The 144,179-nt window shown below is 41.9% G+C and overlaps 1 protein-coding gene and 1 non-coding gene across 2 annotated transcripts; both read left to right on the forward strand.

The window, feature by feature from the left end:
* The first annotated feature begins 22,368 nt into the window (after window positions 1-22,368).
* LOC144751963 (nicotinamide N-methyltransferase-like) lies at window positions 22,369-101,219 on the forward strand. The gene is made up of 4 exons (XM_078639925.1): window positions 22,369-22,503; window positions 73,907-74,120; window positions 85,712-85,919; window positions 100,520-101,219. The coding sequence occupies exons 1-4, from the start codon at window positions 22,369-22,371 to the stop codon at window positions 100,953-100,955; spliced, it is 993 nt and encodes a 330-aa protein (XP_078496051.1). The 3' UTR covers window positions 100,956-101,219.
* A 31,878-nt stretch (window positions 101,220-133,097) lies between these two features.
* Window positions 133,098-133,288, forward strand: LOC144752323 (small nucleolar RNA snR46). The gene has a single exon (XR_013594088.1). It is a non-coding gene; the product is annotated as a small nucleolar RNA snR46 (small nucleolar RNA).
* The last annotated feature ends 10,891 nt before the right edge of the window (window positions 133,289-144,179 follow it).

A 144,179-nucleotide genomic window follows, 5' to 3' on the forward strand; every position in this document is an offset into this window, starting at 1 on the left:
GGCTCGATTTCGTCCATAAAATGTTCGAATGAGGGGTGATCCTTAAATTGCAAGAATCTGTGCGTTAGTGTACCAGTAGCACGTTCGTATACATGTGTATTTACATAATTCCAGTAAGCGGATTTTACTTGATTCTTACAGATATTTGGCGAGGTGATAGATGTGGTTGGTGTTTCCCAGAAGTGTGATAGACCTATTTCTATGAACCAGTAAGATACATGTCTCAGCCACTTAATTGAGTTGAAGGAGTCCAGCTCCCTAACTTCCATTAAACCTGCTCTATAGTCAGCAAGTTCCGGGGTAGACCACAATCTCACCCAATAAAGCAATGGTCGCATCCAGCATAAGAGGTCTGTGCGCTTTATGTTAATGTCTAAATAGACCGGCACTAAGGGTGTTCTTACAGGCAGTCTTAGTACACGTCTAAAAAACATATTTTCATCAGCCTCAAATGTTTTTTTAGAATGAGGCCCCCAGATCTCAGCCCCATACAAGGCAGCAGATTGTGCTTTTGCTTTGAACACTTCAATCGCAGGAGTTATGGCTTTAGATGTACTCCCACCATGAATCTTTAAAATGGGTAGTGAATTCTGTTTAAGTGTTAACCTGCTTTTGTCAAGTTGATTTGTCCAAGACATTCTGCTGTCCAGCCTGATACCCAGATAATCAAAAGAATCTACGTATTCAAGTTTGGTATTATTTAGGGCCAGATTTTTCTTAAATGATTTGGAGGGATTGATTGCCATATATTTCGTTTTAGATGAGTTAATTTCTAACCCCTTCATCTCACAATAACTATTAAATTTATTTATTAGATTTTGCAGGCCTTTGGGAGTTTGGGATATTAGGATGGTGTCATCCGCAAATAGTAGTGCTGTGACTGCCTCATTACACAGTTTAGGAGAATCGTGGTTGCATTGGGCTAGATAGTGGGGAATATCGTTTACAAACAGCGAAAAGAGGGTTGGGGCCAGTACACACCCTTGTCTCACCCCCCTTTTCACTGGGATGGGTCGGGTAAGTTCTCCGTTTCTTCCCCACCTTACTTTAGCAAAGTTATCAGTATGCAATTTTATAAGATTAACCAGCAATTCATCCGGGACACCCATCTTCTTTAAACATTCCCATAATAAGTGGCGGGGAACAAGATCAAATGCTGAGCGTAGGTCCATGAATGCAACATATATGCTACACTTTTTTATCTTAACATATTTCCAGCATATACACATGAATCTGTACACTTGATCCACAGTGCTAGTCTTGGATCTGAAACCAGCTTGGAATTTACAGAGGGTTTCAGATTCTTCAATCCATATTAAAAGCCGATTTAAAATATGTCTGGCAAAAAATTTTTGTAAAATGTCAATTAAACTAATTGGTCTGTAATTACCCGGGTTGTAGCGATCCCCTTTTTTAAAAATGGTTACTATTTCGGCCCCTTTCCACGTTTCAGGGATCGGGGTTCCTAATAGAATTGAATTACACAGATAATTTATGTAAGGGCACCATACCTCGATATTATGGGTAAATAAATCACCAGGTAATTTGTCCGGACCTGGAGCTTTTCCCGCCTTTATTGCTTTTATTGCACATAGAGTTTCTTTAGTGCTAAATTGCACAGGATTAATACACTCGGTACAAGACCCGGGGTCATTGTATTCGGCGGGAGGCCCTGCTTGATCATACAAGACCACAAAGTGATCAAACCAGACCTTTTCGTCCAAGAAGAAATCCCTATTGGAACTACCTGTTTTGTTGTTTTTGGCTATTAGATTCCAGAAAGTACATTGGTCATGTCTTTTAGCAGCACTCAAGAGGTCTTCCCAGATTCGCTCATCCCATTCCCTTTTTGCATTTTGCATAAGGTTTTTATATGCTTTTCTGCATTCTCTAACCCTCGGCTGGTCTTTGGACTTCACGGCAATAATTAAATCAGTTTTGGCTAGATGACACTGTTTGTTGTACCATGGTGTCTCTAGTTCCAATTGCCTATTTGTGTTAACTTTTTTGTTTGTACAGCTTTTACTCAGGAGCGGAGTTAGTGATTCCACTAGGTGATAGTGCATTTTCAGGACCTCATGGGATCCCAACCTTAAATTTCCGTATTGGGGGATGATATCTGAGAAAATGCTGTAAATTCCCAAGAGTGTTTCCTCTTTTGCTAAGATATGAGGCCATTTAATTGCCTTCCTATTATTAGAGACGACAACCTCTGCTACCCCACTCTCACTTTCCATCCTGCTATCATGGTCCAAAAAAGGGTCAGATAATAGCCCTAACTGTAAGGGAAAGTGGTCACTCTCTGGTCTATCCACGACCTTAAGGGCCGACAGTAAGTGCCAGAGATTAGTTGAAATTAGTATTAAATCTATCAAGGATTTAGACAACCCTTTGCTAAAGGTGTGGTTAGCCGGTTTATCCGGGTCTAATCGACCATTACATGCCCGCAATCCATGGGATACAGTCAATTCATATATCTGCATAGCAGCCACTGTACATTTTGCATACTTTGCATTATCTAAGGGGGGGATGTCGAGTGCTCTATCTTCGTTTTCCAATAATTTTTCGAGCCCCTTTATGGGCTCGAACTGACAATTGAAATCCCCACCTATGTATATTTTGGATTCAGGTTCTAAGTTGACTAGATAGGTGCTAAGCTGTTCAATAACCATTGATAACTTATTTTTTGGGGAAGGTCTATTATAGACATTTATCATATAAACATCTCCCAAGTTTCTAGTGGTTAAATTGACGCCAAGTAAATCATTGGAAGCAAAATACAGGGGTGATACAACAACATCCAGGGATATACTTATCCAGATTGTTAGACCCCCAGAGGGTCTACCTCTTACAGATGCGGTTGCCCCCTTAAAGAACGTCTTAAAACCAAGTCTGTGTACAATGTTAGTAGCCCATGTTTCCTGCAAGAGTATAATTTCGTGCTCCTCCATAAAGGAGCTCCAATTTCTATCGCTCAGATTTCTGGACAGCCCTGCGATGTTCCATGACAGTATCTTTAAGACTTGGTTGGGCTTGCAAGGTTCTTGGTTGGTTGGGTGGCTTGTGGACAAGGGTTCGTCCTCGTTGGAATCGACCAGGGGTGCATGTACAGGCGCCTGGTTCCAATGAACTTTACTGAACAATGATAATGCTGGTGGACCGTGACCCTCAGTACTACCATCAGCGATTGGAACTAGTCCTTGTTGGTCAGATGCTTTTCTTCCGGGTATTTTCTCTGTTTGCTTTAGCATGGGATTATCATTCCCAACATGCTGTTCCTCATTGAAAGAGTTAGTAGTCGTGTTTTTAGGTGCAACTTCCTCATTTTTTTGTCAGTGGCCCCACCATGACCAGTTATTGTCCAATCCCGGATTTATCGGAGGTGTTCTTCCAATTGGGGTCGGGGGGTCAAAGAAGGAATATTTATTCGCCAACAGACCTGGCTGTTGTGGTACTCTGCTATCTTGCTTCTGTTGCATTGGGTAAAAATAACTAAGATCGCAGGTCCCAATTCCTCGGTTGTTACTTCGCGGCTGTTGACTATATACAAGCTGGGCAACAGAAGGATCTTTAAAGTTGACCAGTATACAATCCCCTTCAATGTCTTTTGATCTTGTTCCCACCCAACTGACTCTTCGGACTTGGATAACTTGGCAGTTGACTGTGTAGGGTAGGGGTCTGTTTTCCTTCAGCCAGTATAGGGTCTTATTTTTTAGTTCGTTGTAAGACTCCCTTTTGTTGGGTTTCAGTGGTGGAACCCCTGTGAGAACTACCACGTACGGTTGGCACCCTGGTGGAAGATGAGCGTTGGGGACCCTTTTGGGCATTTGAAAATCAGTGCTACAGACAGATGTTTGTGCTTTGCTGTTGTTACTGGTGCCTGTGGGTACCATTCCATTAGTTGATTTAGTGGGTACCCTAGTTTCTACAGTGATAGTATTTGATGGTTGTTTTGTTTTGCGTGGTGCTGGCTTAGGTGGCACAGCCAGTCGAGATCTATCACTGGTTAATGGGTCTATCCATGACTCCGTGCTCTGTCCTCCCAGTACAGTGTTAGGTCTGCTTAAATCCACTGCACTATCTTGCTTGGCTTGACAAGGTGGATGGACTGGTTTGGTTATTGTTGGGCTTTTCTCAGGTCTTACTGTTTCTTGTCCAATCTTTGTATTAAGTTTTATCAGCGTTTTTAGGGCAAAGAAGTTATCCAGGGACGTTTGTTCAAATTTGTCCAAGCGGTTTAATAACCCTTCCAGTTTTTCTGTAACTGGTAACAATAAGGATGTCATGAGCGATTGAATCCATTCCATCATCATTTCTGATACTGGTAAGCCTGTAGAGTTATTAGCTAAGTCAATGGTCACAACATTATCAGCAGGGTCTTTTTGTTGGTTACCCTCTGGGTGTTCGCTGAGTTCGTGGCGTCGTTATCTACTGCTTTGCAGTGAGCTCCCACATTCATGTGATTTTTGCGGATTCTTTTTAATACTTTTATTCTGTAGGCTTTACGTGGAGTGACCAGTCTTTTTCGTTTTACAGCAACCCTTCCTGTCGTCTTAGGAGGTGATTGAAGAGTAAGGTTTGTGGGGGCATCATGTATCATTACTAAGGGCAAGACCGGTGGTGCTGGGATTTCAACAATTGTAACATTTCTAGTTCCGGTAGTAGTTGATGTTTTATTTTGAGATGCCGGATCAGATGCGATCTCAGAAAAATCACTGTTTGGTCTTACGTCGATGACACATGGTTGTATATTGCCATGGGAAGTGTTTGAATCAGCTGACATAACGTTGTTTGTGGGAGATTTAGCCTGTGCAAGAGACCCCAAGGAGGATCGTTTATGAGCTACAAATTCACGTGACAATCTGCGTTCCGCTAGGATAATCTCCTTCTCTACCACAGAAACCGCGCGGGTAATAAAGTTGTCCATGGTCCCCAGCGTGGTGTTTCCCCCTCTCCGTGAACATCTACCTGAACGGGTAGCCATTGGGGAGTATGAAGACATATACAGAGACTTAGCACAGTTAAATATATTGGTGTAATCCCTCCACACAATACTCGGCTTGGCTTACCGGAGATGTTAGGGGGATGTCCCGTCCCGGCCCCTGCTGGCCCCGGATGGCCACAGACGGCCCGCCCTTTGCCCGGGCTTCGCCCGGCGTCCCGCTTGCGTCCCGCAAGACGGTCTCTCCTCTGATGTTATAGGATGGGCGTTGGGGGCGGGGCACGCAGGGGTGCGCTGACCGGATGTCTCGTGGTCAAGCAGGGACTCCTGGGATAGTGAGTCCCTGCCGCGCTACCCCTGCAGCCTCCACAGGTGTTCCCTTCCTCTCGGCGCGTCAGCCAGTCAGGTGCAGCAACGTTGGTGGGTCACAAGTATCCTCCTCCCACAGCGAAGCGGCTCCCGCGCAGCAGGAGCGGCGAGCAGTAGGACTGTGCAAAGTCCAGCAAACGGGGCAAGTATTCTCCCACAGCGTCCCACAGCGTCTCCTTCCAAGTTCAGGGTGTGACTTATAGGGAGTCAGTGGGAGTAGGTTGGGGTGTGGGTGTGTAAGATGTGTCTGTGGGTGTGGCTGTGTGGGGTGTTTCGGTGTGGGTGGAGGTGAGGGTGTTTGAAATATGTATGAAGAGTGTATGAGTGTGGGGTGTAAATGTGTTCGATGTATGTGTGTGTATGGAATATGTGTATGTGTTTGAGGAGTATGTGTGGAAGGATTTTTTGTGTGTATGAGGTGTGTGTGTGATGTGTGTGTGGGGTGCATGTTAGAGGTGTGTGTATATGTTGGGAGGGGCATGAGGTGTGTGTGTAGGAGTAAGGTAAATAATTAAGAAATAGAGAATGAGTGAAGAATCAAAAGAAGGGAACAGAGGGTAAGTGAAGTAAAAAATAGGGATTGAAAGAAGTTGAATATGAGAGGGGAAATAGGGAAAGGGGAGTAAACATGGAGAATAAGAATAAGTGAGGGATGCAGAGTAAAGACACAGGAGTGAGGTTGATTGAGAAAATGTTAGTGACCTTAAAGCAAAGGGTGATGACAAACTACATTTTTTTAGTCATACTTACCATATTATAAATGTAACTTTCAATATTTTTTTAACTTCACTTTGTATCTGTGAAAGAGAGAAGAAAAAAAAAGTTATAATTAGTAAAATATGTATTTTAAATTAAAGGATACAAATGAAGAGGTTAAAAAGCATAACACTCTATTCAGAAATAAAATTAGAGTGAAGAACGCAGAAAGGGAAATAAAGTAAGGTAAAAGGACAAAAAGAGAGAAAAAGAAATAGAAGGAGAGCAAATTACAAACAGTAAGGCATATAGATTCACTGACAAAGAGAGAGAGAAGAACAGAGAAATGAACTGAAGGTAAGAAAGATACTAAAACAATGTGAGTTACCAAAACTAAATCAGGAAACAAAAGTAAGTAAAAAGATAATGACTGAGACAGAAAACAGTCTAATTAAGTATGCATTTAGAAGAATGAGGAGTAGAAGATAACTGAGAGTAAGTGAAGAACAGTCATAGAGAGAAAAGATGAAAGGAGAGAGGATAACATACAACGATTGAGGGAAATGGACTGAGAAAGTTAGTACGTAGACACACTAAGAGAAAAACTGAGTGAGGTGGAGTACAATGAGTGAGAAAAAGAAATGAGTAAGGGAGGAAAAAGAAGGAAAGAGAGGAGTAGACGACTAAAACAGTGGTACAGAGAGAAAATAATTTGGTGATGAAAGTAAAGAGAAGGACATTGAAAGAAAGGAAATGAGGGATAGTAATGGAACCAGAGTAAAATAAATGAGATGAAGAACGATGAGAAAGGAGCAGTGAAGTTGTCGTAAAAGAAGTGATAGAAGGTAGATAAACAGAAGTGAACATAACACAAGTAGAGTGAGGCACTGAGGACATAGAAGTAGTGAACGAAAAATAGAGAGAAGAGGTCAAAATTAAGGAGCAAACAAAGATAAGCGAGGGAGAGTGTCTGATTTATTGTGATAGAGTGCAATAATACTGCTGAGTGAGTAAACATGAATTACTAAAAGAGAAAGGAGGAAAATACGGAAAAGGGAAATAAAGCACAGAGACTGAAAGCTGAAAAGTTATGCAAGGGAGAGAGGAGATGCACACAGTTGAAATAAGAATGAGAGGTTGTCAAAGAAGTGGAGTAAAGGAACAGGGGTTACAGAGAGTGAGAGAAAGACATTATAAGTGAGTAAAAAGAGCTGAAACAGGATGGAAAAAGGAAAGTAAGTGCCTGAGAATGGGAATACAATTTAATTTACACAATCCAAAGTATAAAATAACTTCTACAACATGTTACATAGTTTATTTTTGCTGTTCTCAGAATATATTGAATTTCACTTAAAACAGTGAGTTCAAATTACTTATCATATGACAGCGGGAAAAAAATAACACATTCTAAAAGATTGTGTTTTAAAAAAAAACTTAAATACTGACAAATGACAAACGTACGCTAATCTTAGATTGACTTACTTTTCCTTGAGGCCAAATACTGTATCATGGAGGTTCTTTTCTCATTGCAAAGTACTTGGCTGTCCACTTAAAAATCCATTTCATCGACTTTCTATAAGAAAAGCTCCAAGAACATCTGAAATATTTCGAATATTTTCATATACTTCTTTTTTTCAGTCATGACTCTTTACTCATTCCTGCACCTTTCCATTTGGCCAAATAGTGTCAGATGTATGAGTATATTTTCAAATTAATTCTAAGGCACTCTGAAATGAAATTTTTCCCGATGTTCTGAAAGAAAAGCTCTACAACATTTTCACAATATTTAAGTATTTGTAAAACCATCTCTGACTCACTCATGTTCATCATTTTGTATAAAACTAATATCAATTACTATGAGATCCACTTACAGTACCTATATGACAAGTCAATTTTTTATATTGCCTAGATCACTTTTACTCACAATATATTTTTAAACAGCAAAATAACCTTTATTAACTGCTCCCGTCTTCATAGGCCAATTACTTTTACCTAAATTGTGGCTGTAAAAACACTAGGTATGAATTTATAAAGCCAAAAGGCAAACGTTGTTTGAAAGTCAAATGAGTGTTGTTACATTGGGTCCAACCTTTAGAAGTTTTTAAATAGCATGTGTAATGCCCTGATGTTGTAGAAGGACCATCATGAAAAATAATAGCTACAGTTGCAAAGGTTCTTCCTGAAATTGATAACTGAGATGCCGCGAAATTTTTAATAGAAGTTGTCAATTTAGTTCCATCAGGTCTACATCGTTGGAACATTAAAACGACATATTGACCATAATTTTGTAGAAATAATGTGGACAGCATTGTAGACTTACATTGGGTACACACCATATTGTGATCCGCTGCTTTAACTAGATTATTAAAAGGCACTGATTTGCAGTCTGGTAAAGTCAAATATATAAATCTTTCAGAGTCTATTCTAGTGGTACTTGATGAAGCACAGTTATCACAGTCATGTTGCCATTGATAAGAAAGGTTAAAAAGATTTTTTATATCTACTCCTTCATCTTCCGATACATCAAACATATACATTAAAAATTCCTGACAATCCTGCTGAATTATCTGTGAAAATTGATTTTGACCTGAACATATGTCTACAAGATTTCTAATTTCTGAAACACTTTCTATTTTTGCTCTATCACTACTACATTTCTCTAACACAGAATTCAGTAAACAGCACAATGTTTGTTCCTGATTTTCGACAATCTGTTTTTGTAAATTTTGAAGAAAAAGAACAACATTAACTACTACATTAGCATAGCAGTTGACACCAGAACTGTTTTCAAACTGAAATCCAACAACATCTTCCACAGAATCCTTTTTCTTTCTCTTTACAATTACACTTTTATCTACTTTTTGCCTTTTTGCTGATACCTCACTGCGATTAATCTCATTTCTTCTTTTTCGGCCTACCACACGTTTTTCAATCAGAGGATATTTAGGCAAATGTGGAGCATACTCTCTTCTTAGCCTATTGTATTCTTTAACACAATCTACATCAGCACAAATCTTTGTTTCATCACACTCAATCAAGTACAATCCTGCTAAAGTTCTGACTCGTGATAATGCCACATATGCTATACCCTCTTTAAACACAGAACTTCCAATGTTCACCAAAGCACTATCTACACTTAAACCTTGAGATTTTTGAATTGTCGCTGCATATGCCAAACAAATAGGAAACTGTTTTCGACGAACATATAAGTCTTTCACGAGCAAAAATCTAGCTGAACAACGACAAATTTGTTCTATTTCATCAATGCCATCAAATTTAATTTTTAAAACTTCAATTTCATCTCTTTTCTTGTAATTCACAAAACCAACAACATGACCCATTGCTCCATTTACCAGACCTCTTACAACATTTAAATTCCTTCTCAAAATGATACGACAATTCAAACACACATTCAGAGTCTTTTCAAAACCAGCAGTTTTAGATATAGTCTTCTCTAATTAATCCAATTTTGACTTCAAATTTTCAGACAAAACAATTGTTGCTCCCATATGCTCTATTTTATCTGTAGCTTACAGTTTCACTATCTCTTCATTTTCTAAATTTAACATTTTGTTGTGGAACATTCTTTCAGAGTTGGCATCAAACATATGGCAGATTTCTTCTCGTTAATTTTCTTAAAAATATTCTCTAGAAGAATTTGAAATTAACCGTCCATGTAAAGCTTCTTTCCCTTGCTGACTTATTTTTCCAACTCTTACATCTTGTAAAATATTTTTATAATCCTCATCCTTTGCCTGCCACATATTTTGAAGCAGTTCTGCATATTTGAAGTTTAACCATATATTAACGTTTCCAATGCTTCCTAGGCACTTCCTGGTATCTTCATGCGTGAGCTTTTTGAACACAGGTTGTCCTTTCACTGGAGTCAACTGCAGTAGATCTCCAAAAACAATAATATGTTTTCCTCCAAATAAAACGTCATAGTTTGTTCTAAGAATTTCTTGCATTCTCAAATGCACAAAAGCAAGCATTATATTTGACACCATGCTTACTTCATCAATGATAAGAAGTTTCAATTTCTTCAGGACTCTCGAAACTTCGGAACACGCATCTCCAGATAGCTTGTGATATTGCAATTTGTTATCATGCTCCACTGGCAGCATCAGTAAACGATGTAAAGTAATCCCTTTAATATTATGTGCTGCCAGCCCAGTTGGAGCGGTAACAACACAAGACAGTGGTGATTCAGTCCTTTTCTGCAGATAAGATGCAATTGCTTTAATCAGAAAACTTTTTCCAGTTCCCGCTTCTCCACTCACGTACAGTCGGACAGGCTTAAATGATGTACATGAGCATTCTTTCTTCTCATGACTCAATCCATGTTCAACCTGTTCTGTGACTTCGTCATATATCGGTTTCTGCTCAGGGTTTAATTTTTTCACCAAATCTTCTAAATTAATTACATCCTCTTGTGCTTGCTCCATAGCTCTTTCCACCTCATCCCTGGCAGTGGCAGCTTCATTTTGGATAATTGGTCCTCCTAGTGGATCCTGACTCAATGAAGCAGAACTCTGACTGCCTTGAGAACTGTGTCTCGCAATCTCTGCAGCAATTGTTGATTCTTGCTCTATTTCTTCATTCAACATTTGCATATAATTTGGAAAAACAGGATATTCTATAGTATCCTTCCTTGCATTAAAGGAGTCTTCATAACAGAGAAAATCTCCAAGTAGTTCCTCTTCTTCACGCCATGGTTTAAAGAGCTGCAAAAGAACTAAATAATAAAATTCTCTTTTATCAGGATTATCACAACTCAATTTTGGATGATTAATCAAATGACCTTTTTTCTGTTTCACTAGACATCCTTCACATCCAATGACAGCATATATTCCATTATTGATATCTTCTCGGATGTTCCTCTTATAAATATATCTTTGCAGAACTTCATAGAGACAAGTGTTCTCAAGGTGAGGACTTCTATTTGGATAGTATGTATCCAACATGTTTGTCTTCAAAATATCTGTACTTTCTGGTTCTTTCTCCGCCAAATACTCTATCTCTTGTACAGATTTCAAAACTCGATTTCGTGTTGCAGCAAGACCTAGACTCACCCAAATGATGGTTCTAGATTTGGCATAGAGACTTGCTGGTGACAATCGATCAGAACATTCATACGCTCCAATTTCTCGATGCGACAACATCTTCAGACTGTAACTGTATAGTTTCTTTCTTAGGCTCTTTTCATGTGAAATGTCCTCCCACATTTCCTTCAGTTCTGTCTTTTCTTTTTTTGTGATGTAAGACGTCACATATCGAGCCACAGCAATAGAGTTGTCAGCAACGAATTGAATATCCATGTTAGCATTCCACATGGACAAAATCACTGGGTTGTAGTCGTTGATGTACTTGGACTCTTCGTCTCTTTTTAAATTGTATGTATTTTTTGGTGATTTCCTCGTCACAGTATGTCGCAGAGAAGACATCAAATTATTTACTCTTCCTTTAGAAATCACTGGTCGTGGAAATCCGAAACGACATTTTGTGTAGAACTTGCCCTTGTTTCTGAATTTTCGACGACAGTACTTTCCACAACGATGGGATTGAAAGCTTAAAACTTGTTGCCTTAAACTGTTTTCTTCCGTAGTTTTCGGAACAGCACATGTTGAATACTCTTCAATGAAGCTCATCACTGTCTCATCCGAATCTGTTCCAAATTTGGGTGTATCTTTAATCCATAACAACATATGTATGTGAGGAGCACCTCTCGCTTGATACTCCTTTCTCCAAAAGAAATCTAAAACCTCTCCAAGGGGAGGATTTTTTTTGTTGGTAATAAAAGACATCATAGCTTCAAATCTATGATTGAAATATCTGCATACATTCACTGGATCCAAAGAACACAGTTCTCCAGGTGTTTTGAATTCTATATTTTGTATATTTACATTTGCCTCTCGTAGAAATTGAAGTAAGTCGTCCCATGTATACTCGGCACAGCTAAAAGTGAGGAACCATGTAGGAGTTCTTAAGTTTCTTAGCATACATTTCAATTCCCCATGACGACGGTACCAATACTCGTTTGTACCACGCTGACATGCCATGAGATTGATTAGATGAGATTCTAAAATATTATCTTGCAGATTCACTTTCTCCATAAAGTCCCTCGCCGAAACATTTTGCAGATGTGCTCCACTTTTCAGTATATGGTGTACTGCATAAGAAAGACCAGGCAAGTCACTTTCATACAGTAGATGAAACAAATAGGGAATGCATTGACGAAATCTTGGATCTTCAGCATATAATCTTACAGTTCGATATTCAGATGCTGGAATTTGAAGTGGTCGATCGTCATATTGTCCACCTCGACCTGTTGGAAATAGCTGTGGAAAACAACGAGCTTCCAAACTTTTTTCCCTTACACTAATGGGACTTCCTTTTGCTGCTTTCATTTGAAACAATTCAATTGCATTCCCCATTACTTCTTTGGAATGCAAAGGATGAAAAGTATACTGTTCATATATTTCTTCACTTCTACACACATCAACTTTTTCAATTTGGCCGCCTGAACAATCACTGTCTTCATCTGCAGCTGTTTCCTCTGCTGCAACACATACATCTTTGTAATACTCATTGTTTTTTACTATATACAACGCTGCCTTTTTGACTTTCCTAACATCCACTAAATCTTGCCAGATTTTTTTACTCTTTGTCGGAACCCCATTAACTAAAATAACCAGAGGTTCCTCTTCTACTTTTTCAATACCAATTGTATCAATTTTTTTTTTAATCTAGAGGCAAATAAACAACTCTTCCCTTTAATCCTCTCTGCAAATCTGTAGGAGGCAATTTCCCTATCTTAGGCTCCATGCGAACAATTGCCTGAAAAGGATGGACACATTGAATCAAAATAGGCTCATATGTATTTAAATCCATCAATTCACGGGGAATGTCTACCAACTCCAGATTATTATGAACAGCTCTAGCAGGCATTCTGTTTTGATTTAATTTATCATAACAATATTTACAAATACGCTGATCAGAACTCAAATCAAAACAATTCTCCACCCACAAATAAGTAGCAAAATCCTTCCACTCATAATTATTCATCTTTTCACTTTTTACGTATAAATCAACTAATCTAGTTTGATGCTTATAATGACTTCGTCGACAACACACACAAGTAAAATTCGGCCTTTCACTTGATTTCACCTTAAACCTGGTAATTTCCTGCTCAAACTTTTCTATATTTGAAATCTGTACATTGTCTTCCACATTACCTTGAATTGCTGTGTCAATTTCTACACTGTCCTCTTTGTCACCAAAATAACAAATCTCAATTTCTTCACAAATCTTCTTCACATCTAATTCAGTTCCATGCAAAAGAGCACTGTTTAATTATTTAAGCTTAAGTGCTGGACTTTTTGCATAATACAACATTCTCACTAATTTCCTCATTTTGGTATGATGCACTGCTAACATCCTAAAATGATGAAAAACACTCTGACATACTTTTCTCGAAAGACAAGCCAGTGAATGACCTTGCAAACCTGTGTTTTCTCTCACTCTGCAAGGATCTAAGTCTTGCAACAACTTCACTTTCTGCTTTAGACTTTTCTTACTATATGAACGTAAGAAATTACAAAACAAATCAATTGATTCCTGTCGCACACTACAAATACGACTACACTTCCAAGTGTACAATGTACCCTTAGTACGTCTCCCTAAAACTTCATCAGTTAACACGTCTTCTGGTTCTCTAGGCACAAGTTTCTCTTTTTCAATCGGACAACCATCTTTCACTTCATACGCTCGACCACTGGTGTCAACTGCATGCACTAAATCATTATCCTGGAAGTAACTCTCCTCATTAACAAAATGGCTCACAACTTGAACTGTGCATCCATTCTCCCGAAAAAACTTTACAAAAATTAGTCCGATTAATTACTCTTTTCCATCTACTGTTTGATTTGAAAACATCAATTGTCTTGTTAAGTGTCCTAATTCTATTGATTATTAAAATAAATAATTTTTTCTTAACTTCAAAAGCCTGATCAACAATCTTCTCTACACTTTTCTTTTTTTTATAAAAAGCAGATCTCTGTTTACCTTTCCTATTGTTTTTTAACAAATTTAAAACCACCCTATTGCGAAACATTCGTTTACGAATGTCTCTAAACTGATTCTGCCTTCTATTCCTATACATATTTTTCTCTCCTGCTCCAGTTGAAGAATTCTTTGAGGTTCTCTCCTTCCTTTTCAAATTCACTCTCTCATTCTCTTTTTCTACATGCTGTCCATCATTTTTTTCCGATGTACCTATGTTACCTATGAAAGACTTAGTTCTCTTACCAGGAGCTTTGTTCCTGTTTTTTTAAATATTTGTTGTGGAAGAGTGCTGTAATTCCGTTGCTCTTTTTGATTTTTGACGGTTGTCTTGTTTTTTTCGCCTTTCCCTTGAAGGCATTTTGACTTACTCCTCAAATCTTGATTTCAATCTGTGTTAAAGAAAAAAATAACACATTATAGATCACTATTACCAAACAACAAAGCAATGACAAAAAGCAAACGGTCTATTCAGGGTTACAAATCAAGTCAAGATTCTCCAGGGGTGCAGAAGAGGTGAGGCCTGTACTGAAGAGTGTAGTGGAAGACAGCTCTGTCCAGAGGTACAAAGTAGATGAGACCTGTGTCTAAGAGTCCAGTAGGGGATAGACTTCATGAACTCTACTCCACTGCACTCTTATACACAGGCTTCACAACCTATGCTTCCCAGGAAAGACCTCTCTCCCACTACAGTCTTGAACATAGACCTCACTTCCTCTGTCCCTCTGAACATGCCTCACCTCATCTCCACAAGCTACTTCCTAATCTCAGGTAAAACAGGTGACATGATTGTGAAAAGATAAATTTTTTTTATGCAATCATGCACACACAATTTATTCTTTCTAAAAAATTTAAAAACATTAATTTCCACTATAAATGTTTCAGCAGTGTAATGAAAAGCTTATACATTTCACCTTATCTATGTTTTTCAAATTTTATTCTAAACAAACATTATGAGGCCTAAGCAGGACTGCTCATGTGATGAAGCCTGTCCAGGGGAGCACAAAACGTGATGCTTCTATCCAAGAATGCAGTGGACAGGACTAAACTGGAGTAGTGTGCAAAAAAAAGATGAGCCTCATTTATAAAACCCTGTGTCAGTTTTGCACTACTGATGTGTCATTTTTTGTGACGCATTGGTGACATAAACGATATGCCTTGTTGCACCATATTTAAAAAGTGACGCATGTAGGTAGATGCGTAATTTTTTAAACCTCAGCGCCACATTATATCTCTGTCAGGTGCAAAGTACACAGAGGGGTCATTTCTCAACAAAAAGCCTCGTAATAGTGACGCAGTGAAATCTATGAGATTTCACTGCATCACTTTTAGGACACTATTACATCAAAATATTGCACCTGCCACACAGCAGGCATAAGACTGAAGCAAACGCTTTCACATGCAGCTTTCCCCATGTGATACGATTCTGACACCTAAGCAGCAGTGCAGATGAGATGAACCCTGTCCAGGGGAGCACAAAAGATGAGGCTTGTGTCCAAGGGACAGATTTATGTTGGGAATGCGCCACGTTTGCATCACGCAACTGCGGCGCAGGGCCGGACTGGCTACCGGACAGTTGTGTGTGCTGCCGAGCAGGGGGATCATTTCGTTGATGGGGACCTGTGTGTGTAAAACGAAATTTGTTTTGCTTTTTTTATTACAAAGCGCACGCAGGTCCCCATCAACGAAATGAGCTCACACCACGGCGAAATCCTCCCCCTGTCAGGGCCGGACTGGCTACCGGGCAGTTGTGTGTGCTGCCGAGCAGGGGGAGGATTTCTCCGTGGTGTGAGCTCATTTCGTTGATAGGGACCTCCGTGTGCGCTTTGTAATAAAAATAGCAAAACGAATTTTGTTTTGCACACACAGGTCCCCATCAACGAAATGAGCCCCCTGCTCAGCAGCACACACAACTGCCCGGTAGCCAGTCCGGCCCTGCCCCCTGCTCGGCAGCACACACAACTGCCCGGTATCCAGTCCGGCCCTGGTGTAAACGTGGCACATCCCTACGACTCATTTACAACGTGACGCATCTAGGCAGATGCGTCATGTTGTAAAGCCCTGCGCCATGAGGAGGCGTTCCTGCGCAGGGGGGGCGTTCCTGTGCAGGAACGCCTCCTAAAAGTGGCTGAGTGAAATCTATAAGATTTCACTCAGTCACTTTCAGGACTATGCTGCGTCAAAACCCTGCGCCTGCTTGAAGCAGGCGTAGGTCTTGACGCAGCATTGTGAAGATGGGGCATTGCGACTCAATTCCAGCAATGCGCCACCTTTACGGCACAGATGTGTCATGCAATGTGCCATTTTTGCCCCATGGACCATGGTGCGCCGCATTGTAAATGCGGCGCACCATGGGTGGCGGAGCAGCGGCGCAAAATAACTGGCGCATCCAGTCATCATAAATCTGCCCCAAGAGTGCAGTAGACATAACTAAACTAGCCTTGTACTGCCATATTTAAAAAGTGAACCATGTCAGTCGATGCGTCACTTTTTAAACCTCTGCACCACATTATACCTTTATCAGGTGTAATGCACACTGAAGGGTCATTTCTCCGCAGAAAGCCTCGTAATAGTGACGCAGTAAAAGCAATGAGATTTCACTGTGTCACTATTAGAACAGTGTTACGTCAAAATATTGCGCCTCCCTCAGAGCAGACATAAGAGGCAAATGCTTTCACATGAAGCTTTCGCCATATGAAAGGATGCATTGCTGGAGTTCAAGCATTCCATTTCAGTATTGAAAACTCACAATTTTACCAAATACATTTCCTATCTCTTGCAAACATTCCTACCAAACATTTCCCATAAAAATGAAACAAGCCAACAGCAAAGAAACTCAGTCTGCTTCCCAATCTGAGGTAAAACAGATAACATGTTTGTAAAAGATTCAAATATTTTTATGTAATTAAGCACACTCTATTTTTTCCTTTTAAAAAATGTTAAAGCCATGGATTTGCACTAAAATCGTTTTTCAATTACCATTTTAGGAACAGAACACAGGTCCTATGTACAACCATTCATTTTCACTACTGAAACCCATTCAGGGCCGGACTGGCTACCGGGCAGTTGTGTGTGCTGCCGAGCAGGGGGAGGATTTCTCCGTGGTGTGAGTTCATTTCATTGATGGGGACCTGCGTGCGCTTTGTAATAAAAAAAGCAAAACGAATTTCGTTTTGCACACACAGGTCCCCATCAACGAAATGACCCCCCTGCTCGGCAGCACACACAACTGCCCGGTAGCCAGTCCGGCCCTGAACCCATTGATTTGCACTAAAATCGTTTTTCAATTACCAAGTTAGGAACAGAACACAGGTCCTATGTACAACGATTCATTTTTACTACTGAAACCCATTGATTTGCACTAAAATCGTTTTTCAATTACCATTTTAGGAACAGAACACAGGTCCTATGTACAACCATTCAACTACACTACTGAAACATCACTATTACCCAAATACAAATCCTCTATTTTACAAATATAGAAACCATGCATTTTCAAAAAACATCAAAGAAACCAACAGCCAAGAAACTCAATGTGCTTCTTAATCTGAACTTTCTATCCAAATGAATCTTAACTCACCTTTACAAATGCTTTAAGAGATTCAGAACAGTGTCAGATACACACACCAATATTTCTTTAGCAGAGCACAAGGTATGTTCTCCAGGCACTGCAAACCGTAAAGGCACAGAAAACCTCTAATTCTACACACATATTGCTCATGGTAACCAATCAAAACTCTTCCCTCTGTATTTTCAAACCAACACCCTTCCCCCCTCAGCCCTTTCTACCTGTTACCATAGCAACTCCCTCCTCACTGAGCTCTCAGGGTTAAAAGTTTATTTTACAATATTGCAAATCACCTCAACAAGGATGTTTGACCTGTGAATACACCAGCTTATCTGGTGCAATGTTTCTTTAAATGACTTTTTTTTAACCATTCAAATTACTTCTTACACAGAACACAACCATGCACCCTAACTTTCACTTTTCAACTATCTCAATCTACCAATCATTACTTGTGATTCAACAGCACTGAAAGTCTACATTTTTTTTTCAAACTCCTATTGTTCCAGCTGCCATTTCTTTCCCTCACTTCATCTGACTGCACCAGAATCTCCTCTCACCATGTATTCTGTCTGGATTATTGGACATCGCTATATCCACTGGGCTCAAAGGTATGCAGCTACCAGATCTTTTCACAACCTTGATTTATCAAATGTGAACATCAAATGGATTGGCCAGAGAGGATTAAAATGTCACCAATTGATTCCATTGGTAAAAACCTTTTTGCATTTGCCACACCCTGACCTCTTAATTGTGCACTGTGGAGGAAATGACTTGGGCACTTTGACTGGGGTAGGTCTGGAAATGCTTTTAAAGGACACCTTTGAGCAATTGATGGCACTTTTTCTACAAACTGCCTTGGTATATTCCAATATATGCCAAAGACAGAAATGGAAGTGGTCCAACCAATTTTGTCCACAATTTGAGAAAGCACGGAAACATGTGAATAAATCTGTTTCTGCTTACATGAGAGACTATGGAATGGGTTCAATATACAACAACAACTTGCGTTACAACATGCAAGATATCTACAGAGGTGATGGTGTGCACTTCTAAGATGAAGGGAATAGAATATTCCTCCTGAATTTAAGACTTTGCATTGGTACCTACTTGTAGGTACCTAAATCAGCCACAGAACCCAAAAGCTCTTTTCAGAGCTACCCTACCTCTGATCACTCCAAATGATTATCTTTTTGTAACTTTTTTCACTATTTTTCACCAAAGTACGCTCCCCGGTACGCTCCCCGGTGCGCGTACCGGGCGCTCCCCCCGTGAAAATCGAAAAAAATATATATTTTTTTTGCCCCGCGGGCCCCTTTTATGGCCCCCACATCAAACCTAGGGGGTCAGGGGGGATCTACCCTGCCCCATTTTGGTCATTTGCCCCTTTGTTTTTTGCCACCTCTTGTGTCTCGATCCTACCGAGACACAAGATGGCTACCGCTGCAGATTGTTTCAAATGTTTACAGACACCCGAGAGCGAATCAGCTTGCCGTGCGCAAGTCGCGTGGTGCGCCCGGAGCGCTCCCCGGTACGCGTACCGGGGCGCGGCTATAGATATATACATTTTTTTTAACCTAAATTACTCAAAATCCTCTGAAGCACATATCTTGAAACATAGCAAAGGCACATCGGGCTATCAGTCCCTACAATTTTGCCAAGTTTGGTGAAAATCCATTCAGCCGTTCGAGCTAAAAGTGAAACAGACCGCCCTATGGAAATTAACATGGGGAAAACACGTTTTGGGACCCCCCTTTTATCTCGGCCCCCGCTTGACGAGTCCCCCCCAAACTTTCAGGGAAGGAGTGGAGAGCCGCGAGGCAAATTTGCTAAACAATTCAGGCTGATTCCTCAACCGGCGCCAAAGTTATTCCAAATAGAATGTTGCGGTTTCCCTATGGAAATCAATCCTAACTATAACTACCTACTGGCGACCGCCAGTAGGTAATATATATATATATAATCACTGAAAAATACATACGTTTCTGGGACGTTATAGTTAGTTGAACATTTGTCTCATATAAAACCAGAGGAATTTGTGTGTTATAGTTAGTTGAAATAACTATAACTTGCACACCCGCAATGCACTGCTGATGATGTCACATATTACATCACTCATGACATGGTCAGTGCCATAACTGATGACATCACTTATGACATCTCAAATGACATCACTCTTGACATCATGCATGTGAAAATCTGATGCACATACTGATACTCTAATGCAAACTTTGATACACCCATTCTAAAATGCTGATTACCATTTTTGAAACCATACACAGAAGAATGCCATATAGTACATAGCACTCACTATTTCCTAGGTCAACACACACATCCAGTCACTTATAAAATACAGGACCGTAATATGCACTCATACATCTATTCATAACATCAGCTACACTCCGCCACTCATCCATAGAGTTTTAGCGATGGGAATAGTCGTACTTGAATCAATCATGAAGGTATATATTTGTGACGCCTGTTTCACCTAAGTAATGTTCCATAAAAAAGATGTGACTTACTGTAGTTGGGACACTATTTATTACCCTTTGAAATATAAGACCCTCATTCCACCTTTATTGTTTGCCAACTTTAGTTAAGCCACACCATCATGCCCCCTAATTCAAAGTATTTGCCAGGAGGGTAAACAGTATGTTTGTGACATAACAGAACATTTGGGGAGGCATAACCCTTGTGTCCTTTGATTTTCGCACCACCACAAAAAATGGGAATATGGACCAAACTGTCATCTGTAAACTGTATGATGTGGTTGCTCTGTGTATGTTGCCCTCTATCACATGTTCTTCCAATTGGTATGGATTTATACTGAGATTGCGAAACTGTATGATGTGGTTGCTCTGTGTATGTTGCCCTCTATCACATGTTCCTCCAATTGGTATGGAATTATACTGAGATTACGAAAGTCAAATTGTTCCTGGCACTACCGTCGGTCACCAGGAGTAACTTGTCAATGTGGTGTGTGTGCCTTTCGGGAAACACATGTGACTTTTATATAATTGACATCCAGTGCTGCCACCTCCCAAAACTCTTGCATTGTATTAGCTATTGGTGTCAAATCCATACCCACATCTCTCACATATTACATCATATCATCTCTGTAAAGGTGTAATAAATCACCTCTTTTAGTATGGACACACACAGTTTTTTTGTCTGATGCACCACACATGCTTGACTACACCCACAAGTAGCGACATACCTGAGAGATGGTAGCAGTCAGACATTCAAACTTGACAGAGGGTCCGATTCACAGAACTAACCTAAGACAAAATCCTAAACTTACTACAATATTGGTATTCACAGAATGCACTTACTCATTTTGGTATTCACAGAAGGCAATTTCTCATTTTGGTATTCACAGAAAGCAATTGCTCATTTTGGTATTCGCAGAAGTTAGGTGTCCGAACTTTAGGACTCCTGAATGCCTTCTGTGAATACTGAAAGTCTTAAAGTTAGGATTTTCCTCAGTTTAGGAGTCCTAAAGTTAGGAGTGCTATATTTACTACTCCTAAACTGAGAAAAATCCTAACTGTAAGACTTAAGGTATTCACAAAAAAGGCATTTAGGAGTCCTAACTTTACTACTCCTAAACTGAGAAAAATCCTAATTTTTTTGCCTTTCGGTATTCACAGAAAGCAATTGCCTGTGACCTGGATTTGAGGAGCAACAGCGGTGGCGTCAAAAGGGTTTCTAGCTAATTTATCTACCTTTTCACGCAAAGCAGCTGTCTCAGATATTGAGGAAATCAATTCGTGCTGTACCAATACCAAAGCCTGAAGGACATCACCCATAGTGGCCTTGGTCCCCAAAACCACAGTGGGCGCGTTATTCTGTCAGGAATACGCTCCACGGGATCCCATCATTGCTATATGGGGTCCACCTCCTAATGTTACCAACTCCCTGTTCTTAGAATATAGGAAATTCGAACCATTAGGCGAGGGAAAAAAGGGAAGTGGAAGGAACTGCAGGGACATAGGCTCTGAAAGACACAAGAACAAAATACAATGTTATACAAGGCATATAGGTTAAAAGCTACTCTCATAAATTCTCGCTATGAGGAACCTGTCTTATGAACCAAGGACACACCTTAAACAAAGAGCCAGCAAGCAAAGCAGCAGTTCCAGAATGAAACAGAAAACAATGCAGCCCAGATCCCAACTTTCTATACTCTTTTGACTGTATCAGGGTTCCTAGTTCCTGGAATATTGTTTAGTCATATTCCTTTAGGTAAAGGACACGTAGTTCATTTCAATGAAGTCTTTGATACACACGGCAGAACGTAGTAGCCACCACTGTTCTCCGCAGTACTAAAGAAGAAATTAATCATCCAAGGAGACACGGCAGTAAGTGGTCACCAAACACACCTTACTCCGCTACAAACGTAGAATGATTAATCATTCACGGCAACGGGTGTCAGGATACTCACTGTGTTCCGCAATCACATAAGAAGAGTCCAATGTCACAGCAACATGTAGTACAACCACTATGTTCCGCACTTAAGCCAGAGGTTACAGTGTTCTAACGGTAACGCGTGGTCCGTCAACACACAACGTTCCGTTCAGTGCCCAAGCGCAGCCGCGCTGGAAAACACTGTGATCAGGAAGCAGCAAGAGAACCTAAGGCGTAAACGGTAACGCGTGGTCGGCCGACACACAACGTTCCGTTACAATGAGAAGGGCAACGTCACTCGGTGATCACTCACCAACCTCAGCGTGAAATGGAGCCAAAGAACAGGAAACCAAGACTCTATCCAGATAGCCAGCAAGAAACGAGGAACCTGCTCACACGAACACCAACACCGGAATCAGGAAACAAACAGAATAATGCACATTTGCTTCAGCGCGTGATGATGGTAAGTACCTCCCACAGTGAAGGATCATGGGAGTTTTAGTTTTCATCATTAGGTAGGCGCGAAGGAACCCCGAATCCTGACAAAATTGGGAGCATACGCTCTTATTAACCTATTATACTCTTTTACACAATTTGCATCTACAGTAACTTTTGTCTCATCAAAATCAATCAAAAACAAACCAGATAAAGTTCTGACTCGGGACAAAGCAACAAATGCCATACCCTCTTTAAAGACGGTACTTCCAAAGTTCACCAAAGCACTGTCTACACTTAAATCTATTTATAATTTATAAATAGTCACTGCATATGCAAGAGATAGTGGAAACTGTTTTCTACGGACATATACATCTTTAACAAGCAAAAAAGCAAACTGAACAACAACCAATTTGTTTCACTGCTTCAATCTGATCAAATTAAATTTTAAAAAATTCAATTCCATCTTTATTCTAATAATTAACAAAATCCACAACTTTACTCATTGCTGCAATAACTAAACCTTTTTCTACATCTAAATTACACCTTAAAATTACCCGACAGTTTATACATGCATATAGATTCTTTTCTAAACCAGCAGTTTTAGATATCGACTTTTCTAAAGAATTCAGTTTTATTTTCAATTTTTCTGTCAAAATAATAGTGATTCCTTCATGCTCTATTTGATTGATGGCTTCCATTTTTATTATTTCTTCATTTTCTAGCTTCAAAAGTTGTTAATTGAATTTAGAACACTTGTGCAGTGTTGGCATTAAGCAGATTATACATTTATGTTCTGCAATTTATACATATTTTTTCTCAGGAACTATATTTTCATTTGGAAACAAATTGGAAAGTAATCAACTTTGCAAAGCTTGTTTGCCATGTTCTGTCAGTACTTCAATTCTTATGTCTTGAAGAATAGTTCAATAATCAACATCATTTCTCTGTCGAACATTTGTAATGAGTTCTTTGTATTCAAAATATGACCAGATATTAAAATTTCCAACACTACCCAAAGACTCTTCATGCGCAAGTGTTTTAAATACTGGTTGTCCTTTTACAGGAGTAAGTTGCAGTAGATCCCCAAAAACTATGACATGTTTTCCTCCAAATAAGACATTGTACTCTCGTATAAGAATTTGCTCCATTCTTAAATGCACAAAAGCAAGCATTAAGATTGAGACCATGCTTACCTCAATCAATCAGAAGTTTCATTTTACTTAGCACTCTTGAAACTTCATATCAAGCTTCTCCAGATAGCTTGTGATATTCCAATTTGTGTTCATGCTCCGCAGGTAGCATAAGTAAACAATGCAATGTAATTCCTTTAATTTTGTGTGCGGCCAACACAGTTGGAGTAGTTACAACACAAGACAAATGTGAGTCAGTTGTTTTCTTTATATAACTGGTCATTACCTTAATTAAGAAACTTTTTTCTGTTCCTGCTTCACCCTTCACATACATTCGCATAGGTTGAAATGAGGTGCATCTGCATTCTTTCTCTTCATGAAGAAATTCATGGACAATCTGTTGTCTCACTTGCTGATATATTTGTTTCTGTACAACATTTAGGGCATCATTAGGAGCCATCCTCACGGTAAAAGGAACCACCCGCCATATGTGCGTGGGCCCCATGAGCGACATTAGAATGCGGCCTCCCCATCGCAATGCCAAAAATGCATGTCGTGCATGTGCATGCACAAAGTGGCAGGCACCGCGCGGTGCCTGCCTTGTTGTGCATGCACATGAAGGGGGGTACAATAGGTACACCCCATGTTCGTCCCCAACCCCCAAACATCCTGGGAGCCCTACAACGGGCCCCCAAACTAAAAAAACACATGCCGTTGCCACCACGGAAAGGCTCCCTCCCACCTGCATTCTGATATTGATGGCGGTGTCTAGCAGACACCGCCACCGTATGAAACCCTTTTCCGCCCAGTCTACTTGTCGACCGGGCGGAAAAGCGATGGACGGTCTACCCGTCTGCCGCGGTCACCCCACCATACTAATATGGTGGGGGGAAATGGGTGCCGGGTGGTCTAGGATGTAAGGCCTATCACCACCACCATGCGGGTGGTGGTGATCTGCCCTGCATTCGAATGGGCCCCTAAGTTGTTCTTCCAAATTTCCTAAGTCCATAATATCTTCTTGAGCTTGATGCATTGCTGCTTCTACTTCATTCATGGCAATTGTGCTTCATTTTCAAAAATTGGTTGTCCTAGTGGATCTTGACTCAGTGGAGCAGAACTTTGACTGTCTTGAGAACGGCTCTAGCAATCTCAGATACAATAGTAGATTCTTGGTCAATTTCATCGTTCAACATTTTCCCATAATCTGCAAAAACAGTGCATTCTATGGTATCTTTACAAGCATTGAAGGAATCTTCATAGCTCTGAAAATCTCCAAGGAATTCCAATTCTGAAAGCCACGTTTTGAAGAGTTGCAAAAGTGCTAAATAGTAAAATTCCCTTTCATCAGGAGTGTCACAACTCAGTTTGCTGTGATTAATAACATTTCCTTTGCTTTGTTTCACCAAACATCCTTTGGAACCAATGACTCCATATTTTCCATCATTGAAGTTCTCTGTAGTATTCCGTTTAAAAGTGTAGTTTTGCAGCACTTCATAGAGACATCTGTTCTCAAGATGATGACTTCTATTTGGATAATATGTGTCCAACATGTTTGTTTTGACAATATCTGTTCTTTACAGATCTTTTTCTGCTAAATACTAAATTTCTTGTAAAGATTTAAGGACTCAATTTTCCGTAGCAGCAAGACCCAAATGATTCTTCTAGATTTTGAATATAAACTTGCAGATGATAACAGAGCTGAGGATTCATACGCTCCAATTATTCAATAGGATAACATCTTCAAACTGAAACTGTACAATGTCTTACTAAGACTCTTCTCATGATAAATTCCTTCCCACATTTCTTTCAATTCTGTCTTTTCTGGTTTTGTAATGTAGGATGTTACATACCGAGCGACAGCAATGGAATTATCCACTACATACTGAATATCCTTGTTAACATTCCACATTGAAAGAATAACCGGATTATAATCACTTATGTATTTTGATTCTTCACTTCTTCTCGATTTGTACGTTTTTTTGTGTGACTTTCTAGTGATGATATGTCTCATAGCTGACATAAAACTGTTTACTCTTCCTTCTGATATAACAGGACGTGGAGATCCAAAGCGACATTTGGTATAAAACTTTTCATTAGACTTGTACTTTCATCAACAGTATTTCCCACATCGATGACTGTGGAATCGTAAGACTTGTTGTCTTAAGTTGTTTTCTTCAGTTATATTTGGTATAGCAAATGTGGCATATTCTTAAATAAAATTTGGTGGCATCCTTGATCCATATTAGCATATATATATGAGGAGTACCTCTAGCTTGATAGTCCTTTCTCCAAATGAAATCCACAACTTCTCCAAGAGGAGGAATCTTTTTAATGCAGATAAAAGACATCATAGCTTGAAATCTATGATTGAAATATCTGCATACATTAACAGGATCCGAAGAGCACAATTCTCCAGTTTGCTTGTATTCAATATTTTTTATATTCGAATTTGCCTCTTGAAGAAATTCAAGTAATTCATCCAAAGCGTACCAATACACCTTGGTACCATGCTGACATTCCATTAAATTAATCAGCTGAGAATCTAAATGATCGTCTCTTTGGTGTACTTTATCCATAAAATCCTTTGCCGAAACATTTTGAAGATGTATTCCTCTTTGCAATATGTGGTTGACTGCAAATGACAAGTCACTCGCAAACAAAAGATGAAATATATATGGGATACATTGTCGAAATCATGGATCGTATGCAAACAATCTTGTTGTCCAATATTCTGATGCAGGAATCTGCACTGATCGTTCAACATATCGTCCACCTTTTCCTGTAGGAAATGCTTGCGGAAAATGAGCTTCCAAACTTTTTTCCCATCCACTCTTGGGACTTTCCTTTGCTTTTTTCATTTGAAATAAAATATTGGTAATCCCCAACACTTCTTTCAAATGAAGTGGATGTACACTGTAATGTTCATAGATTTCTTCACTTTTTCAATTTGACCAGTTGACGTTTCAGTACTATCTCCTGAAAGTATTTCTTCTTCTCCCAAATATAAATTTTTATAGTACTCATTGTTCTTTATCAGATGCAATGTTGCCTTTTGTACTTTCCTGACATCCACTAAGTCTTGCCAGTTTGTCTTACTCTTAGTAGGAACACCATTAACTAGAATAAGTAATGGTTCACTTTCTACATTCCCTACACAAATAGTTTCAAAATTTTTCTTTAAATCTAATGGTAAATATACAACTCTTCCTTTTAATCGTCTCTGTAAATCTAAAGGAGGCAATGTACCTGTTTTAGGCTCCATACGAACAATAGCCTGAAACAGGTCCACACATTGAATCAGAATAGACTCATCGGTATTTAAATCTATCAATTCTGGATGAACAGCAAACAACTCTAGATTATTATGGACAGCTCTAGCGGGCATTTTATTCTCATCTAATTTGTTATAACAATATGTACAAATACGCTGATCAGAACCCAAATCAAAACAATTTTCTGCCAACAAATAAGTTGCATATTCCTTCCACATATAATTATTTTCTCTTTCACTTTTTAAATACAGATCAACACTCCTAGTCTGATTTTTATAGTGAGTTCGCCGGCAACAAATACAAGAGTAATTTGGCCTTTCACCTGCAATCACCTTAAACTTTGTAATGTCACCTTCAAAATGAAGGACGTTGCCAAATCAATGAAGAACAGTCAACTGAATCTGAACTCAGACAAGACGGAGGTCCTCATCCTCGGCCCATCCTCCTGAGCCTGGGAAGACTCCTGGTGGGCGACAACACTGGGAACAGCACCGACTCCCACCAACCACACATGCAACCTAGGGGTCATCCTCAACGACACCCTCTCCATGACTAAGCAGCTCAACGCCGTCTCCTCATCCTGCTTCAACACCCTCTGAATGCTCCGCAGGATCTTCAAGTGGATCCCCACTGAAACAAAAAAAACAGGCATCTAGGCTGGACTACGGAAATGGCCTCTCTGCAGGAATGCTGGCCAAGCTCCTGAGATGACTGCAACACATCCAGAACACCTCGGCACACCTGATCCTTGACATCCCTGACCGCAGCCACATCACACCCCACCTGAGAGACCTTCTCCGGCTCCCAAACAACAAGCGGGAAACCTTCAAGCTCCTCCTCCACTTGCACAAAGCTCTCCGCAACACTGGCCCAGCATACCTCAACAGATGACTCAGCTTCTTCACACCCACCCGCCAGCTAAAGGGCTTGCAGTGTCACACTGCAGTACTTCCTCATAGTGTTAAATATTGGAGGGATTTGTTAGCATGAGCTGAAAGCCATTTTGTATTTCTTGCAGCCATCTTGTTTGCCATGTTCTGCCACGTGCTCGCCATGTGCTCTGCCCTCTCTCAGTGTTGACTGCTCTCTTAATCTGCCTAAAAACAAACTATATTTAGCATCTTCCACCTTTGCACATGCTCAGTTGAGCTTGCAGCTATCCTTGCAACTGTTTCTAGTCTGTAAATGTCAGGATGTGTTCACCAGAATTAGCAACTGTTAGCTCCTCCCACTTTGTTGAGCAAGCAGATCTTGCATGCCCATCTTAGTCATTTTTGCATGCTTACATGTGCTAGGACTGTCCCTTGGTCTTATGCTGACTATGTAACCCTAAGCATATATAAGGCCTCAGTTTTCTGTACTCCTCAGACTACCTTATTCAGTTGCTAAGAATTCTGTGTGTTGTAGTCTCCCTCATTTGAGGTTAATGAAGATGTTACTTTTATATTTCAGCTTCTTTGCCAAAATGGTTTAACAGGACTAAGTATCAGTGGCACCCCTGTTTCAGGTTTCCTTTTCTACAATAGATCTACCCCTTTAATTTAACCGTACAGTTGTAATGCATTCTTTCAGTCAATCATGATTTACATATGCATTGAACCAAACTTTCAGATATTACCATGCAATTATAGCTCTTTTTTTAAACCCGATAAGGTAGTTATGAACTTTTTTTCCCTTCTGTTTTTTGTTTTCTATTTTTTTTGTAGTTTTTTAACAATTTTCGCATTTTTTGGTGTTTTTTCAAATTTAACAAAAAAGGAACTAAGTAGACAGTTAGTTTTTGGAATGCAACATCATTCCAAAAACAAAAAAAAACAAAAGGAATTGCATTAGTCGTTCCGTTGAGCTGCACAAATAGCGTCCACTGACTGTTCATCATAACAGATGATGGTTTTGCACTTAGTGCAGTGCTGCTGCAGAAAAGCAAATTCTGGGTGAATGTCTACTGGAAAAAACAGTCTAGCTAGGAGTGCTGTTTCACATTTTTGGACAGTGCAGTGGTCTATAGGCAATGCAAGGGCTCAAGGTGGGTCTAAGACTGTAGAAATGAGAATTCACTGAAATCATTTGTACATCCTACTGAAAAAGTTGGTATGCAATTTCTACAGCACACCCAGGATCTTTATTACACAGCATGAAGGCTATTTGGGAATTCAGAGGCCTGAGACACATGCTGCTTTCAAATGTATACCACTAACTGTCATAAGGAATGACTTACTCCATGACTACATCTTTTGCCATATTTTAAAACACATTAACAAAGCAAATTATTCTGCCACATGTTCTGAAATGAACTCTGACTCACACTGTGATCTTAGACACATGACAGTATGCCTTGCAATTCAGCAAAATGATTACTACAGTGAGAAAACAGTCTAGCTAGGAGTGCTGTTTCACATTTTTGGACAGTGCAGTGGTGTACAGGCAATGCAAGGGCTCAAGGTGGGACTAAGAATGTAGATATATTTTAAAACACATCAACTAAGCAAATTATTATATCATTTTTAACAACAGCACTGTACTGCAAAAAAATATCTCCTCAAACACATCAACATACCAAATGCTCCTTTTACAATATTTTTCCCAAAGCAGACACATTCAAAATTAGACTCTTTTCAAATAAACTCATGCTTCCACATTAGAATACATTTTTCAATTTAACTTAAACTGCACAACATAGATCCCCTTACAAATTAACAACTCACCTTTAAGAAATGCTTTTGTAGTTTTAGAACAGTGTCAATCACACAGCTCTTTTTCTTAAGCAGAATCTCTGAACAGTGCACCAGTGACAGCAAGCACAAAATGGCATATCTTCCCTCTCATTTTACACTCTAATATTGAAGATAAGCAATCAAATATCTTCTCACACAAATTCAAAACCAAGCTAACATTTTAATTGGTTCAACATTGAAACACTTTCAATCTCTCATAAAATTCAACCTTCCCCCCACTGCTCTCTCTGCCTGTTACCATGGTAACCCTGCATAGACACCTAACTGAACACACAGGTGAAGAGTACATCTGCCAATCAAAACAGTAAGCGTGTTTGACTTTTCAAAACAGCAGCGAATCCTGTGCCATGTTCCTTTCAATCACTTACTCTCAACCATTAGCATTTCTCCTTAAAAAAGCATGCACCCTAGTTTTCAATGTTGTATTTACAGAAACCACTAATCATTTATTATTTTTCAAATGCACTGAATCTCATCCACATTTTTTTCTAAACTACTACTTTTCAAACTGCCATTTAATTTCCAGAGCCCATCTGAGTACAACTAGATCTCCCTTCAAGATGCTAACAGTGTGGATTGTAGGACACAGCAGTATTTACTGGAGTGAAAGGTATGCAGCAAATAGATGCTTTCTCAACCTTGATTTACCAAATGCGGATATTATGTGGATTGGCCAGAGAGGATTGAGATGTCACCAATGGATGCCATTGGTAAAATCCTTTTTGCATCTCCCACACCCTGACCTCATAATTGTGCACTGTGGTGGCAATGACCTAGGCACTCTGACTAGGGTAGGTCTGGAAATGTTTTTAAAGGACTCCTTTGGGCAATTGATGTCACTTTTTCCACAAACTGCCTTTGTATATTCTAATATATGCCAAAGGCAAAAATGGAACTGGTCCAACCAATATTGCCCACAGATTGAGAAAGCAAGGAAACATGTGAATAAGTCTGTTTCTGCTTTCCTCAGAGACATTGGTATAGGTTCTATATACCACAACAACTTGCGTTACAAAATGCAAGGCATTTATATTACCTACTGGCGGTCGCCAGTAGGTAGTTATAGTTAGGACCTATTTTCCATAGGAAATCCACAACATTCTATTTGGAATAACTTTGGCCCCGGTAGACGAATCTTCGTGAATTTCTCCAAGAAAATGGCCTGCTCAGTTCCGCTCCTTCTCTGGAAGTTTGGGGGTGATTTGTAAAGTCTGTACAATTTCACGCCTGCCAGAGGCGTCCTCGGAGGCCCCTGCATAATCAAGTGGCCTTACCGCTCCTGGCAAATGCTCCGGCAATTTTGTTTCGTCAAGTTATTGACAGTGTTTGGCCCACCATGACGCTTAAGATGGAGAGAAGCGGTGTCGAGGACATGGCCTTGCGATGGTCTAGCTGCTTTACCGCATGCCCCCACTGACAGAAATCTTGGGCTGAGCGGTGTATGCGGTAGGGGACAGAAGTAGACTCTTGAGTTCACAACGGATGGGATATGGGAAAGCACTGCACGCCATCCTGCATGCTGGCAAATCCTTAGGACATCACCACCTGGGGATCCCAAATGGAACTGTTGCATTCTGGGTCCCGTAGTTTTTGCACCTACAGTGTAAACTACATTAGGCGGAGCCTTTGGGGGAAATTCGAGTTTCTCGGGGGGAGCGCCCGGTACGCGCACCGGGGAGCGTACCGGGGGAGCATACCATGGGGAAAACCCAGTGAAACAGTAAAATAATAATTTAAAGTGCTTAGAGGTAGGGTAGCTCTGAATAGAGTTGTTGTGTTGTGTGGGTGATTTAAGTACCAACATGTAGGTACCAATGCAGAGTCTTAAATTCAATGTACACCGTCTCCTCTGTACATAATTTGCATGTTGTTACAGAAGTTATTGTGGTATATGGAATCTATAACATTGTCTGTTAGGAAAGCAGAAACAACATGGAGGCAGGAGATGAAAAAGAGATGTCAAATACACATTGGCGATAATATAGTGGGAGAAAGGAAGTAACTATGAGCAAAATTACTATGTAACACAAAAAAGTTGCACAGTATACTATAAGTCTCACTTTTTATTATAATCATTTTGGTACTATTTCATGAATTACATATAAAAATGAATAATGTCTCGAACATTTTTTTATTATTAAATATACATTTATTGTTGTGAATTTTCAAAATGTAATATAACTTCCAACATTAGATCATCTGGAATCTCCTCATAATTTTGATTCAATGATTCTATGCTTTCTACACAGTCAATTAATTCTTGGTCCAGAGACTGATCCATAAATTCCAAGTCAACAATATCTTCTTCAGGATTGTTCTCAACCACATTTTCAAAAGAAATATTAATTGTGTCTTCTTTTCCTTCCATTTTCTTGCTGTACATTGCATACAAAATAACTATATCAGTAGAGTTAGGGCACTGTTGGGTTTAAGTTCAGACAGGTACTTCTGAGTTTTTAACAGTGAAGTTATCTTTGGGCAGAGTATGGTATCAGGTAGGAAGTAGAAATATAAAAAAGTGCATGTGATGAAGCCTAAGTAAATTCATAATTATACCAGAGAAGCCTAACTCAATCCATAACTATAACAGAGAAGCCTATCTCAATCTATAACTATAACAGAGGGACAGTAAATAACTATCAGAAAACGTTTTTCCAAATTAACTTAAAGTGCCCCTTACAAATTAATTAAAGTTCCCCTTACAAATTAACAACTTACCTTACAGAAAGCTGTTGAAGTTTTATGAGAATATCCTTTATAAATGTACCTCAGGTAGTTCTAGTCAAAATGGCCGTGTTTCCCTCTCTCTTTTTCATATATATTCATGTACATAACCAATCAAATGTCAGCACATAAAAGTAGAAAATGAAAGTAACATTTTAATTGGTTGTAAATTCTAACACTTTATATGTGTTTTTGTCATGTAATTTACCTCAGGATATTTAGACAGGGCTACAGCCCAAATGGCTCAATGGAATTCCACCAAATTTGGGGAAATGGTAGGGACTGGTATGTAGTAGGGCCTATTCTATAGTTGGTGAAAGTCTCTCCAGTGGGTTTTATGTAAATTAAGTTTCAAAATTTTTGGGGAGCGCTTACCGGTGCGCGCCCCAGTACGCTTACCGGCAGCGCTACGGGAGTCCTCCATCTTGTGTTTCGGTAGATTTGAGACACAAGATGGAGGACAAACAACGTTGGGAATGGGTAAAAGGTGGCACGGTAGACAACCCCTGACCCCCTAGGTTTTCTGAAGGGGGCTTAGGAGGCCCATATAGGCCCCAAAAAAAGAAATAAAAATTACAATTTTCGCGGGGGGAGCGCCCGGTATGCGCACCGGGTAGCGTACCGGGGAGCGCACCGGAAAGCGTACCGGGGAGCGTACCCTGGTGAAAAACAGTGAAAAAAGTTAGAGTAAAGTAATCATTTTGAGTGATCAGAGGTAGGGTAGCCCTTAAAAGAGCTTTTGGGTTCTGTGGCTGATTTAGGTACCTACAAGTAGGTTCCAATGCACAGTCTTAAATTTAGGAGGAATATTCTATTCCCCTCATCTGAGAAGTGCACACCATCTCCTCTGTGGATATCTTGCATGTTGTAACGCAAGTTATTGTTGTATATTGAACCCATTTCATAGTCTCTCATGTAAGCAGAAACAGATTTATTCACATGTTTACGTGCCTTCTCAAATTGTGAACAAAATTGGTTGGACCACTTCCATTTCTGTCTTTGGCATATATTGGAATATACCAAGGCAGTTTGTGGAAAAAGTGTCATCAATTGCCCAAAGGTGTCCTTTAAAAGCATTTCCAGACCTACCCCAGTCAAAGTGCCTAGGTCATTTCCACCACAGTGCAAAATTATGAGGTCAGGGTGTGGCAGATGGTAAAAGGTTTTCACCAATGGTATCAATTGATGACATCTCAATCCTCTTTGGCCAATCCACTTGATGTCCACATTTGGTAAATCAAGGTTGTGAAAATTACTGATAGCTGCATTCCTTTGAGCCCAGTGGATGTAGCTATGTCCAATAATCCAGACAGAATACATGGTGAGAGGAGGTTCTGGTGCAATCGGATGAAGTGTGGGAATGAAATGGCAGTTGGAACAGTAGGAGTTTGCAAAAACAAAACTGTGGAGTTTCAGTGCTCTTGAATCACAAGCAATGATTGGTGGATTCAGATAGTTGAAAACTGAAAGTTACGGTGCCTGATTCCTTTCTGTGAAAGAAGTAATTTGAATGGTTAAGAAAAAGCCTTTTAAAGAAACATTGCACTGGATAAGCTGGTGTATTGAGAGGTCAAACATCCTTGCTGAGTTCATTTGCAACATTGTAGAATAAACTTTTAAACCTGAGAGCTCAGTGAGGAGGGAGTTGCTATGGTAACAGGTAGAAAGGACTGAGGGGGGGGGGGAGGGTGTTGGTTTGAAAATAGAGAGGGAAGAGTTTTAATTGGTTAACATGAGGGATATGTGTGTAGAATGACAGGTTTTCTGTGCCATTCATGGTTGCAGTGCCTGGAGTGCATACCTTTTGCTCTGCTAAAGAAATATTGGTGTGTGTGTGTGTCTGACACTGTTCTCAATCTCCCAAAGCATTTGTAAAGGTGAGTAATGATTCATTTAATATAGATAGAGACTTGTATACTCTATGGAGAAGATTTGGAAGCAAATTGTGTTTTTTTAATGTTGCTTTGTGTCATGTTTTTTGATAATGCTTGGTAAAAAGTTTTTGCTGCATAGAGGAATTGTATTTTGTAAAATTGTGAAGTTTCAGTAGTGACATGAAATGCTTGTTCATAGGATCTGTGCTGTGTTTCTTAAATGTGATGTGAAAAACGATTTTGGGGAAAATGAATTGCGTTTTCATTTTTGAGAAGGAATAAATAGTGTCTACATGATTAAAGAAATATATTTGAACCTTTCACAATGATGTCACCTGTGTTACCTCAGATTAGGAAGCACATTGAGCTTCTTTCTTGTTGGGTTGTGTCATGTTTTTTGATAATGCTTGGTATCAACATTTGCAAGATAGAGGATTTGTATTTTGTGAAATAGTGAGGTTTCAGTAGTGAAAGTGAATGCTTGTACATAGGACCTGCGCTGTTTCTAAAATGTTATTTAAAAAACGATTTTGGGGCAAATCAATGGCTTTTATATTTTTGAGAAGGAATAAATAGTGTCTGCATGATTAAATAAATATATTTGAACCTTTCACAATGATGTCACCTGTGTTACCTCAGATTAGGAAGCAGATTGAGCTTCTTTCTTGTTGGTTTGTGTAATGTTTTTTCATAATGCTTGGTATCAACATTTGCAAGATAGAGGATTTGTATTTTGTAAAATAGTAATGTTTCACTAGTGAAATTGAATGCTTATACATAGGATCTGCGCACTGTTTCTTAAATGTTATTTAAAAAGCGATTTTGGGGCAAATGAATGGCTTTTACATTTTTGAGAAGGAATAAATAGTGTCTGCATTATTAAATAAATATATTTGAACATTTCACAATGATGTCACCTCTGTTACCTCAGATTAGGAAGCAGATTGAGCTTCTTTCTTGTTGGTTTGTGTAATGTTTTTTGATGATGCTTGGTATCAACATTTGCAAGATAGAGTAATTGTATTTTGTAAAATAGTAATGTTTCACTAGTGAAATGAAATGCTTGTACATAGGATCTGCGCACTGTTTCTTGAATGTTATTTAAACAACGATTTTGGGGCAAATGAATGGCTTTTACTTTTTTGAGAAGGAATAAATATTGTCTGTGTCTAAGAGTGCAGTGGACTGGACTTCATGAAGCCTCTCCCCCACTGCACTCTTAGACACAGGCCTAACCTCCTTTGCACCCCTGGACAGGCCTCTCTCCCACTACACTCTTGAACACAGGCCTCACCTCCTCTGCAACCCTGAACAGACCTCACCTCATCTGCTCCCCTGGACATGCCTCACCTCATGTGCACAATCTATTTACTAATCTGAGAAAACACAGGTGACATAATTGTGAAATGTGCTAATATATTTTTTAAATCATGTAGATACTATCTAATCCTTGTCAATAATGTAAAACCGATTCATGTGCCCGAAATCTTTTTTTAGAATAACATTTAAATAACAGAGAAAAGGTCATATGTATAAGCATTTCATTACACTACTGAAACCTCGCTCATTTATCAAATACAATTCCTTTATGCACCAACATTTATCTACCAAGTATTATCAAGAATGTATAAGTCTCTCTTATATTCTCTTCCTGACTTACTCTATTTTTCCACCAGTCCCCTTCTAACACCCTCTCTCTGACTTATTCCTTTTTACATCCTGACTCTGTGTTACACTCTCTTACACTTTCTCTTTGACTTACTTTCTCTTACACCCTGTCTCTGAATTATTCCCTCTCTCTCATTACTCCTTGTTACATCCTCTCTCTGATTCACTTCCTCTTACACACTCTCTCAAATTTACTCTCTTTCTCTATCTTTTACAGCCTCTCTCTGTTTTAGTCTCTTTTACATCCTCTCCCTTTCTAAAACCCTCTCTCTATCTTACATTGTTTTACACCCTCTCTCTGTCTTACACCCTGGTACATCCTTTTTCTGACTTACTCCCTTTGTCCCTTTCTTTGACTTACTCCCTCTCCCTATTGCATCCTTTTTCTGTCTTACAACATACTACACACTCTTTCTTTCTTACTCCTTCTCTATGTTTTACTCTCTCTACCTGTTTCTTTGTCTGACTCTCTCTGTCTTTTTGTGTTACTTCCTCTAGCTCTTTTTCTCTGTCTTACTCCTAGTTACATAGTTGCTGTGGTATAAACTTAGATATGTTGTAAACTAGTGTTTATATCGTTTGCTTATTGTCATTGCTTTGTTGTTTGGTAATAGTGGTCTATAAGGTGTTATTTTTTTCTTTACCACAGATTGAAATCAAGATTTCAATAGTAAGGATATATGCCCTCAAGGCAGAGGAGAAGGAAAGATGCCAAGCAGAAAAAATCAAAAACAGCAACGGAATTAAAGCAGTCTCCTACAACAAATACTTCAAAAAACTGAAAAAAGCTCCTGGTAAGACAACTAAGTCTTTTTTTCGGAACATATGTAGATAAAAAAAAATGTTAATGGGAATGTGAATATACAGAAGGAGAGAGCAAATTTGAAAAGGAAGGAGAGGCCCCCCAAAAATGTTACTACTGGAGCAGGAGAGAATAATATGTATAGGAATAGAAGGCAAAACCAATTTAGGGACATTCGTAAACGAATGTTTCGCAATAGGGTAGTTTTAAATTTGTTAAAAAATGTTAAAAAAGGTAAACAGAGAGCTGTTTTTTAGAAGAAAAATAAAAATGTAGAGAAGATTGTTGATCAAGCTTTTGAAGTTAAGAAACAATTATTTATTTTAGTAATCAATAGAATTAGGATACTTAACAAGGCAATTGATGTTTTCAAATCGAACAGTAGATGCAAAAGAATAGTTAATCGGACTAATTTTTGTGAAGTTTTTTCTGGAGAATGGATACATAGTTCAAGTTGTGAGCCATTTTTTAATGAGGAGAGTTACTTCCAGGAGAATGATTTGGTGCATGCAGGTGACACCAGTGGTCGAGCATATGAGGTGAAAGATGGTTGTCCGATTGAAAAAGAGAAACCGCTTGGAAGTGTAGTATTATTTGTAGTGTACGACAGGATTCAATCGATTTGCTTCGTAATTTCTTACGTACATATAGTAAGAAAAGTCTAAAACAGAAAATGAAGATTTAGATCCTTGCAGAGTGAGAGAAAACACCGGTTTTCATGGGCATTCACTGGCTTGTCTTTCTAGAAAAGTATGTCAGAGTGTTTTTCATCATTTTAGGATGTTAGCAGGGCATCATAACAAAATGAGGAAATTAGTGAGAAGGTTGTATTATGCAAAAAGTCCAGCACTTAAGCTTAAACAGTTAAACAGTGCTCTTTTGCATGGAACTGAATTAGATGTGAAGAAGATTTGTGATTTGTTATTTTGGTGAATAAGAGGACAGTGTAGAAATTGACACAGTAATAGAAGGTAATGTGGAAGACAATGTACAGATTTCAAGTACAGAAAAGTTTGACCAGGAAATTAATAAGTTTAAGGTAAAATCAAGTGACAGGCCTAATTTTACTTGTGTGTGTTGTCGATGGACTCATTATAAGATTCAGACTAGGTTAGTTGATTTATATGCAAAAAGCGAAATGGAAAATAATAGTGAATGGAATAATTTTGCAACTTATTTGTTGGTGGAGAATTCTTTTGATTTGATTTCTGATCAGCATATTTGTAAATATTGTTATAATAAATAAATGAAAACAGAATGCCTGCTAGAGCTGTTCATAATAATCTTGAATTGGTAGACATTCCTCCTGAATTGATGGATTTAAATACATATGAATCTATTTTGATTTAATGTGTCCATCCTTTTCAGGCTATTGTTCGCATGGAGCCTAGGATAAGGAAATTGCCTCCTTCAGATTTACAGAGAGGATTAAAGGGAAGAGTTGTTTATTTGCCTCTAGATTTCAAGAAAAATATTGATACAATTAGTGTAGAAAAAGTGGAAGAGGAACCTCTGGTTATTCTAGTTAATGGGGTTCTGAAAAAGAGTAAGAAAATCTGGCAAGATTTAGTGGATGTTAGGAAAGTCAAAAAGGCAACATTTTATTTGGTCAAAAACAATGAGTACTACAAACATGTATGTGTTGGAGCAGAGGAAACAGCTGCAGAAGAAGACAGTGATTGTTCAGCCGGCCAAATTGAAAAAGTTGATCTGTCTAGAAGTGAAGAAATATATGAACATTATACTGTTCATCCTTTGCATTCCAAAGAAGTAATGGGGAATGCAATTGACTTGTTTCAAATGAAAGCAGCAAAAGGAAGTCCCATTAGTGTATGGGAAGAAAGTTTGGAAGCTCGTTGTTTTCCACATTTATTTCCAACAGGTCGAGGTGGACGATATGACGATCAACCAGTTCAAATTCCTGCATCTGAATCTTTAAGATTATATGCTGAAGATCCAAGGTTTCGTCAATGCATTCCATATTTGTTTCATCTACTGTATGAAAGTGACTTGTCTGGGCTTTCTTATGCAGTAAACCATATACTGAAAAGTGGAGCACATCTGCAAAATGTTTCGTCGAGGGACTTTATGGAGAAAGTCAATCTGCAAGACAATATTTTGGAATCTCATCTAATCAATCTCATGGCATGTCAGTGTGGTACAAACAAGTATTGGTACTGTCGTCATGGGGAATTGAAATGTATGCTAAGAAACTTAGGAACTCCTACATGGTTCCTCACTCTTAGCTGTGCTGAGTATGCATGGGACGACTTACTTCAATTTCTACGAGAGGCAAATGCAAATATACAAAATATATAATTCAAAACACCTGGAGAACTGTGTTCTTTGGATCCAGTGAATGTATGCAGATATTTCAATCATAGATTTGAAGCTATGATGTCTTTTATTACCAACAAAAAAAATCCTCCCCTTGGAGAGGTTTGGGATGTCTTTTGGAGAAAGGAGTATCAAGCGAGAAGTGCTCCTCACATACATATATTGTTATGGATTAAAGATGCACCCAAATTTGGAACAGATTCGGATGAAACAGTGATGAGTTTCATTGAAGAGTATTCAACATGTGCTGTTCTGAAAACTACCGAAGAAAACAGTTTAAGGCAACAAGTTTTACGCTTTCAATGCCATCGTTGTGGTAAGTTTGAAAATTCAGAAACAAGGAAAAGTTTTATACAAAATGTCGTTTCCGGTTTCCACGACCAGTGATTTCTAAAGGAAGAGTAAATAATTTGATGTCTTCTCTGCGATATACTGTGACGAGGAAATCACCAAAAAATACATACAATTTAAAAAGAAACAAAGAGTCCAAGTACATCAACGACTACAACCCAGTGATTTTGTCGATGTGGAATGCTAACATTGATATTCAGTTTGTTGCTGACAACTCTATTGCTGTGGCTCGATATGTGACATCTTACATCACAAAAAAAGAAAGGACAGAACTGAAGGAAATGTGGGAGGACATTTCACATGAAAAGAGTATAAGTAAAAAATTATACAGTTTCAGTCTGAAGATGTTGTCGCATCAAGAAATTGGAGCATATGAATGTTCTGATCGGTTATCATCAGCAAGTCTCTATGCCAAATCTAGAACTATCATTGGGCGAGTCTAGGTCTTGCTGCAACACAAAACTGAGTTTTGAAATCTGTACAAGAAATTGAGTATTTGGCGGAGAATGAACCAAACAGTGCAGATATTTTGAAGACAAATATGTTGGATACATACTATCCAAATAGAAGTAGTCATCTTGAGAACACGTGTTTGTATGAAGTTCTGGAAAACTATACTTATAAGAGGAACATCACAGAAGATATCAATAATGGAGTATATGATGTCATTGGGTGTGAAGGATGTCTAGTGAAGCAGAGAAAAGGCCATTTGATTAATCATCGAAAATTGAGTTGCGAATCTCCAGACAAAAGGGAATTTTATTATTTAGCTCTTTTGCAACTCTTTAAGCCATGGCGTACAGAAGAGGAACCACTTGGAGATTTTCTCTGTTACAAAGATTCTTTTAATGCAACCAAGGATACCATAGAATGTCCTGTTTTTCAAAATTATCTGCAAATGTTGAACGAAGAAATAGAGCAAGAAGCAACAATTGCTGCAGAGATTGCTAGAGACAGTTCTCAAGACATTCAGAGTTCTACTTCATTGAGTCAGGATCCACTAGGAGGACCAATTATTCAAAATGAAGCTGCCACTGCCATGGATGAGGTGGAAAAAGTTATGGAAAAAGCTGAAGCGGATGTAATTAACTTAGAAGATTTGGTGAAACAACTAAACGTTGAGCAGAAACAGATATATGACGAAGTCACAGAACAGATTGAACATGGATTCAGTCATGAGAAAAAAGAGTGCTCATGTACATCATTTAAGATTGTCCAACTGTACGTGAGTGGAGAAGCGGGAACTGGAAAAAGTTTTCTGATTAAAGCAATTGGAAATTATCTGCAGAAAAGGACTGAATCACCGCTGTCTTGTGTTGTAACCGCTCCAACTGGGCTGGCAGCACATAGCATTAAAGGGATTACTTTACATCGTTTACTGATGCTACCAGTTGAGCATGATAATAAATTGCAATACCACAAGCTATCTGGAGATGCGTGTTCTGAAGTTTCCAGAGTCCTGAAGAAAATTAAACTTCTTATCATTGATGAAGTAAGCATGGTCTCAAATCTAATGCTTGCTTTTGTGCATTTGAGAATGCAAGAAATTCTTAGAACAGACTATGATGTGTTATTTGGAGGGAAACACATTATTGTTTTTGGAGATTTACTGCAGTTGACTCCAGTGAAAGGACAACCTGTGTTTAAAATGCTCACGCATGAAGATACCAGGAAGCTCCTAGGAAGCATTGGAAACGTTAATATATGGTTAAACTTCACATATGCAGAACTGCTTCAAAATATGCGACAGGCAAAGGATGAAGATTATAAAAAATATTCTACAAGATGTAAGAATCGGAAAACTAAGTGAACATGGGAAAGAAGCTTTACATGCACAATTAATTTAAAATTTGGATCCAAATGAAAACATTCTTCCAGAGAATATTTTTAAGAAAATTACTGAGAACAAATCTGGGATATGTTTGATGCCAACTGTGAAAGAATGTTCCATCTTCCACAACAAAATGTTAAAGTTAGAAAATGAAGAGATTGTGAAGCTGGAAGCAATAGATAAAATAGAGCATATGGGAGCAACAATTATTTTGTCTGAAAATTTGAAATCAAAATTGGATTCATTAGAGAAGAGTATATCTAAAACTGCTGGTTTTGAAAAGACTCTGAATGTGTGTTTAAATTGTCGTATCATTTTGAGAAGGAATTTAAATGTTGAAAGAGGTATGGTAAATGGAGCAATGGGTCATGGTGTTGATTTTGTGAATTACAGAAATAGAGATGGAATTGAATTTTTAAAAATTAAATTTGATGGCATTGACGAAATACAACAAATCAGTCGTTGTTCAGCTAGATTTTTGCTTGTGAAAGACTTTTGCGGTGACAATTCATAAATTTCAAGGTTTAAGTGTAGATAGTGCTTTGGTGAACATTGGAACTTCTGTGTTTAAAGAGGGTATGGCATATGTGGCATTATCACGAGTCAGAACTTTATCAGGATTGTACTTGATTGAGTGTGATGAGACAAAGATTTGTGCAGATCTAGATTGTGTTAAAGAATACAATAGGTTAAGAAGAGAGTATGCTCCACATTTGCCTCAATATCCTCTGTTTGAAAAACGTGTGGTAGGCCGAAAAAGAAGAAATTAGAACAATTGAAGTGAGGTAGTAGCAAAAAGACAAAAAGTAGATGACACTGTTATTGTAAGGAGAAAGAAAAAGGATTCTGTTGAAGATATTGTTGGATTTCAGTTTGAAAATAGTTCTGGTGTCAACTGCTATGCTAATGTAGTGGCCAATGTTGTTTTTTTTCTTCAAATCTTACAAGAACAGATTGTTGAAAATCGGGATCAAAGATTCTGCTGTTTATTGAGTTCTGTGTTTGAGAAATGTAGCAGTGATATAGCAAAAATAGAAAGTGTTTCAGAAATTCAAAATCTTTTAGACATATGTTCTGGTCAAAAACAATTTTCACAGAATATTCAGCAGGATTGTCAGGAATTTTTAATATATATGTTTGATGTATTGGAAGATGAAGGTGTAGATATAAAAAATCTTTTTAGCCTTTCTTATCAATGGCAGCATGACTGCGACAATTGTAGTTTATCAAGTAGTACTAGAATAGACACTGAAAGATTTATATATTTGACTTTACCAGACTGCAAATCACTGTCTTTTAATAATCTAGTTAAAGCAGCTGATCACAATATGGTGTGTACCCAATGTAAGTCTGCAATGCTGTCCACATTATTTATACAAACGTATGGTCAGTATGTCATTTTAATGTTCCAACGATGTAGACCTGATGAAAGTAAATTGACAACTTCTATTCAAAATTTCGTGGCTTCTCAGTTATCATTTTCAGGAAGAACTTTTGCAACTGTAGCTATTATTTATCATGACGGTCCTTCAACAACATCAGGGCATTATACAACTTATTTAAAATGTCGAAAAGGTTGGACTAACTGTAATGATACTCATTTGACTTTCAAACAACGTTTGCCTTTTGACTTAAAAAATTCTTACCTAGTGTTTTTAGAACCAAAATTTAAGTAAAGGTAATTGGCCTATAAAGACGGGAGCAGTTAATAAAATGTAATCTGCTGTTTAAAATTATATTGTGAGTAAAAGTGATGAAGATAATATAAAAATTCTAGTTCTCATATATGTACGGTGAGTGGATCTCATAGTAAGTGATATCAGTATTATAGGAAATGTTCAACATGAGTGAGCCAGAGATGGAAATATTAATTTTTAAACATTGTGAAAATGTTGTATAAGTCTTTCTTTCAGAACGTCGGGAAAACGCTAATTTCAGAGTTTGTTTTGAGTAATTTGAAAACATACTGATACATCTGACACTATTTGGCCTTAAGGAAAGGTGAAGGAATGAGCAAAGAGTCATGACTGAACACAAGGAGGATATGAAAACATTGAAACATATTTCAGATGTTCTTGGAGCTTTTCTTATAGAAAGTCGATGAAATGGAACTTTTAGAGAACAGCAGAGTACTTTCCAACTAAAAGGACCTTCATGATGTACTATTTGGCCTAAAGGAAAAGTAAGTAAATCAAAGATTAGTGTACATATGTGATTTGTAAGTTTATATGGTTTTTTTAAACACAATCTTTTAGATTGTGTTTTTTTTCCCCTGTCATATGATGAATAGTTTGAACTCACTGTTTTTAGTGAAATTCAATATGTTCTGAGAACAGCAAAAATAAACTATCTAACATGTTGTACAAATTATTCTATAGTTTGTATTGTGTAATTTATATTGTATTCCCATTGTCTCACATTCACTTTCCTTTTTCCACTCTCTTTCAGCTCTCTTTACTCACTCACACTGCCTTTCTCTCACTCTGTTTCACCCCCATTCGTGTACTCCACTTCCTTCACAACCCCTCATTTCCATTTCAACTATCTGCCTCCCCTCTCTCCCTTGCACCACTTTTCAGCTTTCAGTCTCTCTGCTTTACTTCCCTTTTCCGTCTTTTCCTCCTTTGCTCTTTTAGTAATTCCTCTTTACTCACTCACCGCTTTTGTCGCACTCTTTCACTATAACTCACCCACTCTCCCTCACTTATCTTTCTTTGCTCCTTTCTTTTCACCTCTTCTCTCTATTTTCCGTTCACTACCTCTATGTCCTCAGTCCCTCACTCTTCTTGTGTTATGCTCACTTGTGTTTATCTACCTTCTATCATTTCTCTTACAACAACTTCACTGCTCCTCCCTCATCGTTCTTCACTCCATTTCTTTTAGTCCGGTTCCATTACTACCCCTCATTTCCTATCTTTCAGTGTCCTTCTCTTTACTTACATCACCGAATCACATTCTCTCAGTACCACTGCTTTAGTCCTCTTCCCCTATCTTTTCTTCTTTTGCTCCCTTACTCATTTTCCTTTCCTCACTCATTGTACTCCACTTCACTCAGTCCTTCCCTTAGTCCCTCTGTCTACTAACTTCCTCACTCCTTTTCCCTCAATCCTTCTATATTATCCTCTCTCCCTTCATCCCTTCACTCTGTAACTCCCCTTCACTCACTCTCAGTCATCTTCCATTCCTCATCCTCAATCAGACTCCTTTCCCTCTCAGTCATTCCCTTTTTACTTACTCCTCTTTCCTGATTTACTTTTGCTAATTCACATTCTTTTAGTATCTTTCTTACCTTCAGTTCATTTCTCTCTTCTTCTCTTCCTCTCTGTCACTGAATGTATCTGCCTTACTTTTAGTAATTTGCTCTCCTTCTATTTATTTTCCCTCTTTTTGTCCTCCTACATTACTTTATTTCCCTTTCTGTGTCCTTCACTCTTACTTTATTTTTTAGTACACTTTTATGATTTTTAACCTCTTGACTTGTCTCATATATTTTAAAATATATATTTTACTAATTATAAATTATGTTTCTTCTCTCTTTCACAGATACAAAGTGTAGTAAAAACATGTAATTAAATTTACATTAATTATATGGTAAGTGTGACTAAAAAAATGTAGTTTGTCATCACCCTTTGCTTTAACCTCACTACTATTCTCTCACCCTACCTCACTCCTGTTTCCTTACTCTGCTTCCCTCACTTATTCTTATCCTCCATGTTTTCCTCTCTTTCCCTTACTCTCCTACCACATTCAACTTCTTTCAGTCCCCCTGCTTTACTTCCCTTACCCTCTGTTCCCTTCCTTCGCTCCCTCACTCATTCCCTTTCCCTTACTCACTTACTTCACTCCTCTCACTCCTTCTCTCAGTCCGTCTGTCCTCACAGTTCCTCACTCCCGTTCCCTCACTCTGTTGCTCTTACCGTCACTGTCTCTGTCCCCTCACTCTGTCACTACTCTTTCGTCATGCTTACTCTCTACAACTCACCCACACTCCCTCACTTACCTTTCTTTGCTGCTTCACTCAGTCCCTTTCAGTCACTCCTTCCTTTACTCTCTCTGTCCTTTCTCTCTGTCACTCCCCATGGCTTACCCTTATTCACTTTTATCCACACTCTTTCACCCCTCTTTACATACACTCACTGCTCTTTTCTCACCCTCCCTCACCGCTGTTCCTTTACTCCGGTTCCGTCACTACCCCTCATTCCCCATCCTTTACTGTCCTTCCGTTTACTTTCAACACCCACTCACATTCTCCCAGTACCTCTGCTTTAGTCTTCTTCCTCTCTCTTCCCTTCTTTCGCTCCCTTATTCATTTTCCTTTTCTCATTTACACCTTCTCTCTGTCTTACTATGTAATACACAGTCCCTCTGTGTTGCTCCCTCTAGCCCTCTTTCTCTTAACATCACTCTCTCTGTGTCCTTCCCTCATGCTCACTCCTTCTTTTTTTTTTTAATGTTTTTTTTGGGTGCGCGCCGCGTTACGCGTACCGGTACGCGTACCTTGGAGAAAAAAGAATGATAGAGTTTTTTTAAAAATGTAGCATTTTTTTATAAATTGGAGGTAGTTCTAAAAAGAACTGTTTTTTTTATTCTTTTTGTTGTTTTATGTTTTTTTATTGTTTTTTTGAACATTTTTCACTTTTTTTGGCTTTTATGAACAATTTTATTTTTTTGTAATTTTTATGGGGACAAACAAAAAACAGGGAATTGTAAACAGCTCAACTGGAGCAAAAAAATCAAGAAAAAATGAAGGCTTCTTTTTGCACTTGTGGTTGTCTCCAGCACGGTTGATCAATGTGATGCTTTGTTCACCATAGGAAATTGTAGTCCCACAAAATATACAAACAATTTTAAAATCTCCAAACTGGGTTTGGATGTTTGGGACCATCTCCCTTGCCTCTGGACCCGATGGAGTGGGTTGTTTGCTTGTGGAGGTGCTGGGAGAAGATTGTGGAGGGTTTCTGGTCAGTTCTCTGACCTCTGCCGCAGAATAGTTGTTGGGATGCCTGCGTTGCATGTGGCGAATCATGGAATTATTACCAAAAGAGTACTTTTTCGCAGGGTTCCCCCTGGAAAGTACAGTGCCACATATCAGACATGTCACTTTTGGCGCATTGACTTTCTTTAGGCCCCTTGGGATTTAAAAAAACTCCCACACAATGTGCTCTCTCGGTTTATAGGGGGGGATTATCTTCAGGCAGGAACTGCCTCTCCTCCTCCTCCTCCTCCTCCTCCTCCTCCTCCTCCTCTTCTTCTTCACCACCAATGTGGTGTTGTGGTGGTCCTTGTGGTGGTGGTGGTGGTGGTGGTGGTGCAGATGCTCCTGCTGCTGCTGCTACTGTAGACATTTTTCAATGAATAGAAACAGGTCTTCCTCACTCAAAGAACAAAGTGAGAATGAGGGAAAAAGGTGGGGGCTTTCATCATTTGGAAAACAAAACTGTTCTGAACCAATGAAAAGTGTTATTTTCAGGTCACATGACCCGGGCTTTCATCATTTGGAAAACAAAACTGTTCTGAACCAATGAAAAGTGTTATTTACAGGTCACATGACCCGACGCGCTTACGCTACGTGCCCCGGGGTGTTTATGTTGCGCGATCGCATGCGCTTGTGCGTTTACGGGTGCGCTTACTCCGTGCGTCATAAGACGCATCACGCGGCTACGAGATACGTCATGATGATGTTTTCGTTCGCGGCAGTAGCGCTAACGGGACGCTCACCGGTATGTGCACCGGGGTGCGCCGGAACACTGCGCTTACCGGTGCGCTCACCGGTACGCGCACCCAAAGCAAAAAAAATAAAAAAAACATGAACAATATACATAAAAAAATAGTATTACATAAATATACAATATAGGATTCATTATAAAAAATATTATATTTCATAGCTATAGAATTTTGCTATTAAAAAACCTTTGAAATTCACTGAAAAAAAACATAGGTTTGAGGCCCTATATATAGTTAGGAATTAGCATTTACAAAACCTATGAAATTCACTGAAAAAACCATAGGTTTCAGACCAGTTATAGTTAGGAGTTAGCATTTAAAAAACCTATTAAATTCACTGAAAAAACCATAGGTTTGACACCAGTTATAGTTAGCTGGAAATTTTACTTGCATAAAACGATTGAAATTCCCACGTTATAGTTAGTTGGACTCACTATAACTTGCGCGTGCAATGCACTGCTGATGACGTCACATATTAGATCACTCATGACATGGTCAGTGACATCACTCATGACATTACTGATGACACCATCCTTGTGACAGAGTGACAGACCTCCTTTCACTGTAATGTAACCCTTGAAACACTTATTCAAAAATAGAAACTAACATTTTCAAAAAAATTGAGATACCCATACCAGTTACAACAACCAATTCAATAATTCCACCATCTATATACACATCCACTCATTCACCAACATTTCTATATAGTCACTCATACATATACTCACTCATCATATGTAGCGATACACCTATACATCCTGTTACACACCGACAGTCATCCAAAAGTTACTCACACACATACTCACACATGCAAATAAACTATTGAACATCCATTTATTTGCATATACAGCTAAACACACACTACCACCTTACTTCTAAGGAAACTTACACATACTTACTCTCTTAAACAATCGCTTATAGAAACACATACTTATTTAAACAGGAACTCTTACAATCTCTTACTCTCACATATTCTCACTTATATTCATCAATATTCACATATACTAGATTAAAACATATGTAGTTACTGATAAAGACACTAGTGAGACAGTCATTCACTCACTAACACACACATATACACACTCATCCACCCATACAGTCCTGCACATATGCTGTCTTCAAAACACATACAAACAGAGAGTCAGTCATTCATGCATCTATGTGTTAAGTAATACCCCCACCAAACCATACAAACACTCATCCTGATACTAAAAAAACATCTAATAACCCATATACATACACATGTAGCTACTCACTAACCCATGCAGCCACTTATGCACAAAGTGAAACACTAATACATATATTTAAATATTTAAACATTACTCACTAATATATGTATTCACTAAGATACACTTAATAAGCTAGTTAACCAATCAATTAAAAAAAAACATCCATTTAGACACTTATTTAAATATGTATTCTTCCATCAACTTTTACATATACATATATAAAACATATTTATTTTTCAGAAAGACACACATTCACTGTATGGTGTCATCAGTGATGTCATGAGTGATGTCACTGACCATGTCATGAGTGATGTAATATGTGACGTCATCAGCAGTGCATTGCACGCGCAAGTTATAGTGAGTCCAACTAACTATAACGTGGGAATTGCAATGGTTTTAAGCGAGTAACATTTCCAGCTAACTATAACTGGTGTCAAACCTATGGTTTTTTCAGTGAATATATATATATATTCACTGAAAAAACCATAGGTTATAGACCATATATAGTTAGGAATTAGCATTTAAAAAACCTTATTTTACTCACACAAAACCATTGAAATTCCATATATAGTTAGTTGCACTAACTATATATCGCGCACCTGCAATCCACTGCTGATGATGTCACATATTACATCATTCATGACATGGTCAGTGACATCACTGATGACATCACTGATGACATCTCAAATGACATCACTGATGACATCACTGATGACATCTCATTTGACATCAATGACCACATCACTGATGATATCATTCATGTGACAATACAATGCATCTCCTCACATTTTAATATAACCTCTGTTTCACCCAGTGTTAAATACAGAATATAATTTTTGAAACCATTGACACACCAATACTAGTTACTACATACGCACTCACTGATTCCTACGTCTACACACACCTTCACTCATTCACCCATACTATCATTCATACATACAATCACTCATCTTTACAACACTATCATATGCACTCATACACCTATACAGACACTCACAGTCTGCCACTCATCCATGGAGTTACTCACACACCTAGTCAGTCCTGTAAAGAATCAATGACACTTCCATTTTCTTGTCTATACAGTTAAACATAGAGCACCTTACATTTTCAAACATATACTAACACATACTTACCTTGTTATACAATCATTGATACAAGTACACATTGATCTGCACAGAGTCACACACCTCCCAGCCAGCCACACACACACTCAGTCTCCCATACAAATACTTGGACAATCAATCAGTAACCCATATAGTTAATCATATAGCTACTGATCAAAACATGCAGCAGTTTACAGAACAACAGACATAATGATGCACAAATTAAGACACTTTAGTCACTAACCCATGCACTCAGTGAGACACATTTAATCACTCACTCATGCATTCAGTCATGCACCTACTAAATCCTTTGTCCAGACACTTATACTTCCACTCATTCTTCAATATGTAAGACACATTTTAACTTTACAGAAACATACAGTCACTGGATGTTGTCATCAGTGATGTCATCAGTGATGTCATTTGAGATGTCATCAGTGATGTCATCAGTGATGTCACTGACCATGTCATGAATGATGTAATATGTGACATCATCAGCAGTGGATTGCAGGTGCGCGATATATAGTTAGTGCAACTAACTATATATGGAATTTCAATGGTTTTGTGTGAGTAAAATAAGGTTTTTTAAATGCTAATTCCTAACTATATATGGTCTATAACCTATGGTTTTTTCAGTGAATTTTCAAGGTTTTGTAAATGCTAATTCCTAACTATATATGGTCTATAACCTATGGTTTTTTCAGTGAATTTCAATGGTTTTTTAATAGCAAATATCATAAGCTGTCGAATGTCAAGTACGTGGTAAGTGAAAACATTTTCGTGTTTATGCACACTGATCTGCTTTGAATGGTGCCCCCCCCCCTCATTTCTATTAGGAGTACTCTCTCTTTGCAGATAGTGAAAGGTAGTTAACGCAGGTCTTTGCCCCCATTGTAATCCGTCGTGCCTGCTTCTCTCTCCATTTGATTCATTGTTATCCAAGTATTTACTGTTTTAGAATTAGTTCTCTTTGGTTCATTCTCTATTTACAAACAAACACAGAGTCGCAATACTCTGTTTAGTCTTTGCAGATAACGAAAAATCGTGTAAAAAAAAAGAAAAAGAATCGAGCAAAATCAGTAGGCCACTAATGGGATCTCTTTTTGACCTCGCAAAAATAGAAACATTAGGAACAACCCCTCATGACAAATACAAAACTAGTGAGATGAACTGAACTCCACACAATGATGGCTGCAAAACAGCTCGGCTCCGCCACCCACCCCGCCCAAAATAACGATAAAGAACGGCTGCCATGATTGGTTGCGGAATGACCACGACGGAGCTACGAAATGGTGCTGCTCTCATGCTAACCCCAGCTTCAGTCTGAAACATCCAGAAACACTGTAGACTACCAATTCGATCAGTTCCGGTAGCGCCCCAATGTAACCCGGTAGAGAAGAACTAGCCCTCCCCTCTTTGACTGATGGTTCTTGTTGCCTGTCCCTTCTGTTGTCATTTAACAGAACTATTTAGCCTGCTGAAAGGGGTTGTGTTCCGACCGCTGGTTGGTGGAGACATTTTGACTATATTCTGTACCTGCGTTGTCGCGTAATGCGTCATATGACGCGCCGCGTTAGCGCATCCGGAAGTCATCCGGGGCGCGCAGCGCGTAACGTAAGCATAACAAGTCATGTGACTTGTTAATAAAACTTTTCATTGGTTCATTTTACTTTTCTTATTGTAATGATTAAAGACTTGATCATATGACCTAAAAATTACGCTTTTCATTACTTCCGAACATTATTTTTTCTTAAATATATGTTATAATGTTCCAGGCTAATGTACTTTCCCGGAAATTTTACAACTGTCCTGCAAGTAAAATATATTCTTTTTTCGAGAAAAAGAGCGTTTCTTCGTCCCATGACGGAGCCGTTGAGCAAAAGAGGGTCGACCTGCTGTCTTAGTCGCCGATACGCCTGAATATGAGATTCTTATCGATCACTTTATGTTGCAGGAATAGAAAACACAACAGCCCTTGACCATTTATCTTTACTGCGTTCCTTCGTATTATACCTTTTACCCTTCATGTAATTGGTCTGCTTTATTTCACTTGCCTTTTAATGATTCTAAAACAGTGACTATTATTAAAAACTTTACCAATGTATATACTACTACCATGTTTTCTTTTAAAAACCTTTATTGTGAAAATTTCATTATACAAATACGAGCCTATAACCACGTGGGCCGGCCACGGAGCAAACTGTAATCGTATATGATGAATAGACATTTACACTGTAGAGGAACGTAACGGGCGGGCCATTAGGTTGCAAGAACTAAGGTGTCTAACAGTTACGGAATCGGTGGACGTACATTTTATAATTAAAATACGACAGGGCCAGTTACAATAAAATTATCTAGATATACATTTGCGGGCAAGTACCATGGGTGACGTTAATTCGAACTTTCAACAGTACAGTAATCAATAACACATCAGAACTTAATATCAATAGGGATGTCGAAATATTCAATCAATTCTCGTCCCCGCCCGCCATGTGCTTCAAAACTGCATACGTATCTCGTGATTTCAAGGTTCTGCAACCAGTACACAACAAGGAGTTACGAGTCCCATTTATTCTGGCGCCATTTTGGGCGAGGACGGGCAGGTCCAGGATATAGTCAAAATGTCTCTACCAACCATCGACTATGATGATGTTCATATGCTGTATTTATTAGAGTAACACTCAGATGTCCACATGAAATAAATTTGCCACAATCTAAACATGTCATTTTAATCTTTCCAAAGTTCTTCTAAATATTTGGGACCGTTTCCCTTGCCTCTGAAGCTCTCAGTGCCACTTCTTTGATGAATGTACTAGCAGGTCAGGGGTTCTCCTCCAAATCTCTCTTTTATGCAGCACTATAATTAATTGTTGCCACCTCTCCATATGACGATGCATGGTATAGTTACCACAACTATATTTTTTTTCGGTTCCTCTAGAGAGTTCATCGTGGCAGATGAAGCGTGTAACGTACCGGGCATTTACCTTTTTTTGCATGTACAGGAAAGGAAAAAAAAATCGAGCGTCCGAGTTCTAAGGTGTCCCAGGGCCATTTTAGTGGACCAGGCCCAAATCCAAAGAACAGGCCGCCATTTTGAGAGTCCTGTTGCAGCCGCCTGTCGCTGTAGCATCAAGAGCAGCCGAAACTCAGCTGAATGGCAACTGAAACGGTAAAGGGGCGCCCCACTACAGCAGACGAGCCAGGCCCAAATCCAAAGAACTGCTATCTCACAGGCTAATGGGGCGACCCACGCCGAGTTTCAGCATTGTAGGATGACCACACAAGTACAGCAACTTGCTAGACATCACCTCGGTGCCATCCGGATCTCGGCGCCCCACTGCAGATGAAGTGCCTCTCAACTATGAAACCACCACGGTGACATCCGGATCTTGGCGCGTTGTGCTGCCTTCGGCCTATTCGCACATCGGTCCGCTACTGACGCCATCTCACAGGCTAATGGGGTGACCCACGCCGAGTTTCAGCATTGTAGGATGACCACAGCAACTTGCTAGACATCACCTCAGTGCCATCCGAATCTTGGCATCTCAACGCCTAGTGGTATCTTCCATACAAAAAATATTGTTACGCTGCCTTTGGCCCCATTCGCACACCAGTCCGCAACTTAGACATCACCTCGGTGCCATCCGGATCTTGGCATCTCAGCGCCTTGTGGTGTCAGTCAGAAAATATTGTTGTGCTGCCTTCGGCCTATTCGCAAATCCAAAGAACTGCTATCTCACAGGCTAATGGGGCGACCCACGCCGAGTTTCAGCATTGTAGGATGACCACACAAGTACAGCAACTTGCTAGACATCACCTCGGTGCCATCCGGATCTCGGCGCCCCACTGCAGATGAAGTGCCTCTCAACTATGAAACCACCACGGTGACATCCGGATCTTGGCGCGTTGTGCTGCCTTCGGCCTATTCGCACATCGGTCCGCTACTGACGCCATCTCACAGGCTAATGGGGTGACCCACGCCGAGTTTCAGCATTGTAGGATGACCACACCAACTTGCTAGACATCACCTCAGTGCCATCCGAATCTTGGCATCTCAACGCCTAGTGGTATCTTCCATACAAAAAATATTGTTACGCTGCCTTTGGCCCCATTCGCACACCAGTCCGCAACTTAGACATCACCTCGGTGCCATCCGGATCTTGGCATCTCAGCGCCTTGTGGTGTCAGTCAGAAAATATTGTTGTGCTGCCTTCGGCCTATTCGCACATCGGTCCGCTACTGACGCCATCTCACAGGCCAACGGGGCGCCCCACGCCGACTTTCAGCATTGTAGGATGGCCACACCAGTACCACAACTTGCAAGACACCACCTCGGTGCCATCCGGATCTTGGCATCTCAGCGCCTTGTGGTCTCTTCTACACCGGAAATATAGTAGAAAATATTGTTGCGCTGCCTTTAGCCCCATTCACACATCAGTCCGCTACTGACACCATCTCACAGGCCAACGGGGCGCCCCACGCCGACTTTCAACATTGTAGGATGGCCACAGAAGTGCGACAACTTACTAGACACCACCTCGGTGCCATCCGGATCTTGGCGCGTTGTGCTGCCTTCGGCCTATTCGCACATCGGTCCGCTACTGACGCAAACTCACAGGCCAACGGGGCGCCCCACGCCGACTTTCAGCATTGTAGGATGGCCACACCAGTGCGGCAACTTCCTACACACCACCTCGGTGCCATCCGGATCTTCGCGCGTAGTGAAGCTGCAGCAGCTGCAAATAAGCTTCAGACAGTGTTACAACCGCTGCTCAGAACTCTCAACTATGACACCACCTCGATGCCATCCGGATCTTGGCGCGTTGTGTTGCCTTCGGCCTATTCGCACATCGGTCCGCTACTGACACCGCCTCACGTGCCAACGTATTTTCTCCACATTTTATACCCTATGCCGCATAACAGGTCATGTGACTTCTTTATAAAACTTTTCATTGGTTCATTTTACTTTTGGTTTCCTAATGATGGAAGGCTTGATCATATGACCTAAAAACAACACTTTTCATTGGATGAAAACTTTTTTTTCCCCCCAAACGATGAAAGCCCCACCTTGTTTCTGGATGTTTCAGACTGAAGCTGGCGTCACCATGAGAGCACCACCATCTCGTAGCTCCGTCGTGGTCATTCCGCGAGCAATCATGGCAGCCGCTCCCCACCAGAAGCCTGCAGGAGTCGGGGCCCCCAAAACTTTTGATGAATTCTCAAGGCGGAGGGGACGCTTTCGAGAATGGGGTCCAAGACCTAGCAGACAAGCGTCCGATTTCCAAGGTGTCCCAGGGCCATTTCAGTGGACCAGGCCCAAAAAGGAAACAGCCTGCCGCCATTTTGAGAGTCCTGTGGCAGCCGCCTATCGCTGCACCGCAAGAGTGGGCGCAACTCAGCTGAATGGCGGATTTTGACACAGTGGACCAAAAGCGGACGGAATGGCAACTGAAACGGTAAAGGGGCGCCCCACTACAACAGATGACACTCCACCTGGAGAGGCCCGTTCACGCCGCCTCCCCCGGGGCGCCCCACGCCGTTATTCGGAGCAGCATTGTAGGATACCAAAACCAGTGCGGCAACTTACTGGACATCACCTTGGTGCCATCGTTCTGCTGCCTTGGAACTATTCGCACAACAGTTTGCTACTGATGACCCACCCCCCGCGACGCCCCACGCCGTTATTTGCTGGGTGGCAACTTACTAGACATCACTTTTGTGTCATCTAGATTTCGGCGCGTTCTGCTGCCTTGGAACTATTCGCACAACAGTTTGCTACTGATCACCCACCCCCCGCGACGCCCCACGCCGGAAATCTGGACGTTGTGCTGCGTTGGGACTATTCGCACAGCCGACCGCTACTTCGTTGTTTTTCTCTAAAAATGTTTATATGTTATTACTATTTTTGTTTTCTTGTATATATTTATAAATTATTAAAGTTTTATAATCTTACTACTTTGTCGGAGTGCTATATATTTTTAATGTGACACATAATTGTAAAAACTTTGATGTACAAAGAGTCATCCCTGGAATCTTCCGCTTCACGCTCGGTCCCCTCCCCAATCACAATACAGGATGGTTTTCAGATAATAGCAACGCTTCTGCTGTGACGGATCTCATCGAGTGTGGGCCTTGATCTACTATAACTCCTTTGAAGACGGGTGATTCTTTACAGCTGTGGCCATAAACTACATCTGCAGGGCTAGCTGATAGCCTAGGACCGGCCTGGACAATCGGACACAGAGGAAAAGGAGTGTCAGAGGGTGCGGTAGTGAATAGGGCGAAAGGGAGGTGTCGGGCGGGCACAGGGTGTGATTCTCAGGGAAGAACAGCGCAGATGGGGGGAGGTTTATTACCCATGCATAAAACAGAGAGCGGGGGTGACCACTGCCTGGGGGAGATGCTTGCGAGGGTGGGGAGCCATGGTAAGGATCGACAGCGTTCACAGAGTGGATCTGGTCAAGGCATCTAAAATGGCTGCCGTGCACGACAAAAGTGTGGCATTTGAAAAAAGACAAGATGGCGCACACAATGTTTTTCAACAATTCCTGATTTCCTTCGAATCGAACGTTAACAGACGTTGGGGCATATTACCAAAGTTAAGCGATATTTATCCCTAACGATGCATTGCAAAGATTTTTTTACCGTCAGAAATTATCGCAGATAAACCTTGCTATTATCAAGGTTTATCGCAAATACGATAAAAAACGAGCGCAATGCATTAATGTCGCTGAAAACTCCGCGATATTCATGCATTACCGAGCTAATGCTCTTAGCCATGTTATCCACCTCCCATTGGATAACATGGCTAAGAACTGCTCAGGGCAGCTGTTACTTTTTGGAGATATTCGCGCTTATCTCGAATATTTCCAAAAGTTGATAATAGGAGATAGCGATGTTAGCGACTGTTTCCAGTCGCTAACATCTTGGCATGCCCACTTTGCATGTCATTAGTGATAAATATCACTCACATGCAAAGTGGGACCCAAGATGGTCGCTATCTCCTACTAGCCGTCGCTAACTGGTGTTAGCAACAGCTAGGTAATACACATATAATTTTATCTCCGCGAAGCGGAGCGCTGTTACAGATATATATCTTGTTTTTGAACGTTAATTTCTCAAAATGCACTGAAGCACATATATTGAGACATAGCAAAGGCACATCGGGCTACCAGTCCCTAATATTTTACCAAGTTTCGTGCAAATCCAATCAGCCGTTCGATTATTATTATTATTATTTTTTTTTGCCCCGCGGGGCCCTTTTAAAACCTCCACATCAAACCTAGGGGGTCAGCGAGGATCTACTATGCCCCCTTATGGTCATCAGCCGTTCGATTATTATTATTATTTTTTTTTTTGCCCCGCGGGGCCCTTTTAAAACCTCCACATCAAACCTAGGGGGTCAGCGAGGATCTACTATGCCCCCTTATGGTCATTTGCCCCTTCGCTTTGGCCTCCTCTTGTCTCTCGATCCTACCGAGAGACAAGATGGCGGCCGCTACGTACTGTTTGGAATGTTTACAGACACCGGAGAGCCAATCAGCTTCGCTTCGCAAAGCTCCGTAACGCGAAAAGTACGCGAAGCGGTGCGCTGTTACAGATATATATCTTTTTTTGAACGTTAATTTCTCAAAATCCACTGAAGCACATATATTGAGACCTAGCAAAGGCACATCGGGCTACCAGTCCCTACAATTTTGCCAAGTTTCGTGCAAATCCATTCAGCCGTTCGATTATTATTATTATTATTTTTTTTTGCCCCGCGGGGCCCTTTTAAAACCTCCACATCAAACCTAGGGGGTCAGCGAGGATCTACTATGCCCCCTTATAGTTATTTCCCCCTTTGTTTTGACCTCCTCTTGTCTCTCGATCCTACCGAGAGACAAGATGGCGGCCGCTACGGACTGTTTGGAATGTTGACAGACGCCGGAGAACCAATCAGCTTCGCTTCACAAAGCTCCGTTGCGCGAAAAGTACGCGTCCTGGGCCGCTGCCCAGTCCGCTGTTACAGATATATATCTTTTTTTAAACGTTAATTTCTCAAAATCCACTGGAGCACATATATTGAGACCTACAAAAGGCACATCGGGCTACCAGTCCCTACAATTTTGCCAAGTTTCGTGCAAATCCATTCAGCCGTTCGGGCTAAAAGTGAGGCCAACCGCCCTATGGAAAACTCAATGTTAAAAACACGTTTTGGGACCCCCCTTTTTTCTCGACCCCCCCTGGACGAAACCCCCCCCAATTTTCAGGGGCTGCTCAGAAACAAAATGTGCCATTTTCCTGAAAATTTCAGCCAATTCCGTCCACAAACGCCAAAGTTATTAGACATAGAATTTTCAAAAAACCCATAGAGAAAAAATCCTAACTATATATACCTACTGGCGACCGCCAGTAGGTAATATACAAATATATATATATATATATATATTCACTGAAAAAACCATAGGTTATAGACCATATATAGTTAGGAATTAGCATTTACAAAACCTTGAAAATTCACTGAAAAAACCATAGGTTATAGACCATATATAGTTAGGAATTAGCATTTAAAAAACCTTATTTTACTCACACAAAACCATTGAAATTCCATATATAGTTAGTTGCACTAACTATATATCGCGCACCCGCAATCCACTGCTGATGATGTCACATATTACATCATTCATGACATGGTCAGTGACATCACTGATGACATCACTGATGACATCTCAAATGACATCACTGATGACATCATCCAGTGACTGTGTGTTTCTGAAAAGTTTAAATATGTTTTACATATTGAAGAATGAGTAGATGTAGAAGTGTCTGGATGAAGGATTTAGTAGGTGCGTGACTGACTGTATGAGTGAGTGATTAAATGTGTCTCACTGAGTGCATGGGTTAGTGACTAAACTGTCTTAATTTGTGCATCATTATGTCTGTTGTTCTGTAAACTGCTGCATGTGTTGGTCAGTAGCTATATGAGTAACTATATGGGTTATTGATTGATTGCCCAAGTATTTGTATGGGAGACTGAGTGTGTGTGTGGCTGGCTGGGAGGTGTGTGACTCTGTGCAGATCAATGTGTACTTGTATCAATGATTGTATAAGAGAGTAAGTATGTGTTAGTATATGTTTCAAAATGTAAGGTGCTCTTTGTTTAACTGTATAGATTAGAAAATGGAAGTGTGATTGATTCTTTACAGGACTGACTAGGTGTGTGAGTAACTCCATGGATGAGTGACAGAGTGTGAGAGTCTGTATAGGTGTATGAGTGCATATGATAGTGTTGTAAAGATGAGTGATTGTATGTATGAATGATTGTATGGGTAAATGAGTGAATGTGTGTGTAAACATAGGAATCACTGAGTGCGTATGTAGTAACTAGTATTGGTGTGTCAATGGTTTCAAAAATTATACTCTGTATTTAACACTGGGTGTAACAGAGGTTATATTAAAGTGTGAGGAGATGCATTGTATTGTCACATGAATGATATCATCAGTGATGTGGTCATTGATGTCAAATGAGATGTCATCAGTGATGTCATCAGTGATGTCATTTGAGATGTCATCAGTGATGTCATTTGAGATGTTATCAGTGATGTCATTTGAGATGTCATCAGTGATGTCATCAGTGATGTCATTTGAGATGTCATCAGTGATGTCATCAGTGATGTCACTGACCATGTCATGAATGATGTAATATGTGACATCATCAGCAGTGGATTGCGGGTGCGCGATATATAGTTAGTGCAACTAACTATATATGGAATTTCAATGGTTTTGTGTTAGTAAAATAAGGTTTTTTAAATGCTAATTCCTAACTATATATGGTCTATAACCTATGGTTTTTTCAGTGAATTTTCAAAGTTTTGTAAATGCTAATTCCTAACTATATATGGTCTACAACCTATGGTTTTTTCAGTGAATTTCAATGGTTTTTTAATAGCAAATATCATAAGCTGTCGAATGTCAAGTACGTGGTAAGTGAAAACATTTTCGTGTTTATGCACACTGATCTGCTTTGAATGGTGCCCCCCCCCCTCATTTCTATTAGGAGTACTCTCTCTTTGCACATAGTGAAGGGTAGTTAACGCAGGCCTTTGCCCCCGTTGTAATACGTCGTGCCTGCTTCTCTCTCCATTTGATTGAGTGTTATCCAAGTATTTACTGTTTTAGAATTGGTTCTCTTTGGTTCATTCTCTATTTACAAACAAATACAGAGTCGCAATACTCTGTTTAGTCTTTGCAGATAACGAAAAATCGTGTAAAAAAAAAGAAAAGGAATCGAGCAAAATCAGTAGGCCACTAATGGGATCTCTTTTTGACCTCGCTAAAATAGAAACATTAGGAACAACCCCTCATGACAAATACAAAACTAGTGAGATGAACTGAACTCCACACAATGATGGCTGCAAAACAGCTCGGCTCCGCCACCCACCCCGCCCAAAATAACGATAAAGAGCGGCTGCCATGATTGGTTGCGGAATGGCCACGACGGAGCTACAAAATGGTGCTGCTCTCATGCTAACCCCAGCTTCAGTCTGAAACATCCAGAAACACTGTAGACTACCAATTTGATCAGTTCCGGTAGCGCCCCAATGTAACCCGGTAGAGAAGAACTAGCCCTCCCCTCTTTGACTGATGGTTCTTGTTGCCTGTCCCTTCTGTTGTCATTTAACAGAACTATTTAGCCTGCTGAAAGGGGTTGTGTTCCGACCGCTGGTTGGTGGAGACATTTTGACTATATTCTGGACCTGCGTTGTCGCGTAATGCGTCATATGACGTGCCGCGTTAGCGCATCCGGAAGTCATCCGGGCCGCGCAGCGCGTAACGTAAGCATAACAAGTCATGTGACTTGTTAATAAAACTTTTCATTGGTTCATTTTACTTTTCTTATTCTAATGATGAAAGGCTTGGTCATATGACCTAAAAATTACGCTTTTTATTACTTCCGAACATTATTTTTTCCTAAATATATGTTATAATGTTCCAGGCTAATGTACTTTCCCGGAAAATTTACAACTGTCCTGCAAGTAAAATATATTCTTTTTTCGAGAAAAAGAGCGTTTCTTCGTCCCATGACGGAGCCGTTGAGCAAAAGAGGGTCGACCTGCTGTCTTAGTCGCCGATACGCCTGAATATGAGATTCTTATCGATCACTTTATGTTGCAGGAGTAGAAAACACAACAGCCCTTGACCATTTATCTTTACTGCATTCCTTCGTATTGTACCTTTTACCCTTCATGTAATTGGTCTGCTTTATTTCACTTGCCTTTTAATGATTCTAAAACAGTGACTATTATTAAAAACTTTACCAATGTATATACTACTACCATGTTTTCTTTTAAAAACCTTTATTGTGAAAATTTCATTATACAAATACGAGCCTATAACCACGTGGGCCGGCCACGGAGCAAACGGTAATCGTATATGATGAGTAGACATTTACACTGTAGAGGAACGTAACGGGCGGGCCATTAGGTTGCAAGAACTAAGGTGTCTAACAGTTACGGAATCGGTGGACGTACATTTTATAATTAAAATACGACAGGGCCAGTTACAATAAAATTATCTAGATATACATTTGCGGGCAAGTACCATGGGTGACGTTAATTCGAACTTTCAATAGTACAGTAATCAATAACACATCAGAACTTAATATCAATAGGGATGTCGAAATATTCAATCAATTCTCGTCCCCGCCCGCCATGTGCTTCAAAACTGCATACGTATCTCGTGATTTCAAGGTTCTGCAACCAGTACACAACAAGGAGTTACGAGTCCCATTTATTCCCACGCCATTTTGGGCGAGGACGGGCAGGTCCAGGATATAGTCAAAATGTCTCTACCAACCATCGACTATGATGATGTTCATATGCTGTATTTATTAGAGTAACACTCATCTGTCCACATGAAATTAATTTGCCACAATCTAAACATGTCATTTTAATCTTTCCAAAGTTCTTCTAAATATTTGGGACCGTTTCCCTTGCCTCTGATGCTGTCAGTGCCACTTCTTTAATGAATGTACTAGCAGGTCAGGGGTTCTCCTCCAAATCTCTCTTTTATGCAGCACTATAATTAATTGGTGCCACCTCTCCATATGACGATGCATGGTATAGTTACCATAATTATATTTTTTTTCGGTTCCTCTGGAGAGTTCATCGTGGCAGATGAAGCGTGTAACGTACCGGGCATTTACCTTTTTTTGCATGTACAGGAAAGGAAAAAAAAATCGAGCATCCGAGTTCTAAGGTGTCCCAGGGCCATTTTAGTGGACCAGGCCCAAATCCAAAGAACAGGCCGCCATTTTGAGAGTCCTGTTGCAGCCGCCTGTCGCTGTAGCATCAAGAGCAGCCGAAACTCAGCTGAATGGCAACTGAAACGGTAAAGGGGCGCCCCACTACAGCAGACGAGCCTCCACCTAGGAAGGCCCGTTCACGCCGCCTCCCCCCCCCCCCTTCGGGCACCCCACGCCGTTATTCGGAGCAGTATTGTAGGATGGCCACACCAGTGCGGCAACTTGCTAGACATCACCTCGGTGGTAACCGAATCTCAGCGCCTTGTGGTGTCTTCTATTCAGAAAACATTGTTGTGCTGCCTTCGACCTATTCGCCGCAAGTGCGCACGCAACTCAGCTGCATAGCTTGCTAGACACCACCTCGGTGCTAACCGAATCTCAGCGCCTTGTGGTCTCTTCTATTCCAAAAATATTGTTGCGCTGCCTTTGGCCCCATTCGCACATCGGTCCGCTACTGCCGCCATCTCACAGGCCAACGGGGCGCCCCACGCCGACTTTCAGCATTGTAGGATGGCCACACCAGTGCACCTTACTAGACACCACCTCGGTGCCATCCGGATCTTGGCATCTCAGCGCCTTGTGGTGTCTTCTATTCAGAAAATATTGTTGCGCTGCCTTTGGCCCCATTCGCACATCGGTCTGCTACTGACGCCATCTCACAGGCTAATGGAGCGCCCCACGCCGAGTTTCAGCATTGTAGGATGGCCACACCAGTACAGCAACTTGCTAGACATCACCTCGGTGCCATCCGGATCTTGGCATCTCAGCGCCTTGTGGTGTCTTCTAGTCAGAAAATATTGTTGCGCTGCCTTTGGCCCCATTCGCACATCGGTCCGCTACTGACACCATCTCACAGGCCAACAGGGCGCCCCACGCCGACTTTTACCATTGTAGGATGGCCACACCAGTGCCACAACTTGCTAGACACCACCTCGGTGCCATCCGGATCTTGGCATCTCAGCGCCTTGTGGTGTCTTCTATTCAGAAAATATTCTTGCGCTACCTTTGCCCCATTCACACATCGGTCCGCTACTGACGCCATCTCACAGGCTAATGGGGCGCCCCACGCCGAGTTTCAGCATTGTAGGATGACCACACCAGTACAGCAACTTGCTAGACATCACCTCGGTGCCATCCGCATCTCGGCGCCCCACTGCAGATGAAGTGCCTCTCAACTATGAAACCACCACGGTGACATCCGGATCTTGGCGCCTTGTGCTGGTTCCGGCCTATTCACACATCGGTCCGCTACTGACGCCATCTCACAGGCTAATGGGGCGCCCCACGCCGAGTTTCAGCATTGTAGGATGACCACCCCAGTACAGCAACTTGCTAGACATCACCTCGGTGCCATCCGGATCTTGGCATCTCAACGCCTAGTGGTATCTTCCATACAGAAAATATTGTTGCGCTGCCTTTGGCCCCATTCGCACATCGGTCCGCAATTGACACCATCTCACAGGCCAACAGGGCGCCCCACGCCGACTTTTACCATTGTAGGATGGCCACACCAGTACCACAACTTGCTAGACACCACCTCGGTGCCATCCGAATCTTGGCATCTCAGCGCCTTGCGGTGTCTTCTAGTCAGAAAATATTGTTGCGCTGCCTTCGGCCCCATTCGCACATCGGTCCGCTACTGACGCCATCTCACAGGCCAACGGGGCGCCCCACGCCGACTTTCAACATTGTAGGATGGCCACACCAGTGCGGCAACTTACTAGACACCACCTCGGTGCCATCCGGATCTTGGCGCGTTGTGCTGCCTTCGGCCTATTCGCACATCGGTCCGCTACTGACGCAAACTCACAGGCCAACGGGGCACCCCACGCCGACTTTCAGCATTGTAGGATGGCCACACCAGTGCTGCAACTTGCTGGACACCACCTCGGTGCCATCCGGATCTTGGCGCGTTGTGTTGCCTTCGGCCTATTCGCACATCGGTCCGCTACTGACGCCGCCTCACGTGCCAACGTATTTTCTCCGCATTTTATACCCTATGCCGCATAACAGGTCATGTGACTTGTTTATAAAACTTTTCATTGGTTCATTTTACTTTTGGTTTCCTAATGATGGAAGACTTGATCATATGACCTAAAAACAACACTTTTCATTGGATGAAAACTTTTTTTTTCCCCAAACGATGAAAGCCCCACCTTGTTTCTGGATGTTTCAGACTGAAGCTGGCGTCAGCATGAGAGCACCACCATCTCGTAGCTCCGTCGTGGTCATTCCGCGAGCAATCATGGCAGCCGCTCCCCACCAGAAGACTACAGGAGTCGGGGGCCCCCAAAACTTTTGATGAATCCTCAAGGCGGAGGGGACGCTTTCGAGAATGGGGTCCAAGACCTAGCAGACAAGCGTCCGATTTCCAAGGTGTCCCAGGGCCATTTCAGTGGACCAGGCCAAAAAAGGAAACAGCCTGCCGCCATTTTGAGAGTCCTGTGACAGCCGCCTATCGCTGCACCGCAAGAGTGGGCGCAACTCAGCTGAGTTGCGGCTTTTGACACAGTGGACCAAAAGCGGACGGAATGGCAACTGAAACGGTAAAGGGGCGCCCCACTACAACAGACGAGACTCCACCTGGAGAGGCCTGTTCACGCCGCCTCCCCCGGGGCACCCCACGCCGTTATTCGGAGCAGCATTGTAGGATACCAAAACCAGTGCGGCAACTTACTGGACATCACCTTGGTGCCATTGTTCTGCTGCCTTGGAACTATTCGCACAACAGTTTGCTACTGATGACCCACCCCCCGCGACGCCCCACGCCAGAAATCTGGACGTTGTGCTGCGTTGGGACTATTCGCACAGCCGACCGCTACTTCGTTGTTTTTCCCTAAAAATGTTTATATGTTATTACTGTTTTTGTTTTCTTGTATATATTTATAAGTCATTAAAGTTTTATAATCTTACTACTTTTTTGGAGTGCTATATATTTTTAATGTGACACATAATTGTAAAAACTTTGATGTACAAAGAGTCATCCCTGGAATCTTCCGCTTCAGGCTCGGTCCCCTCCCCAATCACAATACAGGATGGTTTTCAGATAATAGGAACGCGTCTGCTGTGACGGATCTCATCGAGTGTGGGCCTTGATCTACTATAACTCCTTTGAAGAGGGGTGATTCTTTACAGCTGGGGCCATAAACTACATCTGCAGGGCTAGCTGATACCCTAGGACCGGCCTGGACAATCGGACACAGAGGAAAAGGAGTGTCAGAGGGTGCGGTAGTGAATAGGGCGAAAGGGAGGTGTCGGGCGGGCACAGGGTGTGATTCTCAGGGAAGAGCAGCGCAGATGGGGGGTGGTTTATTACCCATGCATAAGACAGAGAGCGGGGGTGACCACTGCCTGGGGGAGATGCTTGCAAGGGTGGGGAGCCATGCTAAGGATCGACAGCGTGCACAGAGTGGGTCTGGTCAAGGCATCTAAAATGACTGCCGTGCACGACAAAAGTGTGGCATTTGAAAAAAGGCAAGATGGCGCAGACAATGTTTTTCAACACTTCCTGATTTCCTTCGAATCGAACGTTAACAGACGTTGGGGCATATTACCAAAGTTAAGCGATATTTATCCCTAACGATGCTTAGCAACGATTTTTTTACCGCTAAGCATCGGCAGAAATTATCGCAGATAAACCTTGCTATTATCAAGGTTTATCGCAAATACGATAAAAAACGACCGCAATGCATTAATATCGCTGAAAACTCAGCGATATTCATGCATTACCGAGCTAATGCTCTTAGCCATGTTATCCACCTCCCATTGGATAACATGGCTAAGAACTGCTCAGGGCAGGTGCTAGCTTTTGGAGATATTCGCGCTTATCGCGAATATTTCCAAAAGTTGATAATAGGAGATAGCGATGTTAGCGACTGTTTCCAGTCGCTAACATCTTGGCATGCCCACTTTGCATGTCATTAGTGATAAATATCACTCACATGCAAAGTGGGGCCCAAGATGGTCGCTATCTCCTACTAGCCGTCGCTAACTGGTGTTAGCAACAGCTAGGTAATACAGATATAATTTTATCTCCGCGAAGCGGAGCGCTGTTACAGATATATATCTTGTTTTTGAACGTTAATTTCTCAAAATCCACTGAAGCACATATATTGAGACCTAGCAAAGGCACATCGAGCTACCAGTCCCTACAATTTTGCCAAGTTTCGTGCAAATCCATTCAGCCGTTCGATTATTATTATTATATTTTTTTTTGCCCCGCGGGGCCCTTTTAAAACCTCCACATCAAACCTAAGAGGTCAAGGAGGATCTACTATGCCCCCTTAAGGTCATTTGCCCCTTCGCTTTGGCCTCCTCTTGTCTCTCGATCCTACCGAGAGACAAGATGGCGGCCGCTACGGACTGTTTGCAATGTTTACAGATGCCGGAGAACCAATCAGCTTCGCAAACCTCCGTTACGCGAAGCGGAGCGCTGTTACAGATATATATCTTTTTTTGAACGTTAATTTCTCAAAATCCACTGGAGCACATATATTGAGACCTAGCAAAGGCACATCGGGCTACCAGTCCCTAATATTTTACCAAGTTTCGTGCAAATCCATTCAGCCGTTCGATTATTATTATTATTATTTTTTTTTGCCCCGCGGGGCCCTTTTAAAACCTCCACATCAAACCTAGGGGGTCAGCGAGGATCTACTATGCCCCCTTATGGTCATTTGCCCCTTCGCTTTGGCCTCCTCTTGTCTCTCGATCCTACCGAGAGACAAGATGGCGGCCACTACGGACTGTTTGGAATGTTCACAGACGCCGGAGAACCAATCAGCTTCGCTTCACAAAGCTCCGTACCGCGAAAAGTCCGCGAACCGGAGCGCTGCCTGGTCCGCTGTTACAGATATATATCTTTTTTTGAACGTTAATTTCTCAAAATCCACTGGAGCACATATATTGAGACCTAGCAAAGGCACATCGGGCTACCAGTCCCTACAATTTTGCCAAGTTTCGTGCAAATCCATTCAGCCGTTCGGGCTAAAAGTGAGGCCAACCGCCCTATGGAAAACTCAATGTTAAAAACACGTTTTGGGACCCCCCTTTTTTCTCGGCCCCCCCTTGACGAACCCCCCCCAAATTTTCAAGGGCTGCTCAGAAACAAAATGTGCCATTTTCCTGAAACTTTCAGCCAATTCCGTCTACAAACGCCAAAGTTATTAGACATAGAATTTTCAAAAATCCCATAGAGAAAAAATCCTAACTATATATACCTACTGGCGACCGCCAGTAGGTAATATATATATATATAACTATATATATATATATATATATATATATATATATATATATATATTTCCTAGGTAGTTTTAGTTAGGATCAAAATTCCAAAGGAAGAGAATTTTTTGTTTTGCTTATAACTTTGACGTTGTTTGATGAATCTTCATGAAATTTTCAATACTAATTCTTTATTCATATCAGCTCCTATGTTGAACGTTTTGGGGGTGATTCGTCAAGAGGGGCAGATAAAAAAGGGGGGTCCCAAAACATGTTTTTTCCATGCATTTTCCATAGGAAACTTTAGACAAGGCTACAGGTTGAACGGGTGAATGGAATTACCCCAAATTTGACAGGGAGAAGGGTTTTGGTCTGGAAAGCAAGCTTTTGTTTATTTGGTGTAAATATGTTCAGAAATTTTGGAGAAATATCGAAATTTACGGACATCGATATATGGGAATTCTGCCATCTGATTGACTGAGGCGTTGCTGCTTATTGGCTGCGAGCGGTGTGAGCAGTTGCAACTAGGAAGTGTTGGCAGCAATTTTGTCATTCCGTTGAAGTGAGTAAGTGGAAAAAGGAGCACTGTAACCTCTGCGGTGTCTTTAGGATGAGCTATACAGGGGGTTTGAAGCGAACTACTCATACCTACCGGTCTGAAAGTGCTGGGCTATGGAAATTAATTGAGGTATTGCCTAGAGTCTGATACTGCTAAGGTGAGCTGCTGCAGGACACAGGGATTAAAGTATGAGACCAAACTGTCCTATGCTGTGAACTCATGTGCCTTGGCCGTTGTGTCACATCTATCCAAGTAGTGTCAGTATGTAGTTATACCTACTCGTAGGAACTTTTGATTCGAACATTGTAACATTTTTGTGGTGCTTAGTGGGTGTTATACAGGGAGTGCGAAGGTAAATTCAAGCATATCAAATCAATGTGATGTTTGTAAAGTGAAAACTACTCATTCCTACAGGTCTGATGGCGTTGGGGGCATAAACTGAGCTGGTGCCGGACTCGGGGATAAAGCCGCTGAACTACTGACCCCTACTGGTCTGAAAGTTCTGGGTACGGAAATTAAGTGAGGTATTGCCTAGAGTGTCATGGTGCTAAATTGAGCTGCTGTTTGATTTGGGAATTAAACCGTGAGCTCAAACTGTGTGTCCGATGCTGTGTAGTCATTTGCTCTGCGCGCTGTGCCACACCTGTTCAACTTGTACATGGTGCTTAGAAGTTGTTATACAGGGGGTGTACAGGTAAATCAGTACAGTATTTGTAAAGCACAAACAACTCACTCATGCCTTCATCCATATACAAAGGCAGTACGCATGTACTCATACAATCACCCAGAAACTAATCATGCACTCATCCAGTCACCCAGACACTACTCATGCACTCATGCACTCATCTAATCACCCAGGCACTACACATGCATTCATCCCATTATGCATGCACTAACCATGCACTCATACAATCACTCAGGCTGAGCGTCACTACCCGCACCACTTCCGCCCTGCCCCTCCATCCTGCAGGTTAGCGGTCCAGTAGTTCTCTCTCCGGTGTATTTATTATGAGGCTCTGGCGGAAGCGCAGCGGACGAGCGTAGCGGGTGCGCCGACTTCGCGCCGAAGTTGCGCCAAAGTCAAGCCCGTCTGCGCCCGTCCGCCTCCGGCCGCGTCCAGCGGCCTCCCACTATGTCCATCGTATCACCTATTCCTCCAAGGACCTACTCACCCTTCAGCGCTCCGGCTCTCCCGATCCCCGTGCCATTGGCGCCGCTCGAGATTGCGGCATTTTGACCTCTCATGGCTCCCTCTTAGATACACTTGATGTGCATACTCCCATTACTTGTAGTGACTCTCCCATTATGCCACTCGCTGTTAGACCATCATTACCTCACTCCCTGTCAATAGTTTACCTTAATACCCGCTCGCTAGCGAAGCACCAGCTTGAAATATTTCAGTTGCTGGATAATAGCAATATTGACATTCTTCTCCTCTCGGAGACTTGGTTAACTGATGACTCTACCCCTGACATCCATGCCGCTGTCCCTACAGGCTATTACATCTTACAGTCTAATAGGGCAGCGGGTAGAGCAGGTGGGGGGGTAGCTGCTATCATCCGTTCTCAATATAATTTTACCATCCTGGAAACTATTACTCTCCCCAAAACTGACATCCTCACTCTGAAATTTACCTCTCCCAAGTTTTCCTTTATCTGTGTTCTTGTTTATAGACCCCCCGATAATATGCCCCTTTTCGCCCATCAATTTGGTGATCTTATTTCTCGGCTAGTTATTAACTCCGCCAAAATTCTTATCATTGGCGATTTTAATTACTGGCCGCAAGACCCCTGTGAAAGTAGCCTTTCTGAAGCATTCACGGATCTTTTACTTGGCCTGAATTGTAAACAGCACATCCCTGTGGCCACTCATAATAAGGGCCATATCCTCGATCAAGTGTGGACGGCCAATCTCGATATTTCTTCTCCCTTAGTATATTCCTGCTCTTGGTCGGATCACTTTTTTATTTCCCTCTCACTGAAGTTTGTCTTGCCTTACCATCCTTCACCTACTACTAACTTCACTGCGCGGAACTGGAAGCGAGCTGATATCTCTGAATTTCATTCTATTTTACTTACCACAGCCCCCAGTGACATCCCCTCGACATCTGCCCAGGCTGATGCCCTCGACCAGTGGCTGATACATGCGAGCGATGCGGTAGCTCCGCTAAGAACGACTAAAACTAAACGCCCTCACGACGCTCAGCGGTGGTTTACAGTCCAATTAAAACTGGACAAACTGGCCCTTAGACAAGCTGAGCACCATTGGAGGCGTAATTATGACCCAATACTAAAAACTGTATATGTTGATCTTCTAAAACTTTATAAAAAATCCATCTTATTGGCCAAAACTTCTTACTTCTCTCAGAAAATCCTCAGTTCTGCCTCCAAAACAAAGGATATTTTCTCAATCGTAGAGGAAATCTCTCTGCCCGATCGTGTTACTGCCCAACATCAAACTTCACAAGTCCTTTGTGATTCCCTTAATTAATGTTTTATTGATAAAATTACCACTATTAAAAACAATATCCCTCCCCCTTCTTCGTCTACTGCCTGCTTTCTACCCCCCACGAATCCTTGTTGTTTTAATCAGTTCCCTCCCATTTCCCTGACCGAGTTCATCTCCTTGTTACATTCGGTCAGCTCAGGATCCCCCAACGACTGCTATCCCCCCCATATTATGAAAGCTGCCTTTTTGGCATGTCCTGGTCCTCCGTTGGCACTTCTTAACAACTCCCTTGCCACAGGCACTGTCCCGGATGCTTTCAAACTGGCGTTTGTCGTCCCCATACTTAAAAAGCATGGTTCTGATCCATCTGTCCTGAGCAATTATCGGCCGATCTCCCTTCTCCCCTATTTGGGGAAGATTTTGGAGACTTATGTCACCCGTTGCCTCAGCGCATTCATTGAAGGGTCTTCTTTTTTAGACGACCAGCAAGCCGGTTTTAGACCGGGCCACTCAACCGAAGCTGTCATCGTGGCTGTTAGGGATGTGCTGAGGAAAAGCGCCGATAAGAATTTGCCTCAAGCACTTATTCTATTAGATCTGTCGGCTGCTTTCGACACGGTCGATCATGCCATCTTGATCGACCGTGTCAAAAATGCGGGCATCCAGGGCACAGCTTTCACTTGGATCAGATCCTTTTTGCACCAGCGCTCTCAGTCAGTCCATTTGTCTACTTTCTCAGCCCCCTATTCCCCACTTTCCTGTGGTGTCCCTCAGGGCTCTGCCCTTTCGCCTCTTTTATTTAATCTCTACATGCAACCCCTTATAGTTTCCCTCCTTCACACTCCGGTCACTATTTTCAATTATGCAGATGATTTACAGATGATTTTTCCTATTGATTCCTCTCCTTCTTCCGGTGTCAACTTCCAATCCACCATGCTTGCCATCTCTGAGTGGATGCATTTCAGCCAGCTGAAGCTCAATCCCAGCAAGACGGAGTTGGTGTTGACAGGAGGGTCGGCCAATCCTTGGAGCTCTAGTTTTTGGCTCCCTTCCCTCTGCCCCCCGCCCAGTCCTGTCAATTTGGTGAAGAACCTTGGTGTAATTATATCTAGTGATTTATTTATGAGGCCTCAAATTAATGCTGTCTCCTCTTCCTGCTTTTTTCATCTACGCAGGATTTGCAAAATTTTTAGGTTTTTCACTACTGAGGCTCTCACACTTGTCATCATGGCTCTTATCACTTCCCATATTGACTATGCCAACTCCCTCTATGCTGGGATTCTTGCTTACCATCTACATCGGCTTCAGCTGGTACAAAATCAGGCAGCCAGACTGATCTTTCAACAGCCTAAGTACCAACATGTCTCGCCCCTGTTGAGGAGATTGCACTGGCTTCCAGTGGCCTCTCGATGCATTTTTAAATTGGGTTGTACCGTCTTCAAGTCACTCCTTGCTCTTGCCCCAGCTTATACTTCTCTTAGCCTCAAGCGTCACATTCCCTCAAGAAATCTCTGGTCCTCTGCACACAACCTCCTAGGTGTCCCTAGATATAAACGTAAAAAGCACGGAAGATCTTGTTTTTCCTTTCTTGCCCCTGTACTGTGGAATACCCTTCCGACCCCAATTCGAGTCTGCCCGGTTTTCGCAAACTACTCAAAACTCATCTCTTTCAGCTAGCCTACGAGTAACGCTGCTGCTTGATCCCTCTGCTTTGTCTATGAGCGCCATGAAACCGTTCGGTGACCGTGCGCGGTAGAAATGATTTTAACATAACATAACATAACAGGCACTACACATTCATTAATCTATCAAATATGCAATGCCCATGAACTCATCCAATCATACAGGCAGTACACATGAACTCATCCAAACACATAGCACAACATGTGCATTCTTACAATCTGCTGGGCACTACCCATGCACTCATGCAATAAATTGTACAGTACAGATACATTAATTGAATCACCTATTCATATGTAATATATTGTGTATTGTTTCTGTTTTTTTTTTTGTGGTTTTAGTTTTTTAAATCTTTTTTTTGTCTTTAAAAATAAACTACAAAAAAAAATTACCAATGTAGTTACTGCTGCAGCACGCCTCAATGAAATCATCTGCTCTCCTATATATAGTATAACACCACAGTCCAAACAGTACATGGCTACATTTCAAAATCTGAACCCTTTTTTTTGGTTTGGTTCTCCACCACATCAGGGTTCTTCTGTCCAGGTGTTGATGTTGCTTCAAGTCAAGTGACATAAATATCTCAACAAGTTTTTTTTTTCATTCATTGATCTTTTTAAATGATTTTTGTGTTACATCCTGAAATGGTAATCATAGAAGTTGTCGTGCAGCTGTACTTTTTGCTGGTACCTTTACACAAAATGACTTAACAAGCTTTGCTATTGTTTTGGACTCTGCAGATGAAATTATTGAGAAAAAAACTGCCAGGCAATGCTTGTGTTCTTTGGGGAGGGTTATCTTCCTCTGAAACTTCTCAATTGATTTCCTCCACATTTCCATCCGTCTCCAAAGGACCTTGTTCTCTTCTCCTTCTTCTTAAGCCATTCCCAAACGGTGCACTAGGAAAAGAAGATACATATCTCTTTCCAGAAACCAAAACCACCTTTTCTGAATGCTTCTGGAAAGTGAAGAACCTTCAAGAAAATACATATGTTTGGGTCTTCTTTTGAAGATACTGTATTATCCAATCACATCACTTTTTGTCCTGGTCACATCATCTTCACGACTATTGATATTTTTGTGTTTATCGGTGTTGGTAATTACAAGTAATTTTCAATCAAACAAAAAACAAATATATTAATTTTGAGAATGTGTTATTTAGTACAATGTTTGTATGACACCACAATGTAACTGTATATTTAATTTTCAGACTTGTTCAAAACCACATGGTCTTTGTGGATGGCGACATCACCTTGACATCCTGCAGCATCAGAAAATAGTATAAGAATGTACATTTTACTAAAGCCAGAGAGAAAAATACTAATTAAGGTAGCCCACTAGCAAACCTCTGAAGGCAAACAGCATCTACACTATTCAAATATATGTATTTTACAGTATTTTGAATACTAAGTGCTCTTCCAGATTGCAACATCATCGTCAATTCTGATGGCACCACAAACAAAGAAAATACATTAAAAAAGTACAGTTTAGGAAAGCCTGACTCAAAATGTAGGATGTCGTGGTAAAGTTGCAATCGGGTAAGAGCATGTGGTTTTCAAAATACTGAAATAAGACATATATTTGGATAGTGTAGGCAAAGTTTGCCTATCAGGGTTTGTCTGAGTTTATTAACCCCATCCTGCAAAGAGTATAGTTCATAATTATTTTGCTATATATCGCTTGGAAGTTTTTTGGCTTCATTATAAATATGATTAGCAAAGATGTCTACTGTTTGCAAGAGGTACTGATACATCTCCCATGCAAATGAATGAACAATTAAAAAGAGATCTGATGGTATATCTCTGAATTCTTGTCTTTCACGCCACCATAAACTGTTCCTCTCTAAGGGAGAATTCACTTCTTTCTGTGCCAGTTTGCATGGTCTTGTATACATTGTAAACTTACCAATGGCAATGCTACACAAGTCAAATTTCTGATAAAAGTCCCAAATTCTAAACCACATTGTTTGTCATGAAAATGGAATATGAGAAGGGGAGGCAAAAATATCTTTCAGCTGCCAAGTAGCTAGATGTGCTGTATGAAGAGGGGAAGCTGTGCAATATTGTTTCTTTGGACCATTTTCTTGGGACTGTGAAGCATTTGCTAGTGTGCACTGAATTGCTAACTGTACAAGTTTAAGCCTTGTAAAAACTGGAGCCATTGGATGCTTTTCTGTTTGGTCCAGGCAAAGAGTAAGGTTTTTGCAAAGGCCATCATTTGAGACCCTCTTCATAACATCATGAGTTTGGGGACATATGTTCTGCACAGAGTTGCATCATGCCTCAAAGTGCAAAACTTGCAAACAGTAAAAACTCACAAACAGCCACAAGCAAAAAATGTTATGTCATTTGAGGATCATTGTTCCGGCGGCAAAAGGGAAATTTTGTTGGAACTAAAATAATTTGCACATGCATGAAGAGTTCTCTCTATTTGAAGATAATTTAAAAGTTAGATTTCAAGCTATATAGCAGAGGAGCGAGTAGCACCGGTTCAAGTTGGTAAAGGCTTCACCAGAGAAAGAGCTTCTACTATGAACATGAAAGAACTCTTTGAGAAGTATTTTAATCCAAGGAAGGTCCTGGAGACATATTTCATCCAAGATTCTGACTTTTTTGATGATACCATTACTCAGGTTTTTACAAAATTCCTCAATTTCTCCTCGTCAGGTATGTACTAGTCATGGATTTACTTATTTTTTAATTTCCACTTGCAGCAGATACACTCACAATGTGGTACCAGAATAACGTCTAACATAAACAATGAGCTCAAACCATTAGCAGTAGGGGATTAAGTATAAATATTATGCAACAATATTGGTATTAAGAAACAAAATCTCTAAATTATTGATAAGAATGTCTCTTTTTTTAAGAAGTTGTGCTGAGGCCACTACAATAGAATAGTGAATAGAATAAATACTTCCACACCAATACAATGATGCAATAAAATTCACATCTGTCAGCTGGGAGATCTGGTCATGTCACCCATGGACCAGGTCTTTAAACAGGAATCCATGAAGTCCCAAGCTACTTGAATGTGTGCTCGTCCACTCTCCTCTGTATTGCATAACCTTTTCCCTAAAAACTGAATAACTCTATTGAGTTCAGGTGTATGGTCACAGAAATGTAAGAAGATTGTTTAAAAATTGCTTGTTTAATTGCTGAAGAATTCAAAATGCATTGTTATTAACACTAAAGGCTATTTTCAAAGGTACATTACCTTGTGAGTAGTGTATGTGTAATTTACTCTTAACTTTGCTTGAGATCTGGAGAAAAGTTAATCAGCTTACTTTTATCAGGTTTCAGGAGTACAAAAGTTTGCACATTGCAAGTTTATTCCACATGGCTTACAAATCTGTACTAATAGTTTTAGATTTGACTCAATAGACACAGCTAACTGGTCCCATACTATATGGAACTGTGATAGATTAAATATTTTCTGAACGCTATTCTGCAACATCATTAGAGGCCACTCTTTCCTCAGATACTCTATTCTTCCTCTGCTTTGATATTTCTTATACCAGCGAACAGCTGGAAAATTAGAAAAGTTTATTTTCATTGCAATGTTTGTGGGCCATCCACTAATTTTACAGAGGTAGAGAATGTTTCTCACTTTTTTTGATTTTATATGTGTATATAGCGTGCTGCGGGGTGGGGGTAGTAAACTCAGACATATGACAGAACGGAGGAACATAATATTTACTTTCCTCCATTCTGTCATATGTACTAGTTTACTACCCGCATCCTGCCCTTCCCCCGCCCAACCGCCCCGCAGCACGCCATATGAGAGCCACCACTGCATCCTTGTAGTGGCCCAAGATTTCCATTGGAACTCTGATGTCACACCCTTCAGCTCTTAAACTAGTGTGGCCCGCTTTATGACCGCTCATCACCAGTGCCTTTCTAACTTGCCCCATCATTGCTCAGAAACCTCCAAAAAATGTACTTAGTAAAGCCCAACTTGGAGTATGCCTCTTCAAGAAATGTTTCAGGTCTGCCCCTAGATGAAGGTCTCCCCTTATCCTTAGATCTTGACGATGAAATGGTGGCAATAACATCACTCCTTGCACAGAATGACCCCGGCCCTGATTTCCTCCCTGAGGTCCGCTTCTGTTCAGAACCTTTGATCAGGGTCACATACTTCCAGCCAGGCACTGTTCCATTCTATACTTGCAGGCAGCCCTTCCCCAGTCTCTGGCTGACTGCAGAGGCTGTTCCAATTTACAAAATAGTGCCCTAAGAAGACCCTGGTAAATATAGGCCTATTAGCCCTATCAACATCTCACTGAAAAGACTATACCACCTTATATTAGACTAGCTGCTTGATTGGCTAACAACAACTCTGTTTTATAAGATCTCCAGGCGGGTTTCAGAAATAGGATCAGTACGGTGGATCAAATACTCTCTTTCAGTGCCCTTTATTGGAAAACAGACCATCTTTATGTGGTCCTTGTAAACCTGAAGACAGCTTTCAATTCTATACCTAGGGCCAAGCTGTGGGAATTTCTGAAAAAGATGAGTGGCCCCCCAAAAAATGTTTCTGTCCTTTTCAGGTTGCATGGACTCAATACTGCAGTGAGCTCACAGACCCCTTATAGATTGAAACTGGTGTTCGGTGGAGCTGTGTGCTGACACTGACATTGTTCACTCTTTATATTAATTACTTAGTGCACACACTTGATTTTCCTGGAAATTATGCAACCAAAGTTATAAAATTGTGAAGCTACTTTTTGCAAATGACACACTCTTAATTTCCAAAATCCCACTGGTCTGCATGCACTTTTTGACCACTTTTTAATCTTCTGTAATGAGTGTGGACATGAAGTAAACATCAACAAAATAAAATGTATGGCTTTACATCCATAAAAATATGTTAGAGCAAGTATTTGGCTGCAGGGCCCTGATCTAGAAAAAGTGCAGTGGTATGTGTATTTGCCGGTTTGCCTGAATCATAAAATTAGTTGGTCCTCTCATATTAAGAGATGTTTACTAAAACTTCAACAGGAAGCTGATGCCGTAGTCCTGTTCAGTTAAAATAAACATTATTTGGTTTATAGTTCTAACCATAAAAGTTACTCATCATAAAAACAATATAAGTGACAGTGCATATGTTAAGATGACCACCAGATTAGCAATAAAAGTTACTAAATAGATAAAAAAAGCCTGAGGAAAACACTAGAATTAACAGTAGCTTGTAAAAACCCGACTATAAAAAGTAAGCAGTCCTCTTTCAGTAGTTACAGATACACCAGTGCTGCGCGAACCTGTCTAAAAGTCATTCTTTTTAAAAAGGGAACCAAATAGCGTTTACGAGTAAATTCATAGAATTTTAGATAAAAACAAAAAATGCGGCATATCCTGCGGAGACTGTCCACCACAGCAGCAGGGAGTTGCCTCTTTGCCTCTAGTAAAACATTTGGGTCTGGCGAACAAAAGGTGAAGAGAATATTCGCGGTTAAACCAGAAAAAGGTTGTGAGGAGCATTGTCAAACTTCCTCAGAGTACTTCCCACTTTCCTCAACCGCTGAACCTGGGAATTATTCCTATAAATCAACTTATCAAGTGTTGCCCTATGTTGTACTGCAATAGATTGTGGTCCATTGATTAACTGTGATTAGAGCTCTCCACAAATCTCTTGTTTGTACGAAGATTGCTTGGTTCACCTATTTTAAGACCCCATTGTATGATATAGGTTTGCCTCTGCATTTGGGATACCCCTGCAATGGCAAAACAAATCCCTTGCTCCCTGTTCAAAAATGTAAAGAGATTTTGTGGTTGAGGGATCTGAAGGGTGTAAAAGTAGGTAGCCTCACTGACTCTTTAATGGACATCAAGCTCTCTTCTGCATATGAATATTTTTTGGATATTGTCCCATATTCTATTTCCAGGCAACTCTACTTATAATGCAGGTACCAGGCTCTGCAGTTAATCAGCTTCTGCATAAACTGGGAGGCACAGTGCTGTAGTTCTAATATGTGTCCCATATGCAAGTCAACAGTGGAAACTCTGCATCACTATGCCTTTTTTGCCCAGCCTATGATAGGCTGCAGAAACAATGGCTGAGTCCACTGTGTAAGCTTTTGTGCTTTCTCCTTTATGAGCATGCACTAGGCACTTTATGCACACACAGGAGAGAGGTCATTGTTGTTGGGGTAACAAAATATCTGCAGGCTGCCTGTATTACTCTCATGCACATTGTCAAGCCCCCAAGCAATGATGCCCAATAGCGAACTTTCCAACATTACTTTTACTCCAGATGAAGCTCTGTCTCCTTTGAAATCAACCCTTTACACACTACTGCACTTCTTATTTATTTTTCTCTTCCCTGATCTTATTGTGGGACGAGGTTTTATGAGATCGGTGAATTATGAGATGTGTTTTATGAAATGTTGAATATACTGATGTTATTTATTTGATTATCTAATTACTTGTTGTAGAATGTTTTATGGAAAAGTACTTTATAAATAATTTAAATAAAAAATTGTTGAACTTTTTATATGAAATTGTATTTATTTTTAAACATTTTAAATAGTTTATTTAATATATTATTATTTCATAGGAGGTTTTATTTCAAGTACCTATGCCTTTATTTTCTGTGGGGGGTTTGCTGTGTCAGTGGTTGGTCAAGTGGTTAGCCAAGCTTACTACTGAACTTAATTCAGCTATAAGTTTCAGCAATTAGAGTTTTGGGTACCTTTGTGGCTGTGGAAATTTAACTATGACGTTTGTGAATCAAAATGGGCTCCCTCTTTTGAGGGTGGGTGCATGCCCCTCAGTAACCAGACCTAAATCACTCCTTATTACTCCCTCCTTTGTAGCAACGTCACATGTAAGAATCTCCTAATAGCAAACACAGGAGAGTTGGATATTTACGCTCATAGGTTTTTTAAAAGCAATTTTGTACTTTAGTAGTACTATTGTAGTACTGTAGCTGTAGTTTTAAATGCAGATTGTGAATATGTCCACTATTTTTGAATGTCATAACTCTGCCAATTCCTCTAAAGGAGTGTTTGTCCTGACTGCTTTTTGGTATATAAACTATCTCAAACAGTAGTTAAAGTAAAGTCTAGTATTCATTTACAGTAATCTGACTAGATATCAATATTTATAAAATTAATGAAATCCATTACAAAAACAAAAAAGCATAATAAGTACAACAGCCATAAAATAATTTTGAACTACTGCACCTCTAAAATTGTTAGCAAAAAATGAATGGGTTAATTAGTCACATAACAATTCAATCAAATTTAAACGCTCATTACATCAATCCTCCCCAATACTACTCATTGTTCTTATGAGGAAGAACACCAAAACAGTTACATTACTTCATCAGCTTATCAGTTGAGGATATTCTCCCAAATATTATGACTTTAGAAGTCAACGTTACACAGGTTGCTAATGCGAGGTACGCACAACCGATATGGAATAGAAATTCTCCCTCAAGCTATCAACAAAGTTGGTGAGCACAGTGCTGTAGGCCCCTTCTAAGTGCCTGATTACATTGGTGTAGGAAACGGCTCTGACCCTTGATCAGATCTGTTTCTACGGTATCGTAATCAGCTGTTCGGATTCATTTCCGACTGACCCATTTTGATGGGGTTGTTTGGAAAGGATTCCAAACCAGATTTCCGAATGGCCTCTGACGGACTCAGAGAGCCTGTCTGCCATTTAGAAAGCCTCTGGTAATTCCTCAGGTGGCTCTTTCGGCCCGACGGATTGCAATGGTAGAATTCCACAGCCTTTCTGTGCCGGCGTTTTTGACACAGAAAAGCTGTGGGAATCCGACTTTGGGGGCCCCAGCATTGCCCCTATGGATTCAAGGCCTCTGGATAATGACCTAGGGAACACCTATTGAGCAGATGTTGATCCATGTACCCGGTGACAGGCACGTTGAGGTGCCTACCTCGGAGAGAAGGGATGTACTGCACCTCAGCTCTTCACAATGAGAGCACGCATTCCGGTCGGAATGCAGGCTACCATTGTAAGGAATAGGATTGTTATAGTATAGTGTTCAGTCGCATCCTACTTGCTGGATTGGGACTGAGAACAGGAGGTCGTTTGGTCCCAGTTCCCAAATGATGTTGGATGGACTCAGGTCCATCCAACATCATAATCAGGCCCTAAGTGTCAAACCATCAGAAACAGCAGCAATTTTCAACTTCTTTTTCTTTACTAACAGTTCATAAATACCCACAACAACATTCACATACTAAAATATGGAGGTTGGGGGAAAGTGTACCACACCTGGCTACACTACTAAAGGTGAGTAAGCATCCAACTTTCCAGAATACTTATACTTTTCCTAGAAAGACTCTAGAGACTTTAAATGCCTACCAGTTCCTGTTGTGAGTATCATCTTCAACCTGCTGGAGCCTGCCATAAGCAGAGGCAAGAAAGATAATTTCTAGAAAGATCACTAAACTGGAAACATTAACAATAGGACCTGTTCTGCACCTTCCAGGCTGTTTGCAAGAGGTACGTATACATTTCCCATGCAAAAGAATGAACAAATAAAAATAGATCTGCTAGTATATCTCTGAATGCTTGTCGCTCATGCCACCAGAAACTGTTTGCATGTTCTTGTATACATTGTAAACATACCAATTGTAATACCACACAAGTCAATTATCTGATCACTTGCCCCCGCAAAGCTTTAAAGACCAAAATCCTAAACTACATTTGATGTCAATAAAATGGAATGATAAGCGGAGAGAAATATATTTTTCAACTGCCAAGTAGCAAGATGGGCTCTGTGAGGAGTGGAAGCTGTGCAATATTTTGCTTGGGACCAAGACTTGGGGCCAATGACTGCTAGTCTCCCCGCTAGGAAATAGGACATCACCCAAGGAAAGCAAAACCACCTGCTATGGAGATTGGAGTGGAGTGTATTGGAGACCGAGATGATGCCCATTGCAAAGTGTGAAGGGACTACAATTGCAATAGTCAGCCATTGACCAACTGTAGATTCTAGTTGCAACAACTGTATCCCAGCAGAGGGTATTTACAAAGATTGCCACAAGGAGAGTGCCTTGTAGGGTGAGTGAAGGCTTCACAGTGCCACATGTGATGACCTTCTAAGACAGGAGGAGCAGGTGTGAAATTTCTGCTAGAGTAAGATGCCAAGGCCTGTGTGGAGTCTAGCAGTGACCCGGAATACCATGAGGAACTGCTGAGGTATGGACTACCATGTGGTGAGGGACAGAGTCTTGGCAGGTAGTGATATATCAACTCTGTTTGGCTGGAGGGGCTGCTGTTATCAGTGATTGCTGATGATCGGGCCGTCGTCCGACAACTGTAAATCACGCAATCCAAGAGTCACCACCAAGAATGAAGGATTGTTTCAGATTTACCCCATTAGCTGATGAGGACTCTGGGATTAATTATCTAGTTCACCTCCCATTGGGGATTAATACTATGATCAAAGATGGAACCAGCTACATAAGCTCTGGACACAGAGCATACATGTAGCTAACACCTCCACCAGGACCAGAGCAGTGTGAGACCCTGCAAGCTTCATCGCTGCTGGAGCGTGTAAGACTTTTTACGGGCCTATCATTGGATTCGCTACTAAGAATGCTGAGGCACCTATATTTAGAGTCGGAGTGGACTTTTGAGTTAATGATTACTAGTAAGAATTCCCTAGATGTGGCACCAGGGAATAGGGAATAACACCTACCACATTACTAAGAGTGGGTGGGACAGGGATTTGTCAGAAAACACTGGACGCCCTACCTTATGGTAAATGTGTTATTTTTCATGCATGTCATAATACTATTTGAATGTGTAGAGTTACAGATCAAATAGGATTTGACTGGACATTAATTTATTGATACTGCTGAATGCTCCTTTAGTTGTGACTTGTGGTCACTAACCTTTAATTTACACTTTAAATGAGAGGTAGCCTTGGACTGCTCAGCTACAGATACCATTGAGAGTCAAGTGCGGAAGGAGTACTTGCCCAAGTTGCACAAGTTCTATAGTAGTTTGTGACTAGGAGATCAGGAGAAATAGGCCTCAACCCATTACGTTGAGCCATGAAACCCAACAGTCTAGTCAATCAAGGTATCATTTTAGGTGCATAAGAGAGACAGAAACAAAAGTAATTAGGAGGGTCATCGCCGGTCAGGGAACAACATGCAGTTCAGGTATTGGTCCCGCAAAAATGACTCACTTTTTCTATTGAAGCTGCCAACACATGGTATCATGGGGTAAACAAACCATGAGCAAGGAAAAGTGGAATGGGAGAGGCGGAGAAAGAACAGGCCTCTTGTGCTTCTTAATTCACAAACATTGTGCTGCTTTGTGCCCAAAATCTGGTCATGCCCTGTAGATTGGATAATGGTACCAGACTATTGCGGTGTAAATGTAATGTTACATAATTAACATGCCCTCAATATCTTGCTTCATTAGGGGTAATGGATCAATATTTTTGCAACCGCTGTGCTGGATGTGATGTATTCAGTGTGAGGTTGCTATGGTAGAAAAGACAGCAGATTAATTAGCAATGAATGTTCATGCAAGATTAGTCAACATTTATAAAATAATCCTTGGAATTCTCTATCTGAATATATACCTGCTCAAGAGGTGTGTTAATCTCTCTCTGTAAAGGATGGTGAGCGGTGCAAGACACCATAATAAAAACAAGGATGACATAGGCCTGTTAAATGTAATCAGGAAACCTTTACTGGTATACACTAGTGGTGGAAGGCATTGTAATGCACTTTGCATTCACACATTTTATGCCATGAATTGAGATAAATGCCTGAGATCTAAAATTACTATTAGAGAGAAGCAATGCATATAGAATTTAGACAACATGCAAGGAACTTGGTGAGTCTTGAATAGTGCACTAAAAGGCCACATTCAAAATGCTATCGTACTAGGTAAATGTTCGTGGTTGATACACTAGTCTCAAATGCATCTTCAGGTGCAAAACTGAATTGGAGAAGTTTAGACAAATATCACATGTAGATAAACTTAATTTAATTTGGTGGAGAACCGTGAATTTTCATTTTCAATAATGGCAAGAAAATAATTCAATAAGCATAGAAGAGCCTTGCACATTTCAAAATAAATTCTAAGTACCCCTTGAATAACTTTCCCTATTCCCTCCCTTCACTAAACATATCCCTGCCTAGGTCATGTTACTCTCCATGTGACTTTATCCTACTTCCTCCCCTCATGTTCCTCCTCATCTTTCCCTATACAACTGCATCTAAACAGTTCACATTTTCCTCCCACATCTACTACTTGACTGCTGGTTAGTAAACTCTGCCAGAACAGGACACACAGTGCTCTTCTGTCCCCCCTCAGATGATAGCTTTCCCCACCTATTTGCTTTGCTTCTTTGGCACATTCCTCAACAGAGCAAACACATGAAAAGAGCCTATCCCACATAAATGAAATCATCCTCCTCCATGACAATCAGTCAGGACTTAGATATAGTTGAAGCACAGAGTCATCACATACCTATCCTCAGCATTTGATTCAGTAAACCATTTTATGATTGTTCAAAACTTTAATCTACTCTCCCACACTAACACTTTACCTAAGGTGTCCAACATCAAATCAGACTCTTCAAAAAGATCAAGCCTCTAATTTTCAAACATATACCTCAAACTCCTTTCCTCACCAAATTACACCTTGGCAGAACACTCCCAACAGGTATTCCAAGAATGCACCAAGCACCTTTGATGCCAGCCTCACTTTGCAGCTCACCTAGTCACCGGGGCTAAAAGGTTCTATGAGGACAATACTCCAATTCTGATTATACTTTACTAGCTTCCCATTAAGGCCTAGAGCCTTTATATTTCACAGGGCCATATGAATACTCAGCACACTCTTGTACTGACTTTCTACCACATTAAGAAAAGCACAACCCTAAAGCAAGCTCTCTGAGGGAGTGTTCACAAAATAAGTCTATTCCATCTTCTATAAGGATAAATCCATCTTGTGAGCCAATAAAATCCTTCTCATAACATCATCTTCCTTTATAATAGATAATTGACATTAATTAGACACTGGCAGACTGGAATAGCACAACTAAACTCTCTTCAGAAAACTAATATTTTTCTTGTCTCTAATTTTCTTCTACAGAATGTTAATGACTTTGTTTTCCTTGTTGACATCACTAATGCTATAGTTTCTGTCATCAGTGTAATTCACATTGATATGGTTCCTATTGCGATACTCCTCACGCTGTCTACACTGCTGATACTGCATATGTAATTACTATTTAAGTGCATTGATATCCTGTGGAGTTTACGTCACACGAATAAATCAGCACGGGTACAATTAATATCATAAATGTAATATATAAACACACGAATTGGGACCTACTATACCAATTCTTCATGGCATATACTAAATAAAAATCAAGTACATATCTGGTTCAAACAGAGCCTTAACGTTCTGCCCCATTAGATACAGGGTTACTCATTCTAACCACTGACAGTGTCGCTGTCAGTGGATAGCAGTCGGTGACAGACAAAGAACGTCTACACTACAGCAGAAGAACATGACAGGAGATGAAAGTAATTATGTGAACTGGGAAAATAACCAATCATTATAATTTTCTCCGGGTCGATTTACAAGCAGAGGTTTCCAAACAGGTCTGGCATTGAGCACAAACTATGAGTCAGCCAGTTAATGTTGGGATTGATCTTGTTGTGCAGCCAGGCAAACCTTCTGGTGGAAAGCTGCAAGATATCTGAGAAGGAATTCATAGACAGTAAGTGACCTACTGGTAAATGGGGACTGCCTGGGGAGAGCTGCCATGTATCTCCCTTGAGCGGGAGTCAGTACTGAGAAACAAGGATGTGTTGATTGTAAATGTAATGTAAATGTAAATTGATACTTGTATAGCGCACTTCTCACCCGCAACAGTCTCAAGGCGCTTGTACGAATACCGCTGTGGAACCCATCCTGGCTTTCCCTATGAGGTGACCACTCCTGGGCACCCCCAAGGTGGAGGCCAGGCATCCTTAGCGTTGTGGGGGCTGTTGTGGAGATTAAGCAAGCTATTGCCCAGAGTTGCAGAGTGGGACTCCATGATTGGAATAGGCACCGAGGCGAGAATTATCGAGTCCGCGGACATTGACCCAAGACCCTGCCGTGTCGGGAATTGAACCCTGGTCCCGGGCCGACCTCTGCTTCAGGGTCTGCCGCTCTAACCATTGAGCCACACTTCTCCACAGGCTATAGCAGCAGAGAAAGTAAAGGGCATATTTACCGATATGTTACGCAGTGTATGTAACATTAAATAACACATTATTACCTTTTTCTAGTACTGGTGCACACTGTGCCGCCTACCGCTAACACAGACCATTGATGCCTGCATTGTTAGCACCTTCCTGCACAAAAACAATTCCCTGAGGTATTTTCCTCAGAATGCGGCACACATAGAAACGGAAAAACCAAGGAGTATTAAGGATAGTTCTCCTCGTTGTGCCACCCCAGGGGATTTGTAGCAGTTTTCGCCCTTGCTCAGGTCTACCACTTACGGTAGATATGGGCACAATCCATGGGTGTTGTGTGGGAACACCCACATACCACCTACGGAATGCTTCCCTAGGTCAGAGTAACACAATACAGCAATGTGTGCTGCTTTATGTTACTCCAGCTTTATGGTGCCACTCAGGGTCATGCAAAGTTGGATTGCGTGCTTTGAGAAATTGCACTTAAAGATTACGTCAGGTATGCACCATTTGAGTGGTCCAAAAGTGACACTATCCTGTAACAAATATGGCCAAGTTGCCCAACATTGGGGCAGGTACTGTGAGGGGTAGATGCAAGAATCATTTAGATGTTTGAATCCTAACCACTTGAACAGGAACTCCTATAGCCCGAGATGTAAATGTACCCCAGACAAAAACAGACAGCAGAAAATGTCATAGTCTACAAGAGGTGCAGGTTCCTTTGACAAATCAACCAAAACACACTCACACCCACTGAATAACACCTCTGAAATATAGGACAGAAAGAGATAACCAACTTACTTTACCAACCAGATACTGAAGCCGAGTCCAAAATTAGACACTGTAGACTCCACGTTAGATCTGGGGTGGTAATGAGGGTCAAATGAGAGCCTGAGCGGGGATATGACAGATTCACGTGATGCAAGATCACCACAATATGTAACTTATAAATGATAATGATGAACATAATGAACATATGTATTCATTCTAGTTTGCTGATGAGAAAGCAACATGTGCATGTTTTATATTCCTATTTCACTCCAGTATGAATGTTTTTGTAAACAGGTGATGTTAAAGGAAACTCCCTAATTGCACTGTGCTTTGGGCCCTTCGCCTATTACACTCTCCCACTGTGTGACAACTTCAACGAGATCACCTTTGCCTGCGCTGATGACAAATCCATCCAAGAGATGCAGAAATGGTTGAAGAATGAACCTGATACCATGGATTATAGTCATGCTATGAAGATGATTTGTGAGCTTCAGGCCACAGGGTAAGTATGTTGCTCTGTATTAACACAGTTGTACTTTGTTTTCCTATACAGCTTCTCTTTTCATAACTCCTATAAAGAATATGAGTTCTCATAGAAAGGAGCAAACACGACAAAATGAAATGAAGGTTTTGACACCCCTTTTAGAAGTGTAAAAGACAGAGTAATCTTCTTTGCTTTATACTTGGGCTTCCATGATCACTTACTCAGTTACACACAATCACAGATAAACCAAAGGCTCGTAAGCTACCCTGCATTCTTTTAAGTCAAACCACTTTGTTCCTCTTTTGTAGAAAATCTTTAATTCCATACCAATTGAATTTCAGATCATGATTTTAAAAGTGTTGATTTAGTTCCTCACTCTGACTTGTACCTGTTTATGAACTGGAACATTCATGTCTTCAGACTGTTTAATGAACGTTGAACACAAGTGGGAAATTGAGTGTATGAATTACATTGTTGTCTTCCTCATTACTTTATAGTGAACATAAAACAAATACTCCCCTCGTGGTTATGGAATCTTTAGTGGATTATCATCTCATGACTCTCATCTCATTGGTTGGTGATATGCTTCATCACCACAAATGTTCCGTGAGCCCGCTTCTTGCATTTCCGCTTGAGGCTCCTTTGCAATCCCTGGTCTGTTGACTGGTGGGTCCCCACAAAGGGCATTCTGATTTTCCTTAGGCTTCCCTGGTTGTTCCGGATGTGCGCTGACTCCCTACCAAGTGGTGAGTCTCTCAGACCTTGATGGTCTGCACTGAAGCCTATCTCTGCTTTCTGCGTGGGTTGCCGTTGCCAAGGTTTATTGGGTCCAATCCGGAAACCGACAACGCAGCACTCCACATCCTTTGTGGGACAGCTCGATTTCAGATCCTGGTCATCATCAACGCCTCCTGGTCCTCGTGGCTGAAGAATCAAGCTTCACCTTCTTCATCTGAAATCACCTGACATTGTGGTCCTGGTCACTGGCTAGTGACATAGACTCTGTCCCCTCTGCTTTCAGGTTATTCTCATCTTCGATCCAGGCTTGGATCATGCCGGACACTTTCCTCTATGACGGCTGCAGCACTTTGCAGTAGATCACCATTGAAAACGACGACGAAACCCGACACCAAAAAACACCTATGCACTCGGCTTCCCTGGGTGAGGTACGAGTAGTCCGGTGTTCCCGTGGGTTGTTGGCCCTAGGAACCCTTAAGTCTAAAAAGGTTTGTTCAAAGTCGTCATCTAAGTGTCCTTTATCTTTAAAATTCTAACCGCAATTTTCCCCTTAGAAGTTAATGGTGATTTGCGGCTGTGTTCACACACTGTACACGTCCCCTGTGTCACTACCTTGGGTTGTTTCTGGTGGCCTCAATAGTTCTGAAGGCTCTAGTGCTTGTGTCTATGCAAGTCGTGGTTCTTATGCCACTTTCCTAATATATGGTTTGGTACGCCCCTAGGGCTCAACGTGTATTGTGCTAGTTTACTGTGTGATATTGTTTTCCTTATGTATTTTTGCCTCTAGCCTCATAAAGAGACTTGAGGGATGTGTTTGGAATACATACATATATTTTATATATGTACCTGGTGTGGTTCTCCTTTCATTTGGTCATTCTCAAGATTATAGACTGGTAAAACACGCTGCTTTACATTCCTCCAAGACTTAGCCTGAATGCGCTCTCCACAGCTACCACTAGGATAGCATTCTATAAAGATTGTCTTTAACCTACCATCAATAATGGGTCATTTGGACCAGTGCAAGGTGTCCACTAGAATAGTGAACAGCATATGCCAGGCCCGTTATGCCCTAGGGGCCTCACAAACCATATACTACAATAGTGGTATAAGAACCATGTGAGGGACAGAAGTGAGGCCTAGGGCCTGTAGAACTGCTGGGGCAATCAGGAACCACCCAAGGTAGGGGCGCAGGAGACCCATGGGAGACGCCTGCAGTGTCTAAACACAGACGCAAATCAGCATTGACTTCAATGGAGGAAATACAAGTTGCAATTTTAAAGATTAAGGACACTTGGGGGTGAACTACGATGGAACCCTTTTAGACTTAGACACTTCGAGAGTCAAGACCCATGGGAGCCCCAGAGTACTCATCTTACCTCACCCAGGGAAGCCTGGTGCATAGGTGTCTTTTGGTGTGGGGTTTAGTTCTCGATTCCAATGGAGAGCTGCGAAGAAATGCTGCAGGCGACCAGAGGAAAAGTGACCGGTGGACCTGAGGGTGGATCAGAGCTATAAAGAAGCTGAAAGCAGAGGGGACAGAGTCTGGGCGTCCAGCCAGTGACCAGGATGACGACAGGAAATGCCAGCCAATGTCGGGTGCTTTAAGGTGAAGTAGTGGAAGCTTGACTCTTTAGCCACGAGAACCAGGAGGTGTTGACGATGACCAGGAGGTGGATTAAAGCTGTGCCATGTCAGATGTCGGGTGCTGCAGTGTCGGTATTCAGATTGGACACAACAAGCCATGGCAACAGCAATCCATGCAAGAAGACAAGATTGGCTTTGGTGCAGACCAGCAAGGTCTGAGGGACTCACCCTTTGAAGGGCAGTCAGTGCATGTCTGTAGATGTCTGGAAGTCCATATCCTGTGTCACAGATTCTTCGGGATCCAGTGGGAGGCTTGAAAATGCAGACTGGCAAGATGCTTCTTTGGTGCCTGTTTGAACGAGGAGGTAACTCCTTGACCGCTAGGGAGATTGCTTCCATCTTCCAGTCAATATGGAATGTCGTAGGTCCAAGTTTTCATCTTCAGAGTTTTGTCCAAGGTAACATAAAGTCCTAGTGACTGGGTTTCTATACTAAGTTTAGGGGTTTGACTGACTCTAGGGTCCCACCTATGGGAGGACCTGGGAAGAGGGTGGTTACACCCCTTCCCCTTTGTCCAGTTTTACTCCAGAGCTGGGGCAGAGCTCCCAGCAACCGGGTTGAGACAGTGTCTCAAAATCATTCACTGATGGCAAACCACCCTGCCCAATACACTAAAGCCTGTCTGGGGAGGTGTTGGCAACTCCCTGGACAGGAAACCTACTGTCCAGGCCTCACCTGCCGGAGTTTCATCCAGCAGCAGGAGGTCAGACTCGTGTCTGTGGCAGCAGCATCCATTTTGTGATGCTGAGGCTCTTCAAAACTATTACTGGGTATACCAGTGCATACATGTCTTCTCCCTGTAGAAGGGTGGAATGCCACCCCTGCTGCCACAAGTTCTACTCACTTTCAAAATTTCATTTTACATTTCTCAAAAATCCTGCTCAGTTTGATCCATCTTCATAACACTCAGCCCTTCTGTATCAATTTTGTTTTGCTATAGATGAATACACAAAATTGTTAAAGATGGTTAGTGTTAAACTTTTTTTATTCTCAGTATCAGGTTTTCAAACTTGTTTCAAGAAAGCAATCAAACACCAAGCGGAAGAATGGTAACCCACTCTCATATTTGGCCAGCGAGTGTCAAAATGGCATCATCTGCATCCATTGGCTGAAAGTATTATGGAGAACCAACATCCAGACCCCATGATTGTTCACTGTGGAGGCAATGACCTAGGCACAATGACTGAGATAGGACTGAAAATCCTAATAAAGAATACCTTTGAACATTTAATGCGACTTTTCCCACATACTGCCATGGCGTTTTCAAACATATAGCAGAGGCAGAAAAGGAAGAGGTCTTCTGAATTCTGTCTGGAGACAGAGAAAGCCAGGAAACATCTCAATAAAAATGTCTCAGCATTCCTCAGAGACCATAACATGGTCTCTGTCTACAATAATACATTGCCTTTCAACACGCATGCGATAAACAGGAGAGAATGTGTTCACTTCCCAGATGAAGGCAATAGAGTGTTCCTGCACAGTTTGAAATCCTGCATTCACACGAATATGTAGTTATCATATACGCAAAATTTACACAATAGCTCTTCCAAGAGCCACGCTATGTCCCAAACCGTTTTCGACTCTGCGGATCCACAAATCAAAAGCAGATACTCAATGAAAAAAATCACATTTAATAATTCTAGTAAAGACTTCTCAAGGGATTCTCACAGTGGGTATAACAGGGTCTAAATTGATATTATTTTAGGTACAAATGTGGGTTTGAAAATGTGTGCAGCAGTGTTGTATGTTATACAAATGGCTGTGACCATGAATGTATAGGTTCATCAATGGGTGTAACAGCACCTATATGGGTTTGTGAATGGGTGTGACTTTTGTCACTATGGGTTTGTGAATAGGTGTCACAGAGTCTGTGCAGGGTTGTAAATGGATATGAAAGTCTCTGAGTGGGTATATGAATGGGTTTGACAGAATCTGTGTGGGGTTCTATTTGCAGTGACAGTGATTGTATGAGTTTTTGAATAGGTGTCACAGAGTGTGTCTGTGAATAGCTATGACAATGTTTGCTTAGGTACAGGAATTGGTGTGACAGTGTCTGTAAGGCTTTGTGAATGGGTGTGACATTGTCTGTATGGGTATATGCATGTGTGTGACAAAGACTGTATGGTTTGTGAAAGACTGTAACAGTGTGTGTATATGTTTGTCAACAGGTATGACAGTGACTGTATTGGATGTACATGGGTATGACAGTGTCTGTATGGGTATATGAATGGGTGTAACAAAGCCTATATAGGATTGTCAATGGGTGTGGCAATATCTGTATGGGTTTATCAATAGGGGTGACAGTGACTCTATGGGTTTGTGAATGGGTGTATCAGTGTCTCTATAGGTTTGTAAATAGGTATGGGGTTATGAATGTATATGAGAGTTGTAAATGTGTATGATAGACTCTCTGGGGTTGTGAATGCTATGACAATGTCTGCATAGATTTGTCAGATGGTGTGACAGTGACTGTATGGATTTGTGAATGGATGTCACAGATTCGCTAAGGGTATGTGAATGGGTATAACACTTTCTTTATGGGTATGCAAATGTTTATGACAGAGTCTCTATGGTATTGTGAATGGGTGTGACAGAGTCTGTATGAGTTTGTCAGTGGTTGTGACAGTGCCTGTTTAGGTATATGAATGGATGTGGCAGTGTCTACATAGCTTTGTGAATGGATGTGACAATGTATGTATGGGTTTGTGAATGAAAGTTACAGTGTTTTTATGGGGTTGTCAATGGGTGTGACAGTGTCTGTATAGGTGTAACACTGGATGTGAGAATGACTGTATGAATATGAGAGTGGGTGTAGCTGTGTAGCTGTGATAAGAAGAGAGTATAAACATTTATATATATTGTTGTATATGTGCATACTTTTGTAACCGATTTAACTTAGCGGGTCACCTGCAAAATTACACGGGGCTGCTCTGAGCCTCGCCAGGAATCTAAAGATTAAATTAATAATCCCATAAAATTGGGGCATATTTATGGCCATAATACTCCCTCACTTCTCATTGTATGCATTCTCAAGGGGTCAGGAAACCTGTCACCTATCCTCTTCACTTAATATTCACTCTATGTTTTACACACTGGCAACCGTTCCCTGGCAAACAAAATGGTATTTTCTGCCACGGTGCAGCCAGCCAATCAGGAGTTCATAGTGCATGTGAATCTGCATCCCCAGATATAAGCATGCGTTTTCCAGTTAAACTACTGAACATATGTATACCAAATCACAAAATGCAGGACCTGAGAACCAAGATATAGCTTCCTTCCAAATTTGATGTCATTCTGCCCAGCAGTTCAGGCTGTAGTCATGTCTAACGGTCCAATAGGACTTAACATGGGAAAAACGCATTTTGGGACCCTCCCTTTTTCTCTTCCCCCACTACACAAAAACACCCCAAAACTTTCCCAACCCCATGTGAAGAACCAGCAATTTATTTGTGACCCAAGAGATACACACCTGAAAATAACGCTTTTCATAGAACTCTGTTATATGAATATGTATAGAGCCCCGAGACTACCAGCTGCCCATGGCCACACATTAAATAAATGGGGAGGTCTGCAGGGAATGCCCTCAACCCCAGGGACCACCACTTCCCTGAGGCTATATACTGCACCTCCCAGGTCCGGCTCCTGTTATGTCCCGGGGCTAGTCAACCTAAGATATTGCTGATTAATGTTGCTTGGCTGGAGCTACAACTGATCCCATCAAGCACCAGCAAACACTCCGCTTTCAGCAAGCAAGAGGTGGAAAATGCTCTCATCTGCTGAACTGAAACCCACCACTGGGTTTGGGCTCTCCACAGTAAGGCAAAGCCACTGACTAATAGAAAACAAAATAGAATCCAATACTGAACACTTGTTTCTTGATACGTATTTCTCTATACAATCAATTTAAAAGACAGGTAGATCCACACTTGTTGGATAGAATTAATCTATTTTTTTATTATTCTTTTACTTCACGTTCTTTGTTTGGTTATTTTTCACCAATTTCATATTTTAAACATCTTATACAAACATCTCTACATTGAATACAAAAATTGAAAAGTGGAAAAAGAAAGCAAGAGGCCTTTCCTTACTGCTTTTTTCACAGATTCGGTCCTGATGACAACTCCTAATTGACTCAGAGTTCGAAACGCGTAGACCATATTTGTTGAGCCATAAGACCACATCAATTTTTCTTTTAAAAGCGCTCCAAACTTCAAAAAGACTTTTCCTATCAATTGTCTATGGTGTTTTGTGAATATTGTAAATGTAAATTTAACCGTAAATATATTGTGGGAGTTGTGTATGTGTGAGACTGAATGTTTGATGTGTGGAATCCCTCTGAGTATGGAATGAACATGAATATGCAGAGGGTGCTTTGTGGTGATATGTAATCAATCTTTGATCCCAGTATTGACTCATCTGCTGAAAGCAGAGCATTCATCTGTTTCCTTGCCCACAGTCAAGTGAGCAGGAAAAAAAATCTGTATTTGTAAAGCATGAACTACTCACCCTTACGCGTCTCAAGGTGCTGGGAGCCATCATGGAAATGAAGTGAGCTTTTCTCCAGAGTCACATGGTGCTGAGCTGAGCTGCCGCCGGACCCGGGGATCGAACCGTAAATCCTGTGCGCCGAAGTCAGCTGCCCTGGCTGCTGCACCACACTAATCCACTCGATAAATTACTTTCACACACAAGGAGCTGTATTTCCAGCACCTTCCAGTGCGTGGAAGCAAAGCTGCCTCCAGCAGGAGGTGAGGAGCCGACAGGGACAGCAGGGGCCTTTAGGCTTCTACTGTGGTATAGGAGCAGACTGTGTGCCTTGGGGACCCGCCTACAGCAAACACAAGGAGATGATGGATGGAGCACTGAAACTTTCCAGCAACTCACCCCCAGTCACAGATCTGGGTTGAATCTTCAGCTCTCTTTCACACCTCAGTTTAGACCCAGCTATATGCAAATCAGTCTTTACCCTGTGCCTCATGGGGTCAATCCAGCCCGAACTGACAAGCCAGGTCTTCCCTGAACCAGAAGCAAACATCCTGGGACTGGTTTCTGGGTAACACCCTTCATCAGCCAGGCTAGCTTGAATTCAGTGGCAACATAAGAAAATTGGCTAGAGGAGGGGGGCTCCACGACCCTGTCCTCTATTTAAAAAAAAAAGAATTTAAAGGCCGAATCCTGGGGATTGTGTTCTCCAGGCTGATATCGACCCCCTCCCCATGGTATAATGGCTCAGCACCATTTTCTGGGTCCAAATTTGTCCCTAAGATAAGTATAACTCATGCCCCTGCCATGCACGGTTTTCTCATCAATAACTTCACTTCAAATGTTGCAGTAATATTATCATTGATATCATAGAAGATGTCACGAGCGATGTAACATGTGGGGTGATGAGCAGTCCATGATGAGGGCTTGAATTATAGTTACCTTAGGGCACAATGTATAGTTATTTGAGATAACTGTAACTATAGCTTCTGATGTTCGATTAATCCCATGACGTGAGGGTACACTATCCCTTTTTAACTTTATTTTCCCCCCTAGGACCGCATAAGAATGAATAAAATGGCGGCACCAACTTTCCTCACAGGTTGCGGCCAGTCAATCACTGCATTGCTGTTGGCATGTGGATTCACGAATACAAGGAGGTTCTGCAGATGACCAAGCCCCTACATATTAAAATTTTAATTTCAGTTAATGTCTCAAAAATGATTCAACTGATTTTCACCAAGTTACAAAAAGGTCGCTTACTGGACCAAGATCTACCTTTTTACCAAATTTGGTGTCATTCTGTTCAGTGGTTCAGGCTGCGGTCATGTCTAAAAACCCTAAGGGTATTATGATTAGAAGCACACTTTTTTTACCCTCCTTTTTTTTCTGCTCCCGCTGGATGAACATATTTGCACTTACAGTCTCAATATTTTGGGGCTCATTTAATGGACACAATATCATATGCTATCAGCAAACTGAGGAGACATTTAACCAGACTTCTGTTGGAAATGAAATACAATGGTTTTTTTTGTTATATTTCTTTTTATTGAAAATTAACAAAGGAAACAGCAAGGTATCAGATAGTTACAACAAGCAAATAGACTGTGCAATGAGGGATCATCGATACAAGCGACATTTAACTCGAAAATAGTTGGGGAGGGGTGGAGGAGAGGAAGAAGATAAAATGAAACATTTAACATAATATTCAATCAGGGGGAAAGCGAGAGATCAAGTATAACTGTTTCAGGTGGTATACATATATCTTCTGTATAACGATTCCAGGGTGCCCAGATCTTATGCCACTTTTGGGGGCGACTCCAAGTTACATAGACAGTCTTTTCCCTAATCATACACCAGTCCATATCATTCATCCAACACTCAATAGTAGGAGGCCGTTGGGATCTCCACAGTTGTGCAATATTGCGTTTGGCAATCATTGTTCCCAAGTTCACCCACTGAGTTTGGGCTACATTATGGTCAGTGGTCTCCCAAACATTTAAAATACAACGCCTGGCTTCATGTACAAGTGCAATACCCGTGACCTCCTGAAGTACCCTGTGAATCCTGCGCCAATAGTCAGTGATGTGACCACACTCCCAGAGGATGTGCAGAAACGTTGTCAGCTGGCCACAACCCCGCCTACACAGACCCTCCTCCGAAAAACCCATCTGTACCAAACGAGGACCCGTGACGTACACTCTGTGCAGTATTTTAAGTTGTACTAATCTAAGACGGGCTGGAATCGCAACCTCCTTTGGAGAGGAGATCGCTGACTGCCGGTCCTCGTCAGTTCAAGGCCATCACTGGTCCACTGATCTCGCAGTTGTGAGAGAAGGTCCGCTCTATGATTAATTAATTTTTTGCACACCAGAGAGATGGTACTATCCGGTATATACCCATTCAGAACACGATCCTCCAGCGGGGCAGAATCAGGTATCTCCGTCCCCTTAGGGAAGACCGAATCGAGCGCATGACGAATATGAGAGTAGCGGAAGAACTCCGTACCACCCAGCTTGAACTCGGCCTGCAGGGCCATAAAGGACTTCACCTGCCCTTAACCCAGAGGTCCCCCACCCTGGAGATACCAATGAGGTTCCACCTGTCAAACCCCTTCGTATTCCACATTTTGCCAAGCCGATCCGATCCAAATAGCGGGGTAGCCAAGGTCAAACGATCTTTCCATCCTAATGCACTAGTGGCAACCTGCCAAACACGCACAGCCGTCCGCGTCGGCCCTGTCAGAGATCCCACTACCGATTTATAATATAATGCCCTATAGTAATTACCTCCGGGGAGCAGCCACCTATCCATATCGAAACCTGGGTGAGGCCCGGGGCAATACGTACCATGGTTGATAGCCCCTAACTGTGATGCCCAATAGTACCGTTTGATATCGGGAAGAGCAATACCCCCATCGTACCAGGGAAGTGTCAATTTGGCAAGTGTAATTCGGGGCCTACCATCCCACAGCAACTTCCTCTGTAGACCCTCAACAACACGGAAGTAGCTACCAGGAACCAAATCTAGGGAATTTTGCAAGGCATACAAAAAACGAGGGAGGGACATCATCTTAAAAAGGGCGGCACGCCCGAGCAAGAAAAGCGGGAGCTTTCGCCAACCCGCCATGTCCCATCTCAACCGCGCCAAAGGAGGAAGGAGGTTTTTCTCATACCGGATCAAGGGGTTCATTGAAATAAAAATACCAAGATATTTGAACCCCTGCTGTGTGATCTGAATAGGACAATCACGCATCAAAACCGGCGCATCACCACTGAGCACATAAAGGGAGGATTTCGCCCAGTTAATGGTTAAAACCAGAATTCTTACCAAAAGAAACCAAAACGTCACACAATACTATCAGGGATTTTCTGGGGGAGGTAAGATACAATAGGATGTCATCCGCATACAAGGAGATATGATCGTCGTGTTCCGGGGACCAATAGATACCTCTCATTGACGGCCCCCAACGGATCCATGCAGCTAGGGGCTCATGTGCCAGCGCAAACAAGAGGGGAGATAGTGGACAACCCTGTCGAGTACCACGCCCAATGGCAAACGTTGCAGAAACGCGGCCATTAACCACTACCTGAGCGAGGGGGTCGGCGTAAAGAATCCGTACCCAGCCAATAAATTCAGAGCCGAAGCCGAATTTAGCTAACACTGCCCATAAATACGGCCATTCCACAGTATCAAACGCCATAGTGGTGTCAAGAGACGCAAAAATGTTTGGCTCTCGCAGCGTCCCCGCCCTAGCGATAACACCATGCAGCCGCCGAAGATTTAATGCAGTATTCCGGTGCGGGATAAAACCGGATTGATCCGGATGAACTAAATCACCAATAACCTTGATTAGTCTATTAGCTAACACCTTAGCCAAAATTTTCGGCTCGGCGTTCAACAATGAAATCGGCCGGTATGATGCACATTTATTCCGAGGCTTCTCCTCCTTATGTATAACAACTATGATGGACGCTGATCTCGGGGGAGAAACCCACTATCGCGGTATTCCTTAAACATATCCCTCAAATACAGGGCAATCCTGTCGGGCCGAAGCTTATATAGCTCAATTGGCAAACCGTTTGGGCCCATTGCTTAACCCGAACGCAAGGAACGCAGAGCCAAAGCTATTTCATCCGCCGTAATTGCCGAGTCCATTAAATCCTTATCGTCCTCAGAGAGACTTGGAAAGGTGATATCCCGAAGCAGTAAACGAGAGTCGTCCTCCGGCCTGTCGGACACAGAGGAGTACACAGTGCGAAGATGAGTGGCGAAGCACGCCACTATCTCCCGCGGGTCGGTAACCAAGGCCCCCTCCTCCGTCCCAATCTCCGGCACCACACGACTTGCTCTATCTTTCCTATCCAACCAAGCAATCAATTTGCCGGCCTTGTCTCCAACATCATATATACGCACCTGTTGCTCCCGCCTAAGAGCCTTCGCCGCATCCAACACTAATGACTTGTATTCAAACTGCTTCAGCTGTAGAACATGCAGTTTTGAGTGGGTCACCTCCTGTTCCAAAGCCGATTCCAAATCCAGTATTTCTGTCTCTATCTTTACCACTTCGTCCTCTTTCTGTTTTTTGGCGCCAGAAATCAATGAAAGGGCCTGACACCTCAGGACGGTCTTAAAAGCCTCCCATAAGGAGACTGAGGAAGTAACCGAGCCTTCATTCTCTAGGAAATAATGGTCAAGCGCCTTCACAAGACCAGTACGAATTTTAGGGCTACGAAGGTACCAAGGGTTAATCGGGGCAACCTGACCCTCGGCACTCGGGAATAAATCCAATCGGAGCCATAGTGGGGAGTGATCAGAGATCCCCCGAGCCATATGGCGGGCCTCTTTAATGCCAAAAGCCTGTGCAGCCGGCACTAACACATAATCAATCCTAGAGAGACTACTATGGGCTCCAGAGTGAAACGTATATTGCCGCTGAGTAGAATGGAGTGGACGCCAACAATCTACCAGACCCAATGCATCAATGAAATCAGGCAGCCATCTATGTGTCCCTTTGAGGTCCCTGGGTGGATGTCTATCAAGCCTTCCGGAAACCACCGCTTAAAGTCCCCACCCAGAATCAAAAGCCCAACGGGGAGATCAAGTAACACCCGCCCCAGTTCAGAGAAAGTAGTCGACTGCAAACCAGGGGGTACATAAATAGAAACCACGGTAAGAGTATGACCCTGCCACCGACCTGAAATCGCCACATAGCGGCCTCTGTCATCAATGACAGTGGATTCCACCTCAAGCAGCAGAGCAGTTTTAACAAGGATCCCAACTCCGCGTGAGCCAGAGGAGAACCCAGCATGCGCTACCAGACGATATAACTCATTCTATTCAGAGCCTGACATGTATGCCCGACCAAGTGAGTCTCCTGAAGAAGAACAATATCAGGTGAATGGCGTTTCAGGAATTGTAGCACCACCCCAAGCTTAATTTTGTCCCCCAACCCATTACCATTCCAGCTGATCAACCTCAATCCCCTACCCCCATCATAAAAGAGAAAGAAGATCCAACCACGAGCTTAGTCCAATGCCTCGATGAAGTCGTTCAACAGTGTGGCACCTTGCAGAAACAACAAACAAAACAGCCACACCACCCATTCCCCGGTCCCCAAACAACCCATTACAACACCCCCAACCCTGCACCCCTGCGCACGACTAGAAAGCCACCCCAACTTGCAGGGTGCCTGTCGCCCTCACACCCAACTAAACTACGAAAAGTAAGGCTGAGGAGGAATAAACCCCAAAGATATCCCCACAACCCCCCGTGCAAAAGAGTATTGACAGTAATAGATCGGATACGGAATCATCACATTAAAAGTCCTTTCATAGATTCCGGTGGCGCCTACTCTCAGGATCCCTTCAGGAAGGCAGAGTGTCCAACCAGTCCGCCACCACTTCAGGCTTATCAAAAAAGTACACTCTTTCGTTATATTCAATCCTCAGTTTGGCAGGAAAGAGCATGGCATATTTCATGTCCATATCCCGAAGACGTCGTTTGACCCCCATAAAACTGAGTCGCTGTTTCTGTACCATCTGCGTGAAGTCCGGGTAGAAGCTAATGGAGGAGTTTTCAAACTTGAGAGCACCTCCCGCACGAGGGGCCTGCAGGATAGCATCTCTGTCCCGAAAATTTTAAATCCTTGCTAACCAAGGCCGTGGTGGGGCTCCCACATTCGGTTTTCCGCCCGGGATTCTATGAGCCCGCTCCACCATGAAAAACTTGCTCAATCCCTTAGGCGCCAAATGGTTGGTGATAAGGTCCTCAACAAAGAGGTCTGCTGCTTGCTCTTCTGCCTTTTCCGGAACACCAATTATACGAACGTTTTTCCGCTGGGCCCGTCCTTCAAACTCCTCCAGGCGAAAAACCACTTTGTTGTTAGAAGCCCCAAACTTACGGACTGTAGATTGCAACTCAACGACATCGTCCGTAAGGCTCGATGTTTTAATATCCAGCGATTTAACCCTCTCATTGGTTTTGGTAAGATCCGTCCGGATCAAATTCACGTCGATCGCCACCATGTCCAACTTGTGAGCAAGAGTCTCCATCTGCTCCCGAGGGAAGATTGGATACCATCAATGGCGGCCATCACGTCCTGTAGCGTCGGCTCCTCCTTCAGGGTCGATGAAACCTTCGCACTCTCCAGCGACCCACTGGCCCCGCCGGGCAACCCTCGAATCTGAGCATACCGGTCCATGACATTGGTTTGCGTATAGCTGCCCCATCTGGTATTCTTCACCCTTTGCTTGTCTCCATCAGGCTTGCCCGCCATGTCGTGATATTGTCTAAAAGTTTTTTCCCCCCTGGGCAATATCGAGGGAAGGGGAGACACAGCAGACCAAGCAGGGAGGAAAGAACAAGTTCCACCCGAGGGACCGCCAACCAGTGCGCCAGAGTAGAAGGGAGCCGATAGGGTGAATGTCAATGAGGTGTCACAAGCCCCGAGACCCCAGTGATAGTCAAAAACGAAAGTGAAACTGAACTGGACCGGCCCTGCAACAAGCCGTTGTTGTTCAATTATGTCCTGGGCACCATGTCAACTCGGGCACCGGGCATCCAGAAGACTAAGGCCGCAAATGTCTAAGCGCCACAACTCCGGTCACCGGGGTCTGATCGGGACGGCGGCAACGGTTTCAGGATCACTGGTGGTTCATCCGCACCAAGACGTCAACTGCCAACAGGATAAATGACAGGATATATTCGGGAGGTTACGAGGGTCTCGAGAGCCCTTTGCTCACGCGGCCATCTTGGTTGCGCGCGAAGCTACTCCTCCATAAAATACAATGTTGATGTTTTAGTGAAAGTGTTGTTTTGTGGCCAGCAGCCTTTGTGTGGAAGACATTTGAGGAGGATTGCCTTAGAAATCATTGGAGGAGAATGGATGTGAGTTGATGTGAAGGTTTATTGAAGCAATTTACAAATGATGGATCTTTTAACTTTTCCTAGGTACAGAATGTCGAGCAAACCAATAACTCTAAAGAGCAAAACTGACACCAGCATGTTTAATAGGAATCCAGGGAAGGCAGAAATGCAATTACATGTGAATGTGAATGTACTTCTAGTTAATAAAGCAGTGATACTGATTGCTCCAGGGAAGTGTGAGACAGAAAGTGCACAGCACAAACTATTTTGAAAATGTGTATACATTTCTCCATAACTGATATGAAGATGGCTGTCTTCACATTACAACATATGAGTCAGTCAACAATTAAAAGCATATTAATCAACGTGTTATTTCTTTGTTTTAGTGAAACATGGACTGAGAAGGAACCGGTGTTAAAACGTAAATTCAAAAAAATCCTGAAATATGACGTCATGAGCTCTAACCCTTTGTCTCCCGTCACCCACCCCCAGGCTGACTGCCTGCTCCTGGCACACTGTGTGGAGCACTTTGTCCAAGACAAGAAGTGCTACTGTGAAGCTCTGAAAAATGTCTGCACACTGGTAAAGCCTGGAGGAACTCTGATCATGGTTACAAAGTTCTACGCAACATTTTTCATGTGCGGTGACTTCAAGATTCCTGTTTTCTGCTTGGATGAGGATATTCTGAAAGATGCTCTCAAGGGGGCTGGTCTTGTCATAGAGGAAGAATACATTTATCCTCGGAAAACAGAAAGTTTGTACGATATAGCAGATTTTAAATATTTTGCTGTTTTTAAGGCTCGCAAAGAAAGAGAAATGTAATCCTACAGTAGATCAAACGTAAACTGCCCAGGTGCAAAATGATGAAAAATTAAGCTCAGCTGAGCATCAAATTACTTTTTTTTCCATTTTCTTATTATACATATTCCTTAAAATGATAATTATTTCTTGATTATTATAGCGAAAAGTTGATACAACATAAAAGTAGTCCATAACACTGGGCAATGTTGAGTAACAATAGTGAGTACAATTCTTAGTGAGGAGTTGGTGCATAAATATAATCAATAAATAATGATGACATCCTAACTCCTGGACATGACTTTCTGTTCAAGAACTTCTCATTTCTGGTGTTTTGTTTTTAATTGTAAACCCAAGGACCTGGATCCTCAGGCAGGCAAATATACTTCTAAACCAGAGGCCTGACTGGACTGGTGCCCAGTTTTCAGGATAAATGTTTCAGATGTTCAGAGGTCCACCACTAATTCCACTTCATATCTAAAAATAAAATATTTGGGAAGGTTGACCAAACACTCATGCTTTCTTTATATATATTTTGGAAATTAAGAGGTTAGTTTATTCTACTTCAGTCAGTGTTACACATTGAAATTCATTATTTTTAAATATACAACTTTAATCAAAAGACTAACAACCACATTCATAAATGTTGGGTTTTGCAATTTCTTAATTGTGATTTTTAAGGAATCGCAAAAGCTTAAATCGCTTAAAAAATAGGGATTTCTAAACCTTCCTTAATTGCGAGTCGCAATTATGGAATACCAGCCCATTCATTTCTATGGGCCTAGAGGTACATAGGAATGAATGAGAAGACATTCTCAATTAACGATTCTCAATTAGAGAATTGAAAATTGAGAATGCAATTTCAAGGGAGCAGGGGTATCAAAAAGATGCCTGAAATACCGCTTTTGTCCGCCATAAGTTGGCAGGGTATGCTCAGACGTGAGTCCCTTGCTCACTTAACCTCTAGATTCAAGCAAGCGGGGCTGAAGACGGCTCCCATGAGGCACAGGGTCAAGGCTGATTTGCATATGGCCATGTCTGACCTGGGGTGGTGTGGAGTGCACAAAAACGATGGATTTAGGCCCAGATCTCTGTATTGGGGTGAATGTATGACATTGTTCTGCATTCTGTCCATCAATTGTTGTTTTTGCATTTGTCAGCCCAAATGGGATGGGTATGCTCAGAGGTGAGTCCCATGCTCTCCACACCACTGGAGTCAATATATCCAGGCTGATGAAGGCTGAAAGCCAGAAACCGGTCCTGGGAAGCTTGATTCCGGTCCAGGGAAGACATGGCTTGGCAGTTCGGGCTGGACTGTTCCCATGAGGCACAGGGTCAGACTGATTTGCATATGGCCATGTCTGACCTGGGGTGGCAGAGTTGGCTAAAGAACGGTGATGGATTAAACCCAGATCTGTTGATTGGGGGTGAGTGTTTGTACTGTCAACGCTCCGTCCATCACCACCTTTGGTTTTTCCAGGGGCATATTTTAAACATTACCTCTCTTTTCAGGGATAAGTTTAATGTTGTTCTCAATTGCATCATACCTTCAGGGTTTTAAGTCATACTTTGACCACTACACTGAGGCAGTATTTTCTTTCTTTCCATTGTAGTCCTCTGGCTCCAGGGACTACAACTTCTAGCATTGCCCACTGCACATTTTTTAGTTCAAACCAACAATCAATAATTCGTTATCAATGTAATCTGTTTTTGACCTTGAAGACCACCTGGGTGTTTCTCGTGTATGCCCTGAGTCTCTTTTGCCTTAAGGAAGTGTTTGCTAATCCAGTTCAGAGTGCATCCCATCATAGGATGCTTTATTGGCGCTCTGTAAAATGACGTAGGTAAACCTGTGATTCCTTAAAGTGGCCACACGGTGACAGCATGCCTTCACAATATGTTTCCAGGAAGAAATCAATGTTTCTCTCTCTGTGAAAAAGAATTAACATACATTATTTAAGTTGCAAATTCTGTGGTACCTTTAGGAGCTCCTTATCATGCTCTTCGACAGGCATTTGTGGCAAATGTGGTTTTGGTTTCCTCCTATTTTTTTATTTTAATTTACATATTATCTCACTTTTACATACAAACAGAGTCATACAGAAGTTTTTATTTTTTTACTCTATTCATGTATACTTTGAGTGAATGTTATTAACTTTCTTCCTGTGCACTGAGGGGGATATTTGCAGAGTTAGCCCCCTTGGCTTAACACTGTGCTCCGCCATTCTGAAAAGCAAGGCTGCACCATATTAACAAGCATGTGTTACAGCCTTGCATTTACTCCTGCGATGGCACTAAGTTTAGCAAATTGCCAATAATGCAGACACCCTTGCACCATAGTGCAGGGGTGCCTGCAAGCAGGGGAAGAATGCTTTATGTGTAGGAAGATTTCCCTTCCTGCACATAAACTATCCTAAAATGCCATTCTGTCACTTTCATGTGTGCTGCTTCATGCAGCCCACATGAAAGTGACAACATTGAAATTTTTTAAAGGTTTGTTTATGTACAAGAAGGTATTAGAGACGATTAGAGATGATTGCCACTGCTACCGTCCCTACTGCAGCCGATTCCTGTGCTGCTGCCTGCCGCCATTGCTGCTGTTGTTCCGCACCCGGCCCGGAGTCCGGAGACCCTTAGGGGCCAAGGCTGCTGCTGTGGCGGGGGCCACGAGCTTTGGAGCAGTGAGCAGAGAGGCGGAGGGGTGGAAAGGCTCCGGATCTCCGGTGGCACACCCAGATGGAGGTGGTGCAGAACGTGAGAGAGAGGAAGAGTCTGCATAGCTGGTTCTGGTTCCAGTGGGAGTTCTTTACAGGTGAGGTGAGAGAAGTGTGGGAGAGGACCTAGCCACACCCTCTGATAAAACCTGATAAATCTTGGTGATTTGGTTCCCCGACAACTTGGAGATACGATTGGGGTTCACGTTTGTTCTTGGATTACTTTGAAGCCCTTAAAAAATGCATTCACATTCCTCAAGTCAGTGAAGGTGTTCAAGGAGTACCCCTGGGCACAAGCTGCTTAGGGCGTACATATTGAGTGTTGAGTGTACTGAGTTGGCAGGGTGCTACCTACTAGGATCCGCGGAAAACCCTCAGTGGATACTTTATTTTGATCTTGTAAACGCACAAAAAATGCGCTCATGAAAGGAAAGGGCAATGAAGGTCCTGAAAATCTCAAGTACCAAGTGTTTTAAGAAAAGCTAAAGCTCAACCCAAAGATTCGAAATCAGACACTCATATCTCCAATAGCAAGGATGTTAGAAAAATCCTTTAAAGTCCCACATAAATTTGATTTTCTAAAGTACCCGACGGGGATCATGATGTCAATACAAAGCGACCCAGAAGTAAGAAACTTACAGGCATCAATCAAGCCATTTACTGAGTGTAATGACCGGAAAATTTGGGCAAAATCAAGATGAAGATGAAGCTCTTGAGTAGAAAACAAATAATGTGGTCTTCGAGCCAAATATGATGGATCAAACATTTACTCAAATTAGTGGCCATGAGTTACTAAGTATAACATCACCTTGTCAAAAATATCTAAACTTAGAAAATATTGTTAAACCTGCAAAAAGTGAGATGTCACTTGAAGAAATGAACATGCAACCGGAATTGCAAGAACGCCAATTAGGTTACCTATAGAGGTACAAGTTGAAATAAGGATAAATACTGTTCAAAGCTGGGTTCTGGTAGTTGATAACCAGAATATAGCAGGAGATAAGAGTGCAAACTTAGATGATCCATTCGACGAAAGCCAACTTTGGAAAAAAGGATATGCCCTCCCTTTGTCAGAGATAACTATCATTGTACGGATCTAACCTCACAGAGAAATAAATCACCCAAACTATTGTCTAGTAACCTAGATACGCAACCCAAAACATTAAGCTTGGGTGAAGAATTAATACAATTCCCAGGAAATAACTTAAGAAAGGAATCGCATTGGCACAATCTGATAGTGTAGACAGCAGCTATCAAAAAGATGCCCTCACCAACAAACAGAAACCTCAATGGGATAAAAACACTAAAACAATAAAAAATCAGGACCTGGGCTCCATTTGGGATATCTTTTATCAAACTTCATCCCTTACTCTTGAAGCATTGACCTTTCAGTCTAATAAAATGGATATGCAAATTCAAATACTGGGAACAATGGCAAATGCGGTTGCAGGAATAGATCACAAATTAGCTGAACTTAATTATTTGAGAACTAGACCCATCAACCACCTATGTAGAATGTTCTTGTGTGCCAATAATTAACAAACATACAACAGTACCTGAAGTTATCAGTACTATATTGGAAGATGTCAAGGAAAACCTCCAACTGAATAGAAACAGGAAACTAAATAATAAAGAAGGCACATGTTTAACATTTGAAAGTAAACTCACTAAGACGTATGATCAAACCACTCAAAGTGATTTACATGCAAATGATCGATCATGCCCTCCAATAATCCTAAATAATCTCCAGGTCATCAGTAAACCAGTAGAGGGTAAACCATCAGATCAATCTGTAGAAGAACGAAAGGGTGAACAAGAAGATAAGGAAGTGGCCCTGACATCACCATTTATAATGACAAAAAGGAATAGGAAAAAACTGCGCAAGGCAAGAAATGAAGCTAAGGCGCAGGAACTAATAGAGTCAGACCCACTCAAAGGAACAAAACTAAATTAGAATCTTAAAGGAAAACTACTCGCGGAAGAAACACTTGGAACAGAAAACCCAGATTGACCTGCCAATATCAACCATCACAACAAACATTCAGTATTTTGATATTTTTGCAAAAACTGGAAAAACCTTTAGCAAGAACTGAAAAGTAAAATCCAAATGGATTAAGTGACCTTAAACGATACAGCTGATCTCATACCCGATGATCCTTCTGAAGTATGGAAAAAGTTTATAGCAAAGGAGCCCCCTCATGATAATCCTGGAATTGGCTATGTGGAAAACAGGGCAAAGAAGGATACCCTAAGAGGAATACAAACAAAGGGCGACCAACTGACGAGTTCTTTAAGCTCACAAATAACTACAATTAAGGTAGATAAAAGGGATGTAGGTCTATCAAACAGTGGCATCACGGTACGACAATCAAGTCTGCGAGATCTTAATAAAGATCCAAACACACAATTGAGCCTAACATAACTATCGACCCATCATGATTCCTCCAACTACAAATTAGGTAACCAACCAGAGGTAATAGACCAAATAGAAGACATAATCCAACCGAAAAAACTGGATCATCTAGTTATAGTAAGAAGCGGTACGAACAAACGTTGTATAAATATAGTCCATCAAGTTCCAAAGAAGTGCACCGGAAGGGACCTGTTAATTCAAAGGACGGAACAACTAATTTTTAAACCAGTATATGAGCCCAGGGGGCAACAAGACATCTAAAATAGAGGCAACCTCTTGTGCCTATTTAACTCTGTTCCATCTTTAGCTAATGTCTCAACTAAAGACATTGAATGCGTTGGGTTCTTACAAAATCCCGAAGGCTCACTGCCACTAACAGTAATAACAATAACATCCCCATCGGCTGTGGAACAAATTATGAAAGAAAAAGAAACATTTCGTATTTGGGGAATAGAGACACTCAACTTAGCAAAGTTGCGCCAAAGGAATATCCTACACCATTGATAAAAACAGAAAAATTGTTAACTAATGGAAAAGAATAAAAGGGTGCACCAACCTTCTCTGTACTGAAAAGAAAATTACAGAAACTAGATATAGATGTCGCAAATCCACTGGGTGTCAAAATGACAGAGAAGCACAACGGGATGAACGAGAAATGGATTACAATGGCCTTACATGTAAATGATAACCAACGACAGAAAAAACCCACAAAATAACAACAAAAAATGTAGGTAACAATAAGGAAACAATAACAATCTGCTCGTGGAACATAAATGGAGTAGGCAAAAAACTGGATAATACAACTCAATTATTTAAGCGCTATCAGATAATATTACTCCAAGAGACTTGGGCAATGGTTCCATTTATCATGCATGGATACAAAAGATACTTTGAACCTGCGATCAGGCAGAACAACTATGGACACCCTTGTGGTGGCCTAGCAATATTTATATCAATTGATTTAAAAGCAGAACATATGCAATTGGTCTCAAACAACTGTGACATTCAAACGGTAATGTTAAAATACAAGAGGCATGAACAAGAAAAATCCCTAAAGCTGGTCAACATTTATATCCCTACCACGTTTAACTAAAGAAAGACTAAGGGCCAGATGTAGGTAAATTTTATTTTACCACCTCTTAAATACCGCATCATACCGACTCAGTATTTCAGAGGTGGTAAAATAAAAGTACCGAGATGTAGGTAAATGCAGATGTGCAATTACCGAATCGGAAACAGTCGGTATTTTCCGATGCGGTAAATACCGACCAGTTAATGCCCATTCATTCCTATGGGCTTTGAAGCCCATAGGATTGATTGGGCATTTACCGGTCGGTATTTACCGCATCGGAAAATACCGACTGTCACAAGGGTGCAGGGGGTGTCACTTTGACACCCTCTGGCACCCCCAAAAGAGGCTCGGGTGCCATGTGGCAGGCATACCTGCCCTAAGGGCAGGTCTGCCTGTCATATGGCATAGGTGTGCATGCACACATGTGCATGCACACCAGAATCGGTATTTTACCATCAAGTAGTATTTGATGGTAAAATACCGATTTTGTACTGCTTGTGGGACTCAGAAGAGTCCCACCTACATACCAATTTTCCGGAATCCGTAATGATACCGACTCGGTATTTTACATACTCGGTAAATTTACCTATCGGTAAATTTACCGAGTCTGTAAAATACAGGGACCTACATGTCAAAATGCTTTTACCGGTCGGTAACGGCCGAATTCGGACGTTACCACCCGGTAAACGCCTACCTACATCTGGCCCTATGTGCGCTGCCTTTTCCAGCTACTTACTGGAGCAAATGGTAGAGGACTTTATACTCTCAGGAGACTTTAACTTAAGCCTGTTGGTACCCTTTACAAGAGATGACGACACAAAGTCACAAGATCAACAATGGCTTATCCCTGCACAAGCAATGGACGCAACAATCAAGCCCAGGTAAATTAAAACACGCCTAAACCTCGTAAGGGATATGGAAGCATTTTGTTTAAGAATACTCAATGGTAGATTTCCAACTGATTTACCTCCAGCATGGTCCTGTCATTCTCAAAATACTTAATGTCGAATTGATTATACAATGGCATCGCTGAACATCTTTAACAACTGTACCGCGTATTACCTAAAGAAGGTCCCTGAGAGCGATCATTGCCAACAAATAATTAGTACAACACTCACCAACACAAAACATCAATTGTACTTATCAATGCAAGGTCAGGTTGGAACCATCAACTATTGGAAATTAATCTGGAAACCAAATAATAAAGGTCTTATCAGTGCTTCAGCACAAAAACTGATTATTGAATGCTTCCAGGAAAAAAACTCTATATCAGTAATTGATCAGTGATATGTAAGTTAGTTAACCAACAGGATAAACGTATTGAAGTTAGGGAGAGATACGAATCACAAACAGGAGAAAAAGAAACACAAATCAACCTTACCTACACTCTGCGGAAAATGAAACAGACTTGAAATAAACTGAGGAAAGAACTGATAAACTTTCCTAACAAAGAAGAAACACAAACCAACTTAAAGGAGTTAAATCAAAACGTAAGGAAATTAATCTGGAATGAAAAAACCGAAGCTAAGAATGATCTATGGACCAAAATGTGTTATGCCTGTAATCAAGGAAATTCAAGGAAGTTCTATAAGATGATAAACAACTTAATAAGAACAGATAAAGTTGTAGTAGCTTCAGTATTAACTGAGACCGAATGGGTGAACTTTCTGGCGCACCATTTGAACCTGGATTGTAGATTAATAAAAAATTAAATCAACCATATAAGGAAGGAAAGTTCTAATCCAGATTAAAAAAACAGACTTGAAATAACTCAAGATCAAGTACTTAAGGTAATAAAAAAACAAAAAGATGGGGCTCCACGTCCTAATGGTATCCCCTTTGCCCTGAACAAGGAGGATCCAGTTATATGGGCAGAACATCTCTCCAAGGTTTTTTAAGAAGGAGTCCGGTTAGGGGATATATACCTGAATCTTGGAGAGGGTCCCTAATATTCCCTATTTTTAAAAAGGGAGATTGGGCCCTCCCTGAGAACTACTGTTTAATAACCCTGCAGGACATTGATGCAAAATTGTTTGCAGGGATCTTGTTGACGAGTTTATCTGACTGGGTGAAGGACAGCAACATTCTCCCACCGAACCAAACTGGTTTTATTAAAAGCCTAGGAACAGCTACTAACATCTTAGCCCTCTCCGTTCTAATCGAACTCTCTTGGTAAAGGCTACGAACTCAGGGGATTCCATCCTTCCTATTGCACCTGATACGTCTCTTGCACTTACACACCTGGGTCAGAGTGCGCATCGGGGATGGGCGGTCACTCACTAATGAAATACGAACGACAGGCGGACTAAAGCATGGGTGTGTATTAGCTCCATTATTATTTAACTTGTTCTTAGCTGAACTGACGGAGGCCTTGAATGATACAAATGCTTATCCACCAAAGATTGCAAACAAACACATATCAAATCTTCTCTATGCAGAAAATGTTATTCTTCTAAGCAATACAAAGGTGAGCCTAGAAACGCACATTTGAGTACGCAATAGAAAATAGGATGGTAATAAACGAAACAAAATCCAAAGTTATGGTCATTACTGAAAACTTGAGACGGAAACATAATTCCAAATGGTTTTTGGGAAAGCAGCACTAGGAACAAAGTAGAAACCTACAGTTATCTCGTTGTCATATTCAAAGACAATGGACATTTTATCCCTCAGAAAATCAATATCAATAGGAAAGCTAATGCTTTAACAGCTACATTTAGGACCATCCAAAAACCAACTAGTGACCAAACATGCCGAACTCTCCTTAAGGTGATATCTGCAAAATTGTTACCCTCTTTAACATATGGCAGTGAGGCCCTAAATGGAAAAGACGCTGTCACCATCAACAATGCTATCTCAAAACTTTTAGATCTCTTTTCCATCTTCCTAACAATACATTGCAAGCTCAGATTAGGCTGGAATTTGGTTTGAACAATCAGCTCTACGTACGAAAGGGCCTTGTAATCAAAGTTTGAATAGAGTGAAAAATGACCAAGATAATTAATGTTCCAGTTACTGTGGAAAGAAATTAAAGGAAATAACAAATCATCTGCCAGGAAATTTCTGGACGCAGCTCTGGACGAATTTGAGCTTAAGGAGATCTGGGACTCCACAATAACCCAGGAATCATTTAAGAAAGTTGTTAACAATACAACTGATTACCTATCATTTATAACTGACAAGGCCATCCTAGTCAAAAGAAAACATGCATGTTCCATAATAAATGGCTACTCAAAAAAGATTATTCAGCAATATCTTGACAAGGCATGGTCATTGAAAAGCAAACAGATTTTCATTAAAGCAAGATTTGGAGTATGGCTGGGCCAAAACCATGCACCACCGTGGAAGAAACTTGAAGGCGCCATGTTGTGTAGGCTTTGTAAATCTGGTGAAGAAAATATTATCCATCTCGTGTGTCTCTGTCCTGAACTAAAAAAAGACAGATTAAATTAAAAAAGATTATTTAACAAAATAAGGATAAGGACATGCAGACATGCATTGATTTGTTGTCTCTGTCCAGATAATATACTCATCAACTCGGCTTTGACAACATTTTTTGCAAAAGTATGGGAAAAATTAGAACTGCATGAAACTGTAAAATATGAATGATTACTTATCTTTTAAAGTCTTAAACACATGAACTTTATTACAAACTTTTTTGTACTAAAGATATATATATATTCACTGAAAAAACCATAGGTTATAGACCATATATAGTTAGGAATTAGCATTTAAAAAACCTTATTTTACTCACACAAAACCATTGAAATTCCATATATAGTTAGTTGCACTAACTATATATCGCGCACCTGCAATCCACTGCTGATGATGTCACATATTACATCATTCATGACATGGTCAGTGACATCACTGATGACATCACTGATGACATCTCAAATGACATCACTGATGACATCACTGATGACATCTCATTTGACATCAATGACCACATCACTGATGATATCATTCATGTGACAATACAATGCATCTCCTCACATTTTAATATAACCTCTGTTTCACCCAGTGTTAAATACAGAATATAATTTTTGAAACCATTGACACACCAATACTAGTTACTACATACGCACTCACTGATTCCTACGTCTACACACACCTTCACTCATTCACCCATACTATCATTCATACATACAATCACTCATCTTTACAACACTATCATATGCACTCATACACCTATACAGACACTCACAGTCTGCCACTCATCCATGGAGTTACTCACACACCTAGTCAGTCCTGTAAAGAATCAATGACACTTCCATTTTCTTGTCTATACAGTTAAACATAGAGCACCTTACATTTTCAAACATATACTAACACATACTTACCTTGTTATACAATCATTGATACAAGTACACATTGATCTGCACAGAGTCACACACCTCCCAGCCAGCCACACACACACTCAGTCTCCCATACAAATACTTGGACAATCAATCAGTAACCCATATAGTTAATCATATAGCTACTGATCAAAACATGCAGCAGTTTACAGAACAACAGACATAATGATGCACAAATTAAGACACTTTAGTCACTAACCCATGCACTCAGTGAGACACATTTAATCACTCACTCATGCATTCAGTCATGCACCTACTAAATCCTTTGTCCAGACACTTATACTTCCACTCATTCTTCAATATGTAAGACACATTTTAACTTTACAGAAACATACAGTCACTGGATGTTGTCATCAGTGATGTCATCAGTGATGTCATTTGAGATGTCATCAGTGATGTCATCAGTGATGTCACTGACCATGTCATGAATGATGTAATATGTGACATCATCAGCAGTGGATTGCAGGTGCGCGATATATAGTTAGTGCAACTAACTATATATGGAATTTCAATGGTTTTGTGTGAGTAAAATAAGGTTTTTTAAATGCTAATTCCTAACTATATATGGTCTATAACCTATGGTTTTTTCAGTGAATTTTCAAGGTTTTGTAAATGCTAATTCCTAACTATATATGGTCTATAACCTATGGTTTTTTCAGTGAATTTCAATGGTTTTTTAATAGCAAATATCATAAGCTGTCGAATGTCAAGTACGTGGTAAGTGAAAACATTTTCGTGTTTATGCACACTGATCTGCTTTGAATGGTGCCCCCCCCCCCTCATTTCTATTAGGAGTACTCTCTCTTTGCAGATAGTGAAAGGTAGTTAACGCAGGTCTTTGCCCCCATTGTAATCCGTCGTGCCTGCTTCTCTCTCCATTTGATTCATTGTTATCCAAGTATTTACTGTTTTAGAATTAGTTCTCTTTGGTTCATTCTCTATTTACAAACAAACACAGAGTCGCAATACTCTGTTTAGTCTTTGCAGATAACGAAAAATCGTGTAAAGAAAAGGAATCGAGCAAAATCAGTAGGCCACTAATGGGATCTCTTTTTGACCTCGCTAAAATAGAAACATTAGGAACAACCCCTCATGACAAATACAAAACTAGTGAGATGAACTGAACTCCACACAATGATGGCTGCAAAACAGCTCTGCTCCGCCACCCACCCCGCCCAAAATAACGATAAAGAACGGCTGCCATGATTGGTTGCGGAATGACCACGACGGAGCTACGAAATGGTGCTGCTCTCATGCTAACCCCAGCTTCAGTCTGAAACATCCAGAAACACTGTAGACTACCAATTCGATCAGTTCCGGTAGCGCCCCAATGTAACCCGGTAGAGAAGAACTAGCCCTCCCCTCTTTGACTGATGGTTCTTGTTGCCTGTCCCTTCTGTTGTCATTTAACAGAACTATTTAGCCTGCTGAAAGGGGTTGTGTTCCGACCGCTGGTTGGTGGAGACATTTTGACTATATTCTGTACCTGCGTTGTCGCGTAATGCGTCATATGACGCGCCGCGTTAGCGCATCCGGAAGTCATCCGGGGCGCGCAGCGCGTAACGTAAGCATAACAAGTCATGTGACTTGTTAATAAAACTTTTCATTGGTTCATTTTACTTTTCTTATTGTAATGATGAAAGGCTTGATCATATGACCTAAAAATTACGCTTTTCATTACTTCCGAACATTATTTTTTCTTAAATATATGTTATAATGTTCCAGGCTAATGTACTTTCCCGGAAATTTTACAACTGTCCTGCAAGTAAAATATATTCTTTTTTCGAGAAAAAGAGCGTTTCTTCGTCCCATGACGGAGCCGTTGAGCAAAAGAGGGTCGACCTGCTGTCTTAGTCGCCGATACGCCTGAATATGAGATTCTTATCGATCACTTTATGTTGCAGGAATAGAAAACACAACAGCCCTTGACCATTTATCTTTACTGCGTTCCTTCGTATTATACCTTTTACCCTTCATGTAATTGGTCTGCTTTATTTCACTTGCCTTTTAATGATTCTAAAACAGTGACTATTATTAAAAACTTTACCAATGTATATACTACTACCATGTTTTCTTTTAAAAACCTTTATTGTGAAAATTTCATTATACAAATACGAGCCTATAACCACGTGGGCCGGCCACGGAGCAAACTGTAATCGTATATGATAAATAGACATTTACACTGTAGAGGAACGTAACGGGCGGGCCATTAGGTTGCAAGAACTAAGGTGTCTAACAGTTACGGAATCGGTGGACGTACATTTTATAATTAAAATACGACAGGGCCAGTTACAATAAAATTATCTAGATATACATTTGCGGGCAAGTACCATGGGTGACGTTAATTCGAACTTTCAACAGTACAGTAATCAATAACACATCAGAACTTAATATCAATAGGGATGTCGAAATATTCAATCAATTCTCGTCCCCGCCCGCCATGTGCTTCAAAACTGCATACGTATCTCGTGATTTCAAGGTTCTGCAACCAGTACACAACAAGGAGTTACGAGTCCCATTTATTCTGGCGCCATTTTGGGCGAGGACGGGCAGGTCCAGGATATAGTCAAAATGTCTCTACCAACCATCGACTATGATGATGTTCATATGCTGTATTTATTAGAGTAACACTCAGATGTCCACATGAAATAAATTTGCCACAATCTAAACATGTCATTTTAATCTTTCCAAATTTCTTCTAAATATTTGGGACCGTTTCCCTTGCCTCTGAAGCTCTCAGTGCCACTTCTTTGATGAATGTACTAGCAGGTCAGGGGTTCTCCTCCAAATCTCTCTTTTATGCAGCACTATAATTAATTGTTGCCACCTCTCCATATGACGATGCATGGTATAGTTACCACAACTATATTTTTTTTCGGTTCCTCTAGAGAGTTCATCGTGGCAGATGAAGCGTGTAACGTACCGGGCATTTAGCTTTTTTTGCATGTACAGGAAAGGAAAAAAAAATCGAGCGTCCGAGTTCTAAGGTGTCCCAGGGCCATTTTAGTGGACCAGGCCCAAATCCAAAGAACAGGCCGCCATTTTGAGAGTCCTGTTGCAGCCGCCTGTCGCTGTAGCATCAAGAGCAGCCGAAACTCAGCTGAATGGCAACTGAAACGGTAAAGGGGCGCCCCACTACAGCAGACGAGCCAGGCCCAAATCCAAAGAACTGCTGTCTCACAGGCTAATGGGGCGACCCACGCCGAGTTTCAGCATTGTAGGATGACCACACAAGTACAGCAACTTGCTAGACATCACCTCGGTGCCATCCGGATCTCGGCGCCCCACTGCAGATGAAGTGCCTCTCAACTATGAAACCACCACGGTGACATCCGGATCTTGGCGCGTTGTGCTGCCTTCGGCCTATTCGCACATCGGTCCGCTACTGACGCCATCTCACAGGCTAATGGGGCGACCCACGCCGAGTTTCAGCATTGTAGGATGACCACACCAGTACAGCAACTTGCTAGACATCACCTCGGTGCCATCCGGATCTCGGCGCCCCACTGCAGATGAAGTGCCTCTCAACTATGAAACCACCACGGTGACATCCGGATCTTGGCGCGTTGTGCTGCCTTCGGCCTATTCGCACATCGGTCCGCTACTGACGCCATCTCACAGGCTAATGGGGCGACCCACGCCGAGTTTCAGCATTGTAGGATGACCACACCAGTACAGCAACTTGCTAGACATCACCTCGGTGCCATCCGGATCTCGGCGCCCCACTGCAGATGAAGTGCCTCTCAACTATGAAACCACCACGGTGACATCCGGATCTTGGCGCGTTGTGCTGCCTTCGGCCTATTCGCACATCGGTCCGCTACTGACGCCATCTCACAGGCTAATGGGGTGACCCACGCCGAGTTTCAGCATTGTAGGATGACCACACCAACTTGCTAGACATCACCTCAGTGCCATCCGAATCTTGGCATCTCAACGCCTAGTGGTATCTTCCATACAAAAAATATTGTTACGCTGCCTTTGGCCCCATTCGCACATCAGTCCGCAACTTAGACATCACCTCGGTGCCATCCGGATCTTGGCATCTCAGCGCCTTGTGGTGTCAGTCAGAAAATATTGTTGTGCTGCCTTCGGCCTATTCGCACATCGGTCCGCTACTGACGCCATCTCACAGGCCAACGGGGCGCCCCACGCCGACTTTCAGCATTGTAGGATGGCCACACCAGTACCACAACTTGCAAGACACCACCTCGGTGCCATCCGGATCTTGGCATCTCAGCGCCTTGTGGTCTCTTCTACACCGGAAATATAGTAGAAAATATTGTTGCGCTGCCTTTGGCCCCATTCACACATCAGTCCGCTACTGACACCATCTCACAGGCCAACGGGGCGCCCCACGCCGACTTTCAACATTGTAGGATGGCCACAGAAGTGCGACAACTTACTAGACACCACCTCGGTGCCATCCGGATCTTGGCGCGTTGTGCTGCCTTCGGCCTATTCGCACATCGGTCCGCTACTGACGCAAACTCACAGGCCAACGGGGCGCCCCACGCCGACTTTCAGCATTGTAGGATGGCCACACCAGTGCGGCAACTTCCTACACACCACCTCGGTGCCATCCGGATCTTGGCGCGTAGTGAAGCTGCAGCAGCTGCAAATAAGCTTCAGACAGTGTTACAACCGCTGCTCAGAACTCTCAACTATGACACCACCTCAATGCCATCCGGATCTTGGCGCGTTGTATTGCCTTCGGCCTATTCGCACATCGGTCCGCTACTGACGCCGCCTCACGTGCCAACGTATTTTCTCCGCATTTTATACCCTATGCCGCATAACAGGTCATGTGACTTGTTTATAAAACTTTTCATTGGTTCATTTTACTTTTGGTTTCCTAATGATGGAAGGCTTGATCATATGACCTAAAAACAACACTTTTCATTGGATGAAAACTTTTTTTTTCCCCCAAACGATGAAAGCCCCACCTTGTTTCTGGATGTTTCAGACTGAAGCTGGCGTCACCATGAGAGCACCACCATCTCGTAGCTCCGTCGTGGTCATTCCGCGAGCAATCATGGCAGCCGCTCCCCACCAGAAGCCTGCAGGAGTCGGGGCCCCCAAAACTTTTGATGAATTCTCAAGGCGGAGGGGACGCTTTCGAGAATGGGGTCCAAGACCTAGCAGACAAGCGTCCGATTTCCAAGGTGTCCCAGGGCCATTTCAGTGGACCAGGCCCAAAAAGGAAACAGCCTGCCGCCATTTTGAGAGTCCTGTGACAGCCGCCTATCGCTGCACCGCAAGAGTGGGCGCAACTCAGCTGAATGGCGGATTTTGACACAGTGGACCAAAAGCGGACGGAATGGCAACTGAAACGGTAAAGGGGCGCCCCACTACAACAGACGAGACTCCACCTGGAGAGGCCCGTTCACGCCGCCTCCCCCGGGGCGCTCCACGCCGTTATTCGGAGCAGCATTGTAGGATACCAAAACCAGTGCGGCAACTTACTGGACATCACCTTGGTGCCATCGTTCTGCTGCCTTGGAACTATTCGCACAACAGTTTGCTACTGATGACCCACCCCCCGCGACGCCCCACGCCGTTATTTGCTGGGTGGCAACTTACTAGACATCACTTTTGTGTCATCTAGATTTCGGCGCGTTCTGCTGCCTTGGAACTATTCGCACAACAGTTTGCTACTGATCACCCACCCCCCGCGACGCCCCACGCCGGAAATCTGGACGTTGTGCTGCGTTGGGACTATTCGCACAGCCGACCGCTACTTCGTTGTTTTTCTCTAAAAATGTTTATATGTTATTACTATTTTTGTTTTCTTGTATATATTTATAAATTATTAAAGTTTTATAATCTTACTACTTTGTCGGAGTGCTATATATTTTTAATGTGACACATAATTGTAAAAACTTTGATGTACAAAGAGTCATCCCTGGAATCTTCCGCTTCACGCTCGGTCCCCTCCCCAATCACAATACAGAATGGTTTTCAGATAATAGCAACGCTTCTGCTGTGACGGATCTCATCGAGTGTGGGCCTTGATCTACTATAACTCCTTTGAAGACGGGTGATTCTTTACAGCTGTGGCCATAAACTACATCTGCAGGGCTAGCTGATAGCCTAGGACCGGCCTGGACAATCGGACACAGAGGAAAAGGAGTGTCAGAGGGTGCGGTAGTGAATAGGGCGAAAGGGAGGTGTCGGGCGGGCACAGGGTGTGATTCTCAGGGAAGAACAGCGCAGATGGGGGGAGGTTTATTACCCATGCATAAAACAGAGAGCGGGGGTGACCACTGCCTGGGGGAGATGCTTGCGAGGGTGGGGAGCCATGCTAAGGATCGACAGCGTTCACAGAGTGGATCTGGTCAAGGCATCTAAAATGGCTGCCGTGCACGACAAAAGTGTGGCATTTGAAAAAAGACAAGATGGCGCACACAATGTTTTTCAACAATTCCTGATTTCCTTCGAATCGAACGTTAACAGACGTTGGGGCATATTACCAAAGTTAAGCGATATTTATCCCTAACGATGCATTGCAAAGATTTTTTTACCGTCAGAAATTATCGCAGATAAACCTTGCTATTATCAAGGTTTATCGCAAATACGATAAAAAACGAGCGCAATGCATTAATGTCGCTGAAAACTCCGCGATATTCATGCATTACCGAGCTAATGCTCTTAGCCATGTTATCCACCTCCCATTGGATAACATGGCTAAGAACTGCTCAGGGCAGCTGTTACTTTTTGGAGATATTCGCGCTTATCTCGAATATTTCCAAAAGTTGATAATAGGAGATAGCGATGTTAGCGACTGTTTCCAGTCGCTAACATCTTGGCATGCCCACTTTGCATGTCATTAGTGATAAATATCACTCACATGCAAAGTGGGACCCAAGATGGTCGCTATCTCCTACTAGCCGTCGCTAACTGGTGTTAGCAACAGCTAGGTAATACACATATAATTTTATCTCCGCGAAGCGGAGCGCTGTTACAGATATATATCTTGTTTTTGAACGTTAATTTCTCAAAATGCACTGAAGCACATATATTGAGACATAGCAAAGGCACATCGGGCTACCAGTCCCTAATATTTTACCAAGTTTCGTGCAAATCCATTCAGCCGTTCGATTATTATTATTATTATTTTTTTTTGCCCCGCGGGGCCCTTTTAAAACCTCCACATCAAACCTAGGGGGTCAGCGAGGATCTACTATGCCCCCTTATGGTCATCAGCCGTTCGATTATTATTATTATTATTTTTTTTGCCCCGCGGGGCCCTTTTAAAACCTCCACATCAAACCTAGGGGGTCAGCGAGGATCTACTATGCCCCCTTATGGTCATTTGCCCCTTCGCTTTGGCCTCCTCTTGTCTCTCGATCCTACCGAGAGACAAGATGGCGGCCGCTACGTACTGTTTGGAATGTTTACAGACACCGGAGAGCCAATCAGCTTCGCTTCGCAAAGCTCCGTAACGCGAAAAGTACGCGAAGCGGTGCGCTGTTACAGATATATATCTTTTTTTGAACGTTAATTTCTCAAAATCCACTGAAGCACATATATTGAGACCTAGCAAAGGCACATCGGGCTACCAGTCCCTACAATTTTGCCAAGTTTCGTGCAAATCCATTCAGCCGTTCGATTATTATTATTATTATTTTTTTTTGCCCCGCGGGGCCCTTTTAAAACCTCCACATCAAACCTAGGGGGTCAGCGAGGATCTACTATGCCCCCTTATAGTTATTTCCCCCTTTGTTTTGACCTCCTCTTGTCTCTCGATCCTACCGAGAGACAAGATGGCGGCCGCTACGGACTGTTTGGAATGTTGACAGACGCCGGAGAACCAATCAGCTTCGCTTCACAAAGCTCCGTTGCGCGAAAAGTCCGCGAACCAGAGCGCTAACCGGTCCGCTGTTACAGATATATATCTTTTTTTAAACGTTAATTTCTCAAAATCCACTGGAGCACATATATTGAGACCTACAAAAGGCACATCGGGCTACCAGTCCCTACAATTTTGCCAAGTTTCGTGCAAATCCATTCAGCCGTTCGGGCTAAAAGTGAGGCCAACCGCCCTATGGAAAACTCAATGTTAAAAACACGTTTTGGGACCCCCCTTTTTTCTCGGCCCCCACTGGACGAACCCCCCCCAAATTTTCAAGGGCTGCTCAGAAACAAAATGTGCCATTTTCCTGAAAATTTCAGCCGATTCCGTCCACAAACGCCAAAGTTATTAGACATAGAATTTTCAAAAAACCCATAGAGAAAAAATCCTAACTATATATACCTACTGGCGACCGCCAGTAGGTAATAATTTTAGGGACTTATTGCTATCCAAAATGTACCTAATGGAGTATTTGATGAATTCTACTGTTTGTAAAGATTTTAACTATTCATACAATAAAGGTAATTTGAATTTAAATAAATAAATACATAAATAAATAAATAAATAAATAAATAAATAAATAAATAAATAAAATAAAAATAAAAGAAGGGACACATTCCTGTACATGAATAAACAATGTCATTTAGCTTTTTCGATGTGTGTTGCACAAGGCAGAACACATGAAAAAATGCAAAAATGATGAGAAATAATGCATTTCTCCTCATTTCACCAACTTAGTACCAGGATTAATTCATATTTGATTTTTAAAAAAGGGATGCATCAGTGCAGCATGTCAACCCATTGAGGAAAAATATCAAGGCAGAAGTCACTGAGATGCTGGAAAGAGAGTATAAGCCAATGTAACCAAGTTTTAGGGAAGGAGCATACTCATGTTAGCACAGGTTAGCAGTAGTAAAGTGCACAAAGTCCTAAAATCACCAGAAATAAATGCAGCAAAAATTGAGTAGGTGAGGTATAACATTTGACGGAACACCACCCTAAGGCTGACATAACTAACAAAGGTCTTCAGTAGTTTCTGGAAGAACCCCCTAGGAAATGTTCTGCACACTGCAATCAAAGCAGGCAAGTATCAAATTAGAAGGAGCCTAGTGGTCTATTTTGTCCACAAAACATATTAAATATTATTATAATCCATCGGATAAATATGGACTGATAGTTTCTCTACTTACTGCCTTGTCTCCTAAAAAGTATCCTCCAATTTTCAATTAGACTGTAGACTTTTAATAGTTCAAAAGGGATCTATGACAGACCCCTGTTTGTCAAGTGAAATGGTAGAGCATTCTTACTGTCAAGAAGTAGGGCTGGAGACACTGACTACTGCTTATTCTGGCTCAAGTGCATAATCCAAACATACTCTTACTAAATTCCTCTCAGCTAGAGAAAGGCTGTGTGTCACCAAAGAGTACCAGTGCTATCTAGATATGCATGGAGAACGTGCTAAGTAGCAGCATGCTTGTAATTCAATTCAGTAAGCAGCTGGCCTGGACATTTTGCATGTCGGAGAAGCTTCAGCTATTTTGGGTTGTTGGATATAACTTTCCTTTTCTTCCATGGCATCTATGCTAGGCAATTATATTAAAATGTTGTTGCAGCCAGAACTTCTCTATATGGATATTTGGGAGCCCGCATTCATCTGCCTTTGTTGTCTTTCATCTCTGCAGCCAAGGGGACTCCAGGCCCTACAACCAACTGCACCCGGAGGTGCCACCTGCCTCGTAACCAGTAAAGCACCTGGAGGAACTAAAAATCGGCACAGTTCTTCTGCTGCACGGGATGCATGCGGGCGAGCCCAGGCTGTGCCCGGGCAAAGTCCAGGCCAAGGGCGGGCACATCTGCGCCCGTCTGAAGCAGGAGTTCCCTTGGCATTGATGTAGGATGTTCGACTCTGGTTGAATGGACGCAATGAAGACACTGGTATTCCTCCATCCTTAAGTTTAATGCCCTGTTTCTATGCTGCACTGCTACATAATTATAATGGTACTGATAACAGGAAGGGGACAACAACAGCACAGACAGGTGCTCATTTTCCATGAGGATGCTGTAAAATCCAAAGTTAATATGGAAATTAATGAATTTAAGGATGAAATTGACATCTCCTTATTCACAGAATCACCCATTATGAACTCTACATCAACCACTGCAAGACCACTGACTCATTGTCAGTGAAATTGCTCTCCCACCCTCGCAGCTCCACCATTAAGTGAGGTGCCCCTGCCCCTGCATTCTTGAGTGTTGGTGATCGAGGCCCTCCTCCACCCGCAGGTTTCCCTGCGCCTCATCCCTGGTGGTCCAGTGGACCTCTGTCTCCTTTCTTTCTTTCTGCTCCTTCACTCGTTTTTCTCCCCTTTCTATCTCTCACCTTTCTGCACCTTTCTGCATCTCTGCTCCTTTGCGCCTTATTTCTGCCCATTTCCCTTTCTCTCCCTCTGCTCCTTCACTCGTTTTCACTCGTTTTTTTCCCCTTTCTATCTTTCCCCTTTCTGCACCTCTGCTCTTTTGTGCCTTATTTCTGGCCATTTTCCCTTTCTCTCCCTCTGCTCCTTCACTCGTTTTCACTCGTTTTTTTACCCTTTCTATCTTTCACCTTTCTGCCCTTTTCTGCATCTCTGCTCTTTTGTGCCTTATTTCTGCTTATTTTCCCTTTTTTATTGATCCCTTCTTTCCTCCCTTTACCTTTCCCCGCCGCTGCTGCCCCCGCGGCCCCTCCCCCCCCAGCACGACCGGCCCAATCCAGCTCCCCTCCCCGCTCCCGCCTCCCAGCTGTCCAGCCCTCCCCGACCCCTACTTAATGGCGGCCACTGCTACGCGGCCGCGGGCTGCGGGCGCGCCGCTGGTGCACCGAAGGCGCGTCAAAGGCAAGCACGTCTGCGCCCGTCTGCGACCCGTCCGCGACCAGCACCAGGAACCCTGGACCTCCGCCCCGCCAACGCTACGACCCAGCAGCACTCCACGCACTCAACCCAGGGGCAAAACAACAACTGCAAGCTAGCATCACCAGCCGACACCCATGGACCCTTCAGCTGTCACCGCTGCCGGCACACCTGCAGCACCGCCAAGAACACGGATCCAGCACAACCCGCCCACAAGAACACAACCGAACCGAAGACCCTGCAATGCATCCTCCTCAACGTCCGATCCCTCCACAAACACGCCACAGAAATCTGGGACCTCCTCGACAGCACAACCCCAGACGTAGCATTCTTCACCGAAACCTGGACCAACACCACCTCGGGACCGGACATCGCCATCGCCATCCCCCAAGGATACAAGTTCTCCAGGAAGGACCGCCCCATCCACCCAGGAGGAGGAATCGCCATCGTCCACAAATCCAGCCTCCGCCTGAGCACACTCCCTGACGAGTCCACAGAACTGATGGAACACCTTCACTTCAAGATACTGGCCAGCCCCACCGCAGCCCTCCGAGGAACCCTCATCTACCGACCCCCTGGACCCCACGGACCCTTTGCCAACTCCATCACGGACATTATCTCCCCGCAGGCCATCGCATCCACCAACTACACCCTGCTTGGAGACCTCAACTTCCACCTCGACAATCAACTGGACCCCAACACCACATCCCTCCTGGACAACCTCCACAACATTGGACTCCGCCAGATCGTGACCGAGCCCACGCACTCAGCAGGACACACCCTCGACCCCCTCTTCACTACAGGAAACTCCATCACCTTTAGCCACACCACCGAACTCCCATGGTCCACCCATCGTTGCGTCCACTTCACCTTCAGAACACCCACCATCCACAGACACCAGCACCTGCTTCCACAAAGAAACTGGACCAAAATCACAGATGACCAGCTCACCTCCTCACTCAACAACTCCACCCCAACCATCGCGGAAAACGACGACCCCAACACCGCAGCCCTGCATAGATGGATCTCGGACAGCACCAACACCATAGCCCCCCTCAAGAAAAACAACAATACCCGTGCCAAGAAAGCCAGATGGTTTACCACCGAACTTCGAGAGTCCAGGCGCATATGCCGCCGCCTCGAAATGGCCTGGAGAAACACCAAATCCACAGAAGCCTACAACAACTTCAGAGCCGCCACCAAAGCCCACCATCAACTCATCAGAGAAACGAGGAAAAAAGCGATTGAAGACAGAATCTCCACCCACGCACACAGCAGCAAGGAACTCTTCAGCATCATCAAGGAGTTCGCCCAACCCACCAGCGAGTCTACCGACATCCCTCCCTCACAAGACCTCTGCGACAAACTCAGCATCTTTTTCCACCACAAAATCAAGAGCATCTACGACAACTTCGACGAAGACAACCAACACACTGAACCCTCACCAACCACCCCCGACACCCAGAAACCAGCGATTGATGACTGGACAGCCCTCACCACCGAAGACACACTGAAGACAATGAAGTCAATCCACTCAGGGGCCCCCACGGACCCCTGCCCCCACCACATCTTCAACAGAGCCGCCAACACCATCGCACCCATGCTCCGCCAAACCATCAACCACTCCCTGGCGACCGCCTCATTCCCCGACGACTGGAAACACGCCGAGGTCAACCCCCTCCTAAAGAAACCCTCAGCGGACCCCACCGACCTCAAAAACTACAGACCCATCTCCCTGCTCCCGTTCCCAGCGAAAGTCATCGAGAAAGCCATCAACAGCCAACTCGCCACATTCATTGAAGAACACAACATCCTCGACTCCTCCCAATCCGGCTTCAGAAAAAACCACAGTACGGAAACCGCCCTCCTCGCCGCAACAGACGACATCCGCACCTTACTGGACAAAGGAGAAACAGTAGCCCTCATCCTCCTCGACCTATCAGCGGCGTTCGACACAGTCTCCCACCGCACCCTAATACGAAGACTCTACGATGCAGGAATCCAGGACAAGGCCCTTGGCTGGATCTGCTCCTTCATCTCCAGCAGGACGCAGCGGGTCAGACTCCCCCCTTTCCTCTCGGACCCCACACCTATCACCTGCGGAGTCCCCCAGGGCTCCTCCCTCAGCCCGACGCTCTTAAACGTCTACATGGCTCCACTTGCCCCCATCGTCAGAACCTACGGACTCAACATCGTGTCATATGCAGACGACACCCAGCTCATCCTCTCCCTATCCAACGAGCCCAACACCGCCAGACGCAACTTTCGAGAAGGCATGGAAGCCGTCGCCAATTGGATGAAAAACAGCTGCCTACAACTAAACACCAACAAAACAGAAGTACTCATCATGGGCCCAAACCCTGACGCCTGGAGTGACACCTGGTGGCCCACCGCCCTCGGAAACCCGCCAACCCCCACAGACCACGCACGCAACCTGGGAATCATCCTGGACTCCGAGCTCAAAATGGACCGCCAGATCAACTCTGTCTCATCTTCCTGCTTCCACACCCTCCGCCTCCTTCGTAAGACCTTCAAATGGATCCCCCTCGAACACCGAAAGACAGTCACTCACGCCCTGGTCACCAGCAGACTCAACTACGGCAACGCACTCTACGCCGGAATAAACAAAAACCTCATCCGCAAGCTACAGAACATCCAGAACGCCGCCGCACGACTGGTCCTCAACCTGCCAAAACACTGCCACATCTCCCAGCACCTGCGCACACTCCACTGGCTCCCCGTCGAGGCGAAAATCACCTTTAAGATGCTCACCCACGCACACAAGGCCCTCCACGGCACCGGACCAGCATACCTGAACAGCCGACTCATATTCCACGCACCCCAAAGGACCCTACGATCAGCCCAGCTCTCCTACACCGTGGTCCCCCGCACCAAAAAGACCAGATCGGGAGGCCGCTCCTTTTCCTTCCTCGCGGCCAAAGCATGGAACGCCCTTCCGCTCCACCTCAGACAACAACATCGCTCCCCATCTTCGCAAGAAACCTCAAAACCTGGCTCTTCGACAGACCCCCTCCTTGATGGAATGGAACCTGCACCCCCTCCAACTCCCCCCCACCCCTAGCGCCTTGAGACCCTTACGGGTGAGTAGTCGCGCTTTAACAAACTCCTGATTGATTGATTGAACCTGAACATTTCAATAAAAACAAGATAAAATGCATATGTAGTTTTACAAGATAGGGAAAATACACAATATCTTAAAATAGCATCAGCAGGATATCAGTTTTTTGTACACAATACAGTCTGAAAACAATAATAGTGGATACCCAGCACAGGGGTCCGTCCTGAAGCAGCCATCACTGAGAATAGGAGAGTACATGAGGACCTAAAACATAGTTGAAAACATGTGGTGTATGCTAAACTAGTGAGAAGCATAAAAAGATAACCTAAGGATCTGGCAAGTTACCTATTTTATATGTCCTAACTCTAGCAGTCATAAGGTAGCCTTTGAGGTGTTCCAGCGGAAGTCGCCTTTTTGATAGTTGTCCCTTGATAACACATCCATATTTATTGGGTGGAGTTGCTACCTCAGTCCAATATCTTTTTATTTCAATGATTTCTCAGTGCCAAGAAGATTCTCAACACCATTAGCATCTGAAAGTGGTGTGGGAGGTGCATCTAGTTTTTAACCTGGGTGTTTAAAAGTGTCGACTTCAGATATAGTAAAACATTGGACCCAGAAAACTTGTGTGTGGCCAAGAGGGGCTGGTGATTTCTCAAGTTATTACAATACGGTTTCTATGATTACGACCTTTGTCATCACTTAGGAAAGTGTTCCACACAAACCTTCTCTTTTTAGAGGATAACATGTGCTGAAAGCTTACTCATTTTGTTTTTGACACATTTATTTTTTCTGTCTACCATTATTTAATTGTATTATGTATGTAATAATGTTGTATTTATTACTGAATGCAAACTCTATTGTGTGTAAAAACATATTTTCTGCAGATGCTATTTTAAGATATTTCTGTCTTCGCCCTATGTTGTAATACTACATATGCATGTTATCTTGTTTTTATGGCAATGTTCAGTCAAACTGTGTGATCAATTTGTATAAAAGAGAGGAGCTCCTAATATGTTATGTGCTCCATGTACCATTGCGCCTATGAATAAAAATAGAAAACTATAAACATTAATTTGAGTTTTATCTATCCAAATTATTAGAATTGCCATGGATTCCCCACTGAAGCACATGGAAACTAGGATTTCCAAACAGATAAAGATAATTAGTAAGTTTTGCCAAGAGTGGTATATACACACACAGGCATACTCACTTCCATGGCTTAAGGTGGGAACATTTGACACAAATATAACTTAGCATATTAAACCACATGTAAAGACTGTATATGCAGGTCAAAAGAGAGGCAATATGAGACTTAAGGGCTATCTTCAAGAGACTAATACGGATAGCCCCACAATGAAGATATCACGGTATCGGTACTTCTCCCACCACTATATGGCAGGATGGGTATACTCACACTAGCTCCCTCTGCATTATGATGTTCAGCAATAGTAGAAGCCGACAAGCCCCCCATTGAAAAAAGGACAGTTAAGTATAAGCTCGAGAAAACCAAAGGCAAGTGAGCTCAGACAGCCCCAACGCACCCTAAGTCCCTAGAGAAGGTCCCCTTCAGTCCACAATGCTCATACATGACATCTCAGAGGCAAGTAAAGCACGCACTCCCATTGCTTCAGAAAGACATAAACGAGTGTCAGAAAAGTTTGTGGTGGTTCTCAATAGTGAATCAGTGATCTCAGGGGAGGAAGGGAGTTCTAGTCCCCCAGGAGCTAATGACAAGGGTGGGGCTACAGGGTTATCCATGTATCCGTGGAGGGAAAGGAGAGTGAAGCCAGGTCAATGTAAGCAGCGTGTAGCTCAGAGCAAAAGATACAGGCCTGACAGTATTTGAGAATAAAGAAAAAGGTGGATAAAAGGCAACTAGCAGGGCTCAGAGTCATGCCACCTGGTGAACTAAAGAGAGGGGCTGAACAAGAAATAAGTGAACAAAGCAGCATGGTACTTACCCACCTGCAATGCAGGAAAAACAAAATAGCACCTGTGCATACATATGAGGGATGTAGCGGTGAGGATTTGCGCTGCTCCTCCCGCATGCATGACAAAAATAAACTAACCCCAAGAGAGATAACAGACAAAAAAGAAGGCAAGACTTTTGCCCTGTGCCTCAAACATCCTATAGACTGCTTGGTATTCACATTAGGAGAAACTGAGGCAGCAATAAATTCAGTAAAAAACTGTAAAGCGCGAGGGCTAGATAAGATACCAGGGGACTTGTACAAGCATGAGCTAAAGGTAAAGGCTGTTTAACTCTAAATGGTGAGAAACTGGAATCGGTCCCAAATGTTTCATATCTAGGGGTTATGCTAGATTCTAATTTCTCCTGGCGGCCCCAAATTGAAAAAAGTAAGTTGGTATTTACACAGAATGTAAAGCCTATTCTTAGGAAACAAAGCCTGAGTACTAGCAAGGCTGTGTCTCGAGTGATGGAGGTATTTAAATTTAAGTTCCAACCAGCAGCACTATATGGTGCAGAAATTTGGGGGCCCATGTCGAAGGACTCCTTCCTCGTCATGGACAACAACTTTATGAGAAGTTTGGTAAGGGTTCCAAGAGGCACTCCTTTAGTGCCACTCCAGCTGGATCTAAATGTCAAAAGAACAGACCACTGTACAATAATTAGGCCTCTAATGTTATGGGTTAGACTTTGGCGGGTACCTGAACTGTATGATTACAGAGAAGGTTTAAAAGAGATAATGGGGTTGGACAATTCGAATACCATTCCCTGGTTAAAACACGTTAAACCTGGTTTATCAAAATAGGCCTAAATCACTTTTGGGAGGATCCAGAATGTTTACCGCCGAACCCAAAACTGGTTGTAAAAAGGGCTTTTTGGAGTTTTGTGTCTAACCTAGTAACGGAATGTGACTAATGCTGGAACTCTAGTGACCAATTTTCTGAGTTTCAAGGATGAGCCTCTCTTTGAGGCTTTCCTTGATGAAATTGAGCCCCCACTTGCCAAAACCCTCTTTTTAAAACTAAGATACAGGAATCTTTTGACCAAAACAACTTTGGCATGCTGGACTAGGGGGTCTAATGGTGCAGCTTCAGTGGCAGATGAACCTTGTATTATGTGTGAAGGTAAACAGAAAGAAGACGACCTTCATATCCTTTTCTTCTGCTCAGCCTACGCATTGGCCAGAAGAAAATGGATTAAGCCCTTATGTTTACTAATAGGAGTAAGATCCTGTAACCAGGCCTTAAGAATAATTAAAACAGACACAACACAAACAATAGTATTCAGTGTTAGCCGATTTCTGCACTCAATTTATTTCCTGTGGAGAAAAAAAGGCCTAAAGCTGTAATGCAAAAGAATTAAGTGTATATGATTAAATGTGCTCCAGAAATGCCATAAGGGCCGTTGGTATTTTGGTATTGTATTGTGCACAGAGAAAATTTTATTGGGGAAATTTACTTTTCATTTCTTTACATTTTTTTCTTTTAACTCATATATGTTTTATCTATATCAAATATATTCAAAAATGTGACTTAATGTATATCATAATGAACAGTGTTCTGACTCTTTTATGGCATCTTTTAAGCCGAAATAAAGAATTTGATGATGATATAGAGTCACCATGTATGTGACCTATTTTGTGACGCATTTTATTGTACAATGCGTTTGAAAAATTAGTTGTGGTAGGGTGTTTTTTAAATTAAACTGTGTACTCTGGTTAAGAGTTTGTTGAGTGTAGAAGTATATATTTTTTTTTTCTATTTTGCATTCTATCATAATTGTGCTGACTTTTCTGCTTTAGCGTGCAGTACTATATTATTTTATAAAATGTATAACAAAGTGTTGAAATCATGTTTGAAATTAGAATTGAAGCAAGTAAGCTGCTCTCTGTGAGGAATAGCAATGCCGGCTCCCGCAGGAAGTGGGGAGCCAGCTGGGATCGTGGAGGACTTGCGGCTGTTCCCACAGACCGCAACGTTAGATTTGAGCCCCGGGGGGGTGGGGTGCTCAGGAATCCACACTGTAAGCATCTTGAAGAGAGGTCTGGATGCACTATGAAGGTCTCTGTAAATGAAGTGGCAGTTTGAAAAGTGAGATTTTTTCTAAAATGGTGGACAACATACTGTTTTGAAAAAAGAAAAGGATTGATTAGTTGTTCGAGAACATTCTGCACTAAGCTACGATGAATGTTTCTGTGTTTTAAAAGGCTGATTTTTATTGTTTAAGAATAAGTGTTAGCAAAGAACGTTACATAAAATAAGCTGGTATATTCTCAAGGGAAGCCTGCTTGCCGTTTTAATTTGCAACAATGTATGATGAACTTTTCACCTGTGTGCTGAGTTAGGTGTTCCCTGAAGTGTTATGTGTGTAGATTGAGTGTGTAGTTTGATTGGAAAAGTTTGCTATTTGCTATAGGACTTGCTGATCCCGTGGGACTGCTTAGGGGGATTTACAATGATGTCCAAGTTCAAAATCTTTGATGGCCTTTGTTGAGCCTTCGATGGCCCTGGGGAGCACCGTCTCTGAGGGTCAGCTCTTGTAGTGTTATATGGTGCCTATTCGTGGGAGTGTGCTGTTTGCTATGGTTGGGCGAGAGTTCTCTTTAAAGTAGGAAAGCAGATTGTTTTTCGTCTGAGAGAGCAGCATGTAAGGTAGTTTCTCTGACCAAAAGCAATACCGGCTCCCGAATGATGCAGGGAGCCGGCTGGTACCGTGGTGGATTTGGGGCTCTACCTACGGTCTTGAACTTTATATTTGAGGCTTGGTGGATGGGGTGTCCGGTGATTGTAAAAAATGAGTGATGTATGCAATTTTTTTTTTTACGGTATGTTTATTGTGCGCGTACAGTGCGAATTTGGGATATTGTTCCATAAGCGTACGTAAGCAAGAAAAATGAATTAAAAATAAATCTTTTATAGATATTTATCAAGTTTATGTGTTTATATCTTTGTTGCTTGTAATGAGAGGTTTTTGCTTTATTGGTACTTATGTAAGTAAGTGCTTATCCATAGTGTAAATTTGTTGAGGAGCAGTGTTTTATACAGTGCTGAACTTTTGATCTCTGTTGACAGTTGAGTTTTGCATGATCTGTTGGGGGTACGGTGGAAAGTTATGTCAGTTGGAAAGATTTGGAATGTTAAATCAATAGAAATGTGTGTTTTGTTTTGAATTTATGTGTGCAGGATTTTAATTGGTTATTGATATGTATGTATGTGTAAAATGAGAGGAGAAAATGGTCCATTTGACGGTTCTGCTGCAAACACGGAAGTAGAGAGATTCTGTACAAGAATATCCACTGTGTGAGTGGTATTCTTCTTAATCTACAAATCAATTTGAAAGGTGAGTTGATAAGTTGTATGGGATTGTGTGCGGTGCATCTTTGTACATTAAGGAATTATGGGGTATATCAAGATAGGCGATAATATTATTGCCGCTTTATGGGTAGAAAATTGCCGATAAAGCCGCGATTATGTTATTGCCTGTCTTGATAATATGCCCCTATATTCGTCTGTTGTTAAACGTTTTATAGTAGTAAATGTGTTTTGCTATAATGACCACTGTTATGTTTTTTTGTTTAATGTCAGTTTGTGCGTCTCTGTACATTAAGGGATTATGGGCCATATTATCAATAGAGGGCGATACATTATCACCACTTTATCGCCAGGAAATTGCCGGTAAAGCGGTGATAATGGTCTTGATAATATGTCCTTGTGAATTGCCATTGAAGCCCAGGTTAACACTAGAACCTGGGCTGCTATGGGAATTTACAAGGGCCTATCATTAAACCCATTATCGCCGCTTTAGCGGCAGTTTCCTGATGATAAAAGCGGCAATAATGTATTGCCCTTTACTGATAATATGGCACTGATGGGCATATTATCAAGGACCGGTGTTAAAATTATTGACAAGTCGCAAGTCGGAACGCATAGATTGGAGTTGGAATAGTAAATTATACTATTTCAACATCAAGCGCCTCCCCTCTGCAAGTTGCTGTACTGACTTGTGGAGTAATGGTATGCGGAATCACAACGCGGTTGTTGTAACAACAGCGTTATGATTCCCTGCGGAGTGAAAGACTGCGGGATGTTATCATATATTCATTATCAGAAGTTAAAAACCACAAGAATTGAAAAATTTGTGAGTCAGTGTAAACTTTCTTTAAAAATAGGGGGATGTAATGGAAACCAGAACAGCAAGTCCTCCTTTAGCTCTTCCATTCCTGGAGGGAACTCCTGGGGTAATGACCGTAGAAAATTCATCAATTTGGAAATGTCCTGTATGCTAAGTTTCTTGTAGACAGATAATTAGAAAGTTTTTAATTGATTCAAGCCATGCTCCTTCAGTCAACTTATATTTTATACCCCCGACGTTCCATGTTGCTACCATCAGGTTTATATATGGTATTACTTTGGTTAGAATAGATATGCAGAGCTTGTAAACAACAGCCTGGTGTAGTTAGTCGGGGTCACTGCATCTTCTAAGAGATGAAAATCTATTGGTCAGTATGAAAATGTTATGTTCATCATCTGGGTAGATAAGTTGCCCCATTCCTGGTTTGAAAAAGAACCTCTGAGGAACTGCAGCGATAACGTTGTCTTGATGTGTTGGTGGATTTGCCCCACTAATGCAAAGTTTGCTAATCAATGCTCTCACCATTTCTGTGAAATGGAAAGTTATGACAATGCTGTCCCCTTGGCAGTGTTTTAGAGATTACCCCACCCAGGTTACTCTTCTTTCCTTGTTGATGCTTTGGAAGAGAAAGTTGTAATGATAGTGAAAGGATTTTGTGAACCAATGTACAACCTTGTTCTTCAGATCCCCCCAGCCCTCTTTAGTCCCACCTGGTAGTGCTGGCACATTTGTCAAAACAATTGTGTGGGGGGTTTCCTGGAGTGTTAGGTGCAGGGGCCTGTGGTAATTTCTCGGTCGGCAAAAAATAGTTGAGTGTTTATCCTCATGTCTGTTGTTAATTATCATTGTGTTTGCTTTGTTTGAAATCCGCAAGTCAGAATACCTTTCACACCCATCAGTAATCTCCTTTGCTCTGCAAAAGGCTGCTGGGTCTGAAAATATGACATTGGCTGTTACCTTTTGGCTATATTATGCATCTATACTACCAGAGGTTTTTTCAGGTAATAATGATTCTGTGATCAGTTATACAATTTCATGGAAGTTACTTTTGATCTTGGTCATTTCAGACAATCATTTCCTTTCAAAAGTGTCAATTTTCCCATGCAATTTCTTAAATAGGGTTTAAAAATGTTATGAGTGATTGGGAATTAATGCACCCACTATGTCCCTCGGCAGTGTTTTTAGAATACAACTTTGTAGTCTGTATAGACTGTGTAAGAGATTTGTTTATTATTGTTTTTGATGGCTGTTTAATAGTTTTTTTGCTCGGGGATATCAGATCTGTACTGTTTGTTAGGACTGATATCTCCAGTGGTGAAGTCAGTACAGATGGTGCTTTAATTATGTTTTGCCGGGGTGATGTTGTACCCTTCAGAAGGGTGTCAGTATTAAATTCTGATTAAAGGGCAGTTATATCAGACCTGGGGTTAGGAATAATTTCCCATGCATTCCTAGGGGCCAGGAGGCCCATAGGAATGATTGTGAAATATTTCTTGATTTGCGAATCGCAATTTGCGAATTCGCAGATTGAGAATAATTTTAAGGGTGCAGGGGTGTCTCAAAGACACCCTACTGCACCCCTGACATTTACATGTGTGTGCATATGGCGCACATACATGCCCTATGGGCATGTATGTGCTTCACATGCCACCTTCACAAATGCAAAATATGGCATTTTTAAATGAAATCGCAAATTACCACCAACTACAAGTTGGTGGTAGTTTGCGATTTCTTAACACAAATTCGCAATTTCTAAAACTCACATACATCGCATTTAAGGAATTGCAAAATTTGCGATTCCTTAAATGCTTAAGCAAAATAAGGAATCGCAAATTTTTGCGATTCCTTATTTTGCGATTTTGTGATACATTTCAAAAAATGCAAAAAAGCCTTTTGCGATTCGCAAAGGCCAAAATTCGCTGAATTTCGGCCTTTGCGAATCGCAAAAGGCTTGATACATCTACCCCCTGGTTTCTTTTACAGCTGCATTTATGGCGGTCTTTGTGGCAGCTAAGCATTCCTCTGAGCTAACATTTGCATTATTAATTGATCCCATTCCAGAATTTAGATAATTGGATATAGGGATGCTTGTTTTTGTATTTTGTTTCTGCTGCCCCGTGTAGCGGGTGCAAGTTTACATTTTCCTATAACTGTGAATGAGGCCATTTAAAAAGACTGTGCTACTAGGTAACAAATGCAGTAGTATCTACTGTGACTCCGAAGATTGGGTTTCAAAAGAAAAAGGCTTGGCCCAGCCAAGCCACAGCCAGCTGTGGACGGGTGCAGACGGGCCCGCACTTGCCCCAGACAGCCTTTGAAGGTGTCTCCAGGCACGGGAAAACAGGCAGGAAACAGTGGCTGTCATGGGTGACCCTGGGTGTGGTAGTCCATCCCAGACTCCTCCTCAGGGCTCACAAATGCATCTCCTGCACTGCAGGAGCCCAAGGAGCCTTTGAAGGTACCTCCAGGTGCCAGAAAACAGGCATGAAGTGGCAGCTGCCACGGGCAACCCTGTGTGTTGTGGTCTACCCAGTCCACTCCTCACAGCTAAAAAAATTAGCTCCCCGTTCAACTGTTTTTTGAAAATATGCTGGTTGCATTTTTTTCTATCTCCAATTTGGGTTCAATCTGATCTAGATTTTCTTTTGTCAACATATGTAGTAAGGGGGTAGACCCAAGCTGCAATCACATTGGATGCTCTCTGGATGTACCCCCTGTGTATACTCTCTGTGTGGAACCCCACAGGCCTGTGCTCCATAAAAAGGTCTTATTTCAGAAACTGGCCAACTGCTCTAATGCTGTTTACTGGAATGATTGCTGCAGTGGGGATTCACAAAGCACATTCAGAGAGCATGTGCCTCAGGTGGCAAAAAAAATGTAAGGCTGCTGCTTGGAACAGACATGTTGGCCTGGACAATGGGCAGAAAGCAGCTCATTTGATGTGTACAAGAGAAAAAATCCACAAAATGATTGGTGGTGATGTAGAGCCTGGATATGCAATTTTGGGGATCTGGAAGAAAGAAACAAGTGTTTTGAGCTCCTGCACCTACACTATGTATCTCTCTGCTGAAGGTCACAGTCAGAGTAGAACTAATGAATTCTTTGTAATGCTGCAGCTGATGGTCGCAGGGGTCAGAAGCTCCGATATAGTGGACAGAGGTGAGGCCCCTGACTCATCTCCTGTATGAACCATAGACCCCATCCGTTTGAGATTTTAAAAAACTGTTTGTTTGAGAGTCGTCAGTGCTGTGGAGGAGGATTACAATCTATCAAACTCTCAAAAAAATTAAACGTGGGTCATATTTGAATAAATGCAATCACAGATAGAGTGGTCTGCTGACACCTGCATGCCACCATCCCCATGGTGACATCCAATTGAAGTAAGTCAACATTTGTGACCTGTATCATTTTTATTCATGTGACAGACTGCATTGTGATGCACTTAGTATGAGAATTTTGAGAACCCACCTATTAGTGCACAGGTTAGTTCACAAAATTCCACTGGTTTCAAAACAATTCTCACAATTTAAAACCTGTGTTTTCTGACCAGTGTTTTGTACGCCACCTAGATGACGCAAGGTTTGGGGTGGCCATTTTGATGTATTGTGTTCTGTTTTGCATGGCTGTGCACAAGAGCTGACTCATGTTGATGTTTTATCACTCTGTTTCAGATCTGCATTCTGAGCATTTTGAAGCCAGATGTCACTTCCTGTTTGGCATGGTGGATATTTGTATTTTAATAATTAATTTTATTCATCATGGGTTTAGCAGTCAGAGTCAATATCCTGAGGGAGCATCACCAGAGACTCAGCACCAACAAATATTTGAGAAAACAAGCAAGAAGTGACTTGGTAATCATATTTAGTTGGATAATTTTATACTGAGTCTTGAAATTTGAAGGTTAGGTGGAGAGTGTTAGCTTTACATTATGCAGAATGCATTCTATATTTTAATGATTTAAAAGGATGCATGAAACTGTCCAAAAATGTATACACAAACATGTCTTAAAAAGACATATTCAGACACAAAATACAGTCCACTTTTCGCACTGGTACATGTATATCCGCAGGCCTGAGCAGGTAGAGCAAAGGTTGCAGCGTTTGGATCATGCTTGATAAGGATTTAGGTCTGGATGTGTAACCTTGTTGTATAATGTAATCTGTGACAGTAGTAAGTGAAGGGCCAAAACCTGCAATCCTCATTCAGGTGGTGGGTGCAGACAGGGGCTAGTAGAATCATTTTTTTAAATGTATACATACAGTAGTATTTTACAGCTACAAAGTGACATTGGAATCAACTGAGCAGCCATCATGGTTCCAATTGTCTGATTGCTTTATGTGTCATTGTCATTAGAAATTGTCAGTATTCCACATAGCTGGAGGCAGTCAGAGGAAGCACAGGGTAGTTCACTGTTGAGCGGGTCATAAGAGTGCACTTAGAGTTCTTCCAGACAGCCCTTTGGCTGTCAGATGGAGCAGCAACACCAGTAAAAAGGATGGTGGTGCTTGCTGCTCTCCAAATGTTTGCTCCCAGTAACATTTTATTGAATGTGTTGAATACTGCACTGTCCCTGCATACTTATCAGCATATCATATATCAGGCCCCTTCGTATGACTAGGCATGGGAAAACATTTGCAGTTAATAACATGGCTACGCACAAATACATGTGTAACCTTGCTGCATAATTTTCAAGCTGACATGTATCAGATTTGGTCTCCAGCTTCATCAATTGCATATTCCATACTGCTAAATGAACAATACTCCTATCTTCGATATGTACATTAATGTATCTAAAACAGAGGTGCTTTATTGTGCCATGGGAAGGATCCCCTCTGTGTTGCCTAGTAACTTCTGGCCTTCAGAGTCCTCTAATCTTGGCCAGCTGGCAAGACAGTTCGCAACCTGGTTGTTACATTTTAATTGTAATCTTACCATGGAGGTGCATGACACAAAAGTGGTGGGTTGTTGTCTCGCCATCATTTGCTCTCTACGGAAGATCTTTCGGTTGCTCCCCCCTCTGGTGTGTTCCTTGATAGCACGGAGTACTGTACTTAGCTGAGTCGACTACTGTAATGCTCTACTCCTTAAATCTCCAAAATTTCTATTGGACAGGATGCAGAGGCTGCAGTCAACCGGAGCTAAGCTGGTACTAGGCTGGTCGAGACGGTCCTCCGCTTCATTGGCCCTGGCGGAGTTGCACTGGCTCCCCGTGAAACAAAGAATCAAGTTCAAATCACTCTGCCTAGTATTTAAGGCCCTGCATGGAAGGTGTCCTATTTCCCTTCAACGCAAATTTGAGTGGTACGTCCCTGCCCGAACTTTACGTTCATCTGGAGCAAAACTGATAAAAATCCCCCAATTAAAAAAAGTCAGAGCAGGGGGGAGATCCTTTGGTATCGCTGCTGCAAAGCTCTGGAACACCTTACCTTTCGAGCTGAGACAAATTAGTGATCTCCTTCCATTTAGAAGGAATTTAAAAACATGGCTATTTCCCAAGACTTAGGGGTTGGCTACAGTAAGGCCCCACGGAGGTTGTCAGGTTGAGTTACTAGCGCCAAGATGCCTGTTAGGTGATAGTGCGCTTTAGAAATGCAATACATAAATAAATAAATACATTTACATCTAGAAATCACATACATTTCAGCATATGTCCATTTCCTTAGACCTAGCAACCAGTCAACCTAATAATGCTGAAGAGATATTGGGTTATTTGGGAACAGCATCCCATATCAAGGACAACTGGCATGTGAGTTTATTAGAGAGTACAAAACAGCTTGGAACCATAATATTTGTCTTACACAAGTCCTCAGAAGACACCAGTATCCAATTATCAAAAAGGTCCCCCATGCATGGATTTATTCCTCTATCCAAGAACGGACATTATGGCCTATTGTTAACCTAACGTAGTCAGGCAATGATATACATTCACTTACAGATAATCGATAGTATCACCACTAATTGGGATAGTATGTCAGAATACTTATTCAGCCACAACTTATCCCAATTTATTTTCAGTCTAGAGATCCCTCCAAACTCATTTAGAAATGATACTAGTAACTCCAAATTGATGTAATTGTTGCACAGAAAAACGAATACAACATCCTCATATATAACAAAATGGTATGCCACCTTTTAATCCCCATTCAGGGACCATTAATACACAACATCAGACCAATGACTCAATATCCAGTGTGAAAATAATTAATGACAGCAGGCAACACTGGCTAGCAACCCTCCCTTTAGGGAAGCTCTTAGAAATCATCTTAACCGTGCACATCATTTCTGTACATACATCATCCTACGTAACACTTCTAGTAGGTAAGGCATCCAGAGTATTAAATACAATCCCATTGTCCATAGAGACTACCCAATGCTCAGTTTCCACCTGCCTAGCCAACCCTGTAACTGTTTAAAAGCCTCCCTAGATTGAGGACGTTTTCTGATTTGCCTACAGTGTAACATGTGTAATACACATCAAAAGATTAGCTAAAATCTTCTCAAACTCTTTCTAAAATATTTAAGGACAAATACGAGAAGAGAATACATACACAGGATTACTCCCTGCTTTCAGATGGACTAGCAAGAAGACCTCTTTCATGCATGCCAGAAGTGATCCGTAGTTCTAGCCACCTTTTAAATCTTGTAAACGTATAACAATCAGATTGTGAGGCAGGTGGCAAAGTCAGCAGGTAGTATAGTCACACCTGGAGTGAAACCTCTCACAATTTGTTTCCGTGACAGTTATATAACTTCTTCCAAGTCGCTCCTCTAATTCAAGACTCTGTAACAAATTAATTCTGGTTAACCTAATCCTTCCTAAATGATCTCCCAAACATTGCCTTCTTCCAAATTTCTTCCGTCTCAGAGGGGCATCATAGGTCATGGTCTGTTAATCTCAAAACAATGTGTTAATTTCTTCCTGTTGATCCAATGTCTTCCAGTTGCATCGGTATCACGCCTATGGGGGCACACGATTATTCATATCTCAGAAGTCATGCAAGGGACCTAGCTACCTTTGTTCACACTTTGCCAGCGGATGTATGTCGTTACAACGCATGCTATTACAACGCATGCCTTTACGACGCGAGTTTTACAACGCAAGTCATTACAACGACTTGCATTGGGGGGTGCTGGATAGTTAATTGTTTAATTTACTATTCCAACTCCAGTCCCCGTGGATGGTAGGGAAGGTGTTGGATAGTAAATTAAAACTATTCCCTATCCTAGAGCGCTCCCCAGCGCAATGCGTTGTAATGACTTGCGTTGAAATGGTTGCGTCGTAATGGTAGTGCGTTGTAACAGTTGCGTTGTAAAGGATGTTTCCCTTTGCCAGCTGGTGGATTACATATTTCATATAATCAATTTGCCCCAGATTATCATGTAATGCCTTGTAATCCATTCTAAATCTTTCAAGTCTTTGTGTCAGGCAGGATCAACTGGGAATTTCAGTTCGTGGTCCTCTATACCAGCCTTCATCTCCCCTATCTCTCAGTAGAGAACTTTTCAGTCCACATACTGTCCTAAAACACAGTCCCTAGGTACAGCTTTAAATTCAATCCACTAAGGCGTCAGTGAATACTGATCTATATGTTCCCCAACAACACTGTGGAACACTGGGTCCTGCAGGGCTTCCAGAGGAATCTTCTGCATTGTATTCTCAAATGTACCAAGCCCCAGTTTAAAAACAATTTCAAAGGGTTGTTACCTAATAATGTTTGTCCCACATATACTTCACAATAAAGGAAATGTATTCTGGTGTGAAGAAATTATAGACTTGAATACAATTCGTTTTCTGTAACCTCTGGATGTAATCACTCTGTCTCTGACACCTAATTATCCACAGCCCTTTATTTTAATTGTCTAGTGATAACCATCAAATAGGCTCCCAGTAATGGTGGATTGAACCTGTTAAGGTAGATGTCAGGGATATAGCTGAAGTTCTAGCCATTGATACATGGGGCATGCATGAGCAGGGACTGAGTCAACATGTCCAACATTATGTAAGGTTGGTGTTGGATGCATAAACCAATAATATTTACAATGGATTTCCAATGAGCACTCCCTGCACACATATATAGCTGCCTTCTCAGTCTATCAGGGAATAATGAATTGTGAAGGGGACCCCTGGAACAACCCAGCCCGACATGCCCCTTCCGATCTCTGAATATGTTGCACCAACAGTGGTGCCACAGCGTTTCTTATGGAGAGTAACCAGCTCAAGAGTAGTATTGCCGGCATGCAAATGTATATTTGTACGTTTGAAGTAAGCATCGATTTAGTACCCTTTCACACATAGCCACACCAGTGCATTCTATATCTATTTCACCTTTGCCATTGTGGTTTTAATGTCAAGTGATGCCTCATATGGAAACACCAAACTGGGAGTAAGCCTCATGCCCAACATTCCCAAACATTAGGCTTTCTTGCTATAAACTTGCAACTCTCTCTTTGGTTGAGGAATATGTAAATCCTCAACCAATAGCATAATATGTTACATTTCAACCAACATTCCCATTGCAGAATCTGGGAAACATAAAATTGCGACATATGCATAGTTGTTTCTGTGTGAAAATGAGTCTGCCAACTCAAAGCACTTTGCACATCCTCAGAACCTATCTGTTATGGATATACACCTTACATCTCTCCCCTTCCCGGGCATCTTCCTCAGGCAAACAGATTTAAAAAATAGTGTCCGCCATCATTGGGGTGAGGGCCTGTCCTTCCCTCAACTCCTGTGTGATGTCTCAGGGACATCTCGTCCTCTGTGCCTTCAAGACCTTCCGGATTTAAGGAAGGAGAGTTCCTGTTGGAGCTGACCTTATGTACAGCCATGTCAGCCCCCGCTCCCTTGGGACGCTTATACCTTGATGAGCTTATTCCGTATTTTTCTGCCTTGCCATCATCTGTTCTACTGCACTGACCTGCCTTCTTTGCCCCTTGGGCAAGAGTCACAATCATTTGTGATCATAATTATTTTTCTCTTTTTATTTTAGTGCAGTATTTTTGTTTTACTGGTAGAACTGTGTAGTTGTAAGTATTTGTTAAGGAAACTGTTATACTGTTTACTCCAAATGAGTATCAATGACCTGCATGACTGTGTTTTTTGGAAATGCTTTAATAATTGCAGCCTATTTAGCTTCTGTTTGAATGTGTGTGAAATGTTCCTTGTATTTGTGCCTTTCCTTATGTGTCATTTTCTCTTGTTTTCTTTTTTAGTGAGTTATCATTGGTGCTTGTTGTTTCTGTGCAGATTAGGTACTATTGAGTCTAGTGGTCTCTGGCAGGTGGGTGGTTAGATTTCTCTCGCCTCCTGGTAATCCGTATACTTATAGGACAATATGTCAGGTACTCTAGGATGGACCTTGTTACAGCAGTCAGTTCCAGCCAACAGTGTTTCAGCCTGAGCTCATTTGTCCAGTCTGCTTCCTGTTGATTATTGCAGCACATATATTTTAAACAAGAATCACAGGGGTTGAATATAGATTGAAAAATGCCCCTTTGTACATTCTTTCTGAGAGCACTGAGTGATGAGCGAAAGGGTTCTAGATCTTTACCACATTTCCTGAGGTGATCACAGATGTCATGAGGTTGTCCAGACCATTTTTAACCTTATTTGGGAGTGGGGTGCTGATGGGTGCACTGTGAGCTAACGGGAGTATAGGCCAACATATCCTGAGGTGGTGAATTGAATCAGTCCCGCACCAAGCCTAATGTTTATGTTGTCCTAACACACGCATTTCCTACTGCAATGGGGTGATACCTTGGCATTTCCACCTTAAGAGATCTCATCATGCAAAGTTCAGTCTGAAGTACTCAAATACAGGGGAACTGGGAAATGCAGACATGAATACATATTATCATTTTTAGGCGATGTTCAGAGCAATGCATGCATGTATTTCATGGCCCGGAGGCCCACATAGTTAAGAATGGCCCTGAATATCGTGGGAACAACAATTGTAATAATACTCTATCTTACTGTGTTTCAGGCCTATCGAGTACCTGCTCACCTGGGTCTATTAAGCTATGTTGCTCTGTCTCTGTCCTCAGGGCCTCTTATGGGCTAAGGCACATATATTGTGACTATAGGTTAATGGGAGAATGGAGAGTGATATGATGCAAGTATTTTGCCTCAAGGTAATCATTACACCTATAGGACAATATTTCAGGTACTCTAGGATGGACGTGTTACTGCAGTCAGTTGCAGCCAACAGAGTGTTACAGTCTGAGCTCATCTACCCAGTCATGTCAAGGGAGCTATGGCTATGGAGATCTCCAACAGGGCGATGGAAGAGAAGTGGAAGCCCTGTGACACTCATGCTAGCATCCTCCTTGTGTTGCATATTGTCCCTGACAATCTTTGGCCCCCAGAATTTGCCACTAGGGTTTCTCCTGTTAAAACAGTGCGCAACCTAGGTGTTATGCTGGACAACAAGCTGTCTATGGAGGCCCAGGTTGCAAAAACGGTATCCTCCTGCTTTGCCCTGATTAGGTCCCTTCGTAAGATCATGCCGCTTCTACCTCCCTCTGCTCGGGCCCTGGTGGCCAGATGTACAATTCTGAGCAGGCTCGACTATTGTAATGCACTTCTGCTCGAGTCTCCCAGTTTCTTGCTTGATAGGCTCCAAAGAATTCAATCAGCGGCAGCCAGAATGGCCTTGGGGTGGCCTAGAAGAACATCAGCATCCGTGGCCCTGGCCGAACTTCATTGGCTCCCCCTCAGGCAGAGAATACGATTTAAGTCTCTCTGCCTTGTTTTTAAGGCCCTCCATGGGCTTGGACCCAGAATGCTGCAAGCTAAATTTGCATGGAATACCCCTGCCAGGGCTTTGCCCTCCTCGTCAGCACGTCTGGTGAGAGTCCCTAGATTTAAAAAAGCCAGGGCAGGGGGGAGATCTTTTGGGGTGGCTGCGGCCAAACTTTGGAACAGTCTACCTTGGGAGATTAGGCAACTGAATAAACTTCTCCCATTCAGAAAATCCGTGAAGACTTGGCTGTTCCCTATGGTTTGAGTTGGCTGATTTATTTCTGTCCCCTCCGTTCATTCGCTGGAGCACCAGCGCCAGGATGCCTGCAAGGCGACAGTGCGCTTTATAAGTTTTAAAAATAAATAAATAAGAAAGAGGACGTCAATTAAGAGAAAGGCCTGCATGTTATTCAATTTTCTGTGGTCTGCCACAGTGTTGTGAAATGATGGACCAGTTTCCCTCATGAACAACATTTTGTAAATGACTTGCGGATTGTGCTGTATGTACCTCTCCTTCTAGGACTGCAACATCTTCAAGGAGCAGCAACCAATATACCGTCTTCAAGGGGGTCTCTCATCGTACAGGATACATCTTATTCAGTAGTCCTACTGACTTTGTTCTTGCCTTGAAAAAAAGCAACATTTTGTTTGGAATAAGGCCTGGGAAGAGTCTGTGCCTGTGTTCTACCCATGGATTTTTGTGTGACTGTTTCTCCTGGCTGTAGAGTTCTGCACACTCTAGTTAAAATGTTGTAAAGTGCCTCTGCTCCCCTTTCAACAATGTGAACTTGTCATACCTCTTTTTTGCATAACTGTATTATTCATTAGTCCCTCATATATGACACAAAATGCACCTTGTGCCAGTACATGAAATGTCCCTACTGGGATGCAACACCTATTGTGCCACGTACTGCAGTGATAGTGCAGATATGACAACAGGCCTGTAATCTAAAGCTTGGCTGATCAGTGTAAAACTGCAAATGTGACCTCGCAAAATAAATCATTTCACAGGTCAATATCTTCTATTTAAATATTAATTTCACCACTAAGTAGGCCTTGTTGCCAATAAGGCAAGGTTACTTCTATTTAAATGTAGGACAGGCAAGTGCTCAATTTTACACATGTCCTTCTATAGAAAAATCCCTAAAAACTATTTTGACTATAGCAATTCTAGGTGGTTCATTAGAAAACTGCCTGTCCGTTACTGAACTCCTTCCCAGAGGGTGCACCTGCTCCTGCCAGTTCTGCCAAATCTGACAGCTTTCACAGGGATGGAGTTCCTCCCTCAGAGGCCAGATCCTCTCCATCAGGGTTAGATTCTTCCTGCATGGCTGGAGTTCCGCGGGCTGGCTCACCAGACCCAATGCCCTTGTCCTTGGCTGCATTGCCTTTTGTTTCAGGGTTCAAGTGTCCAGCCTGTTCCTTCTGATTAGTCTGTAACCTAGTCACAGCACATACCCACTCAGGGAGCTCCCCTCTCCACTTCTGACCTCTCACATGCTTCAAGGTCACTGCCCAGTAAACACTGGACTGGGAGCACAGAAGAGACCACTAACTTCATGGAACCTATCACACCTCCACATTCCAAATCCACTAGAGCCATTGGATGGAGTTTGGTAGTGCTGTCTGCATAGGTTACCTGGTGATACTCACCAAGTAGCAACCTCTTCTGAGGTACCACCTTGTCTAGGACCATAGTTACATTTGCCCCTGTTTCTCTGATTGCTTCCACATCAGCCCCATTAACTGTATATTTTTGCCTGTACTCATCCATGTTCTGAGGTAAGTGTAGCAATATTCACCCCACTCAGAGAGGCTAAGGTTGCATCCACCACCTGTCTAGCCCTCCCTGGAGCACCTCTCCCCATCCCTAAACTTACACTGGAAATCCCCATGGATGGCCCCATAGAGGGGAGCACCTTGGTGCAGGAAGCATCTCCATGTTTGTACCCTGGCTGGTTTTAAGGGATCAAATGACCTACGTTGGCTCATGTTTCACTTCCTGTTGAGGTTTTTGAG

Source organism: Lissotriton helveticus, chromosome 4_2 (genome assembly GCF_964261635.1).
Source record: "Lissotriton helveticus chromosome 4_2, aLisHel1.1, whole genome shotgun sequence".
Taxonomy (NCBI): Eukaryota; Metazoa; Chordata; class Amphibia; order Caudata; family Salamandridae; genus Lissotriton; species Lissotriton helveticus.

Excerpts from the sequence above, each read along its gene's own strand:
- LOC144751963 (XM_078639925.1), top strand. The coding sequence starts at position 22,369 with ATGGAGCCAAAGAACAGGAAACCAAGACTCTATCCAGATAGCCAGCAA. Across the intron at positions 22,504-73,906 it reads TGCTTCAGCGCGTGATGATG|ATTTCAAGCTATATAGCAGA; the intron begins GTAAGTACCTCC and ends TTTAAAAGTTAG. Across the intron at positions 74,121-85,711 it reads CCTCAATTTCTCCTCGTCAG|GTGATGTTAAAGGAAACTCC; the intron begins GTATGTACTAGT and ends TTTTGTAAACAG.